Here is a 108,919-nt window from a genome sequence, read left to right as displayed (position 1 = left end):
TTTTTGAAACAGCTGAAATGTATAGACATTTTCCAAATATCTAGTTTTGTTTACGTGAATTCAACTTCAAATCAACAACAAATGTCACCATGTCATTGGCTTTATGAAGGTTCAAAGTTGGCTGGGGAAAAAAAGCAGACATTTCCTTATGTTGATGAGTTCTTGCAAATCCAATCAGTTCTCCACGTTGACTAAATGTCATCAAATTGGAGTTTGTTTTGTTGAAATGACGCGGAAACAACGTTGATTCGGACAGTTTTTTTTCCCCCCCAGTGGGTTGTTTTATTGGGTTTTTACCTGAAATTGCAGTAACAGCTTGTAACATTCTGATGTTTTTTGCAGTAGCTACCAGCTGCACTGAGCCTCGTAAAACTACGGAAGCCCATGCCTACCACCAATGTAGATCACACTCATGGGACATGTTTTTTCACTTGTAACATTGTGTGGTGATTTCAGAGATGGCACTACAGGTGGTGGAGGAAAATAGTCTTCCTGGGGCTGTCACGTTCGTCGTAGTGAGAAGACCAAGGCTCAGCGTGAATTGAATACATGTTCAATTTTAAAGACGGACACTAAACAAACTACAAAAACAACCAAATGAACGCGAAGCTATACTACAAACGTGCAGACACAGGCAACTAGACATAGACAAAGACAATAACCAACGAAATACCCAAAGAAGATGGCTGCCTAAATATGGTTCCCAATCAGACAACGATAAACACCTGCCTCTAATTGAGAACCAATCTAGGCAACCATAAGACATATATAAACACCTAGATGATAAACAACCCCATAAACCTACAAAACCCCTAGACAGTACAAAAACACATACATCACCCATGTCACACCCTGACCTAACCAAAACAATAAAGAAAACAAAGAATAGTCAGGTCAGGGCGTGACAGGGGTACAGAGTCTTTCCTGATCTGGTATTAGCCGAGGTTAATTCCTTAACCTAGGTGTAGGGTATGACATGGTAATAAATCAGATGTTAAACACAGTTTTATATGGGTTAAGATGGGACCAGATTATTTTTCTAATCAGGTCATATGGTTTTAAATCTCCTGGCACTAGGGAGGATGAAATCTTTAAAAACACTTTACACAGACAAAGACACAACAACTGCGATTAGGCAATAAAACTGACAGGGCTGAGCTCGCTGTACGCAGGGTTGCATCGTGTAGGCCAGGGGTGTCAAACTCATTCCGTGGAGGGTCTACTGTCTGCAGGTGTTTGTCATTGGTATCATTGGTTAATTCTAATATATTAAAATAGCATACATGTATGCTATTTTAATATATGAGAATTATTCAATGATATCAGGCCACACCCGGCCATGATTACAGACACCTGTGTGTCTTTTTAACACGATATAAATGAGTCATCCCTCGGTTTTTGTCATTATACCTTGATGAAGACAGCTTTTTTGTCGAAACGTTGGACATAAATATTTTTTTTGCATCTGAGCTCCTAGAGAGTGCTCCTTTTATTTTTGAATTGATAAAAATGTAACCTGGTGTGTTGTAATGTTGTAAGGCAAGCCTACTGTACTTTTATATTCGTATGAGAGGGTCAATCATTCATTTTTGTTCAGCTAATGCAGATGCTGACATGCTGTTAGCAACTTTTGGGCTTTTGTCTTGAAGCTAAAAGGTAATGAGCGTAGCCTACAGACGAGAAAATAAACCCTTTGTCTGCACATGCATGTAAATTGATGCATTATTCAAGAGTGTAACATGGTTTGGTTGAATTATCCATTAGTGTAATATGTTTCAGAAGTAAAAGCTTGTCATTGTTGAGTAGTTTGTGCTTACTGGCTAGTGGCTACTGTGACTTTTGCGATCAGTTTGAGCTGAGGATCAAGAATGTCGCCTAGAAATCACTTTCGCCACTGCGCTCTTCAGATTCTCCATATCTCATAGTGGGAATCGGGTCCTAGCTGTTATTGGCAGAGAGGTTTGGAACTTTCTTATTCGTCTATTAACTGGTGATGTCACCCGGCAGGCCAAAACTGAATCCCATCAAAACAGGTCTGTCTTTTCAAACAACTCTGACACTAAAATGGCATTATCATAATTTTCTAAATGTCACAGCATTATTCCAACCTCATAGTGTGGAAGTATATATAAAACAGAGGAAATCACATTTTTGAACACACTGAGCCTTTAACGACTGTAAAGTGGTTGACACATGTCCTGGACTGATGAGGTAAGTGTGTGTGTGCGCTCGTGTGTGCGTGTGTGTTTGTTTGTGTCTGTTTGCATGTGCCTGCGTGTGCACGGCGAGGGCGGCGCCAGATCCGTTGGAATGCACCCAAGTGTGAAATGAAATGCATTATGGGCCAGCCAGGCAGCTTGGTGCTGTGGGAGGAGTCCCTCTGGCAACACTCGGGGCAGACTTCCCTCTTTTTTTCACTCCCTCTCTTTATACATCTTTTATTTTATAGTTATATAGCACTTTTTCTTATTTCCAATCCAATCCCTCTCTGCTTTCTCTCTCTCTGGTATCTGTATCTCACTTTACTTTGATGAATTTGAAGAGAATTTGAAAGGTGACAGTCTCTCCATGACTGGGGATGCTTCACTGACCAAAATTAAAGTCTAAAATGAAACATTAGATAATAATGGACTTATCTATTTTTGTGATTCATCTCATAGGGTATATTTGTGCTAAATGTTTTAACTCCCTTGACAAGTTCTAAATATAAAGAGGTATAAACATCTAACTTGTGTTACATAAGATGTGAACCCAGTCCCCTAGGACACCTAATGGTCATGAACTTTGTTCGCCATTTTAAAAGAGCTGCTCCATTACATAATGACACCGTGATTTATTTCACCCTCTGATGATAGTGTCACCTCTACCCAAACAGGAAGTCTTGCTTTGTTTTTAAATGTCGCTGTGGTGAGGTCATTTCCTGTCTGTCCACCAGCCAGTCGGCCGGCCGGCGACATTCAAACCCACACTTGTTTTGTTTTAAAAGGAAGACAGGCAGAGAGAAAAAAGAAACTCAAATCCCAGATGTTTCCATGAACGTGTAGCCAACAGGATCATGCGCCGCCCCTCTAACCCCTCCCCCTTCCCCAAAACCCCCATAACCCCCGAACGTCAGTTACCCTCTGATGACATCACAGTCAAGTGTAACTAATCAGAGGACAGACAGCAGCAGCCTGTGTGAGACAGACACAGTGGCGGCCACAGGCGGACTCTCGTGTCTATTTTAGTACATTAGAACACTAGAGGACACAAACAACAAGACGCTACTGTATGTGATGGACACACAGCCGAGAACCATGTTGCATATTCACTGCAGAAAACCTCTCTCTTTCTCTCTCAGCAATTTCTCTCTCCTCTCTCACTCCTCAATGTATCCCCCCCCTCTACCTTCTCCTCCTCCGGCTTCTCTCCCTCCCCTCTTCTCTCTCTTTCTCTCTGCCTTCCCGGCGTTTGATCATTTCTCTCTGCAGCTGCCTAGTCAGCTCAGAGAATGCGTACAGGGACAGCTGGGCTGCAGAGAAAGACAGAGTGAAAGTAAGAAAGAGAGAGAGAGAGGGGAAGAAAGGAGAGAGAGAGACTGCAATTTCTCTCCCTCACAAATACCAAACCCACAACCAATATATTGTAGTGTTATTTCAAGAATATAACAAAAAATATAGATATATAATTATTTTTTGTCAAACAAACATTTATTTGGGAACTATATGACAAACAGGAGGCAATGAGATCTCAGCTGAACGGGCTACATAGTTGGAACCCCCCCCCCCACCAAAAACCCCCATAAAATTCCACTCAAAATCACTTTTCATTTATTTTTCTCTTCCTTTCATTTCCTTTTTCAAAACGAGCATGTACAAATAAACGTTCACGTGTCTCTAGAAAGGAGAGAGCGCTACATACTTCACCAGCCAGCTCAGCGCTACTGTAGTCATTCAGCTTTATTCTCTACGCGAGGATAGAAAGAGTACAAATTATACCTCAAATGTATTCTTTTCAAGTTACAATACGTGTGATTCATTTTGTTGTTGTTTCGTTTTCAGCCATCAATGTATTAAAAAGAAAGAAAATATATCAAGCGAATATACAATGCAATCTTTCAGTAATAATTTAGCTAATATTATTAACAGCATGAGCTAAGAATTCATGTACATATTGCCAGTCATTGGGACAGTGGACGGGGAGATAACATAACACAGTCTGCTTTAGGACAGATGAACAATGTCAAAGGTAAGGTACAGTGGCATTGCCCTCTCGTGCCTAGCAGTACCGCTCTCTAATTGGACTGTTGCTTTAGAAGGTACCAAGGCTCTCTCCTATCATTGGCTACCTGCCGTGTGACCAGCTACTGTTACCTGAGGGGTTAGGCGCCTGACATACGAGCCTGAGCCAGACAGGTAGAACGGCTATATCACACCGAAACAACTTCAAAAACACGAGGAAAGACCTTTACTGTAAACAGAATGAAGAAGAAACATATCATATTTTCACTTCCCTTTAAATTGACATAATTCAAGGACTTCACTGTTCCATTCACTTCATGTGCTCTGTTAATTGTTTTGGGAAAGTAGAAGAGCAAAGTGGTCTTTGATACTGTGTAACACTTCAGTATGTTCTGATGACAATGAGATGGCAGATGCCTTGCAGAGTACGCCTATAAACCTGACACTAACTTGACTGTACACAGTCTGTATCTATCTGGACCACAGGGGACTGTAGGTAACTGGGCAAGCGCAGTTGTTAGAAGAGCTGCTGCTCAACAAGACCAACTTCATTTTAGAAAGGCACTCTAGTGACCTTATTAACGACAACACAACAAACATGGTGGGCCTCGGGCAGGTAGGCCGGTATTGCGTTTAGTTCTTCCAGGTCCTGTTTGTGAGGAGGGAAGGGAGGTAGCAGAGGACAGTTTGGCAGCAGCTTCTATCAAAGGCAGGAGGAACCAGACCAGTTAGTCTGCCTGTGTGGACTGGAAATCATGCTCGTCAGTGGTTGGATGGCTGGGCCTGGGGGAGACTGTGGGTCTGAACCACAAGGTCATTTAAAGACTTAATACTAAAGCCTTCTACTATAATGCCCTGTTCTTAGAACCAGAAGAGCAACACAAACAAAAGAGCATGTTAACTTAGCTTCTCAACTTAGCTTCTCGAGAGAAAGAGGGGGGGAGTGGTGAGAGAGAAAGAAAGAGAGGTAGAGCGAGAGAGAGAGAGAGAGAGAGAGAGGGAGAGGGAAGAGAGAGAGAGAGGGAAGAGAGAGAGGGGGAAGAGAGAGAGGAGAGAGAGAGGAGGAGAGAGAGGGGAAGAGAGAGAGAGAGAGGGGGGAAGAGAGAGAGAGGGGGAAGAGAGAGAGGGAAGAGAGAGAGAGAGGGGGAAGAGAGAGAGAGAGGGGGAAGAGAGAGAGAGAGGGGGAAGAGAGAGAGAGGGGGAAGAGAGAGAGAGGGGAAGAGAGAGAGAGGGGGAAGAGAGAGAGGGGGAAGAGAGAGCGAGAGAGAGGGGAAGAGAGAGCGAGAGAGGGGGGAAGAGAGAGCGAGAGAGGGGGAAGAGAGAGCGAGAGAGGGGGGAAGAGAGAGCGAGAGAGGGGGGAAGAGAGAGCAGAGGGGGGGGAAGAGAGAGCGAGAGGGGGAAGAGAGAGCGAGAGGGGGAAGAGAGAGCGAGAGGGGGAAGAGAGAGAGGGGGAAGAGAGAGGGGGGGGAAGAGAGAGCGAGGGGGAAGAGAGAGCGAGAGGGGGAGAGAGAGAGCGAGAGGGGGAAGAGAAAGCGAGAGGGGGAGAGAGAGGGGGAAGAGAGAAAGCGAGAGGGGGAAGAGCGAGAAGCGGGAAGAGAGAGAGGGGGAAGAGAAAGGGGGGAAGAGAGAGAGGGGGGAAGAGAGAGAGGGGGAAGAGAGGGGGGAAAGAGAGAGGGGGGAGAGGGGGAAAGAGAGAGAGGGGGGGAGGGGGGAAAGAGAGAGAGGGGGGAGAGGGGGAAGAGAGGGGGGAGGGGGGGAGAGAGAGAGAGGGGAAAGAGAGAGGGGGAAGAGAGAGAGGGGGAAGAGAGAGAGAGGGGAAAAGAGATAGGGGAAGAGAGAGAGAAGGGAAGAGAGAGAGAGGGGAAGAGAGAGAGAAGGGAAGAGAGAGGGGGAAGAGAGAGGGGGTGAAGAGAGAGAGAGAGAGGGGTGAAGAGAGAGAGGGAGGAAGAGAGAGAGGGGGAAGAGAGAGGGGGAAGAGAGAGGGGGAAGAGAGAGAGGGGTGAAGAGAGAGAGAGAGAGGGGTGAAGAGAGAGAGGGGTGAAGAGAGAGAGGGGGAAGAGAGAGAGGGGGAAGAGAGAGAGGGGGAAGAGAGAGAGAGGGAGAGAGAGAGAGGGAAGAGAGAGAGGGGTGAAGAGAGAGAGGGGTGAAGAGAGAGGGGGAAGAGAGAGGGGGGAAGAGAGAGAGAGAGAGAGAGAGAGAGGGGTGAAGAGAGAGAGGGGGAAGAGAGAGAGGGGGAAGAGAGAGAGGGGGGGAAGAGAGAGAGGGGGAAGAGAGAGAGAGGAGAGAGAGGGGGAGAGAGAGAGAGAGAGAGAGAGAGGGGGAAGAGAGAGGGGGAAGAGAGAGAGGGGGAAGAGAGAGAGGGGTGAAGAGAGAGAGAGGGGGGGTGAAGAGAGAGAGGGGTGAAGAGAGAGAGGGGGAAGAGAGAGAGGGGGAAGAGAGAGAGAGGGGGAAGAGAGAGAGAGGAGGGGGGGAAGAGAGAGAGGGGGAAGAGAGAGAGAGAGGGGGGAAGAGAGAGGGGGAAGAGAGAGAGCGAGAGGGGGAAGAGAGAGAGGGGTGAAGAGAGAGAGAGGGGTGAAGAGAGAGAGAGAGGGGTGAAGAGAGAGAGAGAGGGGTGAAGAGAGAGAGAGAGAGGGGTGAAGAGAGAGAGAGAGGGGGTGAAGAGAGAGAGAGAGGGGTGAAGAGAGAGAGAGAGGGGTGAAGAGAGAGATAGAGGGGTGAAGAGAGAGATAGAGGGGTGAAGAGAGAGAGAGAGGGGTGAAGAGAGAGAGGGGGAAGAGAGGGGTGAAGAGAGAGAGTGGGAGAAGAGAGAGAGAGGGGGGAGAGAGAGAGGGGGAGAGAGAGAGGGGGGAAGAGAGAGAGGGGGAAGAGAGAGAGGAGGGGAAGAGAGAGGGGGGAAGAGAAAGCGAGAGGGGGGAAGAGAAAACGAGAGAGAGCGCTGGGGTGTTACACATTCATTGAGGCTCTCAGGGGTAGCGGCCAAATCAGTGTTTTTATGACAGTGACATGCTCATCTTTAAGGCACCTGCCAGGGACTGACTCCTAACCAATAGCCATTTATATAGAATACTGTGTGCCACTGCCAATATAGCAAAAACTGAGCCTTTTCTCTTACCTAAAAGCCTTGTAAAAAGCTCTTTTTAAAATGAGGGAAGAATCTGCACTATTAGTTCAGCACCATTGCAATCCGAGAGAAAAAACAAACAGATATAAACATTTATTTATATATATAAAAAAAATTACAAATAATTTACTTCTCTGAAAAAAGTTCCTTGGTATCAAAAGAACGTAAACCATTCGCTCTCTCTCTCTCTCCGTGCTTTTAAGAGTTGGTGACGACATGTTACTTCTGTGTACATGACGTGTACATAAGAGTATACTGTATATCCACCTTGTGTCTAAAATCATTACAAGAACAACAATCTGGGGTTCTAGTTGTTAAATGCCGTGTGGTGCGAGCTGACCTAGTCTAACAGGCACTTCAAAGTCACCATAGTAACAGGCTGACTGACAGCTATCAGACCTTAAAGGGACACTCCAAAATGGAAGGAATCAATCAAATATAATTAGACCATTTCTCAGTCTCTCTCGTCTCGGATTTCATTTCAAGGTACAAATAACCCTCTTCACAACCAAGCCCCCCCCCATTTTAAAGATATGTTTTTTCATGAAACATATAACACCAAGGATCTCAAGAATTGAGTGATGACGTGAGAAAGTAGTGAGCCCACCTTCTGCAGAGGACGTTGTTACACAAAGCAGGAGAAAAGAGGACAGGAACACACCGGCAGTCAACGAAAGAGAAACACACGCACAATTGAACAGATTACCCAGAGTGTCAGTGGAATTGTGACTTAACAAAGGAATGCATTTTGTCTCGAAATGGGACAAGGAGTTTGAGTTGTTTTCCTGGCAGGGAGTTATCTTTACAGCTGGGTTTAAATAGAGTATAGTTCCTCCTATACTCATACAGCCTACAGTACAGTACACACGGGAGACACCCCTCATAGTCCTAACCACCATACTATCATTGTGTGCCAACAGCAGGCAGATGACAAACCTTCAAACAACCTTCAGGAAACATAGGATCATATCATACGCGATGTATATCATAAGTCATATATAGTCTTTTGGAAAAACAACAGGCATAACATCAGGCAGTTGACGTAAAAAAAAATATGTTTTTTCAATGGAGAAATGTTGAACAGGCGTTTTTTGATGGTTGATGGTTGACAACGGCAAGAGGTCGTAATTCAATAGTCCAGGATGTTTTCCCCTGTGCAATTCCGGGTCAAGTAGAGTGCTGAGGGTTCTGACATGATATAAATCCACACACTGTCCAAAATGGCACCCTGTTCCCTAAATGCTGCACTATATAGGGACTTGTGTGTGAAGTGGGGTTGTCCTGCTGGTAGTTGACAGTGGATATGATGGTCAGAGAGGAATCCTAGGAGATTGGTCTTCCTTTGTCCTTGGCTTTAGAACGTTCTGCTTGGGTTTTAGTTCCAATCCTAGACATCTGTGTCTGTGCGTGCGCGCGTGTGACAGTGATTCTGTGTGGCAGTTTGTGGGGAATTGTGTGTATGTACATTATGCATGTGGCAGTGTGTTTGTGTGGTGGTTTGCAGGTGTATGTATGTATGTGTGTGTAGCCAAGATGTTTGTGTGTGTGTGTGTGTGTACATTTTGTGACAGTACTGTAGCCTATGTGGCAGTGTGTTGGCGAGGCAGCATGCGTGTGTGTGTGTGTGTGTGTGTGTGTGTGTGTGTGTGTGTGTGTGTGTGTGCGCGTGTGTGGCAGTGTGAGCTTCCGTGCTCTCTCTGATCCATCACTCATTGCTTGGATCCAATCTCTCCTCTGTTGCCGTTGGAGACTCCTGGGAGAGGTGGATGCAGAGGCCCGGTGAATGGCGTGTGGCCGAGCGGGAGGGCCGGACGAAGCAGGAAGTCAGAGCCTGGGAGGTGCAATCACACACTGCATCCTGGGACAGGAAGGAGACAGTAAATAGTTACTTTATAATCCAATCCAATGAAAGATGAAGCTGCTTAAATAATATGCTTAGATATGATGTCCTGTGTGTGTGTGTGCTTGCGCACGTTCATGTGTATACCCGTCTCTGCGTGAGTGTATGTGTGTTTGCCTGTCTCTCTGTGCGTGAGTGCGAATCTGTGTGTGTGGGACCTACCTCAATGTTAGAGCTCATGGTCGGGTCCCTGACGGTGGGGTCCCTGGTGGTGGGGTCCCTGGTGGAGGGGTCCCTGGCGGTGGGGTCCCTGGCGGTGGGGTCCCTGGGGGTGGGGTCCCTGGCGGTGGGGTCCCTGGCATTGGCCCCAAGCTCCTCCCTGGGCATCTGTCTCATGAACCTCTTGTTGACGATCTTGGTGACACTGTCGTTCCCCACCAGCGAGGCCCCGGAGAGGCACTCTGGCTTAGGCTCATCCGTGGCCCCCACCTCCCTCTGCCCTCTCTCCCCTCCCCCAGGCATGGGTGTTCCGGTCCGACCGCATACGTTCCTGAAGAATTCCTGTAAGGGACCGTATTTCTGGGCTCCGGTGTCGGGGGCAGGACCAGAGGGCTTCCCTGCTGCCTGGCGGGCTGGGCTGACCCCCGGCTCACTCTTCCATAGGGACTCCACACTGCCTGAGTGCTCCACCACACTGAACAGGCTGGACAGGCCGTCGTTGAGGCCACTGAGCACGGGGCTGTCCCTGGTGGTGGTGGAGCGGGCCCAGGCCGAGCCGCTGGAGGTCGAGGAGCGCTGGTGCAGGTTCCACAGGCTGCGATCCCGGGAGGAAGCCGAGGACGACCCCACTCCTTCCAACTTGGAGGAGGAGGCGGAGATGCGGCGCTGAAGCTTGGGGGAGCCATACTTGGGCGAGCAGCAGGGCCTGTCGATGCGGCTGTGCACCTTATCCAGGGATGAGGAGATGTGGCGTGAGCGGGCCGAGGCCAGTGAGGACGAGGGCCGGGGGGACCAGGAGGACTTGGTGTGGAGGCCCCCCACCCCCCGAGACCCGAGCCCGTCCGTCTGCAGTCCCACACTCACAAACTGGGCCGTCTGGGTGGAGCGGCTAGACACCCCCACCGTCTGGCTGCCCGCGTCCTTGCTGCACTTCCTCTCCAGAGAGCTGGAGCGGATGGCCTGGCGCACGCAGTTGGTCATCTCCTTCATGTCGTCCGAGAGGTTGGCAGAGATCTCCAGGCCATGGAAGGGCGCCACCCCCGCGCCACCGCTGCTGTTCTCCAGAAGTTCCCTGTGCTGCTCGGACAGAGAGCTCAGCCACTGGTCGTAGGACGAAGAGGAGGAGGCAAAAGAGGAAGAGGGAGGCTGGCCCTCCGGGGCCCCAGCGTCTGACGGAGTTGAAGCCCGGGACAGGTGGCCTTGCTGCGCTTGAGGTTTGTCCTGCTTCTCCTTGGCTAGCCGGCTCTCCATACGGCGCATGGTAGGGGGGCTGTAGTAGATGCGGATACCGGTCTTGTCGGGGGCCGTGTAGCTCCTCTGGATGCTCCCCAGGCCCAGGAAACTACTGGGGGAGCTGGGGCAGTCCCACGTCTTGAAGGGGGCATTACCCTGCTCCATCATAGCCACCTCATTGGTCAGGTACTTCCAGTTCTTCCTGGTGAGGTCACCCAGGTCTGTGTGGGCTAGAAGGGGAGGGGCCTGGGTGTTGGGCTGGTCCTTCTCTCCCTCCTCATTTGCTGTCCCGTTGACCTCCTGACCCGGAAGGAAAGGGCAGGCCTCCAGCAGACCCTCTAACTCTGGCATGGACGGGATGGATTTGGTCCTGGGTGGAGAAAAATGACATCACTAAACATTTTTCATGATAACTGAAATGTAGAGTTTTGAATACATTCAAAGCCAATGTTACCTTGGTAAATTGCTTCCATTTGTAATAGCGTCTGTTGCAGTTTCCCTTTCGGAGGTGTTTTTTTCGTGCAGAGACTGTAAGGGAAAGAAACAAGGAGAGGTTTTAAGTTGCCGGCCCAGCCAGGCTGTTAGGTTTTATAGGTAGTGTTTAATGGAGGACATGATGAGGATGTGGGCATCATGAAGGAGATACAGTATCTCTCCCTGACAGAGGGCTCGCTGTCCAAGTAGTGACGCTGACTTAGGACCGTTCAGCTCGCAGGGAGATGAGCTCACACACACACATTTCCTCTCAGAGGGGAGGGAGGAAAGAGGAGGGGGGGGGGAGGAGAGAGGAGGGGAGGGAGGAAGGAAGAAGAGGAAGGATGGGGAAGGCTCATTGGAATCCTACAGTACTTGACTGCTGTCTACTTCATGAAGGAAACAACTTGTTTGTTTATTTAAACAGGTTTTGTTTTCAGGGCGTTTTGAAGCACAGCGAACAAAACCAACAGCAGTGCGACAGATTGGAGAAAATAGTAGAGAGAGAAAGAGGCGTCTGTCTGAAATAATGACATGTCCTCTTGTGTGCTTGGCCTCAGTGCTACGTTTCCTGTACAATTTTCTGCCACAATGAGTATCGGAGTGAGAGAGAGAGAGAGAGTCCTATTTTCCAAGACCAGCCAGTCAGTTTGGGATAGACTGGATGACAGGCACAGGTAATGAGGCTGGGCTGGTAGTAGGGCCAGTCAGACTATACCATGCACGAGCGTGTGCTCACACACACACACACACACACACACACACACACACACACACACACACACACACACACCTCCAGTGTGGTTAGACCACGCAGCAGACACACTCCTGTTCAGCAGCATGCTGTCTGTCCATGCATTCCTGTTCTGGCCAGTCATCCACCCACAGTGAAAGTTCTATGGAAAATGCTAAACCTATAGCCATAGAGTTCAGGAATGCATACAAGCCCACAATTTCCTACCCGTGACAACCTCTCTTTCCACCCCATCAAAATACCACCCCGAGGAAGGAAAACGAGGATAGTCATTAGACGTCACAAGGATATTCCGTGTCACTCTCAGTACTCATGGCTAAGTGTCCCTCTCTCAATATACATGGCTAGGCCTGGACTATGCTAGAATAGAATAGAACAGAAGCTAGAGTAGAGGCTCTGAGGTGCAAAAAAATCTAGTTACCATCTTGTTCTGTAGCCTCTGCTCCCACTGGCCCCTCTCCTGACTGAAGTGCTCCAGAAGCTCCAGCTTCTCGCGGCTCCAGTTCCTCTCGCCCGTCTGAAGCTGCTTGGTCAGGTCCATGACGGCGGCGTACGAGTCGGCCAGGAGGTGCGGGTACTCCTCACGCTCCCTCTTCAGGGCCATCTTCAGGTCGGGAGGTCCTTGGAGGTCCTTCTCTCCCCCGGCCAGCACAGCTTGGCCCAACTTGCTCTCCAGCTGGAAGGGGGTGACGGAGAGAGTGGATTGGGTGAGGTTCATGAACATGACGAATTATGAGAGGTGTAGTGCGATTGGTGCACAAGTTCTGGTTCCATGCATTTCTGAACAGCTAAATTAGATGTAGGCCTACAGCTGATGAAATGCCCAATTGCAGAAAAACTTCTTGAATTCCACTCTCTCTCTCACTGATTTACACTCTTTTTTCTCTCTCTTTCTCTCTTTCTTTCTGTCTGGTCTCTGAGAACAACTGTTAGTGTTTATCTGAATTAGTGATGTGAGGGCTGAGGGTCATGACATATTATGTGGATGAAGGGCGTTGGGTGGCGGGCGGGTTGACGAAAGAGAAAACGATGCATAAAAAAAATCTAAATGTCAGCATCGCTAATGTGATTATCTAAACAGACTTTATTTGCTCTTTAGTATTTCTCCCTCTATACAACCAGATACGGAGCTATGAGAAAGCCCTATGAAGAACGACGGCAGATGCTTTGTGTGTCTGTGACAATTTGAACAAGGCATCCCTTGTTTCTGAGGCGGAAGCGCAAACAGACAGAAAACCTGGAAACTCAGTCACATTAAAGAGACGACAGCTGAAGACGCCCCCACTACGTTTCTCCCCTCGTCCTCTTTTCCTCCTCTCTCCACCTCTCCCTCCTCTCCAATCCCCCCCATTAGAATGAATCAAGCAGTGCTTCAAGGAGGCGATTGCTCTTTATATTTTTTTACGAGTCTGTCTCGTTTCTTTCTTGCATTAGAGCTCACAGCTTTCGGCGGAGGGAGCCCCATCAATCGCTACGGTAGGGACGACTGCAGGTTCCGGCCTTATATGGTGCTAATGGAGTCTGGGCCGCCTATTGGATGACTACGCCATTCGTCTCCGACGGCGACGGAGCGTTGATCTCATGTGATGATGAATATCCCTAATGAGTTTTATTGGTGAGGCGTTGCGGGGCTGTGACTTAATGGTTGTCTGGAGGTTTATAGCACAAAGAAAGACATTTGCTTTGAACGCTCCCCAATTCACCCCAGATTCCCCCCAAAATCCACTGTAGACAGACTTCCTTAGTGGGTTTTCTGTAGGCATCTGTAGGCATTAGGCCCTAAGTCTGGTTCCACAGTGCAACAGCTGCCGGTGCCATGCCACGTTGCCAGGATGGCATCCTACTGATGTGGTTGGCAGAGCAGATCAGGGAGAGATTGGTCCCAGCTGTGCTATCCAGTTCTTGGGCACCAGACCAGTGGGTCTACACAAGACAAGGGCAGCAGTAACAGCATAGTTTATAGAGTGAAGGGGGCATTGTAGAATTGTGTGTGTGTGTGTCTGTGTGTGTGTGTGCGTGTGTGCGCGCGCGCGGGCATGCATGACTCTCAAGGTGGGGCAGCAGATGACGAATGAGTTTCTCCAAAAAGAAGAAAAGCAAAGTCACCTGTCAGCCCTTTCAGATGACAAATGATCCCAGACCTGTGGGGGAAAGAGAGCCAACGCTTTGATTATGGCCATGATTCACACAGGTGACGCCATTTTAAAGTGATCCAACTGAATTACTACTCTGGCATTTGGGTCTTCCGGTGAGTTCACAAACAGAACACAAATCAGGACGTTAATTAACCCAAGGCTACAGCATGTGACCCCCTCCTGCAGTCCATGTAGGGCCTTATTTAATCAGGAAATATCAACGAGAAAGAAGTCAGTTGTATCAAGTTTAATAAAGGTCTAGAACTATAGCGCAAGAAGCTACCTTTTACTCTCTCCCAGTCCCTATCCCCCCTTTTCCCCTCTCTCCCTATCCCCCTCTCTCCCTCTATCCCTATCCCCCTTTTTCCCCTCTCTCCCTATCCCCCTCTCTCCCTCTCTCCCTATCCCCCTTTTTCCCCTCTCTCCCTATCCCCCTCTCTCCCTCTCTCCCTATCCCCCTTTTTCCCCTCTCTCCCTATCCCCCTTTTCCCCCTCTCTCCCTCTCTCCCTATCCCCCTCTCCCCTATCCCCCTTTTTCCCTCTCTCTCTATCCCCCTTTTTCCCTCTCTCTCCCTATCCCCCTTTTTCCCCTCTCCCTATCCCCTTTTTCCCTCTCTCCCTATCCCCCTTTTTCCCCTCTCTCCCTATCCCCCTTTTCCCCCTCTCTCTCCCTCTATCCCTATCCCCCTTTTTCCCCTCTCTCCCTATCCCCCTTTTTCCCCTCTCTCCCTTTTCCCCCTCTCTCCCTCTCTCCCTATCCCCCTTTTTCCCTCTCTCCCTATCCCCCTTTTTCCCCTCTCTCCCTCTCTCCCAGACACACAACACATTACCACTGCCATGGAGGAGAGAAACAAAAGCCTCTACGGGGGATTCGTGAGGAGGGAGGGAGGATGACGAAGACCTGGCCCGGCCCACTCCTCCATGGCTGTAAATTGTGACCCAGTTATGGTGTTGAGTGGCTGTGGTGGTTTCACCAGGTGGGGATCCCCCACCATTTACATGTGCCCTTTCAGAGCCGTGGAGGAGGGACCGCAGGGGGAGGGAACAGTCTGACAGGACCAATGAACCATGCTTCAAACTGTTTACTGTACTGTGCCCCTCCCTCTCCTTCTCAACCGCTCACAACCCCCCCCCATCTCTCTCTCCCTTCCTCCATTTATTTCTCCCCCACTCTCTCTCTCTCATTATTACTCTTCATCTCTCCTCCTAATTACTTTTTTATTTTTCTCCTTCTGTTTCCCCCCTGGTCTGATATTATATATTATCTTAGGGTAATCTAGTGGCCTGTCTCAAAGCATGTTAGTTTAAGTCATTGCGGAGGCTGCTGTTATGAGAACGTCTCAGGCTGGCAGTCGTCTGGATATTAAACTCATCTCTCACTGCCTGATACACACACACACACACACACACACACACACACACACACACACACACACACACACACACACACACACACACACACACACACACAGTGAACGGCGGTCTGAGGGCAAAGCAGACGGCCAGACGGAACACCAGACAAATAGATTGGTACAAATCCACCACCTCAGGATATGAGCAGTTTCAAGCCATTCGTTACTCTGAGCATTGGTGATGAAATGAATACCCCAGTGACTGATTCATACTGATCCGTAACACAATCCTCCACAGCTTCGACAGCTTTCTCCAGTGAGTAGATTGTAACAAATGGCAGGTCATGTCATCCTTCATGAACGGGTAACTTGATCTGTGTACAGCTTCACGGCGTGCTCTCCTGCACGATGAATGGATAGCTATAGTTCCACTATAAATCCTCACTTCAACGGCCGTACAAATCAATGGCTTTGCCCCAGACATCCAGGTAGCCAAAAGGAGAAAGGATTGTAGCTATAGAATATCTGACTGATCTGGCATGAATCTACACTAAAGTAATGACTCTACCGCCTAACAGGGAGAGACCGTAACCCTGGTGACTAGAGTCCTACTATCTGTCCTCTCTCTCCAGTAGTCTGTGTGATACCAGGGTGCTAAAAGGCCGGATGAATTACTGCCCTCCCAGGGGAGGCTTTACGCTAAGCCTAGATAATGGTCTGTAAGCTACATAATAACCTGGCTTCTACAATAGCCCAAATAACACCTGATGGTTGAGGGTTTTTAGATGGTTTTTAGGTCAACTAGCTATACACTCTTAGAGAAGAAAGGGTTCCAAAAGGGTTCTTTGGCTGTCCCCGTAGGAGAACCCTTTGAGTTCCAGGTAGAACCCATTGGGTTCCATTTATAACCCTCCTCTGTAGAAAGGGTTCTACATGGAACCCAAAAGGGTTCTAATCGGCAGCCAAAAAGCTTTCTTCAAAGGGTTCTCCTATGGGGACAGCCAATGAACACTTTTAGGTTCTAGACAGCACCTTCTATTTCTAAGCGTGTAGGTTCAAAACTATGTGACAGAGCGTTTCAATAGAGTCGCTGACACAATACCATGTCAATCACACTGAGTGCACCTACAGTCAAGTTTCCATTTGAGTAATTCTATTTTAATGCCAGTTACTTTCAGTAGGTGTTCTGGTCTTACCTGGGTGATGAGGCTCTTGAGCTCTGTCCTCTCCACTTCCCAGGAGGCCTTGGCGCGGGCAAACTGCTGGGTGAGTTCCTGTGAGCCCTGGCGCTCCTCTCGCAGCTCTCCGCTCAGATCCTGGAGCGCTCCCTTCAGGTCCGCCAGAGTGCTGCTCACGCCCCTCGTCTAGGCCACGGACAGGATAGAGAATCAGTGAAGGACCTCGTCGATATTGCCTAAAAAGACCTCTAAAATATTGCCTGCTTTAATGCTATCTTTTCCCGTGTTAACCCTGTGTGTCCTGTACCTGTTTGTAGCTCTTCTCCAGCAGGCAGAGCTCCTTGGAGATGCTGGTGCTGAGGGGCTGCTCCTCTGCGGCGGCCATCTTGTTGTCTCCCTGGTGGGCGGCCAGACTCTCCTCCTCCAACAGCAGGTACAGGTCCTTCAGACTGTTCACCTGTAGGGAAACACACAGCACATTATCTGTCAACCAGCAAGCCAACCAACCAACCAACCAATTCTGCCACGACTAAGTGACTGATTCAAAAGGAGAAGGTATCAACCAGTCCCGTACCTCCAGGACATCCTTGGCCTCCGTGTCCAGCTTGCGTCCCAGACGCCACTGTTTGAGGAAGCAGCGCAGCTTGAGGCTCAGCAGCAGCAGGGTCTGCTTGAGTTGATGGGACTCCTGCACCATCAGGTTCCTCTCTTGGCTCCAGAACTTCTGTTGCAGCCGCGTCTGCAGACTCAGACTCTGCAGCTGGAAGTCCCTCCGCGTCAGGGCCTTCTGGTGCTCCTCCTGCAGCTGGGGACACACACACAGGACACAGGCCAGTTAGTGAGGGCTACAGGGACACATTTGTTATTATAAGGGATTAGCTTCATAGCAGTTGTTTGTGAAGTTTGCTAAGTGGGTGCATGTATGTAATAAACTGTTGTTAAATATATAGTAGCGATACAATACTGTTCTCCAGTGGGGCACATATTCTGTATTAGCATTGACAGGACGTGACAGTGACAATGCTCTGCGTGGTTTAGCAGGGTTTGTCTGTAGTCACTGTGGTGCCCATAGATATAGAACAGTCGTGTCTCCGTGGTTGTGCCCATAGATATAGAACAGTCGTGTCTCCGTGGTTGTGCCCATAGATATAGAACAGTCGTGTCTCCGTGGTTGTGCCCATAGATATAGAACAGTCGTGTCTCCGTGGTTGTGCCCATAGATATAGAACAGTCGTGTCTCCGTGGTTGTGCCCATAGATATAGAACAGTCGTGTCTCCGTGGTTGTGCCCATAGATATAGAACAGTCGTGTCTCCGTGGTTGTGCCCATAGATATAGAACAGTCGTGTCTCCGTGGTTGTGTCCATAGATATAGAACAGTCGTGTCTCCGTGGTTGTGTCCATAGATATAGAACAGTCGTGTCTCCATGGTTGTGTACCTGTGAGACTGTCTGAGAAGTGCTGTGGGTGTGGTCTCGGTGGGCCTGTCTCTCCAGAGTCAGTTCCTCCTGCGTCCCGTGAGCCGTCTCCCTCGCATCTGACAGAAGGGCCTGCAGCTCACTGATCTGCTGAGGGAAGGGCGGCGGGAGGGAGCGAGGGAGGGAAGGAGGGAGGGAGGGAGGGAGGGAGGGAGAGGGAGAGGGAGAGAGAGAGAGAGAGAGAGAGAGAGAGAGAGAGAGAGAGAGAGAGGTACACCATTATAGTTAGAGTAAAATACACCACCTCCCAACTGAAAAAAATATCCTCCTTTAGATTGTATAACACAATCAACATGTCTCATTTATTGATCATAACTGTTTCCCAACAGGGAACAACAATCCTCGCCTTTTGTCAGTGAGAGGGGCATCGACCGTTCCCCATAATGTTCTTCTTCTTCACCCTCCGCCAACTCGCGGCGGGGGTCACTCCTAGCCCGACCCAGCCCCACCATCACCGTTAACCCACTAACTGCGAACTCAAATGGCCTCCTTTATACCGACAGGCACAAAGGCCAGCCGCTCGATCTCTTCGTTATCACTCGGCGCCAAAATTAGACGAAGCGTGTAACATTTGATAGGGTGGGACACTGGGGATGGGGTGTTGGGTGGAAGACTGAGATACCCTGAGGACATTTTAATACTCTAAAGGCTTGTGAGGTTTGAAAATGAAAACTCCATTATTTAATATCCACTGTGTGCATAATGTGCCATGGATATCTGTGCTTAAATGGCGCTTGGCTACTAGTTGCTGCTGTGTTTTGAAGTATAAAGACGGAGACCATTGCGCTTTGTCTTGCGATTCTCTGAGGGCTTTGACAGATAAGTGAAAGTACTGTGTCATTTAGTTTTCATATGTAAGCTTGACAGGCGTTGCTGGAATCATTTCTTGGTTGTTGTGCAATTCACCCACCACTCGTCTACCCTTATCGTTTATGAAACCAACATGAGTGAGTAAACTCTCCTGTCAGCGTAAGTCTATGACACTAGCTCACTATTGCTCAGCAAGTAACATAATTGATTTACAACTGATTTTTAAAAATATCAGTTACACCATAACCAGCTTCTGCATATCTCTCTCTCCTTCTCCTCTGCAGCCTCTGTAAGTGACTTCTGACACCTTCAATTCCTCACCAAAGGGATTGAGGAGCAAGAGTGAGGGGAGCTCAATTTCAGCTGGGTAGTTTCCTCACACTTCAATGCATATTTTGCCTCGTAGACCAAAAGTGTATGAAGGGCTTACATTTCCCAGGCAAGCCTCAGGCGCAGACTCCGTGTCCATAAATGGCTAACCTGCTGTCAGTTTCCGATGCCCTTCATAGCTTTATGTCCGTCACGCCGCGGCCCTGCAGAAGAATCTCCCGTTTTAAAAGTAGACTCAGCGATATGACGTAGATGCAGGAAGTTAAAAAAAACATAAGGGGTCAATTTCCGCAACAATATAAGAGTTAAAGCGCGAGGCTCAACTTCTCCACTGCTTCGGTGACCTGGCTACCACGCTGTGAACGGCGCGAAGCGAGAACCCGTGAACCTGCGTAGATACTGTGTGTGACTGTGTGAGAGCGAAGTGTTGCATCTCGCTAATCTCAAATATCTCTGGTGCTGCTCATGGCAACATCACGCGGATATAGTACCCTATTTCTAACATTCTGGATAAGAAATGGAGTAGCAGATTATCATACAGTACATTACTGAAATATACTCCAAGCTCATCCCCAAGCTCTGGACCCTGGGAATGAACGCCTCCCTCTGCAACTGGATCCTGGACTTCCTGACGGGCCGCTCCCAGGTGGGGAGGGTAGGCAACAACACATCCTCCACACTGATCATCAACACGGAGGCCCCTCAGGGGTGTGTGCTTAGTCCCCTCCTGTACTCTCTGTTCACCCACAACTGTGTGGCCGTGCACGACTCCAACACCATCATCAAGTTTGCTGATGACTCAACGGTTGTAGGACTGATCACCGACGACGATGGGGCAGCCTATGGGGAGGTCAGAGACCTGGCAGTGAGGTGCAAGGACAAGAACCTCTCCCTCAACGTCAGCAAGACAAAGGATCTTATTTGTGGACTACAGGAAAAGGAGAGACGAGCACGCCACATCGGTGGGGCTGTAGTGGAGCGGGTCGAGAGTTTCAAGTTCCTCGGTGTCCACATACACACAGTTGTGAAAAGGGCACGACAGTGCCTATTCCCCCTCCGGAAGCTGAAAAGATTTGGCACGAACCCTCAAATTCTCAAGTTCTACAGCTGCACCATTGAGAGCATCTTGACTGGATACATCACCGCTTGGTATGGCAACTGAAGGGCACTCGACCGCAAGGCGCTACAGAGGGTGGTGAGTACGGCCGAGCTCCCCTGCCATCTAGGGCCTCTATACCAGGCGGTGTCAGAGGAAGGGCCAAAATATTGTCAAAGACTCCAGTACCCCAAGTCATAGACTCTTCCAGACTTAGTACCAGTGCACCAAGTCTGGAACCAAAATTACCCTGAAATGCTTCTACCCCCAAGCCATATGACTGCTAAATAGCCAATCAAATGGCTACCCAGACTACCTACATTGTCCCTTTCTCTTGTACTGACTCTATGCACTCTCCAACACACTACATACAGTTGAAGTCAGAAGCTTACATACACCTTAGCCAAATACATTTAAACTCAGTTTTTCACAATTCCTGACATTTAATCCTAGTAAAAATCCCTGTCAGTTAGGTCAGTTAGGGTCACCACTTTATTTTAAGAATGTGACATGTCAGAATAATAGTAGAGTGATTTATTCCAGCTTTTATTTCTTTCATCACATTCCCAGTGGGTCAGAAGTTTACATGCACTCAATTAGTATTTGGTAGCATTGCCTTTAAATAGTTGAACTTGGGTCAAACGTTTCGGGAAGCCTTCCACAAGCTTCCCACAATAAGTTGGATGAATTTTGGCCCATTTCCTCCTGACAGAGCTGGTGTAACTGAGTCAGGTTTGTAGGCCTCTTTGCTCGCACACACTTTTTCAGTTCTTCCCACAAATGTTCTATGAATTGAGGTTTTGTGATGGCCACTCCAATACCTTGACTTTGTTGTCTTTAAAGGTATTTTGCCACAACTTTGGAAGTATGCTTGGGGTCATGTCCATTTGGAAGACCCATTTGCGACCAAGCTTTAACTTCCTGACTGATGTCTTGAGATGTTGCTTCAATATATCCACATCATTTTCTTTCCTCATGATGCCATCTATTTTGTGAAGTGCACCAGCAAAGCACCCCCACAACATGATGCTGCCACCCCGTGCTTCACGGTTGGGATGATGTTCTTCGGCTTGCAAGCCTCCCCTTTTCTCTCCAAACATAAAACGATGGTGATTATGGCCAAACAGTTCTATTTTTGTTTCATCAGACCAGAGGACATTTCTCCAAAAAGTACGATCTTTGTCCCCATGTGCAGTTGCAAACCGTAGTCTGGCATTTTATGGCGGATTTGGAGCAGTGGCTTCTACCTTGCTGAGCGGCCTTTCAGGTTATGTCGATATAGGACTTGTTTTACTGTGGATATAGATTGTTGTACCGGTTTCCTCCAGCATCTTCACAAGGTCCTTCGCTGTTGTTCTGGTATTGATTTGCACTTTTCGCACCAATGTACGTTCATCTCTTGGAGACAGAAGGCGTCTCCTTCCTGAGTGGTATGATGGCTGCGTGGTCCCATGGTGTTTATACTTGCGTACTATTGTTTGTACAGATAAACGTGGTACTTTCAGGCGTTTGGAAATTGCTCCCAAGGATGATCCAGACTGAGGTCTTTTGAGGCTGATTTCTTTAGATTTTCCCATTATGTCAAGCAAAGAGGCACTGAGTTTGAAGGTAGGCCTTGAAATACATCCACAGGTGCACCTCCAATTGACTTAAATCATGTCAATTAGCCTATCAGAAGCTTCTAAAGCCATGACATAATTTTATGGAATTTTCCAAGTTGTTTAAAGGCACAGTCAATTTAGTGTATGTAAACCTCCGACCCACTGGAATTGTGATACAGTGAATTATAAGTGAAATCTGTCTGTAAACAATTGGAGAAATTACTTGTGTCATGTACAAAGTAGATAACTTGTTAACAAGAAATTTGTTCAGTGGTTGAAAAACTAGTTTTAATGACTCCAACCTAAATGTTCCGACTTCAACTGTACCACGCTCACACATACTCGCGCAAACACACTCGTTCACACTCCCCACATATGCTCCTGCTACTGTCTATTATCTACCCCGTTGCTTAGTCACTTTAACCCTACCTACTGTATATGTACATTGCTAACTCAATTACCTCTTACCCTTGCATGTTCTCCCTGAATATAGCCAGCTTATTTTTACCTGTTATCGTTATTCGTTATTCACGGGGTATTTATTCCTTGCAATTTTTGTGTATCTTTAACTCTGCATTGTTGTAATAGGACCCTTGAATAAGCATTAAACTGTTTGTCTACACCTGTTGTTCACAAAGCATGTGACAAATACAATTTGATTGGATTTGATTTTGTGGGTGTGTATTTTGACTGTACTGTAGCAGCGCCTTACCAGAGCTGTGTCCGTCTCCTGTGTTTCCTGGGTCTGGTTGCGGTCAGTGCGGCTGTCACCCTCCTCCTTCTGACCTTTCACATCGCGCTCTGATTGGTCCCTAAAGTTGGGCTGCTGCATGCATGGGCAAGTTAATGAAAAAAATCAAATAATAATAATAAAAAGAGGGGAAGACGAACAGAGGAGGAAGGGAAGGAAGAGGATGAGGGGAGACGTATTGGGGGGTAGTGAATCGAAAACAAAACCAAATCAAAAAAGAGATAAAAACAATAGAACCAAAATGGACGATCCATAAGACACTTTCCAAATAAAAAAATGAACCTCACAGGACAAAGAAAAGTATGTAAAGGAAAAACAGCTTTTTCAGAGTGGTGTAGGACAGAGTGGAAAACAGAACCAAAACAATGATGAGAAGTGCGAGCAACGGCTGGGGGGTTGGGGGAGGGGAGGGGAAGGGGTGAAGGAGAGGTGATTACAATAATCAAAAGAGAGGAGAGAGGAAAAGGAAACAAGTGCCGAAAACGGCGGTCACGGTGCCCATGCAGTGGGGGGGGATGGAGGGATGGGGTAGTGATCGGACGGGGTTGGCACTCAGTAGGCCTCTAATGTAGCTTAATTAAAAGCATAGAACCAACTTTACAAGACTGACTTAAAGTTACATCCTAAACACTTGCCCTAGGTGTGCTGAGCTACATATAGTAAGTAATACAGTACAACTACTCAACGAGCAAACCAACCACTATTGATACACGGTTTGCTTCTGTCTTCATTCTCCTCCATTCTGAACCACACAGGCACATCCTTGGCCTTTACAACATTCATTATCAGAATAACAGGGTACTCAACAAGTCTAATTCAATACGCTCTTTTATTACACCTTTAATAGCCCTACTCGCGCATATACAGTGCCTTGCGAAAGTATTCGGCCCCCTTGAACTTTGCGACCTTTTGCCACATTTCAGGCTTCAAACATAAAGATATAAAACTGTATTTTTTTGTGAAGAATCAACAACAAGTGGGACATAATCATGAAGTGGAACGACATTTATTGGATATTTAAAACTTTTTTAACAAATCAAAAACTGAAAAATCGGGCGTGCAAAATTATTCAGCCCCTTTACTTTCAGTGCAGCAAACTCTCTCCAGAAGTTCAGTGAGGATCTCTGAATGATCCAATGTTGACCTAAATGACTAATGATGATAAATACAATCCACATGTGTGTAATCAAGTCTCCGTATAAACACACCTGCACTGTGATAGTCTCAGAGGTCCGTTAAAAGCGCAGAGAGCATCATGAAGAACAAGGAACACACCAGGCAGGTCCGAGATACTGTTGTGAAGAAGTTTAAAGCCGGATTTGGATACAAAAAGATTTCCCAAGCTTTAAACATCCCAAGGAGCACTGTGCAAGCGATAATATTGAAATGGAAGGAGTATCAGACCACTGCAAATCTACCAAGACCTGGCCGTCCCTCTAAACTTTCAGCTCATACAAGGAGAAGACTGATCAGAGATGCAGCCAAGAGGCCCATGATCACTCTGGATGAACTGCAGAGATCTACAGCTGAGGTGGGAGACTCTGTCCATAGGACAACAATCAGTCGTATATTGCACAAATCTGGCCTTTATGGAAGAGTGGCAAGAAGAAAGCCATTTCTTAAAGATATCCATAAAAAGTGTTGTTTAAAGTTTGCCACAAGCCACCTGGGAGACACACCAAACATGTGGAAGAAGGTGCTCTGGTCAGATGAAACCAAAATTGAACTTTTTGGCAACAATGCAAAACGTTATGTTTGGCGTAAAAGCAACACAGCTCATAACCCTGAACACACCATCCCCACTGTCAAACATGGTGGTGGCAGCATCATGGTTTGGGCCTGCTTTTCTTCAGCAGGGACAGGGAAGATGGTTAAAATTGATGGGAAGATGGATGGAGCCAAATACAGGACCATTCTGGAAGAAAACCTGATGGAGTCTGCAAAAGACCTGAGACTGGGACGGAGATTTGTCTTCCAACAAGACAATGATCCAAAACATAAAGCAAAATCTACAATGGAATGGTTCAAAAATAAACATATCCAGGTGTTAGAATGGCCAAGTCAAAGTCCAGACCTGAATCCAATCGAGAATCTGTGGAAAGAACTGAAAACTGCTGTTCACAAATGCTCTCCATCCAACCTCACTGAGCTCGAGCTGTTTTGCAAGGAGGAATGGGAAAAAATGTCAGTCTCTCGATGTGCAAAACTGATAGAGACATACCCAAAGCGACTTACAGCTGTAATCGCAGCAAAAGGTGGCGCTACAAAGTATTAACTTAAGGGGGCTGAATAATTTTGCACGCCCAATTTTTCAGTTTTTGATTTGTTAAATTTTTTTGAAATATCCAATAAATGTCGTTCCACTTCATGATTGTGTCCCACTTGTTGTTGATTCTTCACAAAAAAATACAGTTTTATATCTTCATGTTTGAAGCCTGAAATGTGGCAAAAGGTCGCAAAGTTCAAGGGGGCCGAAAACTTTCGCAAGGCACTGTACAGTACATTTACATGGCTATGACAATTGCCTCTTGATGTGTGTAAATAGACAGTGGTTTATGGTTTCTAGGATTTCCTTATCACCCTATCATGTCATGCAGCACAGCGGTGGCTGCATTTGAGGCCGGAGCTCTATGTAGCATCTATAGCGGCCTGTAAGGCGTCAAAGCAGCATGCGTATCATGTGTAGTAAGTAAGGATCATGTGTACAGGCAGCATTCTGTGCCAGGGAGAAACCATAGTGTGAGCTGGGATGGAGGAGGAGCATTAGTAAGCCGTAACGTGGTTCAAAGAGCAAACAGGACAGAAATAATAGATTTGTTACCAAAAAAAAAGAGGATATAAAAAGAAAAGGAAAGAAACACGATTGATAATAAAGGAGGGGTGGGAAGAGGAGGAGTAGGGGGGTTTGTTCTTACCTTCTGCTCTGCGGGGATCTCACCCGCCTGGTCATCTGGAGGGCAGGGGTGAGAGGCAGAGGGTGCACCCACCACAGAGTCCCCAGCCTCGGACAGTAGAGGCAGGGGGGATGCCCCCTCCACCTGTGCCCTCCCTGAGGGGGTGGTGCCTAGGCTCTCAACCCACTCCACAAAAGCCTGGAGCTGGGTGTGCAGTGCTCGCAGCCTACCCGTCAGAGCCTCCACCAGGGGAAGATCCTGGAGCTCCGAGGGCTGGGCCTGCTGGCTCTTCTCTGGGACACATGGCTCTGCAGCCTCCCCGGAGGAGATCTTGCGGTAGAGGGAGATGGAAGGGCAGTTGGAGTCGGAGGCAGTCAGCAGCTGGATGGCTGTAGAGATTAGGCGGGCTTGGTCCCTCATGGCTAGCAGGGATTCACGGTCCTTCAGCCCCAGGGGGACAGGAAACCCAGTGGACGTCTTCTTCTCCCTCTCCTCCAGGGGCTCGTTCTCCCCTCCGATGGGGCCCTCGCGGTGAGCCTGGCTGGGGAGGCACTCAGCTGAGTCCCCTGCCTCTGCGTCGGTCTCCAGGGCGGGCCTGGAAGAGCTGTGGTAAGAGGCCAGGTCGCAGCGCTGCAGGTTGGACAGCAACACACGGTTCTCATACTGGAGCTTCTTCACCTTGCCACTCAGATCCCCGATCTGGAGCCTGGCGGCCTGCAGCAGCTCCTCCTGGGGGGCCTCTGTGCTGATCAGAGCCCCCCCACCATGACTGTCCTCCAGGAGAGAGATGGACGAGGAGTCGTCCTGGTCTGGGTCCGACGCCAGCGGCAGCTCCGACTTGTAGCGGTTGATCTCGTTCATCAGCAGCTTGTTCTGCTCCTCCATCTCTAACAGCGAGCGCCGCAGCAGCTCCGCCTCCTCCTCGACAAACTGCAGGTGCCTCTGGAGCTCCATCACGTTCTCCAGACCTCCTCCTCCATGTCCTCCCATGCCGCCGACCCCCAGGCCTGGTGGCAGCTCCTGGCCCTTCATATCGTCCATCTCGGCCCGCAGGCCGCGGTTCTCCACCTCCAGTTCCACAATGCGCCGGCTCAGCAGGTTGGCCTCCTCCTCCACCAGCTTCAGGTGAACTCTGACCTCGGCCTCGCGCGTGTGGGGCGAGTCGTTGACCTCCTCCACGGTGAGCGAGGCGTCTACATCGCCGTACATCGAACGGTACTTGGCCAGCTCCTCCCGCATTTCCTCGCTGTCCTTGGCCATCTTGGTCAGCTTCTTGCACATGAGCGCTGACTCCTCCTTGGCAAAGTGGAGCTGGCACTTGAGGTCAGAACTGTCCTCCTGCTGGCCACATAGACAGGTAGTTAGTGTGTTGTCAGTGTTCCTAACTAACTCACACACAAAAATACAAGATATCTCCAGCTAACATGTCACAGAGAGAAAGATTATGAGGCCAAAATGACAAATGAAAAAAGTGAATTGTTTCTTCCCGTTAACATAATAGCTTGAACTCATCTGACATCCTCATGGTAACCCCAGCAAATAGTTAGACCAATGCAAAGTTATGGATTTTTTTAGGCAAAGTGGGGTAGGTGGATGCAACAACGGGAAGTCATGCACGCTGTATTACAGTGATATGAAATGTGTGGTGGCTAGGGGCACTTAGGGACATTGGTGTATTTATAACAGACAGAAGCCATTTTGAATATTAAACCCACATTTATTTTGCAGAGGGTATTACTCAGATTCCCTTCCATTTATTATTTAACCAAGCGGCCCAAAATGATCCAGGCCCATTAAATAATACTTTGTGTTGTGTGATTTATTGGCTATAGACTATTTGCCAGAACATTAAACACAGTCTGGAGAGGGTTTATACTATTTAGAGTATGTTTGCACTCCAATATTATAATATTAAGCATGAACCTCATCCCCACAGGAATGAAGGACGAGAGAGAGGCTTTTGACATTCTCATTATACTAAAAACACCCCCCCCCCACACACACACATTGTGTACCACCACAACCTCAACGCGAGAGAGAGAGGAGAGAGGAGAGAGAGAGAGGAATGTGCGCAAAAGCATGATCTGCTATTGTCAAACGTTGCGCTAACTTGGAAGTGTATCATCTCCTTCCCAGGTCGCGAAAGTGAGAACAATCCGTTTAACTGTCTGTAAGTCTGGGTTACCTGGGGAGACAGCTTCTTCTCTGGCTTGTTGTTTGGCCGAGCCCCTCGCTTCTTCAGAGAGTTCTGAAAATAGAGGGAAACACATATATTGACAATAATTAGTGTCAATCAATCGACAAATCAAATTAACCAAGTGCTTTCACAGTAACCCAGCCTAGGCCCTAGACCCCCAAAGAGCATGCAGCAGCACATTGGCCAAGGCGTTATACAACATAATAATAATACCACCAATCTCCAAGCCTTTTCCCCCGCCACTCGCTCACCCAACTTGCCCCTGTCGCCCCCTTCACCCCTGCCACTTTACCCAGTTTATCATCACCATGGAGATGTTAATCCCCACAGTGACACTGATAGGGGTGTGGAGCTACAGTTGACCGCATTCCTGCTATGTAAACAGAGAGGAAGGGGTGGCGAGGGGGAGAGGGAGACAGAGATAGAGAAAGAAAGAAAGAGAAAGCTGAAGAGAGGAAGATAGTAAACTGAGATGAGACCATAAAGAGAGAAAAGGAACAGCGTTGCTAACGATAGCCAGCCCCTCCCGTTGGTCACCTGGGCTTCAGTACACGGAGTTAAATCCTAATAAATCCCAATTCCTACCAGAGTGCAGAGAGACACAAACACACACACACACACACACACACACACAGACAGACAGACGCGCTGCAGTACAAGCTTATCTCGCCAAGGCGTTTCCATGGAAACTGGCTACTTTCTCCGCACTGAGCTGGCTGGTGAAAAAGGCAGGGATATCCACAGTCCATTCTGCTGTGTTTTATTAAATCAAGCTGAAAACAAACAAGACCCTGCTACCACAGTACAGTATAGAGCCTTTAACATAGTGGACACATACGTACAGTATGCATACACACACGCACAACATCCAGAACCAATTCCCCCAAGTGCAAAAAAAATCCAGCTAGAGAGCAGAGTAACTAGATTGGATTTAAAGCGGTGCCGGTATAGTATAAAGAGATGCATCCAATCCTCAACCCTCATTTTGCCTTTGCTGACAATGTCATGCAGTTTAGCTGGTGGCTGAGAACCTTTTAATGGTGCTAAACTTCAAGGTAGAATCAATGGAGAGATACTGGAAGTATTGATCCCTGCCAAGTATCGCCCAACCTTGGGACACTTTTTTTCATTTTGTTTTGACCATTGGTTTCGACAGGCCAGCTGTAACAGGGATGTCGTGGTGCCACTGTGACATGGCAGGCTTACACCATTTGAACACAGAGCTAAACCCCAATACCCACTCATGTATAAAACCCCTATAAGATACAAACATCTCACATCAATTTTTTTCTGTCCCCCTTACCTATTTTGTTATCTCCAGGGGTGTGGCGGTTATTATCATGCAAAAGACTGCCGGTCTCACCGTAATTGACTGTTCATTAAGACCTGTTATGGCTAGACGTTCCGCTAACTTCCAGTGAAATTACGGAGCCCGAAATTCAACTTAAATTATTAGAAATATTTAACTTTCATAAATTCACAGTGCAATACACCAAAATAAAGCTTAACTTCTTGTTAATCCAGCCACCGTGTCAGATTTCAAAAAGGCTTTACGGCGAAAGCAAACCAAGCGATTATCTGAAGACAGCGCCCCATCATACAAACACATCATACATCATATTTCAACCAAGCAGGTGCGACACGAAAGTCAGAAATAACGATATAATTCATGCCTTACCTTTGAAGATCTTCTTCTGTTGGCACTCCAATATGTCCCAGAAACATCACAAATGGTAATTTTCTTTGATAAAGTCCTTCTTTATATCCCCAAAATGTCCATTTATTTGGCGCGTTTGATTCAGAAATACACTGGTCCCAACTCGCCCAACATGACTACAAATGATCTAATAAGTTACCTGTAAACTTGGTCCAAACATTTCAAACAACTTTCCTTATCCAACTTTAGGTATCCTAAAACGTAAATAATTGATCAAATTTAAGACGGAATATACTGCGTTCAATAGTGGATAAAATCAAAGTGGAGTGAGCTCCAGGTCGCGCGCACCAAACAAAAGAGTCCACTTGGCTTGACACTTAGAAAGTACAGCCGTACTTCTTCATTTCTCAAAGGAAAAACATCAACCAATTTCTAAAGACTGTTGACATCTAGTGGAAGCCATAGGAACTGCAACCAGGTGCCTCATAAATCTAGTTTCCCATAGAAAATCAATAAAAAACACAGTGCCCTCAAATCTTTTTTGAATTTTTCTGAACCACTAGGCTACCTGCTGCCCCTAGTCTCAATGAAATCTTGTCTTTACTAATATGTAAAATTAGTTTAGATTTAGAATGGCCCATTATCAGGCTCGGGCTCCCGAGTGGTGCAGTGGTCTAAGGCACTGTATCTCAGTGCAAGAGGCATCACTGCAGTCCCTGGTTTGAATCCAGGCTGCATCACATCTGACCGTGATTGGGAGTCCCATAGGGCGGTGCACAACTGGCACAGCGTCGTCTGGGGTAGGCCATCATTGTAAATGAAAATCTGTTCTTAACTGACTTGCCTAGTTAAGTAAAAAATCATGCACTCAAATAACGAATTGGAGGCTGCACACTTTCCCACAAGTCCATTCTATAGGCTACTTCGGTTTTATAGAGGAGCTGTGCTTAATATGATCAGCCGAGAAATAAATACAACAACACTCCATTCACTCCATCAACCACTGTTTGAGGAGTAGGCTCTCGCAGCGCGACAGCTGATATTTCGCCCAAACTCTGTATGCCATAGGCTCTCCAACCCTGTTCCTGCAGCTACCCAGTGCTTAATTTGGGGAACCAAGTGAAATCTGTTCGGGAACATCGATAGTAACATGTTTTTCACAACTAAACATATTTCACTAAACTGTTGACAGCCCTTCGCGCGCTCTAGAAGGGAATAAAGGAGAGAGAGGAGGAGATGGAAACGCACGGTGGTGAGATATTCTGTATAGCTAAAGGTAATGTGTCACCCAATTAATTATGAAAATATAAAATGACCTATTACTAGGCTATTCTAAATCAAATATAAATTCGCTAATTGTACTAACTGTAAGCCGGCCTGCACAATCAATGAAACAACAGCATCACCTAGCTAGACTATCCGTTCTCTCCCAGACTCATGAATATACATTCTGGAGCGTGCAATAAGATAACCAGTCCATTTAGTTTGCATAAAAATACCGTCCACACTCAAAGGCAATTACTCAAATCTGTTTAATTTTGGAGTATAGGCTAGACCCCCCCCCAGGATTGCGCTCATAAGCCTATGTGTATGGGAGTTTTTAATTCATCTTCACTCCATCCATTTCGTTGTTAGGCTTTGAAACAACACCCACAACAACCATGTTTTACACTGTTTAAACCTGCTGTTGAACTTCTTTCTTCAAATTGATCATCACAGCAAGGTGATTCTAACAGTTTTACAAGTATGATAGCCATACTGTTTTGATAAGTGTTTGATGTCATTTTCGATCCCCTATGCATTGATGTCAGAGTGGTTAGAGGGGCAATAGAGCCCTGAGTACCAGGCCATTAGCGACCTGATGGTTGTTAGCAAGTTTGGTACTACCAAAGCATGTCCAGAGTGCATAAGAGGAGATTACCTTGACTCAACGGTCACATGGACTTTTACTGCGGTCATGACTCATGACTGCAGTTGTGGCGGTAATACGGTCACCCCAATAGCTGTATCAAATATCAATAATTTTCACACTCAAAAAGGTTTCTCCTATGGGGACAGTCGAAGAACCCTTTTGGAACCTTTTTTTTAAAGAGTGTAGGGTGTAATTTGGGACACAGCCTTCCTGCTCTGCAATCTCACACCCACAAAACAAAACCAGACAAAATTCCACCCGCTCTGCCAGGTTGACGTAATCGTCCGGCGTTCTCTGTGCAACAGCTACGTGTCATTCAGAACACAAGGCCACTCACACAAACAATGCAGGGCTGACTCAACCTCAGTAAAACACAGAGGCAGAACCGGGACAACATCAGGGAGATGAGGTTTGAAGTGATGTCTCTGTACACTGTAAACGGGTCACCGTGAATTTAACAATAGCTCACAGGCTACTTGATGGCCAGTAAAAATCTGTATTTCATATTATAGTACACTTACTGTAATATAAGTATGGTATCAAAGCAAATACTGTGTAAAAAAAAAAGTAAATGCTACCATAATCTGAATTAATGAATTAATGGATTAATGAAATTCACTGAGGGGAGGGCTTTGTATTTCACAGTATTTTACTATAATTACAAGGGATTGGTGCAAGCAGATTTGCTGCTATAGTGTTTACACATTATAGAATGTGAATGAATATTTAGTGTTTTATGTCACTTGTACATCTAGAGGCCTTAACAAAAGCTTCCAAACAGGTAGCAAATACAGGGCAAAACAGACCAGAAAGACATGGAAAAATGGTAAACCATTTCAAGTTGAAGAATTCCTGCCACTCCAATCTGTCCCCTATACAGTTTAAATTCATGGGTCTTTATAACCACATAGGAGATAAAAATGGGTACATCATTCTCACTCACAGGTGCAACAAATATAGCCTCTTACAAGGCATGCCTCAAAATATGTTAATGATCCAGCAAGTGGTCAAAAGGTTTTCAGCCCTCTAAAGATACGGTACGGTACTGTATTCTGTGGAGTGGGAATGACAGAGCCATTCAAAATACCGCAATTTTCCCACAATGCATCATCATTTACAATACGCAGTAAAACATTAGAGTTTTTTTTACTGTTGATAATATCTAAAACTACAATTTTCTGTTCCAGTGTATGTAAAGCCGTGCCACTCCCAAGTCTGCCTGTGTCATGCCTAAACACACCTGCACAATGCACAGTTAAAGACACGCACGTGCACACACATACAGATGCGTGCACGCACACACACCCTATCCCCAGCAAAAAAACACGAGCATTCAATGGCATGTGTCTGTGCTATCTGATAACATGGTTCTGTGTGTGTATGTCAACAGGCTGTAACTCTAGTGGTGTGGGCTGTGTAACCGGAGGCCTGGAGGGGGTAGGTTGGTAGGCTGATCCCTGGCTGGATGTCTCTCTCCTGCGAGAGGGAGGTCGAGACGTGTAGGTCCCCCTTAGACATGTGAAATTGCATTTTCACTAGTAAAATAGCTGTTTTCACACGCCGATGTTAAAATTCACCCGTTGAAACCATATTTTGACATGTATTACATTTAGAATTCACATGTTAACACCACCTTTTCACGTGAGGGTAAGAACGTGTTTTCACCTCGCATCTGAATTGCCGTTTCACATGTGACATTATTGGTATCGCATGTTCAAAACTTTCATGTGGAAATCGGATATGTAGTTTCACGTGGAAAACATTCACATGTGAAAAGCTCACTTTCACATGTGGAATTGCAAGTTCACGTGTGAAAAACATTCCGTTTCATGTGAAAAAAAAATTCCACATAATTGTTTTTCACAACTGAGCTTGCAATTTCACATTTGAAAGTGAAAACCGAATTGGCAGTTTCATGTTTAAGAAAACTCCACGTGAATATCTCACTTTCACATGTGGAATTGCAGGTTCACGTGTGGGGTTTAAAAAAACGTTACGGTGTGAAAAGATGGCGTTAGCATGTTGCATTAGCAATGTTTCCAACGGTAGAATGAGGGTGACCACATCTTAAAAAGCCCAAGACGGGAACGATTTAGCGGGAAAATTTGTGAAACAGAGGATAGAATAACATTTTTTAGGGGCAGGTTCATAAATGCTGCAAATATATCATATTTGTTTTGATCAGTCATGGAAATAAAAGCGATGAAAACATGTTTGATCGTTATTTAAAAAGATGGAGTACAAAGCCATAGAATGAAAAATACCGGAGTTTTGGCGCAGGCACTGCCGACTAGTGCTAGCTAACTACCTAGCAATTTAAAAAAAAAAATCTATTAATTCTATTTAAAAAGATTACAAAATGGATACTTGGGGTCACAGTATCAATATAATATTGTCAAAAATAATGTTGCGATATTCATAGATTTCCCCCATCACTAGTTATTATATGGTGCAATCCTCTAGTGAGCGAGTTACTTTTGTGACATTAATATTAAGCAAAACTTCTGAAGTCGAGAACACAATTCTTAGTATGGCAAACAAAAAGAATGATATCGAAAGCAAAACATAAACCTTAAAGTCTTGATGGCAAAACAAAATATTGCAAGAAAATAATTCAAATCTGTGAGAACAAATGAATGTAAATGGATGCAAAAATAGATTTCCGTGAAAACATTTTGTGTAACGCTATTAAATAGAAACGCCTCCATCTTTTCTGCAATTTTCCCTCTATTTGGTTATATTACCCTTGGCCTTTGCTTTCACTGCCTTTTTTTGGCACGTTCATTCCAGCAGCAGAGCACCCTGTATCCCACTGCTGGTTTGCCTCTGAAGCTAAGGGACTATTTAGGTCCTGGTTGGTCCCTAGATGGGACACAGGAAGTATGGAAAAAATGCACATGTGGGGGGAAATATAATTCACATGATATGTTCACAAGTGTGTTGAAAAACCATGTTTTTTGTTGTTGTAAGGTTCCGGCCTGGCCATCATGCCTGCACACTTAAGCCCAGTACAGCTCTGCTTGGCTTTGCCCTACAGTGTAAATCAGGAAACAGTCAGCCAGACTGGACTTGGGAAATAACGCCTGGTGCAGAGAAAAGGACGGAGACGTTGTTACACAACCTCACAGTCCAGGGCTTGGAAAGATTAACTTGTGCAACAATGAATGTTAGGATAGGAACAGACATCATCGCGACACTAATGTGGGTTTACTGGATTTGGTGGACATCTGATGGCGCAACACACACACACACACACACAGATGTAGGATCTTCGTTTCAGACAGTTTGCGACAGAAGGAAAAGAATCCTGCAGCAAAAGGAAATGTGAATAATTATGTGGATTATAATTGATTATAATTCATGAAAAACAGAGGAAGAGAGAGGAGTGTAGGTGTGGGAGAGAGTAAGAAGGAGAGAGAGAGTAAGAGAGAGAGCTTGAGAGTGTGGGATATGCTGACTAGTTAATAATGGAGAGTAATAGTGTGCAACAGTTGAGGCTGCTGAGGGGAGAATGGCATCAAACGTATTTGATACCGTTCCACCAATTCCGCTCCAGCCATTACCACGACCATGTCCTCCCCAATTAAGGTGCCACCAACCTCCTGTGGTGTCCAAGGGACCCTGGCATGCCTAGATAGACGAGGGGTCATGACTCTGGTGGCGGCTCGACCAGAGGGGGGGGTCAGGCACTCAAACAATGGATCGCAATGCCAGCCCGGAACATAATCACACAGAACTACTACTTCGGTCTGCACCCAAGGCAACCAACACAACTATCACACAATATGGCTTTATCACATTACTACACCATTTAATACGGTGGAAGCATGAAACAAAGGGAGCAATAAAAGTGTCATAAAATTAGAAATATGAATATCCAAATCGGTAGGATTATTAAAAAGCAATCGATGCTATTCTAGTCGCAACATCAAATGGTGTTATTGCAGTAATGGAGGAGGCACTTTCTAAATAAATTACATCTTTATTCTATCTGCACTCCAAAGAGGGAAGTGAAGTAGAATAGTATATTTGCATGACACTTCCCAGACTGCTATAGCAGAACTGTGGGTGATGTGAGTGGAGATGACAACAACACCAGACAATACACCCCCCCGCTTTGCTTTTGGTCAAATCCAAAGAACAATCAATGGTGTTCGGATCAACCCAAGTTTGAGATCCATTGGGTGGAGATATGCCTCTTTGTTACCAAACTCACTGCTGCTCACTTTCAGACATTGTAGGAAGGCTGTGGGACAGAAGACTGTGGTTGGTTGGTCTGACCCTGTGTGTCCACTGGTTAAATATCTTTCTGAAAGCTTGTTATTAATATGATTGGTCAATTTCAAGTAGAGCAAACAGAGTAATGTGTGTGTGTGTTTCTGTCTGTTGGTGTGTCAGTCTGTGTGCAGTGTTAGAGTTTAGAGAAAGTGTGGAGTCTGTGCAACAATGAGTTGGGGAGAGAGAGAGGAAGGTGGCAGGGAGGGAGGGAGAGAGGGAGGAGGGGTCTGTAGATGTCCTCTAAAGCCTGTCAGCAGAGCAAAATCCAGGGGGACAGCCTAAACACCAGCCCCCCCTCTGTCTCAGTACCTCCTCTCCTCCTATTGTCCTTTTACTGCACTCACAATGGACCAGCAGCACAACCCCAAATCTACATACACAGAGTCCCTGGAACCAAATGTAATCCACAAATCAAATCAAAGTTTACTGGTCACATACACAGATTTGCAGATGTTATCGCAGGTGCAGCAAAATGCAATGGGATTTTCTGGATTTTTTTTCTCATTTTGTCTGTCATAGTTGAAGTGTACCTATGATGAAAATTTACAGGCCTCTCTATCATCTTTTTAAGTGGGAGAACTTGCACAATTGGTGGCTGACTAAATACTTTTTTGCCCCACTGTACTACCCACCACTGCGACCTGTACGCTCTCGTTGGCTGGCCCTCGCTTCATACTCGTCGCCAAACCCACTGGCTACAGGTTATCTACAAGTCTCTGCTAGTTAAAACCCCGTCCCATCTCAGCTCGCTGGTCACCATAGCAGCACCCACTCGTAGCACACGCTCCAGCAGGTATATCTCACTGGTCACCCCCAAATCCAATTCCTACTTTGGTCGCCTTTCCTTCCAGTTCTCTGCTGCCACTGACTGGAACGAACTGCAAAAATCACTGAAGCTGGAGATTCCCATCTCCCTCACTAGCTTTAAGAACCAGCTGTCAGAGCAGCTCACAGATCACTGCACCTGTTCATACCCGATCTTTATACAGCCCATCTATCTACCTCATTCCCATACTGTATTTATTTATTTTGCACCACAGTATCTCTACTTGCACATCCATCTTTTGCACATCTACCATTCCAGTGTTTAATTGCCATATTGTAATTACTTCGCCACCATGGCCTATTTATTGCTTTATCTCCCTTATTTGACCTCATTTGCACTCACTGTATATAGACTTAGTTTTCTTTTGTTCTACTGTATTATTATTATTATTGACTGTATGTTTTGTTCATTCCATGTGTAACTCTGTGTTGTTGTGTGTCGAACTGCTATGCGTTTATCTTGGCCAGGTCGCAGTTGCAAGTGAGAACTTGTTCTCAACTAGCCTACCTGGTTAAATAATGGTGAAATAAAAATAATTTAAAAAGGATCTGATGATATAAGCCAAAGTCTATATTGTGTTTTTACCTAAGTCTTTATGGTGTTTGTGTGCTTTAATATTTTCCTAAGTGTAGGCTACAACCTTTAACACTTAAAGTTAATAGTTAAGTTAAGTCTTAAAAGACAAGAAAAAGAAAAGACAAGTTTTTCATTTTTTTAAGCACTACCTCCACATGTGTTTCAATGTCATTTCTTTGAGACGGGTGGGTCTGAGGCTTTAGAGGGTGTGAACGATGCTACATGGGCGTAAACAAAGAGCAGCACTGTAGCTGTTCAATGTGAAAGGTTATCTTTATTTCACAACAATAGAATATTTAATACTGTTAGTGGTTTGCCTAACGGGGGAATTTGATGAGGTAATGTTCAGAGTATCCATTTAGTCAATTTGGTTCATATATTTTCTAAATATATTTTCTAAGGATTAAAGTAGAGCAAGTGTGAAAATCGCAGCAAAATGTTTGAATGCCTTTTTGGCCTAAATGGGATTATAAATCTAGCAACTTTGAAAGCAGCATCACTTCCCCATGTTACCTCCAACTACAGTGTATGATATTCCACTTTGAAGCTCTGAGTCTGTACGTTTATTCAATATACAATACACAATTTAACATTTTGGAACAAAAGACCCGAAAAGAGATGGTCGGTCACAAATAGCTCATTTCTGCATCCTCACAAACATGCTGGATGTAGCTGAAAGCTGACGTTTAGCTGAACCATAGCTAAATAGGAGTTATTGGGCTTACACCAGCTACCGTATTAAAGTTACCGTAGAACAAACCAGACTTCATTTTTATCAATATCATGGAAGTCATTATATGAGGTAAAAGCAAATTGTGACTGAAAATGGTAATTAATAGCCTGGAGACATGCTTCTTCTCTGACCTCGGTTTCCACTAGATAGCACAGCCACAAAGTCAACACTGGCTACATTGTAAAGATTCATGAAAACAAAAAGTTGCCTAATGGTCTTCATTTAAGGTTAGGGTTAGGCATAAGGTTAGCAGTGTGGCTAGGGTTAGGTTTAAAAACAGATTTTAAGAAGATACATTTTAGAAAAGAAAGGGGTTTATGACAGTGGCAACTAGTGACGATGCTTGGATGTCGCTGGCGGTTCAGTGCAGTCAAGCAAAAATGCACTATTTAGATTTAAAATTACGGTGACATTTTCAGAATGTAACAGGCCGTTACTGCAATTTCAGGTAAAAACTCAATAAAACAAGTCTCCAAAATAAAGAAAGAAAAGGTCTATACATTTCAGCTGTTTCAAAAACATTGCTATTCCAGTTTTTACCGTCAGGAGTGTTAGCTCAACGAGACAATTCTGTTTACACAGCCCTGCTTAGAGGGGGGCAATTTTAGGGCGTGTGTCGTGCGGTCGAGAAGTGACAAGTTTGCAAGTTTACATTGCAGTATATGCATAGGCGAGGGTATTTTTGCAGAAAGTCTAGTAAGTGTGAATACCTAAGAAAGGAGCTCTGCAGGTGTAGAGAGAGAGAGAGAGAAAGAGAGATCTAGCAAAGGTACAGGGAGGGATATATTCTGGGTGACAAATGAGAGAGGGAGGAGTGGGGGAGATAAAGCCAATCTGCATAGGAAAGGAGAGTAAGAGAGGGAAGGGAGAAGGAAGAGAGGAGGGAGACGTATAAGAATGAGTATTTAAGTATTTAAACTACAGTGAATGTTCAATTCAGAGATTTGGGGGGGGTTATCCCACCCCACCCACCGCAGACCTTAATGGGTTCCCTTGACAACCGCTTGTGCACTCCCTCGTTCAGTTTCTGACAGTAGAGGCCAACAAAACAAGTTGGTGAAAGATGGAGGGTGGAGGATGGGGGATGGGAGGGAAAAAACATGGACGACAGGAAATCCCTATTGACATGAGACAGATCCACTCTTCAAAAACCAATGGAAATAACAACAAATGCAAGAACACCCCTCCTGCCCCCTCTTTTACGTCGAACTGGGAATGAGGGATGGGCATGAGAAAATATTTTACTATTCAAATAATATCATATAAAAAAAAAATGGATATCTGGATAGTTGAAATACTAAAAAGAACAAATTTGCTCTCGAGTCTCTCCACCGTACAATGACGCAAATGGCAGAGGTAAACAGTGGACAGTCTGCTTGCTTTTCTCCCCGCTAGTTTGGCTCCCGACAACAGCGAAAGAGAAGTCTGCTTTTCCCCACGATAGAACAGATTCTGTTACAGAAAGGTTTTCTGGTGAGTATTTGCCATTGATCTGTGTCAGGCCTTGTGCAAACTCCGCTAGGCACCTGTAATTGCTATTGGAAGGGGGTAAAATAACATACCGATGCCAGGCTAGCCTGTAGGCCTAAAAGCGCAGCAGAAGTTCAATGCACTGTTATAAAAACTACATTCAAAAGTTTGTTGTTTTATTCAACTAAGAATTTCAAATGTCCTGGTATCTCCTTGTCATTCATGGTATAAAAATGCCACATTGTATTTAAAACAAATTCTACATGAACGCTCAAGTAATAGAATACCAACGTCCTTTCGGATAGCCGGATATTCGATTAACGGTGCCCATCCCTACTGGAAATGGGATTATTTACTCAGAGGTGTTAACGTGCACGTGCATTATTGCACACACTATATCTTCTAATGTTGTATTTACCAGTATACTAAACACATAGGCCTGACAGATATATACAAATACACATCTTGAAAATCTGTTCTGTACATCCAGACAATACAAAATCATTGAGGTAGGACCTGGACAGTCATTCACTTCATCCCTCTACCCCTCACCCCCTTCTATTCAGCATATCTTGGCTTTACTGTACATGCAGGGCCGGCCTTGGGCATAAGCCACATAGGCATTATTTGGGGGGGGTGCTCAGTCCCGTTAGAATAGTAGAATCTCTAAATGTGGTTGTGTCAGCAGTTTTCCACTTGTTATGCTAGTCAATCAATTAGCCCACGTCAGCACTTTTATTTTGATGAGTAAAGTTAGTCTCCCAGGCTATCTAAACTTGTTGTAATCATGTCCAAATTACCCAGGGGCCCTGACCTCCAGGGGGCCCCCCATTGATTTTGTTAGTCACTCTCACTCAGATACAGTATCATATTAACATGGCATAAGTCATGGCAAAATGTGTAGAATTTCAGGAAATTTGCTTTAAAACTGAAAACAAGTTCTCTCTGCCCCATGGCAAAAGGTGTAGAATTGCAGGAAATTAACTACAAAACGTAACATGTTTCTCTCCGGCGTCCAGAGGGGGGCCTCGAAAATCTTTTGCCTAGAGCCCCCTAAAGGCTAGGGGCCGTTCTGTGCACATGTCCATTGTCTACACAAGGAGCTAGCAGATTGGCCAGCTCCAGAAAGCCTGATCCCTTCTGCAGCCAACACTCCCGCCCCCTCCTTCTCTTTCCCTCTCCTCCCCCTCTCTCGCTCTCTCACTCTTAACACGGAATCACAGCACACACCCATATACCATCCCAAACAAACAGACCCTGTTACAACCCTAAAAATAGACCCCCATCTTTGACAACAGAGCCCCCTCGCCCCATCCTCCACACCACCCACGTAGAGCAGCAGTGACACCTTCCATCATATGCTTCTGAGACTGGGAGAGAGAGGAGCAGTGTTTATGACGAGGTGATTGGACGTGTTGCAATTAGCACTGTGAAACACTGTTATAATGGTGCCCTGGGGCATATAGGGGTTGAGTGGCCAGAGTGAGGGAGTTGTTTCTGAGCCTGAGGGGAAACAGCATGTTGACTAGCTTTATCAGTTTAGATAAAGAGTCGACTCCAGAGTGCAGAGGAGAGGAGGTCATTTCTAGGCTGCGATATAAGGACGTTGAACGGTGGAGACGGTGTCTTTGGTTGTATCACGTTGACCAAGTCACAATAACACTTTGCAAATTGGCCCATTAGAATCCATGCACCGTGGAACAAAAGGTAGATAAAAGAAAGGATTGAAGTGAAGGCGTTATCCCTCCATCCGACTGCCCTTTAGATGAGTGTCACAAACAGCCCCACAAAGACTAGGATCAAACCCAGCTGAGCCCCCGACGTCCCCCCCTTTCATCTCTCCCTTTAATGTGCTGAAGCCAACGTCACTTCCAGGTGACGCCCCAAATGGCACTCTATTCTCTATGGGCTCTGGTCTAAAATAGTGCACTATATAGGGAATAGGCTGCCATTTGGGACGAAGCCCCTAGGTCCTGCCCTGACTGCCATTTAACTACCAGTAACGGCCCAAACGTCGGAGATTTTACTGTTTGTCTACTGGAATGACTGGAATTAACATCACACAAATCACTCTCTGAAACCTCTTTTCATCAAACACTTTCCTGGAGACATGACTTGTGTAATCCAGGCAATCTCCCCTTTCTGACAGGACATCAACGTTGAAATGGGAAATTGATGAAACGTAACTTTAATGCAATTGTCTCTCATGGCACATTTCTGTGATGACCTTGTGTAGTTGCTCTACGCTCGGCTCTAAACGCAGGCGAGGCTTACACTGTACAATCCCACACGGAGAGGGAGAAGAGAGAGAGACAGAGAGAAAGAGAGACAAACACAGGGAGCAAAATAGAGAAAGAGGGATGGAATGATTGAAATGACAAATCATAAATAAGTAACAAAAGAAAAGAAAGCCATCTGTACATGCTCTTCCCACCTGTAGTAGAAACATGGATAATTACACACAGGTGTGGGCGAATCAAATTTACCCACCAAAACATGTTTCTCATTATTCTAACCAAAATGGCGGCCACCGAGTTAATACAGACTATGGCTGCGGTTCAAACTCATAAAAGACACACCCTCGTCCACTTACCCTCGCCTTATGCCCTTGGGGGAATCCCCGTCGCCATCCTGGAGGGCGGTCCAAATGATTAGCCAAGCAAGGGAAGTTTGCAACGTAAGCCCACCAACCCTCCTTTTTAGTCGAGTTTGCTAGTGTACAATTATGTTCACTCCGGGGCCTGAAACTCCCCATAATTCAATTCGCGACGATTGTACATCCGCTAAGAAAAGTCAGCGAAAACTTAACTTAAAAACAACATAAAATGGAGAAGTCAACATACAAGTGTAAGTAAAAACGAATGCAATTGAGTTAGAAATGGTGCTACTAATGCACATGACGGCACAAACACGTCTCGTAAAAAGTAAATATGTTTTTGTTTGGTTATCTTTTGGAAATTGAAGAAATAAAAAATGTTCCTTCAGAAGTTCCAGCTAGGCAGGCTAACACTAGTTAGCTAATCAATTTGCTAGCTATCATACAGTAGGTGTATATTAATAATGATATATTTAATATAAGTAGACATGCACTGATAATTGGCTGTAGGGCATATAAAGCACCCACAATCATCGCAGGATGAACGAGTGACGAATTTCTGGCCAAGGGCGGTCCATTTAGAAGTCATTCCTTCCTTCCTCTCTCGCCTCTTGCCCTGCAAGTGTATACTCTTCAGACGTCATGATACGTCATCAGAAATGTCCATTTAATTTGAGAGCTGGGGGGATAGGGTGTGTTTGGACTGCAGCTAGTGTCCTGATGATTTAAGGATGGATAACTCCAGTTCTCAGGGGCCTGACTGGTGTCCCACTTTTGCCCCAGCTGACACACCAGACTCCAATAATCAACTAATCATCATCTTCAGTTTAGAATGCAATTAGTTTAAATCAGCTGTGTTTGCTAGGGATGGGGGGGAAAGTGTCACGCCACTCTGGCATGAGGACTTGAGTTGCCCATCCCTGCTCTGATGGAACTACAGGGAAACATAAATCTGATACCATTGTTATGATGGGGAGTGGGAAAACAATAAATATGTCAGGCCTGATATTACACATTTCTGACACAGAATTCTAGCAGTAGAGGAGTAAAAAAGTAACATTTTAGCCTTATTTTACCTAGTAAGTTGACTGAGAACACATTCTCATTTACAGCAATAACCTGGGAAATAGTTACAGGAGGGGGGGGGATGATGAGCAAATTGGAAGCTAGATGATTAGGTGGCCATGATGGTATGAGGACCAGATTGGAAATTTAACCACGACACCAGGTTTAACACCCCTACTCTTACAATAAGTGCCAAGGGAGCTTTAGTGACCACAGAGAGTCAGGACACCTGTTTAATGTCCCATCTGAACGACAGCACCCTACACCAGGCAATATCCCAAATCACTGCCCTGGGACAGCATATACATATATCTTTTAAAGAAAGAGTGCCTCCTACTGGCCCTCCAACAACACTTCCAGCAGCATCTGGTCTCCCATCCAGGTACTGACCAGGACCAACCTTGCTTCGCTTCAGAGGCAAGCCAGCAGTGGGATGCAGGGTGGTGTGCTGCTGGCATTACTAGGCCACTCAGCTCAGAGCAGAATGTAGTCAATTTGATATTTAATTTCAGAGCGGTAGATACTGGGTAGTGTGGAAAGGTTCTCTCTCTATTGCTCCGTCTCTCTCGACTGGGATGAGAGATAGCAAAATAAGTCAAATCAGCTTTCAAAGTCAAATCAGAACTGGGAGGCCAGTTTGACCCAGTTAACAGCCCTCCCTCCCTCCCTCCCTCCCCCCCACCTGGCACCTCGCCTGCTTTTGGATGTGTGTTTAAAAGGGCTATCCATCAAATGCCTGTCTGCCTTTACTGTCTATTAAGAGTTACTGAGGAGTAGAGACAGGAGGAGACAAGACCTAAACAGTATATATCCCAACTGCCCCATAGACAAGACACCGTCTCTCCTCTCCTCTTCTCTCCTCTCCTCTCTTCAACTCTCCTTTCAATAGAATTCAGTTAAGGAGCATGTGCCTCTCGCGCCCCTGCTCTCGCTCGTTAGGAGAATCTGGAGCACCTGACGCTCATTAAGCCGTCAGTTAGCTGGTCGCTAACGGAGACAGACGCTCAGCCGAAGGAGAGGGGCGCGACAGTCCCCTGCATTCCCCTCATAGCTCACCTCATCTCTTCATTAAGCCTCCTACACAACAACAACAGTGGCAACAGGGCCTTCTCCAGTTCTTTCCAGACTGAAGAAAGATGCACGAGGCCATCGAAATGGATTCAGTTTCAATCTATAAGAGATTGTATCTCGGGGCATGCTGTTCATGAGGGAAAGCTTTTCATTTGGCATTTTTTCTGTTGAGTGGGCAGGTGCACACTTAACACATAAAGACACACAGACACACACAAACTCATGCACGCATATGCAAACACACGCACACATACACAGACACCAGCCCCCCCCAAGACCCACACACACTCTCCCACACAAATTCACACCAATCATCCTCTTTCGACTAAACCCCTCACACTCTCAGTAAAGAGGGGCTGTCAGCCAATGTATTTTCCTTTCTGCCACAAAATGAGTTTGGAGAGCTCTCCACCTCCCCGAGAGAGATGAGCACTGAACGCTATGCTGCTCTGATAACATCGCTGGGAGGAGATAGAAGTATAGACATCTATCTATGCAAATATCTATGTGCTCTCATGACCAAGCAGGACCAAACAGGAGCGCTGAGGCTGAAACTGGCCATCAGCTCATCCCGGGCTGTAGTGGTGGTGGTGATGGGTGGTTCAATAGAGAGAAATAAAGAGAGAGATGAATACCCCGCCGTTATGGACTAAATACAACCAACAGTCATCACACGGTCATCCCGCAGAAGACAGATTCCCTCTTATGTCGTGATGGTCCTATCTATATAACACTACTGATCATCTCACGAGCCACGTACACGAAGGTCATGAAGGTCAAGAGAGACTACATTACCACGACGTGTGCATAATTGCGGTCTTACAAGCATTTCGCTACACCCGCAATAACATCTGCTAAATACGTATATGTGTCTAATAAAATGTGATTTGATTTGACTACGCTGAGGCTGACAGTGCCAGAAATAGTCGTCAATCTGTAGGTGATAATTGATGAGGGCTTCATTTCACTGTGTGCATCCAGCCTTCTCTCTTACAGTCTGCGGCTGCCTGGGAGTTAACTGATAATTATCAGAGGAGAGAGAGGAAGAGAAAAGCATGTCACAGCGCGCTGGGTAGTGCTGGGCTCTAAGGAGAGACAATGCAGGGGTGGGTGTGTACAGTATATCACGCCACTGCAGCATGCTACTGCTACACACACACGCGCGCGCACACACACACGCACACACACTAATGCAGGCAGGCAGACACATGACCACACACACTCAGAGAAGCCTGCCCAGTCAAGCCCCTGTGTACTCTAAGCAGAGAGAAGGTGATAAGAACTCAGACCGCCTCAGACCACGTTGTAATTGTTTAACGGTCTACACACGGTGGTTTTGATGATCTCACCAGGTCCTCTAAAACCACATCAAATTCTGGAGGACATACAGTTACAATTTTATGCCTGGGGGGTCATTTTGTATCTAGATGTCCCCCATGGTTCCCTTCTCTCTTCTTGTCATTCTTCCCCCCATCTCTCTCTCTCTACCTCCCTCCATCTCTTGGGTCTGACAGGTCAGTGTACGGCGCACTAGTAATGGAAGGTGCAATTTTCCTCATCCAATTGAGCAATCAATCCCACGTCTCATTTGCTCCACTCAGCCACGTCACACAGCTCAGTAGCCCAGTGGTCTGGGGGAGCGTGACTGGCCTCGAGGACTCATCCCTGGGTAGAGGAGAGCGGGGAGGCAGGAAGACTGATCATTCTGGACATGGAACAATGCTATGTCAGCTCAGCATACAGCTAGGGTTTATGGACTGAGGGTTACGTAAGGAGAGGTGGATCCCACCATCTCTGAGTCTGCTGGACAGGACACTCACTAATGGCTCAAGACGGAGAGACCCAGAAACACACACACACTTAGGAGTCAAACTCCAGTTCTTCAACAGTCAAACTCAAGGATTTGGGACTCTCCGATTCATTATCGATGTCTCATTCCCTGCCAATTTAATCAGTAATGATCTAAATCCTGCTTTGCTGGTTTTAAAATGACTTCATCTGCAAGGCTCTTAGCCTGACCCTTTGCTGTCCAACTGCCTTAACAGTCTCAACAGCACTCAGACAAACAGACAGACAAAGCTAGAGAGAAACAGGAGAGAGAGAGAGTGAGAGAGCGACAGAGAGAGAGAAACAAAAGAGAGTGAGAAATAGAGAGAGAGAGAGTGAGAAATAGAGAGAGAGAGAGAGAGAATGAGCTAGAAATAGAGAGACAGACAGAGATCAAGTTCAAGTGGAGCTCAGCTCCTTCTCAGCCTTCTGATGCAGGCCGACATGTCGGTCTCTTACATAACAGGGTGTTTTTTTCTACGAACATGCACGGGCGCAACTTTGGTTTTAGAAGTGGGGGGGGACATATTAATAATAATTATATATGTATTTTTTAATTCATTCGGATAAACGCTTCAAACAGCATACCCGACCGCTCGGAGGCGTCCGCATTGTCCTCGTTTGGGGGGGGGGCATGTCCCCCTTCCCCGTCCCCAGTGAAAGTTGCGCCCCTGCAAACATGCACACACACACACACACACACGCACACACACACACACAAACACACACGAGAGGAGCGGGAGACTCCGGGAGAGTCAGGATCTACCGATCCTTTGTCAGTGAGAGAGACAGGAATGTTCTGACAGGCCCTAATGAGGAGAACAGGGAAAACAAAGAACACGTAGAACGTGGTGATGTAACGATACACGTCTTCGTACTGCTCGGTTCGGTCCGCACTGTGAACACCAGTGAATACATCCAAAATACAGTCAAAAAGAAACACTAGGCCATTAACTGCGTTGTATGCCATTGCCTTGTGAGTGAATCTGAGCTGGAAAAACCATTGTAGGCTATTTTGGTAAAAACAAGTACAGCTTATGCGCATGTTGTAATCAAAGTTCTAATCTTAAGTGGCGGATTTCAAACTGTCCTTTTGTGAGGCGCAGCCGGGAACTGTTGATGTGGTGGGGCGGGTGGTAGGATCCATAAACCAGGAGGATCCTCCGTCATCTTTTCAAATCTCAGTTTGGGAACATGTTGGCTTCACAGTCGATTACGACGGTCGACGGACAGAGAGTTGTGGATAAAAAGTGAATAGGATGCTCTCCGCTGCTTAACGAGAATAGTCTATGCATTTGCGTTTGTGTAGCTTTTGTGTAGTTTGTTGTTGTTGTCGGGCCAATCACAAGTCATCATAGCGCCACTACAGTCATAGAGCCTCTGTGTGTGGCAAAGCAAGTTAGGACATGATCTAATCAATGGAAGTTGGAATTAAAAGGATGGAATTAAAAGTTAAATGAGAAGTATATGTTACAATGAACAAGAAGCCAAATGGCAGGCTGCTTATTTAATAGTCTGAATGGAGGTGTTGTTATTTGTAACTGTAGGACAGGAAGAAAGATAGCCGGCTAGCTATTTTAGCCAACTAAAGTAAACTCACCCCATTCCGTACAAATGTGCGGAACCGCAACATTCAAACGAGTCTACAAAGAAAACTAATGGGATTGTAGCGACTGTGTTGACATCAAAATCGGGGGTGTGAACTAGGTTTCTATTCAAGTGTTGATCGACATGGTAATGGCTCAATAGTATTGGAGAAAAGTTTATAAAACGGACCCTCAGTTACATCTTGACGTGTCATGCCGTAATGTACAGCACGCATAAAGCAACTATTTCTGTCTTACGATCTCTCTCCACCAGGTGTAGCACTTCTCTCATCGTTGAAAAACAAGAAGTGGACAGTGACGGGGGTAAGGGGGGGATGCCTAGTCATTTTTTCGTCATCATTGCATGTGATCATCATTCTCAAAGCCTTTAGCACCGCCCTAAAAACCCCATTCAAATTTGACACAAACTTTCAAATAGGTACGTAATGACACATTATATAAACTCTTTATAGTGTTTTATTTACATTTTAGAGGCGATAAGGTGATAAGTTGGACAGATCAAGTGAAAAAATGCAGTTTTCCCACACAACATCTCTCCTTCTCACTATCACGCATTAGTTTCGCTTCCCCACCCGCCATTTTTAAAAAGACCCGACGGAGCTCATTGCCTGCTTGAATTATGCAGAAACGGTCAGCGTGTAGGTCATGTAATTCATTCTGCTGGAAAGGGGAGAAATTGTGCATTTACAATGGTATTGACATTACAGTTGATCTGGAAGTATTAGAGTAACTGTTGGGAATTACATTTTTACGCTGTACCGAAACTGAACCGTGACCCCAAAACCGCATACCGAACCCCATTACACCCCTACTTAGAACCCTGGAGAACAACCTTGGTTCAAAGCTCCTGACGTGGAAGCAGACGTACATACACTACATGCCGTGATGTAAACCATTGGTGGTGACATTCTGTAGTCACACAACTGCCATTCGTTCAATATACTCATTCTATACGGCCACATTTTCGGGATAATAAATCGTCCCTACTGTCCTACTATGTTACCATTCTGTCTTTTGTTTTCTCTGTCAGGGATCTGTCAAAGGCTTATTATAGTCTTTACCATAAGCCTCGCTATAAAACCTATTCCCAATTGATGTGACCGAAAGGCTAATATGTCTAGCCAAACAGGTGTCTGAGTTTGGGTAGCCATGGCAACCAAGGTCCAAAGTGACAGCATAGCCAGCATAACATGTCATTGGCCTATTCCCATTGTCTTGTTGAATATCAGAGTAAACACAGGTGCAACTGGCAGCATGTTGATGATGTCACTACCTTGGTCTGGTTGGACGACAGGGATTGTGGAGTCTGGGACCTTATCTGAGCCAGAGCTCCGAATAGACATCTGGTAAAACTATTATTAGTCTTGGGCCAAGGCAGTCGGTTCAGACAGGGTGTGTGGCGGTGGGTGACTTTACAAATGACCTGCCAGGACAGGAAGCCTATCACCCAGTCCACCCTAATCACCGCTCGGTCTGATAGGCCCCGCTCCTCCTGGAGAATCCGTATAAATGTGCCAATCATCATAAATCACAGACACATCCCTGCATCTGGGTTTCTTCCCCTGTCAAAATGGCCAAGAGGGTTACTTCGGGTCCTCCGATAAGGAAATATGAAAAGGGGCTGCATGCGAGATCGCTCAATGACGATTCCCTTCGGTTCTTTGTTTCCCTGAAAGCAGCATGTTGAGTAAAGTGGCACCTTGCAGCACATATGAAACTTAGGCAATTAATGCCACAGTCTAGTGCGCAGATTATTCTGACATATAGTACCAGTCAAATGTTTGGACACACCTACTCATTCAAGGGTTTTTCTTTATTTTGACTATTTCCTACATTGTAGAATAATAGTGAAGACATGAAAACTATGAAATAACACATATGGAATCATGGAGTAACCCAAAAAAGTGTTAAACAAATCAAAATATATTTTTTGAGATTCTTCAAAGTAGCCACCCTTTGCCTTGATAACAGCTTTGCATTCTCTCAACCAGTTTCATGAGGTAGTCACCTGGAATGCTTTTCCAACAGTCTTTAAAGGAGTTCCCACATATGCTGAGCAATTGTTGGCTGCTTTTCCTTCACTCTGTGGTCTAACTCATCCCAAACCATCTCAATTGGGTTGAGGTCAGGTGATTGACGAGGCCAGGTCATCTGATGCAGCACTACATCACTCTCCTTCTTGGTCAAATAGCCCTTACACAGCCTGGAGGTGTGTTTTGGGTCATTGTCCTGTTGAAAAAAAAAACGATAGTCCCACTGAGCGCAAACCAGATGGGATGGCGTATCGCTGCAGAATGCTGTGGTAGCCATGCTGGTTAAGCGTGTTGAATTCTAAATAAATCACTGACAGTGTCACCAGCAAAGCACCCCAACACCATCACACCTCCTCCTCCATACTTCATGGTGGGAACCACACATGCGGAGATCATCCGTTCACCTACTCTGCGTCTCACAAAGACACGGCGGTTGGAACAGAAAACCTCAAATTTGGACTCATCAGAAGGACATATTTCCACCGTTCTAATGTCCATTCCTCATGTTTCTTGGCCCAAGCAAGTCTCGTCTTATTGGTGTCCTTTAGTAGTGGGTTCTTTTCTGCAATTCTACCATTAAGGCCTGATTCACGCAGTCTCGTCTGAACAGTTGATGTTGAGATGTGTCTGTTCCTTGAACTCTGTGAGGTGCAATCTGAGGTGCAGTTAATTGCTGATTTCTGAGGATGGCAACTCTAACGAACTTATCCTCTGCAGCAGAGGTAACTCTGGGTCTTCCTTTCCTCATGAGAGCCAGTTTCATCATAGCACTTGATGATTTTTGCAACTGCACTGAAAAAACTGAAAAAACGTAAAAGTTCTTGAAATTTTCCAGATTGACTGACCTTCATGTCTTAAAGTAATGATGGACTGTCATTTCTCTTTGCTTATATGAGCTGTTCTTGCCATAATATGGACCTGCTCTTTTATCAAATAGGGCAATCTTCTGTATACCACCCTTACCTTGACACAACAGAACTGATTGGCTCAAAAGCATTAAGAAGGAAATCAATTCCACAAATGAACTTTTAACAAGGCACACCTGTTAATTGAAATGCATGAAGCTGGTTGAGAGAATGCCAAGAGTGTGCAAAGCTGTCATCAAGGCAAAGGGTGGCTACTTTGACGAATCTCAAATATTGTTTAACACTTTTTAGGTTACTACATAATTCCATATGTATTATTTCATAGGTTTGATGTCTTCACTATTATTCTACAATCTATAAAATAGTCTAACTCAACTTTTGACCGGTATTGTTTGTACAATTCATGTGTAATTCTCCGACCAGAATTAAGCATTGATTAAGCATCGCTCACACACACACAGAACAGATGTACTCTTGAGAGCAATTAGTCTTCCCCACTAAACTTTGGTGAGGAAAGGTAAGGATATCAATAAAACCGTCTACATCTCCATTCACACATATGACCTCAACCCCACCTCCCCCTGGCTTTAACATGTTGTTTTCCAGACTACAATGGCTCCCCGGAGACTGTATGGTCCAAATTGAACCTTGTAGAAGACCTCTCCTAGCCACACCCAACGGGTCCCACTGCGTGAGATAATCTGACACTTTAAAAACCTTTTAATGTCTATAAAACAGGAGGAGAGGGGGGGGGTTAGAAAGGGGGAGAAAGAGAGCTGTTAAAACAACAACCAGCAGATGTTGAGAAGACGTCTGGCTCAGGGGGTGATGAACAGAGAGGTAGTTTTAGATGTGTCTGCTCTCTCTCTCTCTCTCTCTCTCTCTCTCTCTCTCTCTCTCTCTCTCTCTCTCTCTCTCTCTCTCTCTCTCTCTCTCTCTCTCTCTCTCTCTCTCTCTCTCTCTCTCTCTCTCTCTCTCTCTCTCTCTCTCTCTCTCTCTCTCTCTCTCTCTCTCTCTCTCTCTCTCTCTCTCTCTCTCTCTCTCTCTCTCTCTCTCTCTCTCTCTCTCTCTCTCTCTCTCTCTCTCTCTCTCTCTCTCTCTCTCTCTCTCCTCACTGCAGACTGGCTCAGGTGTGGATGTTCTGTCTGGGGATGGAGAGACTAGCAGGGGATGGATATAAAATGCCTTTCATGTAACCTGTCAGGGCTCCAGCGCTCTGCATTCACTCTGTCTGCTGCGTGTGTTTCTATGTCCACAGTGTTCTCTCTGTACTGAGGAGGAGGATGCAGGCTATACAGCCTGAGGTCGCTGTCTGAGGCTTTATTCATTCCACAGTTGGCCTGACTCTTCTCAATTTTCATGTGGATTTGTATTGGAGCATTAAATTACCAATGGGGGGGTGTTTGAACAATTCAACACTGTTTGTTTGCTTGGCTGTGCCTGACTCGTGCATGAGGAAGGAAATTTGCCCATGCAGCTCCAAGATGTCACATGGATTTTGTGATGAGCATATGCGTTTATTTTTTGGGGGGAGACGTGAGTGTGTGTGTGTGTGTGTGCGTGTGCGCGAGCGTTTGTGTTCTTCTGCAGGTATTTTATGTTCCTCCATAGGGATCGCTGGTCCTTCAGCAGCTCCTCACACACCTCTGAATGTCCCGCAGGGTTCATTGTGTGAAGCTTCTTTCTATCCACCCAGAGATGCTACATTCCTTTGTCTTCACTGGCCTTCTCTCCTCACCTTTCTTTTTTAAGCTTTTACTCTCCATTTCTCCTGCTTTCTGCTCTCTCTCTCTATTTTAGTCATTACGCTAATAAAAAGGTACGGTGGCCTAAATTTACATCCTATTTAGCGCCACACGACAGTGATTACATTTCAGTAGTTGCTCTTCTCCAGAGCAACTTACAGTTGTGAGTGCTTTCCTTTTCGTACTAGTCCCCCCATGGGAAATGAACCCACGACCCTGTCGTAGCAAGCGCCATGCTCTACCGACTGAGCCACATAGGTGAGGTCCAGGTCAATCACAATGACCCAGAACAACAGCCTTCTATCCAGTGCCTCCATAACCCATCTGCTTTGTTACCATGATGGCCCATAATAGGTTTGTTTGCACTTGGCACAGTCATGGAACACACCCAGCGCAGGGCGCTCCTCATCAGAGACAGACAGCTGGCCAGCTAAATCATCATTAGGGTGGGAGAGGTTTTGACCAGGGGTAAGCACCTCTGTTTTTAGGATGGACAGTTTGAGGGGAGTGGGAAAGAGTCAGTTATTATCAGAAAAGGGCTCCGTTACATGCTGGAGGTTTGCAGGTCTGGAGATCTGCAGCATGGTGGGACACACACACACAACGACAGCAGCCCATTTGGGACAAATGATTGTCACCCACAGCGACCTGATTGGTTGGCAGGGGCTGAGCGGAGAATCCCAGATTAAACCTGAGAAGCACTCAGGACCCACCTAATGCAGCGGAAAAGGTGTGTGTGTGTGTGTACTACGGTATGTGTATGTGTGCCCATAGTGAAATACCTGACCAATTCCACTGTAACCTAACTGAATAACACCCCCGTTGGGTGTTAACTAAAGTGGACCACAGTGGCAAAGTGCCAGAAGATGGAACATTTTTCAAGGTACCAAAGAAAACAACGTTGTCTACTACCCACATTTCTTTTTAAATGACACTTTACCAGAGAATACTGTAGAACACAATATGCTCTATACTTGGCATGTAGGTTTCTGAGTTATTATAGACCATATATCGTGTTCCCTACAGGTTATAGAAAAGAGCAGAAGCTCTGAACAATCTATTCAGAACCAAGCTCTTACCTAACAAGGTCATCCACGATACAGTGTTTGACATCCGTCCATGTCTGAGGATGTTGGGAGATAATGTGGAAGCTGGACAGAGGGGACAACAGTGAGCGCTGTTTAGTTTAGTAGGTTTCTATTTTGCTTGGGGGATGGCGAATGGGCATAAGCATCTGCCTCTGATTCCAAAGTTTGTAAGTTTACATCCAGCAATTGAAAAGGGTTTTTGATAAGCCTATCCCAAACCTGAACCCTGACCTGAACCATTCAGAGTTAATGCCTAAACTTAACCTTAAACACTTTGACATTTGGAACAACTTTGAAATTTGAGGTTCGAGAAACATGGATGAACGTTTCATTCTGACGGGAGACTGTGAGAGCTAGTAGGTCCTACCAACTTACAGGTTCTGGAGCATTTGCTCTTTTAATATTTCTCCAGTAGGTTTCCTGAAGGAGAAAGTCTCCACTTCTATGTCAAAGTTAATGAAACAAAACACTATAGTAAACACTACAGTAATGTCCGCCAAAACACTGTAGTAAATACTACAGTAATGTCCGCCAAAACACTATAGTAAACACTACAATAAATGTCCGCCCAAAACACTATAGTAAACACTACAATAAATGTCCGCCAAAACACTATAGTAAACACTACAGTAATGTCCGCCAAAACACTATAGTAAACACTACAGTAATGTCTGCCAAAACACTATAGTAAGTACTACAGTAATGTCCGCCAAAACACTACATGAATTACTATAGTTGTCACGACTTCCGCCGAAGTTGGTCCCTCTCCTTGTTTCGGGCGGCGTTCGGCCGTCGAAGTCACCGACCTTCCAGCCATCGCTGATCCTCTTTTCATTTTCTTTTGGTTTTGTCTCGTCTTCCGTCACACCTGGTTCCAATCCCATCAGTTACATGTTGTGTATTTAACCCTCTGTTCCCCCTCATGTCCTTGTGGGTGATTGTTTATTGTAAGTGCTTGTGCACGTCTGTCCTGGTGTGCGTCAGGTTATGTGCCCATTATTTGATTGTTCTGTTTACCGGTGGTTCTTTGTTTGTTATTAAACTGCACCATTTGGAAACACAGTTTTTGCTCTCCTGCGTCTGACTTCTCTGCCGCCAGTACGCACCCCTTAGAATAGTATTTACTACAGTTGTCTTTTACTACCGTATTTATACTATAGTTAACTGTAAATACTATACAGTATTATACAGTAATCTACAGTAAATAATATAGTAAATACTACAGAATTCACTGTAGTGTTTTTTGCTGACGTTAGTGTTTTTGCTGTCTACAGTAAAGTCAGTAAAAACACTACAGTGAATACTAAAGTATTTTTCTTCCTTTTTCTAGGCAAGTCAGTTAAGAACAAATTCTTATTTACAATGACGACCGAGGAACAGTGGGTTAACTGCCGTGTTCAGGGGCAGAACGACAGATCAGATCGGGGATTCAATCTAGCAACCTTTCAGTTACTGGCCCAAAGCTCTAACCACTAGGCTATCTGCCGCCCCATAGTAGTATAGTATACTATAGTATTTTTTATGCGGGTATTCATCACATGAATACACCCCTCAGCTCTTCTGCATGTTGTAAAGCACTGAATGATCAATGGCTCAAGCCCAGAGCATAATCATTCATTCATTGGGAGAAACAACCATGTGACTGATAAGGAAGTAGCTCACGGTCACATGTCCTCCATCTCCACTGACTTTCCCTTTGCCTGTAAGGCTCCTCCCCCTCTCTCTGCTCAAGGACATGCTTCTCCCAGCCTCCGACAAACAAAGGGACAACAGCACTTCCTGAAGGCATAAATAAAATGGGGGCTGGCTCGGTATAGTGTTTCCTTGATAAGTAATGGCGTAATGAGTGGCGTTTGCAACACAAAATAAGTGCATTAGGCCTTGGGATTGACTGCTACAGAGGTCTGTGTCCCTAAGCTGTCTCCACTGCGATCCCACTAAATCACTGGGGTAATGAAAGCCCACAAATATACACCAGTAAACATAAAACACTGCCCAGTCTGCCCATGACCTCCAAGAGAAAAAGTATTATAAAGGGAGAGATAGCTATTTGCACATCGCTACAACACTGTATATAGACATAACATGACATTTGAAATGTCTTTATTCTTTTGGAACTTGTGTGAGTGTAATATTTTTTTATTTCACTTTTGTTTATCCACGCCACTTGTTTTGGCAATGTAAACATGTGTTTCCCATGCCAATAAAGCCCCTTTGAATTGAATTGAATAGAATAGAATAGAATAGAAAGAGAGAGAGAGAGAGAGAGAGAGAGAGAGAGAGAGAGAGAGAGAGAGAGAGAGAGAGAGAGAGAGAGAGAGAGAGAGAGAGAGAGAGAGAGAGAGAGAGAGAGAGAGAGAGAGAGAGAGAGAGAGAGAGAGAGGAGAGAGAGAAAGAGAGAGAGAGGAGAGAGAACTTGCGAGGAAGCGACTGGGAATGAAAGTGGCGAGATTTAGAAAAATAAAGACAGAGGGAGAACAAGCTAAAGAGAGAGAGAAGGAGGGAGGGAGAGATGTCCTGCTGGATGTTTACACTTGAAGGCGTTATATCTTTCCTGACTGCCTGCCCATTTCGCCTATTCGAGCTGCAACCCAACCACCCAACCCCCTCCCCCCGACCCAACCCCCTCCCCGACCAAACCCCCCTCCCCGCCCTACCTCAACCCAACCCAACCCCCTTGCATCACTCCATCCCTCCCTCCAATCCAGCCTCATCACCTTCAGAGGGTCAAAAAAGCTGCAATGGGAGTCGATGCAGTTGGAATTAGAGGAGGAGTGAACAGGGAGCGGTGAGGAATGGAGGGGATAAAGAAATAACTTCATCAGCAGTGTTCTGTCTGTGTTACAAGCATTCCACTTTCCTTAATCCATTTGTGTGGAATCACTTCTTGTCAAAAAGGTAGCTGGTTAACAGAGGGCAAAGCTCTAGACACAGGCAGCCGAAACCACAAAAAAAATGTATCTAATCTCAGAGAGTTGTCCTTACTTAGCCTCACCGGTGACCCTACTTCTAATCCCAACATTTTCCATTGGTTTAGAGGGGTGGATGGCGGATCCTTCGCAATGCATTTACATGACGAAACGCCGAGAGCCTACGACGGGTTTTAAACAGATTGTCTTGGGAAGACATATGAGAAATAGTCAACAGCCAATCTGGGTTTAACCTTAGGGGTTAGTGGTTAATCCATCCTACATATGGACTCAAATGTTACTGACCACATCTTTCAACACAACTGAGGTTATAAACATTGAAATGTTTTGGGGGGGTCTGATGTCATAGAGCACAGTACATCACAGCCTGCCACAAGCTAAGGGAGCAAACATAAACTGTCCTATTTTCTCCACGTCTTATAAGTAATAGACAATATAAGTGCTGCCAGTCATTTTACATTTTGTTTGTTGAATTAGATTCTGAGTGGATTGTTATTCAATCATTAAAATGGACCATTATTACATGTCTGCATTGAAACAGAGAAGGAAAACGCGGCAAACACGCCATATTGGCTTTCTCTTTTCCCCTCTTCCTTCTCCCTCTACCTGGCCAGCATCTTCAGCCCCTCCACTATCCCAGGAGACAGACGGTCCAGCGGGCAGAATCCGATGGAATAGCCGGGCCCCGGCAGCTACCCCAACACTGCAGTAGCAGCATCACTTCCACTCCCAGACAGGAGCCACAGAATACCAAATTCATTACTTACAAACCGCCTTTTATTCCCCTTTAATACACACAGCCCTGATTCTCAGGGACGGAGACATTCGTAACTGGCCGGGGAACAGAGACGGAGTGGGCAGAGTAAAGCCAGGGATCGGCGGGCACACATAATAGTTCTGGATCTGGAAGGGTGTCAGCTATGCAAAGAATTCTCCCTCTCCATTGGGGCGAGCACAACACAGCAGCGGTACCTCACTTAGCATAGGGCCCGCCAACCACAAAGCTAGCCAACCAGCCTGCCAGCCAGCCAGGCAGTGACTGGGTGAGTTAGCATTGCAGCCAGCCAGACACCCAGCTACCCAACCAGCTACCCATCAAGCCAGCCAGCCCAAACCTCATTCTGAGAGCTGGGCCAAGGCTACGGTCAGTCATCAGTCCCCCCTCCCTGCTCTCCTCTCCTCCATTAAGGGACGGCAGGAGAGAAAGGGGCCTCCTTTTGTCCACTCCAGATTAGTCAACACAGGGGGAGGGCCGAGACTGAGAGAAGAAGGCATTTGATTTCTCCTTAGAGCATAACTGAGCCTAACGCAATATCTGTAGATCGCAAAACAGTGTTTTTAGCAGGAGCATTTATCGGGATAGAAAGACGAGCACAAAGCAACTTCCTCCCACGGTTTTCTACTCAACTCTTTCCAGTAAACATACGGCGAGGCCAAATGAAGAAAGGCCAAATGTCAACATTTGGCTTAAAGGTTACCAGTCCCTATTTGAGTCCAAACAAAAAACACAACGCTCTATCAGAAAACTCAAACCGGTCACTTCACAACATATAGGACAACATACAATTGTGGTTCAGTCTGACCGTGTATGTGGTCCCAAACGTTCCATTTACTGAAAACGGACACGTTTTTATTCCAAGCCTGGTGAATTGACATGAAACCTTGAAGAAAGGCAAAAAAACAGATCGGCTCAGCTAAACCCAGCCAACTTAACCCTGGCTACTTAACCCAGCCTACTTAACCCAGCCTATTTATCACAGCGTAACCTACAGCCAAACCCAGCTAAACCCAGTCCAGCTCAGCCCAGCTAGACACAGCCATGGTCAACCCAACCAAGCCCAGCCCTGCCACACCACACCATGTCTCAATTCTCTGGCCCTATCCACACGGCCCAACCATGGTAATCCCAGCTCAGCCCAATCCCACCCCACCCAGCCTTGTCCTACCTGACGTCTTACCTCTCGTTGCTTCTCCATCTCAGCCTGCAGGACCTGCTTGGCCACCTCAAGCTCCTGGAGCCTGAACCTCATCTCCTCGTTCTCCTGCTCCAGACGACCCCTCTTCTTCTCCACAGAGTCCAACTCGGTGTGCAGCCGGATGGACACGTCTTTAGCCACCTGACGTCCAAAGGAGGAGACGAGAGAGAGAAGACATGAGGGAGGGGTGGGGGGGTCAACATCAGAGGTTCATTGATCAAGCATGATCCACGATGCCATGGTCCAGAGTCACACTAAATGACTTTATGAATGCCCTTTGTAAATTGTGATTTGTTTCCAGTATGACCATATACACAATTTGTACAAAATGTTAAGGCCCTTTTGCCCTCAGAACAACCACAATTCGTCCGGGGAATGGGCTCTACAAGGTGTTGAATGCGTTCCACAGTGATGCTGGCTCATGCGGACTCCAATGCTTCCCACAGTTGTGTCAAGTTGATGTCCTTTGGGTGATGGACCATTATTGATACACACAGGAAACTGTTGAGCATGAAAAATACTGCAGCTTTGGTCGTAGGTGCGACTGGGATTTACTATCATACCCCGTTTAAAGGCACTTAAATATTTTGTCTGACCCATTCACCCTCTGAATGGCACACATACACAATCCATGTCTCAAGGCTTAAAAATCCTTCTTTAACCTGTCTCCTCCCCTTCATCTACACTGATGGAAGTGCATTTAACAGGTGGCATCAATAAGGGACCATAGCCTTCACCTGGTCCTGGTCAAATCAAGTCAAATGTTATTGGTCACATACACATAGTTAGCAGATGTTAATGCGAGTGTAGCGAAATGCGTGTGCTTCTAGTTCCGACAGTGCAGTAATATCTAACAAGGAATCGAACCATTCCCCAACAACTACCTAACACACAAATCTAAAGGGTGTGAATGAGAATACGTACATATAAGTATATGGATGGTCAGTCTACGTCATGGAAAGAGTGTTCTTAATGTTTTGTCCACTCAGTGTATATGGGTAAGTAAAATATGTCTCTCTGCTGATGGTATATTCACAGCACAGTAAGAAATGACACCATACTGTAGCTCATCACTAATGTGTTCCAGTATTATCATTAATGTGTTCCAGTATTATCACTAATGTGTTCCAGTATTATCACCGATGTGTTCCAGTATTATCACAAATGTGTTCCAGTATTATCACCAATGTGTTCCAGTATTATCACTAATGTGTTCCAGTATTATCACCAATGTGTTCCAGTATTATCACTAACGTGTTCCAGTATTATCGCCAATGTGTTCCAGTATTATCATTAATGTGTTCCAGTATTATCACTAATGTGTTCCAGTATTATCACAAATGTGTTCCAGTATTATCACAAATGTGTTCCAGTATTATCACTAATGTGTTCCAGTATTATCACCAATGTGTTCCAGTATTATCACTAATGTGTTCCAGTATTATCACAAATGTGTTCCAGTATTATCACTAACGTGTTCCAGTATTATCACCAATGTGTTCCAGTATTATCACTAATGTGTTCCAGTATTATCACCAATGTGTTCCAGTATTATCACTAATGTGTTCCAGTATGATCACTAATGTGTTCCAGTATGATCACTAATACGGGTAGGAGTGGAGTAGAGCAGAGACCAGCTCTTATATCATCATGTGTTGACATGTTGCTGCAGAACAAGACGGTTATTAAGGCTGATCTTCTTAAAGTTGGATATAGGTTCCCCTGAGGGGTAGGAAGAGCATTAAATGCAGTTGGGGATCAACACAGACACTATCCAGATGAGCGTATGATGTTCTGCTGGGCCAACAACAACTTGTGTGTGTGTTTCTGTTTGACTGTATATCACCAGGGCACTGACAGGATGTTCAATCCAAATGCAAACCCAGCTGCCTGGTTTTAATTGTTTATAATGAAAGGAGGTGACATGTCAAGGGTGCTCTATTCATACCATAGACAGGAAACACATCCAAAACATCTGAGTGGATTGTCATATTGATGTGCTTGAAAGCATTGTATCATTCAAAATGGTAATATAACATAATGATATCTAAGGCACAATATGATGATTATTATTGAATGTTCTCTCTCTATTATTCTACCCTCTGCAACATCATTGTATGGGATGGGAGTCTTTTGGTGCAGTGTGGACTGGGGTACAGTGCTGATCTCATTAAAGGAGAAAGGGGGTCAGAGCAAACAGGGCTCCTGTGTGTGTGTGTGTGCGTATATGTGTGTGTGTGTGTTTGAATGTGTGTGCGTGCGTCCGTCTGTGTGGGGTACCGTGCTGATCTCATTAAAGGAGAAAGGGGGTCAGAGCAAACAGGGCTCCTGTGTGTGTGTGTGTGTGTGTGTGCGTATATGTGTGTGTGTGTGTGTTTGAATGTGTGTGCGTGCGTCCGTCTGTGTGGGGTACCGTGCTGATCTCATTAAAGGAGAAAGGGGGTCAGAGCAAACAGGGCTCCTGTGTGTGTGTGTGCGTATATGTGTGTGTGTGTTTGAATGTGTGTGCGTGCGTCCGTCTGTGTGGGGTACCGTGCTGATCTCATTAAAGGAGGAAGGGGGTCAGAGCAAACAGGGCTTCTGTGTGTGTGTGCGTATGTGTGTGTGTGTTTGAATGTGTGTGTGTGCGTGCATGCGTATGTGTGTTTGTTTGTGGGTGCGAGTGCATCCACGTGTGTCAGAATTGGGGTATTCTCTCTGGCCCTATAACCAGAGCCAATGTGCAGCTGGGAACCACAATGCCCCTCTGTGCTGCCCACTCTGAGAGTGGACCAACCGACCAATTCCCCATCATGCTCAAATTCATCTCTCTCTCTCTCTCTCTCTCACACAGACGTTCTCTTTTTTCGGTCTTCCCCTCCTTCTCTCATTCTGCCCCTGCCCCTCCCTCTCTCTTCTCCATACTTTAGAAGGTAGAAATGTACATGCAAAGAGACGGACTGCATGGTCAAATCAATGCTCCCTTTCATTAGCGTTCTGGGAGGGTTCCAGGTTATGTTTTTAGACTGGCGTTATATGGCGATCGGGCCCCTTCATAGTAAACAACAGTCTGTATTAACGGCCTGTTAACTTACTACATCTACAGGATTCCCTCCTCCCTCTTGCTGTTCAGCCTCTTTCCATACACTGCCTTGGCTGCCTTCGCCTCCCAATCAAATATCATGCTTTGATATGTAAAAGTAAAACACATGGATTTCAGCACTCCGTGGGTGAAGTTTCCCCTAGATACAGATCTAGGATCAGCTTCCCATCTCCAACCCCTAAACTCAACCACTATTGAATTTTTTTTTTAAAGAAGAAAACTGAACCAAGATTAGTGTCTAGGGTCACTGCACTAGCGGTTTTAGCATTGGCGAGAGGGGTTCCAGCTGGAGAGCTAGAGGACGTGAATGGCATACAGAGGAGAGGAGAGAAGGTCTTGCAGGACTGGTACATTATAGTCAAGTCCCAGCCTTCAGACTCCTAACGTCGATCCTATCCACACCCGGCACTTGGACACACATACCAAATTAAAAAGAGCCATTTACCCATCAAAAGGGTCTCTTTCACATGTTTTTGTGGGTGAGTGTAAATGTGCTAGAGAATATTTTGCATCTCTGAGGGTGGGTTCGTTGGTGTTTGTTTGTGTGTGTGCACGCGCACATGTGTGTGCCTGCATGGAAGTGTGTGTGTGTGTGTGCTGAAGCAGCACCATGTTCCCCTTCTGATCCTGCCTGTCAGCACTGTCACAGCTGTTCCTCCACACGCCTTTTAACAATGACTTCCCTGTAGATTTTATCATCAGCGTTTTGCATGTTGGCAGTACGCACAGGAGGGGGGAGTGTGTAAAGTATCGGCCACGTCTGTGTCCCAAATGGCCCCATATTCCCTATGTAGTCCACTACTTCTGACTAGGGCCCATAGCCAAGGCCTTATTGTACATAACCTTGGAGAGATATTGTATTTTCTACTTCAATGAGCTAAGAAGTGCTTACAAAGGAGAGCATACTCTATGAAAGCATTGAGTATTTACCATCTAGCTTAGACATTTAATGATAGGATCTAGTATTGCATTATCAGCTAACAGGCTCAGCCAACTGGTGCACTTTTATGTAACTATCATCTAGTTGTTATCCTTCCTGTTGCAGCCTCTACAAACTGAAAATAATAATCTTCTTCCCTTCTGTCTATCTATAAAAGGCTCTTTAGTAGTGAAAGAGCAGACCCCTGCACGACAGTTGTTTTAGTGGTTACAGAATAATCCACATGGTGGGGCATCCACACACGCTCCTGCTAGTGCCGTGCTGAGCAGGCACAGGGACAAAAATACTTCCTGATACTCCTTGAGCCAGCCAATCGGCTCTCTGATCCGGGCGTGTCTGGCTGACACATGGAGACGGTTTCTATTGGTATCTCCAGGATGCTGCTGTAACTGCTGCCCAGCCATTATCTGCTGCTGAGAGAGGGATGGAGAGAGGGAGATAGAGGAGAGAGAGAGGGAATCCACCCTCTCTCTCTCTCTCTCTGTATCCCTATCTCAACAACCCCTACTTTCCTTCCCTATATGTCACATCACGCCATACTGCAACTCGGCTGTTGCTATGCAGGAGTGCACAGAGGCTCAGCCCACTCATCCTATACATGTGAAGTTAAGAGGGGAAGGATATGGTATCTTTCACACCCCAACCCATCACAGATCACAGGCAATGTGCGAGAGCCTGTGCCTTTGACTCGAAATAAAATATCTCAGTCAAGTTTCCCCAGCAAACAATGACGGTAGCATCATAACATCCAGGCTGGGAGAGATGTTGTTTATGGAATGATTATGGAATGAAAAGGCTAGCTGCCCTGAATAAAATCCACTGACCCAGACAGTGTAATGAGAGACTGATTCTATATCATACTGGTTTCTACTGTATATCCCTTAGCACATTTCCATTGTCATGGAAGACCTCAATGTTTTCCATTTCCTATGTTTCATAGCTCTGGAATTAGGACAGTGGGTCAGAAAGGACAGGAAGTGACCAGGAGAATCCCACGACCATCTCCAGATATCCCACACACACACACACACACACACTCGTACTCGCACACAGAAAAATGCACGCATTGCACATTCACGCCCCTCCCCCTGCGGAGCGCTGAAGAGCAGGATGCAACAGGAAGTGGGAACAGCTCACTGTGTATGTCACAAGGGAACAAGGACTTAGGAGAGAGAGCAATAATTATGTTAAGCCAATTTAAAGTATAGCCCTACTGGCACAGCCCTATCAGCTTACAGTATGCTATTTTATGTGATCACGTTGGTTGAGTACTGTGTGACTAATAAAGACTGACCATAACCACAAAGTAGTTATTTTCGTCTAAGGAACCTACTGACCCCAACGTGTTGAAACTACCTGTATTTACTGAATGAACCTAACATGCACAATACATACTAACTGTTCAATAACTCATTGCTGTGCCACTAACACAAAGTAGTGGGTTCTTGCTGTCAAGTGAAAGAAAGTCTACAATGGCTGGTACAGGACAGGTCTCAAATATCACATGGAATACAGCCCAAATCCTCTCAAACATGTCAAGACTCATTTCCTTCCCCCGGTGCTTGGTTGGTGCGTGAATAAGCCTTACTATCTGAGAACACAGCCGGCCTCACAGTTAGAGGAACTCCGTTTGAAGGGAGTCTGGAGTGCATGGGAGTGTTAAAGCCCAGTGTGAGGGAAAAGGGCTGAGAAATTTGATCTGGTTTAGTTGGTAGCCAGCAGAAACAATCAGGTATGTGTTGAGTGACTGGCCCTAGCTGTTTAAGAATACGGAGAGGGAGACGGAGAGGAGAGGCCGAGGAAGCCGGGGTCATATCCCTGTGGTTTGTTTTTGGTTTCCTGTGTTAATGGCCTTCTTTGACTGTCTTCCCCCGGCCCGTTGAGCTCTTGCGCCCACCCGCTGCGCCCCGATTGGCTGCTGAGGACTTAACTCGGGAGCGACACCAAATCCTTATTCCAGTCAGCACAGACGGCCGGCACAGAGGCACAATATTACCTGGCCAGAAAGAAGGGACACCCCCCCCCCCCTGTTTCTTTCTTTCTCTCTTTAAAAAAAAAGAAAAAGATATACAAATGGACCGTTTTTAGAGAGGGACAGCGGGAACGGGGCCTGCCTTCAGGGGATGACATCATTACCCTCTCCCCTCTATTCCCTCCTTCCTCGACTCCTGAGAAAGGCCACATTGTGTTTCTGTCACATGGAAATAGATCACAGACGGCTGTGAATGTGGGACGTGTAACCACAGCCTCAGTTCAGTCGGAAGACCAACAACCCGCAACGTCTCCATTAACAAGAAATCCCATCAATGGTGTGTGAATGTATGCATTTAAAGCCAAATGTAACCTTTGTCCTTTGACCTGTTATGTCACTCCCCACCCCCACCCCCCCTTTTTTTTTTAAGTTTACGAAAATCTGCAAGGACCTAAATGCTAGCAATTACCCAAAGTTCAGTCTCTCGTCAAGTTCTGTTTGTGTTGCTGACATCCACGATTTAGGCATAGCCTTTACACACAGACACACACACACACACACACATCATCTTGGCTGCCCATCGAAAATCGATGACAGGCATACACGCGCACGCTCTCCATTCCAGATTCACCTTGACGTCCTGCTCCAGGGTCCGGATGAGCTCCCCGTCCACCTGTCCCGTCTGGGCCACGCGGAGGCTGCGTCTCTCGGCCTTGCGGAGGCGGTACTGCAGGATGCGGCAGGTCTTGTTGGCCTGCTCAAACTGCTGCCTCAGCTCCTGCAGCTGGTACACATCCTCCTCCATGTACATGTCCCTCATCTCCAACATCTCAGAGCGCAGTTCCTCCATCTCGTCCTGGGGGGGAGAGAGAGGGGGTCGGGGGAAGGGTGGAGGAGAAGACGGTTTTGAGAATGGTAGAAAATGGTCTGGATGAGCTAGTGCCATCATTCGACTACGTATAATAATTCTTATAGGGACTGTCTCAGCATCAGATCACCAGTCATCGTCAACACCCTCTTCATTAGTTTATCCTTAGCAGGGTGTGTATCGTCATCTCAGACTCAGTAGGCGTTTCCTGCAGTCAAATTACCTAGTGGCCTCATGGGTGGAATGTTATTAATAATTTTCATAATTTCATAATTAATCAAACTTTTTTAAATTATTTTTTAAAATCTGAATGAAAATCTGTGTGTTTCCATGTCAAGCGGTTTTGTTATATTTCTGTGATGTATATAACGTGTAATATTGGGATGCAAACTCAAAATTGAATACATTTCAAATCTATATCTGACATGGTACAGGTGTCTTCTTTTATAAAGCCCATCACCATGTGTGTGAGGTGTAAACGTTCGTTTTAACGGGAGATATGCTGATTTAGCCCATGGCAGTAGCATTAACAACCCCATTGCCTACATAACCCCTCCAGGGGCAAACCAGTGCAGAACACAGATTAATACAGAACTGAACTTTGCCCACCTGATAGAAAGGTGTATAATAACAATGGCAATGTATGATTTAAATCAAACCCCAAAAAGCCTTCCTAGAATTCCCTACTACTACTTACATAACAACACGGTTGAAGAGGCATTAGCCCAAATCCTACAACCCCCCTGACAGAGGCGCAGTAATAAGGCGGATCGAGTATTTATAAGGGCGGTGGTGGGAGAAGTGTGTAGTAGTAAATACAAGTCTTTTATCGCATTGCTAATATGCCGAGAGGACTGCCAGGGGGAATGTGGGTCACTCACTGCAGAGCGCGTCACGTGGTGCGGCCCCGGTATAAACAATGGTGTGTGGAGTGAGTGAGGACAGTGGGAGCTCTCGACTGCAGCATCTGCACGACGCAGGCTACCCCCAGCAAACAGCTGTACTAGTCAGACAGGCGTGCCGAAGACAGGCGAGAGAAAGCACGGGATAAATAAATAAAGATGTCGCGCTCTAGGACTACTCTGGCTGCACGAATGACCTGATTTTTAAAAAACTCATAATTAGACTTAAGAAAAAGATGTGGCACCCCATGCCTGTTTATGGTAATTAACCAGTAAGATGGATTTGATGATTATGGTCTGAAATGAACCAAAAAGTGTTATTGGTGGGGAAGTGTGTATTACACATTCATGCACAGTGGACTGTCCTAGTAAACTGCCTTCTTTTGAAGGGCCATCTTAGATGGCCACCAAATAGGCTAGTAGTCTATTAGGCCCATGTACCCCATAATCATCTTAATATTGCTGTCCCAGACCAGTTAAATATGAAATAAAACGTGCTAATAGTAGCCTAGAAGTTGTTTGGATAAACCGTTATGTTGCACAAACCTGTAGGATAATCCAACGTATTAGTGAACCCCTCTGACTGAGGCCGTGTCTGTGACGCATGTCAATTCTTTAAAAAAAATGTTATTATTTGTTTGAACCTTTACTTAACGAGGCAATTCAGTTGAAACCAATTCTTATATAGAATGACGGCCTACGCGTAAAGCCCCCCGGCCTTGATAATATTGTTTAACAAAATACAATTAGTTTAGATGTTTTAACCAGGTCACTGTACTCCTCCGGCGCGTAATGGATGGGCGCACTACAACCAGCTGCATGTCCGACCACCTCTGATGGTTTGGGCATTCACCACCTGACCATCATGAGCTGTGAACACAACAGCTGAGAAAACATTGATAATGAATTCCCGAAATAACACTGACCAACCCTGAAGTCTAGGTGCCTTCAAAGGGTGGTGTTTTGTTGTTGTTTTTGACAAGAGGGAGGAGGGAGTAATCAATTATGCACTCAAGATGTTGTTGGCTTTGTGGCCAGTTTGGGTTTGCCCTGTTTTTCTCCTGAAGAGCAGAACAGTGATTATGCATAAATATATTAGGTTTTGATTTTGTTGATCCAATTCAAATAGTTTCTCCGGAACCATCTCTCATAGAACTGTTATTGGAGAGCTTTTTTTTAAATAATGTTTTTAAAAAACAAAACCTTTTCACTTTCACAAATGAGAGCAAACAGAGGAAGGAATGTCTGTAGCAAATCTGGAAAAATATGCTTACTTTTAGGTAATCGTTTTCTGATCTCAGTTCCTCGATTTCCCTGACAAATTCTTCATGCATGCCATCCATGAACTCTTCTGTCAGGTCGGAGAAAGCCAGGGAAGTGCTGGCAGGCACCCGGCTGTCGAACGAGGTGAGAGATCGTTCATCCCCCGGAGAAATGCTCCCCTCCCCGGTCTCCACTCCAAAGGAGAGTCGGTCCTTATCTGCGGGGGTCTTGGCATGATGGTCACCACGAGTACCCCTATCCGGTGGTCCATCTCCGCAGTCCCTGCTCGGTTTCTCGCCCTCAGCCCCCCCGCCTCGGCTGCTGGATTCGGTGTCACTACTCAGAGCTTCGGTGGAGAGTTTATTCTCCTCCGAGGCGCAATCGGAGATCTCAGAACTGCTATCCGTTGGCGACAGCTTGCCCGCGGCGCAACCAGAGTCTTTGCTCAGGTCGTCCGAGGCGTTGCTTGCATCCGCCACCTTCTTCCGACCACCTTTCATCGATTTACTGCCGCTCTTCTGGGCACTGGCAACCGATAGTGTGGATTTCCCGGGCAGTTTTCCTTTCTCTGATTTGGTCTCTTTTCCGCTACCTGGACTACGCCTGGACACCCGGCTGCCTAAATGTATGGATCCTGGTTTAACGCTCAGTGTTGGTGTACCGATGCCTCCCCGGATCTTGGTGAGGGACCATCCAGGCACATCCTTGGGTCTAGCGGGTGACGGAGCCCGGTTGATCTTTTTCTTCTCGTTCACTTGGATGGACTGCACTACGGGCTGTTGCTCGAACTGGTGCTGTTGTTGGGGCTGCGCCTGCCCGCCGTTGGCGTTCTCCGTCCCGCTTTCCATTTTGTGCCTGTGTCTCCTTTCCTTGGGCGAGACAAAGTGAGTTGGCGAATGAACATCAGCCTTTGTCTTTGTCATTCATTCCGCTTTGACAACTACAGAAAACAGAAACGAAACCCCTATCAGAAGAGGTAGAAGTTGAAATTTGTCTCACAACTGCAAACAAATACACTGTAGCAATCCCGAAAAACCCGGATGCAGCAGCGTAGAAAGACAGGAACTGCAAGTTGTAACACGTTGTGATGATGTTTCCCCGGTTTTAGGATGACTTTCGTTGAGGTTTTTGTCCCTCTTCTACTTATCTTGCATTAAGCGACTCTCTCCCCGGCGCGGTTTGAAGTGGTAGGAACAGTGGCAGTGTGCTCCGGAGGTTTATTTCTCCGCCCAGCTAGCGGTTCTGTCTGTGACGAATTTGAAGCATCACTTGGAGCTCTCTGCTGCCACCCAGACACGTAGATCGTTTCAAGAAGCACACGTGAGACTACAATAAAACTAGGATGCATATAGACTTACTACAAACATAGGCTATAGGCTGCCTATTTAATTCAGGATCAAACTCGATTTGGACAGTGAACTATACAGGGTCTAATACGCAGTACTTAATTTGTAGATCGGGAGGTACCGGGAGGTACCGAAACAAAATGTTTGAAATGTAACCTTTATTTAACTAGGCAAGTCAGTTAAGAACAAATTCTGATTTATAATGACAGCCAACACCGGCCAAACACGGGACGACGCTGGGCCAATTGTGCGTCGAACTATGGGACTCCCAATCACCGCCGGTTGTGATACAGCCTGAATGTACTCTTGAAAGTTGTAATAGTAGAATGCGCAAGGTGCAATTTCGAAATTGGGTAGTGCATCATCACCTTCGAAATCTACTTATAACTTGTCAGAAATGTCCAGATCAACTTGCCCATGTCAGCCAAAGATGTTTTATTTGTATTTGTATTTATTAAGGATCCCCATCAGCTGCTGGCAAGGCAGCAGCTGCTCTTCCTGGGGTCCAGCAACATTTTAGCCCATAGTATTGTTGTATTTTTTTTGTCACTGAAATATCACATGAATACAAGTTAGACTTGTATAGAATTGTATAGAAATGTATAGAATTGCAAGAAAATGAGCTTTAAAACTCCAACATTTTCTTTGTTCCTCAATGCTGGAAAAGTTTGGGAATCCCTGCTATAAGGAAATATATGATGAAGTGCAACTCTGGAGAGGTGAGAGCTGCAGGCTGATGTCTATCAGAGCAGAGAGGGAGAGATCATAGAAAGTGAATCTCATTCTAGTCCTGCGAGAGATAGAGGCTCGGCTTCTCACACAGCCACTGCCACGCATTGGTCCCAAACATAGGTTACAAAGTTGCGCAAATCATATGCCCGGGCCGGCTCAACGGTTATAGAACATGTTTACTCGTTGCTATGGTAGCATCGCTATTTATGAACATAGTTTCCTCTGAGAAGACATCATTTGACCTGCAGGCAAATGACATCAGCATTATTTTCACTGAGAGACTCTTGGTTCTGTGGTGTATTCAGTTCACATTTATTTATTTATCTGTTATTTTACCAGGTAAGTTCACTGAGAACACGTTCTCATTTGCAGCAACGACCTGGGGAATAGTTACAGGGGAGAGGAGGGGGATGAATGAGCCAATTGTAAACTGGGATTATTAGGTGATCGTGATGGTTTGAGGGCCAGATTGGGAATTTAGCCAGGACACCAGGGTTAACACCCCAACCCTTATGATAAGTGCCATGGGATCTTTAATGACCTCAGAGAGTCAGGACACCCGTTTAACATCCCACCCACAGGGCAGTGTCCCCAATCACTGCCATGGGGCATTGGGGCATTTTTTTTTTTTTAGACCAGAGGAAAGAGTGCCTCCTACTGGCCCTCCAACACCACTTCCAGCAGCATCTAGTCTCCCATCCAGGAACTGATCAGGACCAACCCTGCTTAGCTTCAGAAGTAAGCCAGCAGTGGTATGCAGGGTGGTATCCATCATTGCCAGCACACACAGAGGTTTGAGTACACAGGGGCCCCCACAACACATTCTGGCCTGCTTCCATTTCACTTGAGCACACCTGTGTGTATATTCACCTCCTACGATCTTTCTTTCTTTCTCTCTTTCTTTCACTTATTGTTCATCGAAACAGGCTCTATTGTTCTCTTTCTCTCTCTCCCTCTCCCTCTCGCTCTCACACGCACACGCACACATACACACAAGTATTCATGCACGCATGCACGGATGCACACACAGTATAATTTCATATGCTGTAATAATATGTGTAATCTTAGCGTCGTATAGGCAGTTATTATGCAACCACATTAAAACGTATAAATTAACACCTTTAGGGTATAAGCACAAGTTTCAGTCTCAATGCTGTAATATTTTTTTAACACTTGTATGTTTTCTCTTGATTATGTGTTGTCTTGTCTGTCGATTTGCCATGTGCCAGAATGAGAGTCTATCAGACTAACAGTTCAACACAGATCTAAGCCTCAGTGGAAGAATGGTATTCTCTGAATAATGACGCAGGCATCACACAGGAGCACAAAGCCCATACGCCCTAATTACCTTACTATGTAATGACTGCTTAATACTATGCTGTTCACACACACCAACACGCACAGACACACACAGACACGCATGCGTGCACACACCCACGGGCACACACACACACACACACACAGCGCAAAGCTCCTGGTTAACCACTCACAGGCTTAATTCCAACCTATCCAGGGTCTAATACAGGCGGATAGTTACCCCCAGCTCCTCAAAAGCATATTAATATTGGATTCATAAACTGTAAAGGCAATCTTGTAAAACCAGCAATGGAATAATTGTAATGGGGGTAATATTTATAATCTATGAGCTCCAAAACTATTGAGACAGTGACAAATGTTTTGTTGTTTCGGCTCTGTAGTCCAGCATTTGGATTTGAAATGATACAATGACTATGAGGTTAAAGTGCAGACTGTCAGCTTTCATTTTTGAGGGTGTTTTCATTCTTAGAAGTTACAGCCGTTTAGAAAAACACTTCAACATGAATGTGAATGCTTCCATGATTGTGGATAATCCTGAACGAATCCTGAATAACGACGAGTGAGAAAGTTACAGAGGCATAAATATCATACCCCCCCCCAAAACAAAAACAAAAATGAGTCACTGCCCCAAAACTTTTGGAGCTCACCTGTATACCTCACATGTGACCCGTAATAAGACTATGCAATTAATGGACACAGTCTATTAAAAGGTATATCTGACTCCATTTAACATTATAGTAAAACCATGTGCAATCAACTATTATGCGTTTTGCTGACTAAGACCAAGGAATGGTCATGAGAAGCGATTACCAAAGAAAGCATTATTTCATAACTTAATCAAATGAATGGATTCACATACAAGGCATAGAGATACTGACATTAACAAAGAACAATTCTAGGCACATATATCCCAAAGTTAACTTACAAGACAAAACAAAGAGATACCTACTAGGCCAAAGGCCTAGACGCCTAGGAAATAAGCAAATATCATACAACTGTTCTCCAATGGACAGGATGCAGGATAGTAGAGAGAAAAACAGACCTTCATTCCATTTATAACAGCTGAAGGTGTAACTTCTTCAAGCAAAAAAAAAACAACCACCATTGACCGATCAAACTATGCCAAGTTTACAGTAACTTGATCACCCAGGCCAAATCTCCACAGGGTGTCACCGCATCTAAAGGCTTGTGTGTGGGATGAGACCCATGGAAATAAGACAATACAACCCCTTTACGTAGAATCATTTAGAGTTCAGCTTGTACAGACACAAGTTACCACAGAGATCATACATCCATATAGATGGCATCAGAGTCCTCCTCAGGGAACAAGTTTCAGAAAGATACCAGAGATGGATACCGTGTCGTTATTCTGTCACACATTCCAGTAACCAGTCCTCTGAATACCGTAGAGAGAGATACTTATCTACCTCACTTGCTTTGGCAATGTTAACATATGTTTCCCATGCCAATAAATCCCCTTGAATTGAATTGATACATTTTGGTCCCTTGATGGGGGAAGGGCTGACTGATCCTTGGGTATTGTCTTGGTCCATTTGCTGTTCGGCCAGAGGTGGCAGAGAGCACATAAATTAGGGCTGAGCCTACAGAATGTCACAAAGTAGGGGTCATGATTAGCTGTGAGCTTCCTCCAGGGATCACGTAACAACATTAGGCTACATAAAACCTATCAAGGGGGATTTGCACAGAGAGAGTACATGGATCTATCTATCTATCCATCTATCCATCTATCCATCTATCTATCTATCTATCTATCTATCTATCTATCTATCTATCTATCTATCTATCTATCTATCTATCTATCTATCTATCTATCTATCTATCTATCTATCTATCTATCTATCTATCTATCTATCTATCTATCTATCTATCTATCTATCTATCTATCTATCTATCTATCTATCTATCTATCTATCTATCTATCTATCTATCTATCTATCTATCTATCTATCTATCTATCTATCTATCTATCTATCTATCTATCTATCTATCTATCTATCTATCTGTCTGTCTGTCTGTCTGTCTGTCTGTCTGTCTGTCTGTCTGTCTGTCTGTCTGTTGATAGATAGTGATGATAACATAGCAACAAGTTCTATAACTAATATTTCATAGGGTATTATATGAATTGGGCCAAAAATCGACTTATTAACAACTGTGATATGTGGTTGTCTCACCTATAGGTATCTTAAGATGAATGCACTAACTGTAACAGTAAGAGCATCTGCTAAATGACTCAAATCTAAATGTGTATGCCATCTGCAAGGATGGGCGTAGTGTCAACAAAGCACTTTGTGGTGCCAGCCAGGGCTGCCAGGTCTGCCTTCTTGGCACAGCCAGGATATGGCGTGGAATCACAGGTGGCATCTGGGCCCAGCGCTTCACCGATCACAGAGCTGGAACGGGGAAGGAGAGACGACCAACGCTCATTAAAAGTAGACATAGTCCTAAATTACCTAACACCTCCTTCTTTTCCTTCCAGTTTATTATAGTCAAATTATATGAACTCCATCCTCTCTGGACATAAAGAAGTATAGGCTAATACCATACAGAAAAAACTGCTGTCCAAGCAAGTCTTTACATTAATTGTAATTGGAATCCAGTCATCCTCAACATTCGTTTTGAGAACTTGTTATGGCCATTAGCGATCAGCAGTGCTATTCCTTAAGTATGCCAGCGTTCTCAGAGACAGATTTCAACCGTGATTTAAACAGCCCCAACCGCTGGTGGGATATGAAATAAAACGATTTATAGTATGGATAATGAGCATTTCTTCAGCTTTCACCCCTGATCCCGATGGCCTGCGTAACTGCAACCATATCAACATTAGGACCCCCTACTGATCTGTTGTCGCTCAAAGAGCTAGATGAACACTATTTCTGGGGCGCCGGTGATTTGCCACCATGTTTCCAGAGTGATGGTTAGGATGCCAACAATGACGATAACTGTGTGTTCATATTTTATCTGGCAATGTTACTGTGTTCCTCCGCTTGTTCTTTGTTGATGTGTCACATGGGAGGCTCAGGCTCCTTAAGTCCTTAGATCCTTAAAATATGGCGGTGAGTGACATACATCACAGTAATGGCACGTGACCTTTGTGTGTAAGGTTAAGCCTACATTCAATTTGAGCTGTCTTTTGAATCAAACGGCCAAATACATTTGTTTCTGATTTATTATTTGATATTCTCACAACATCTGTGTTGCCTTCAATTCACTCTCAAAGCAGTTACAGATTTGACCCATTGACAGATTTCATCTAGAGATGGTGAGACAACATATATTGGAAACTGAATAGATTTCTGTTCAAACTGACCATGGAAGTAGACCAAGAAAATGCATCACATGCAATCACAGTTCTCTACCTCCATCTAGTGGGAATATGAAGAATAGCCACGAAGGATTCCGCAAAGGCAAATCAGGGCATGTCACCTGAGGTACTGGTAAGAGTGAATTAGACTAACCCTGAAATTAATATGACTACTCCTTGAAGTACACAACAATTTCTCAGAGAAAAACAACTATGTGATATGTCATTTATGAAAAGCCTATCTGATTATAAAATATATGGCACTTTCATGTCATACACACAAAGCCTTCTTGTTCAAGCCATATTCCACAAGAATAAAATTGTTTTTGACCCGTAGTTATGATATGCCGAGAGAGAGAATTGTTTTTTTTTCTTCTCCGAAAGCGCTGAACCAAAACCAGCCTGTGGCATTCTCTAGCACTGGCTAGCTGTGTAATTACCGTACATAATGCTGAATGACTTCTCTGAGGCCGGGCTCAACAACTTCTCTCTTGGTTGCCATGAACCATCGGGGCGAAGCCGCTTCAACAATGGCCATAATTATGCACTCTCTCTGTGTGCAGAGCGATGGATTGCTTGCCTGTGGTTAAACTATTAATAAATTCCCCCTGGTTTTTAGGAGGGTGAGGGTAGACAAGCAGATCTATGTTTTGTTGAAGAGCCCAGAACTGGGCAGTGCTTGAATGGATAAAATAACACCCTCACTCACCAAATCATCAGACTTTAATATATAACAAAACTAGGACAAGAACTTGTCTGATCCACTCAACATCTCATCTGCTCTCAGTGAAGGATTGGAAATGAATTGTTATGCTCTCTCTCCCTCCTCCAGTGTCTCTCTCTGATATGAAACTCACACACACAGACACACACACTAGTCATTTTACCCCTACTATATGTACATAGCTAACTCAACTACCTCGCACCCCTGCACATCGACTCGGTACTAGTACTCCCTGTACATAGCCATGTTATTTTTTTACCTGTTATTCACTGTGTAGTTATTCCTTGTGTCTCTATCTCTATATATTTTAAAATATATATATCTTTAGCTCTGCATTGTTGGAAAAGGACCCGTAAGTAAGCATTTCACTGTTAGTACACCTGTTTTTTACAAAGCATGTGGCAAATAACATTTGATTTAGTAATTAGATACATTTTTGGCATACATATCCTTGTCCCTAATATGGATTAAAAAAAACATGTTTTTGTATCCTAAAAAAAACGAATACTGTGTGTAATGTTATTTAGTCCACCCACCAGCCAGCCTGTGTGTGTGTGTATTCTGTATTTACACTGAGTGTACAACACAGTAAGAACACCTGCTTTTTCCATGACATAGGCTGACCGGGTGAATCCAAGTGAAAGTTATGCTCCCTTATTGATTTCACTTGTTAAATCCACTTTAATCATTGTATATTAACGGGAGGAGACCGTTTATGGTAGTAGGTGACAGGAGCACCGGTTTTAGTGTCAAGAACTGCAACGCTGCTGGGTTTTTCACGCTCAACAGTTTCCCTTGTGTATGAAGAATGGTCCACCACCTGTGGGTGTCAACACGGGCCAGCATCACTGTGGAACGGTTTCGACACTTTGTAGAGTCAACTCCCTGACGAATTGAGGCTGTTCTGAGGGGGGAAAGGAGGGAAGGTGTGCAACTCAATATTAGGACGATGTTCATGGTTTGTAGGCTCAGTGTATGTGGATCAGGCGGTCCATTCAAGGATACCCGATTGGCCGGTTGTTAATAAGACCGCCCCTGTGGTCACCTACTTCCGCTTCTGTGTCAATTCACACCGTTTTGTGGTCCTCCTGTCCTTTCAAATTAAGTCAAACGTTACCAGGTGTCCCAACGCTTCAGGTACAGTAATTATATAACAGCATCTGACAGTTCTGTGAGTTTTGTGTATGGACTGTAATGTAACTACGCGCAAACTTTTGCTTCGTCTTCGTTTTTTTAATGCTCGCTAGCTAGCTTTTTTCCCCCCGGAGAGCTCTCGGACTAGCTTTCCAGCTAGCGTAGCTGGATATGAGCAAGCACCACAACACGTTAATAATTTGTTTGATTGTGTAGTTGATAGTAAGCTAGGAAGTACATACAGTGTTATAAAGGTTAACGTCGCATTGATCTAGCTAGCGAATACATTGTATACCTGCTAGCTAGTATACAACATGACTAATTAGCCTCTCCCCCGAAACGTCGCGTTAACTAGGTTTCTTAACTAATGTATGCCTTGCATGTTAACTAATCACGAAAGTAAGATGGCTTGTATAAGATACATTTACCATTGTCTACAACCGACATCGCACTGACTTGTTTAGTGAATTCGAGTTGGAGCATGACAGACTACTCCCTCCAGTTGGCTGTCTGTGTCTATGCTGCGTCTCTGTCAACAAGATACTGAATCATATCTGCTCCATCAGCTAGTAGATAACACAGTATGGGAACGTTATTCTGACCCCTGTTGTTAACCTGGCTTTGTCTTTGATGCTGGAGACAAGCAGACATGGGTTGATTATTTTAAATTCTTATATTTTGTGTCATTTGTCTATTTTCAAATAATGTGACTCCAATCAACTCATTCTATTGGCTTATTTGAAAGTATTTTCAAATTTCCTATGAATGGCCTACTGTTTGAGAGTATTTTCCAGTACTTTTTGGAAAATCCTTCCAAATTCTATTTTCAAATACCTGGGTTAAATGCATGGGAGTGTATTTGAGGATTGTAAAATGCATATTAAACTACTTGTCTTTTAAAATAAAACATCTGAATAATTCAATTGAAATGTATGTGAAAGTAATTGAGACATTTGAAAGTGTTTTTAACCTGGGTCTGGACCCTAGGTTGCTTCATCGTAATTTGAAGTACCAGCATTTTGGCAGAAATCAAGCAATGACCGGGGTCATACAGATGTTTAACACTGCGTATCCCCTTTCCATCTGTGATGCACAGTTGGAGTAAGGATGAAACCTTGTTGACAGATAATTCCCCATGGGCATAGCCTGCATAGTAAGCCTTGACTTTCTCCTGACAACCCAGTCAGGATGATAATTGCCCGCACCAGTCAATTAGCATCCATTTCAACCCAAGAATCTCCCAAAACATGGTGACTTACTAACACAACCTTCAGAGGCCATGCGTGTCAGCACTCTGCTGATCAAAGAGGTTAATGCCTGGATGCAAGTCATTACCATTTTCAAGAATGAATGGAAAAGGCTCACACATGGTTGGTGCATAGGATATAGAGTTTTGGACTAGAACGCGTCTCTTGTTTGAGTTCAAGGGAGGGTGATGGTCCTCCCAGGTTTCAGGTGACACTACATTGTGCTGACTCACTAACTTTAACTTACTCAGTGGAGGTGTGTATCTGTAGTCAACAGCAGCAGTGTCCTGCCCTGCCTTGGGTTACCTTGTCATCGGTGTTAGAGAGGTTACATTCCTGAAGGCTTTCCTGAGGGGCGCCACGGTGGGACGTATTAACTCTGTTTGTCTGAGTATTTGTCCTTTATAGTTTGCCAATGTAGACACATGCATGATGTGTGTTTGTGGTGCCTTTGTCTGTTAGTTTGAATCACAGAGTACCAGATAAAGCCCCACATTTCCTAGAACTAACAATGTAAACAATGTAAACCCATGGCACTGTGCCTCACTATTAGTCAAAATCAAATACATTTTTATTTGTCACATGCAGATGTTATTGTGGGTGTAGTGAAATGCTTGTGTTTCTAGCTCCAAAAGTAATACATTAATATCTAACAATTCACAATATACACAACCTAAAAGGAAATAATGGAATTAGGGAATATATAAATATTAGGATGAGCAATGTCAGTGGCATTGACTAAATGCAGTAGAGTAGAATACAGTTGAAGTCTGAAGTTTACATACAATTCGTTTGGAGTCATTAAATCTCGTTTTTCAACCACTCCACAAATTTCTTGTTAACAAACTATATTTTTGGCAAGTCGGTTAGGACGTCTACTTTGTGCATGACACAAGTAATTTTTCCAACAATTGTTTACAGACAGATTATTTCACTTATATCTGTATCACAATTCCAGTGGGTCAGAAGTTTACATACATTAAGTTGACTGTGCCTTTACACAGCTTGGAAAATTCCAGAAAATTATGCCATGGCTTTAGGTAGGCTAATTGACATCATTTGGGTCAATTGGAGGTGTACCTGTGGATGTATTTCAAGGGCTACGTTCAAACTTAGTGTCTCTATGCTTGACATCATGGGAAAATTGTAGACCTCCAGAAGTCTGGTTCATCCTTGGGAGCAATTTCCAAATGCATGAAGGTACCATGTCCATCTGTACAAACAATAGTACTCAAGTATAAACACCATGGGACCACACAGCCGTCATACCGCTCAGGAAGGAGACGTGGCCTGTCTCCTAGAGATGAACGTACTTTGGTGCGAAAAGTGTGGGGGGGGGCTTGCAAGCCGAAGAACACCATCCCAACCGTGAAGCACAGGGTGGCAGCATCATGTTGTGGGGGTGCTTTGCTGCAGGAGGGACTGGTGCACTTCACAAAATAGATGGCATCATGAGGAAAGAAAGAAAATGATGTGGATATATTGAAGCAACATCAAGACATCAGTCAGGAAGTTAAAGCTTGGTCGCAAAATGTGTCTTCCAAATGGACAATGACCCCAAGCATACTTCCAAAGTTGTGGCAAAATGGCTTATGGACAACAAAGTCAAGGTATTGGAATGGCCATCACAAAGCCCTGACCTCAATCCTATAGAAATCCTATAGAAAATGTGTGGGCAGAACTGAAAAGCATGTGCAAGCAAGGAGGCCTACACACCTGACTCAGTTACACCAGCTCTGTCAGGAGGAATGGGCCAAAATTCACCCAACTTATTGTGGAAGGCTACCCGAAATGTTTGACCCAAGTTAAACAATTTAAAGGCAATGCTACCAAATACTAATTGAGTGTATGTAAACTTCTGACCCACTGGGAATGTGATGAATGAAATTAAAGCTGAAATAAACTAATAATTCTCTATTCTGACATTTCACATTCTTAAAATAAAATAAAGTGGTGATCCTAACCTGACCTAAGAGAGGGAATCTTTACTCAGATTAAATGTCAGAAATTGTGAAAAACTGAGTTTAAATGTATTTGGCTAAGGTGTATGTAAACTTCTGACTTCAACTGTACATATGAGATGAGTAAAGCAACAGTCTATTTAACAGTCTGATGGCCTTGTGATAGAAGCTGTTTTTCAGTCTCTCGGTCCCAGCTTTGATGCACCTGTACTGACCTCGCCTTCTGGATTATAGCGGGGTTAACAGGCAGTGGCTCGGGTGGTTGTCCTTGATGATTATTTTGGCGTTCCTGTGACATCAGGTGCTGTAGGTGTCCTGGATGGCAAGTAGTTTGCGCCCGATGATGCTTTGGGCAGACCGCACCACCCCCTGGAGAGCCCTGCGGTTGTGGGCGTTGTAGTTGCTGTACAAGGCGGTGATGTAGCATGACAGGATGCTCTCAATTGTGCACCTCTTATTGTTTGTGAGGGTTTTAGGTGCAAAGCCAATTTTTTTTTCAGCCTCCTGAGGTTGAAGAGGCGTTGTTGTGCCTTTTTCATCACACAGTCTGTGTTGGTGGACCATTTCAGGTCATCAGTGACGTGTACACCGAGGAACTTGACACTTTTCACCTGCTCCAGGGCGCCGATGACGATTTAAGGCAACCCCCCGCAACTCTTTGATTCAGAGGGGTTGGGTTAAATACGGAAGCCACATTTCAGTTGAAGGCATTCTGTTGTACAACTGACTAGGTATCCCACTTTCACTGTGGTCCTGTCGGTGTTGATAGGGGCGTGCTCCTTTTGCTGTTTCCTGAAGTCCACAATCAGCTCCTTTTTGTTTTGTTGGCATTGAGTGAGAGATTATTTTCCTGGCACCACACTCCCAGGGCCCTCACCTCTTCTCTGTAGGCTGTCTCGTCATTGTTGGTAATCAAACTTGATGATTGAGTTGGAGGCGTGCATGGCCACGCAGTCATGGGTGAACAGGAAGTACAGGAGGGGGCTGAGCACGCACCCTTGTGGGGCCCCTGTGTCGAGGATCAGCGAAGTGGAGGTGTTGTTTCCTACCTTCACCACCTGGGGGTGGCCCGTCAGGAAGTCCAGGACCCAGTTGCACAGGGCGGGGTTCAGACCCAGGTCCCCAAGCTTAATGATAAGCTTGGAGGGTATGGTGGGTACTATGGTGTTGAACGCTGAGCTATAGTTAATGAACAGCATTCTTACATAGGTATTCCTCTTGTCCAGGTGGGATAGGACAGTGGGCAATGCGATGGCGATTGCGTCATCTGTGGATCTATTGGGGCTGTACGAAAATTGAAGTGGGTCTAGGGTGCAAGGTAGAGGTGATATGATCCTTAACTAGCCTTTCAAAGCACTTCATGATAACCGAAGTGAGTGCTATGGGGCGATAGTCATTTAGTTCAGTTACCTTTGCTTTCTTGGGTACAGGAACAATGGTGGACATCTTGAAGCAAGTGTGGACAGCAGACTGGGATAGGGAGAGATTAAATATGTCTGTAAACATTCCAGCCAGCTGGTCTGCGCATGCACTGAGGACGCAGCTAGGGATGCTGTCTGGGCCGGCAGCGTTGCGAGGGTTTACACGTTTAAATGTCTTACTCACGTTTTGCCACGGAGGAGAGCTCACAGTCCTTGGTAGCGGGCAGTGTCGGTGGCACTGTGTTATCCTCAAAGTGGGCGTAGAAGGTGTTTTGCTTGAATTGCGTCTCCACTTGGTCTCTATGCTGACGTTTTGCCTGTTTGATTGCCTTGTGGAGGGAATAACTACACTGTTTCTCCACTTTCAGTTTTGCACGAATGCTGCCATCTATCCACGGTTAATGGTTTGGGTAGGTTTTAATAGTCATAGTGGGTACAACATCCCTTATAGACTTCCTGATAAACTCAGTCACCATATTGGTGTATTCGTTGATGTTATTCTTAGAGGCTACCCGGAACATATCCTAGTCCGCGTGATCAAAACAATCATGAAGCGTGGATTCTGATTGGTCAGACCAGTGTTGAATAGTCCTTAGCACGGTTACTTCCTGTTTTGAATTTCTGCATTTTGGAAAGGAAGCCAAAATGGAGTCGTGGTCAGATTTGCCGAAGGGAGGGCGGTAAAAGAGGACCTTGTAGTCATTTCAAAAAGCTGAGTAGCAATGGTTTTCTCCGAGCGAGTGCTACAGTCAATGTGTTGGAAGAACTTCGGTTTTGAGGGTTTCCCTCATCAATGAGGGTTTTCCTCATTTGCTTTGTTAAAATCCCCAGCTACAATAAATGCGGCCTCAGGATATGTGGTACCTACCTATTTCTAACCCACTGTTTTCTCTATCATGTCTTACTCTGAAGCCATGTGCTGTATGTCCTTTTCCAAGGTTGACTCACTGCTCGCACTATCAATCTCTCCCATTCTCTCTAATTTCCATGTGGATTAGCTTTGGTTGAAACTCAGGCTAACCTTTCCCCACTACAGCTGTCAATGGCATTTATTCATATAGTAGGGAAGCCAGGCCTTCACTATTATTATCAAATCGATCTTTATTTATACAGCACATTTCAACACAATGTAGTATACAGGGGGGAAAAAAACATTAAAACAATGGAGGGAGAAAAAAAAAGTTCATATTTATTACACAAACATGAGGATAAAAAAAACACAAGAATGACTAAAAAGTTAACGACTTTTAAATATGTCCACAGTTTTGGCCCCACTCTGGTTCTCTGGCAGGCTATTCCAATGGCTGGGGGCATCGTAACTTAAGGCTGCCAATCCATGTCTCTTGGTCCTAGGCTTTGGGAGGTTAAAAAGAGAATGCCAGAGGACCTGAGGGACATACTGCGTACACAACTTCAAAGCATGTCTGACCTGTATTGGGGTGCACAATCGTGGGTTGACTTAAAAACCAATAGAAGATTCTTAAAATGAATTCTAAAACTCACAGGCAGCCAGTGCAGAGACCATAAAACCAGTGTATTGTGTGCTCTCCATCTTGTCTTGGTCAGTACCTGTGCTGCAGCATTCTGTATGTTTTGCAGTTTACCAATTTACTTTCTTGGGTAGACCAGACATGAGCGCATTACAGTAGTCAAGCCTGCTTGTAATAAAAGCATGTTTTTCACACACACACACAAAAAAAGAACGCAGAAACAGTATCTTGCTGCGTTTTCGTAAACGTAGTTCTTCAGTCACGGCTAGCTCCAAATCCAGAATTTTTAAAAGGACACATTTTGTGCTTGGGTTGCACTTCTCCACTCGGATGAGAAAATATTTGCCATCTTGATAAATCAGGTTCCTGCATTTTGGTCTCCAGACAGCGTTTTTTTGTGTGTTTTTTTTTCAGGTACTTTTCTCCGGTGTAGTTGTTTTTAGCTGTGTTTTAGCTGGCGACATTCTTTCTATGATAAACATTTAGAAATCTGATGGCCATGCTTGATTTTTCAAAGCTAATATGGCATACGCTTGTCTCAAAGCTTAAGCCATGCTAGTCTACGTACACATGGCCGGTACATTGAAACTGTAAATTGTTCACCGGTTATGGTTCCTTTGATCACGCCAACGTTCCTTGTCTAACTGTCAATTCTAGAGCTCGGCCTAATATTTAAGGAATATTTTATCTCATGGAACATGGGACCAACACTTTACATGTTTTATATTAATCAAACCCAAAACCCATGCAGGGTACTCTCTGGCACCCCAGTCACTTTTTGTGACTAAATAACCTCAAGCTGATCGTGTGACCTTCAAGGCGGTGACGTCTCATTCAAATGTCTGCCCTATCAACATTAGATTTAACTTGACTTCCTGTGCCTACCATAGTGACCACAGGTACCGGGAAATCGGGGGTTCGATTCTAGAAAGGGAGCCTGAGAAACGGCTACCATACCCAAGAATTAAGTCGGCAGGTGCATAAATTACCCACTCCCGACTCGGAAGTACTGTGTAAGAAAAATAACAGATCAAGACTCTTTCGAGCTCTACGGACCATTCCTTTGACCTCGTGGCTTGGTTTTTGCTCTGACATGCACTGTCAACTGTGGGACCTTATTTAGACAGGTGTGTGCCTTTCCAAATCATGTGCGATCAATTGAATTTACCACAGGTGAACTCTAATGAAGTTGTAGAAACAGCTCATGGATGATCAATGGAAACCGGATGCACCTGAGCTCAATTTCAAGTCTCATCGCAAAGGGTCTGAATATTTATGTAAATAAGGTATTCCTTAAAAAAAAAAATATATATACATTTGCAAACATTCCTAAAAACCTGTTTTTGCGTTGTCGTTATGGGGTATTGTGTGTAGATTGAGGAAAACATGTAATTGAATCCATTTGAGAATAAGGCTGTAACGTATCTGGAAAAAGTCGAGGGGTCTGAATACTTTCTGAATGCACTGTGTATATAAGCAAGCATATCGAACACAAGCAAGACACAGGCTGTCAAAATGGCTAAAACCACGGCAAAAGTTAACTTCAGTTTCGAATTGCAAAGTCTAAAATGTTTTGGCCATATATGGACTACCCAATAGCGTGAGTACACACTGAAACTAGCCTATCATGTGTAAACTTGTTAAAGTTAGCTTTCCACATGCACAACCTCTATCTCCTAATGGGGCTCCTGGGTGTGTTGGTCCTCTCCCCTTTGTCATTTTGCTCTCAGCTCACCCTTAAGAAGCCACTCTGCTTGCCAAAGGGGATTCTATTCAAATGAGCTAGGTCGTTGCTGTAGCTACCGTTTCTCACAGTCCATAACAGACTGGCCAAGTCCTCACATGCACACAGAGGTGTGTTTGTGTGTGTCTCGCATGGTAACATCTCTCCCCGGCTTGAGTTCTCTCTTCCCTTCCGGTCTCATCTCTGACTCCCACTGGCTTTGTATGTTGTTTACCAACCACACAGGACCGTATTAGGAGCACTATAGAGAATCTGGTAGCTGGTGTCTCCATTATTACCAGTGATGTAAAAATGCCTGAAAGTACTACTTAAGTCGTTTTTTGGGGTATCTGTACTTTACGCTTTTATTTTGACAACTTTTACTTCACTACATTCCTAAACAAAATGATGTACATTTTATATATATTAAAAAAATATGTACAAAAATATATATTTATTTGTACATGTATTTGTGGCGCAGTGGTTAAGGGAGCTGTACTGCAGCGCCAGCTGTGCCACCAGAGGTTCGCGCCCAAGCTCTGTCGTAACCGGCCGTGACCGGGAGGTCCGTTGGGCGATGCACAATTGGCCTAGCGTCGTCCGGGTTAGGGAGCGTTTGTCCGGTAGGGATGTCCTTGTCTCATCGCGCACCAGTGACTCCTGTGGCGGGCCAGGCGCAGTGCACGCTAACCAAGGTTGCCAGGTGCACGGTGTTTCCGCCCCCACATTGGTGCGGCTGGCTTCCGGGTTGGATGCGCGCTGTGTTAAGAAGCAGTGCGGCTTGGTTGGGTTGTGTATCGGAGGACGCATGACTTTCAACCTTCGTCTCTCCCGAGCCCGTACGGGAGTTGTAGCGATGAGACAAGATAGTAGCTACTAACAATTGTATACCACGAAAAAGGGCTAAAATAAAAAAATCTATATTTAAAAAAAGTATTCTTTATTATTATTATTTATTTTTTCTGGACTACATCATCTTGTGCCTTATTGCTTAATTACAGGCTAGAACACTTTACCAATGCAAGAAGATACTAGTAGCTTCCAGCTTTGTAGGCTAGCTTTCCTCGTTAGCTTCCAGCTTTGTAGGCTAGCTTTCCTCGTTAGCTTCCAGCTTTGTAGGCTAGCTTTCCTCGTTAGCTTCCAGCTTTGTAGGCTAGCTTTCCTTGTTAGCTTCCAGCTGAAGCTATCAATTCACTACACTGGTACTTTGTGATAATATGTTGACTTCAAAGCTCTTTGTCACCAAAAACAATAGTCATTGGAAAAAATGTTATGCATTCACTTCGTCTCCCTCGGCATAGTCACGTTTATCCTGTCTCTCACTGTCTGTGTTTCTTTTAAAGTTCACTTTAGCCAGCCATGTGGAGTCGTGGCGCATTGTAGGCTATTTACTGTGCTTTTGATTGACAACTGAACAGCAAGTGTTGACTTGTTTTTAAAAGTTGTCGAACTGTCTGAATAAAGTCGATCCGCTACATCACTTTGCCATTCATAAAGCATGCAACGTGGTTATACAGTGCCTTCAGAAAGTATTCACACCCCTTGACTGATTCATTTTGTTGTGTTACAGCCTGAATTCAAACTGGATTACATTTGAGATTTTTGTCACTAGCCTACACACACACACACACCCCATAATGTCAAAGTGGCAGTGTTTTTAGAATGTTTAACTTAAATCCATGGTATCGCATTGGGACAAGTAAACCAAATGATTATCCTAGGTTTCCTTTCCTAGGATGTCGGGGCTTGCCAGATAGTGTCGCTAAAGTGAGCGACTCTCATCAGTCAGTGTAGCCTACCGACAGAGCGCTGTTCATTTGGCTCCATAATTTACATATGCTACTGGTAGGCCTAGTCTTTTTGGTGATTTATCTGCAGATAAATTCTAAAAACATTCAATGAAGATGGTGAATCATCACTGCAGGAACAATAGGTAGCGGAGAGCCTCATTCTTGTCCAACTGTAATAATTAGGGCCCTCACGGAATCCAGGCATTCAAACGGAATATTTCAAAATCTTTTGACCTTAATCGGGAATCAACTAAATGTATTAAAAATGTAATTTATTTGCTCTATTTTTATCATAAGACTTGAACAGAATGCGTCAGTGATTTGTGTTTCCTGCGACTTTCTGAAGAGGCAACGAGAATGCCCCTGTCTGTGTGTGTGCAGTCCTCTGTCTGTGTGTGTGCAGTCCTGTGTGTGTGTGCAGTCCTCGTGTCTACCACTTATGCTACTGACTACCTTTCCTTCTCAGTTCATTGTTAACTACAAAGTAGCCTATGCCTACCTGGCAGAATGATACAATGATTATTTGCATCAATCCAGTGTCCATTTGTTTTGCAAACTCACCAGCCACTGTGGCAGGTAGATTTAAACATCTGCAAGTGGAGTTGGGCAAAAAATGGAATTGTCCTTCGCAGTCCTTGGATCATGCACATCTCATAAGACACATTTAGAACTTTTATTATGCAGAAATGTACATTTAAAAAAATGACCGTCAAATACCGCCATACACACTTTCATATGGCCTATGCCACAGGGCCTATGCCACAGGGCCTATGCCACAGGGCCTATGCCACAGGGCCTATGCCACAGGGCCTATGCCACAGGGCCTATGCCACAGGGCCTATGCCACAGGGCCTATGCCACAGGGCCTACACCAACACGGCGGCTCCTCGCTTGTTGATCGTTGGTACAGTCCAAAATTCCCCAGTGAGTGTGTTTTTTGAGGCATTCCCTGAGAACAGTCAGTCACCCACCCTAGTCCTCCTACACTCAGATCACCACCCAGAAAAACCTCATGGAGGGGAGGGGCTACCAGAACTTGTTTTTGTCTTCCTTTGCAAATCATTTTGCTACGGCGTTCACTAATGAATACAATCCTGAACTGTTTATAGTATGTGTCCAGCAGGTTTGCTGTGTGAGCTGCTGCCTGTTCTGACGTGGTTGCGGAGGAGGAAGTTGCCGTGCCAGAGACCAGTGAGGCCCGCTATAGGGACCATGTTCTAGAGGCTCACCTCCCTCTCCGATAGCACCTGGAGGTCCGGCTTTGACCCTGTACAATGAACAACGATGATGAATTCTACGACGCCGTAACAGGTGGGTGTCCCTGTCCATACGGGGGGTGTACATAATAGAATGACTTACCAGACCTTCAGAGGTGACCACAAACCTGTAGGAGAACACGCACACAGAGGGAGAGAACATTGACAGTGTTACTCAGCATTTTTTTTAAAAAATCACTATTATCAGGGTCCTGTTCAACAGGTTCAACGTGGAAGTTCTGAAACGGGAGAAGTTACTTGTTTCAGCAACGTTCTCAAATACATTTTTTGGGGGGGGGTGGGCTTTTGGTGTTTTGGAACGTTGCTCTGACAACTGTCATGGTCAGGACTCAGGAGGTAGAGGTGTGTCTTTGTACTGTACTTCACGCTGTGGCACAGTGCCACACAATATGCTGTAACCTGTGCAGCTTAACTGACACCTTCAATAACGCGGCGCTCTATTCAGCGTCCATGATTTTGGCTTTGCCATCAGCAGCAGCGGGGATGTGTGAGGGAGAGCGGATGGAAACGGCGTGCAAGGTGCTGCGCAGCGCACGCTGTGTCGTCACGTTATTGTTCCTGTCCGTCTCGTATCAAATCAATTTGATTTATAAAGCCCTTCTTACATCAGCTGATGTCTCAGTGCTGTACAGAAGCCCGGCCAAAAACACCAAACAGCAAGCAACGCAGGTGTAGAAGGACCCTTATCAATCCCAGATCACATGGCTAGAGGTGTTCCGGTTGACTCGGGGCCCCAATGATTTATTTTAAAGTGTTAACGGGGCACCACACCTTTTCTCTTTTCCACGCCTACGATGCTTACTTCAGCGTCAGACAGTGGCTGTCATGTCACAATGTGTATCACGTCCATATTGCAATCAGTTCTGCGGCTCCCCCTCATGTAGTCATTGCTTTGACCTGTAGCCCAATTGCAAGACTGTCTACTTTATTATTATCCGAGCATGTTTTATCATTTCTATATTAGGTAACCTTGTCAGGCAAGGTGAGTTGTGTGCTGTATAGCCTTTCCCTAATTTGTGGCCGACCGTTTCATGTGTGTTAGGCTTGGACTCTGATGAGTCGTATGAAGGCACGTCGGAGGCCAGTTTTAAAGACGCGGGGGTGTACGACGTCACCCCGAGGAGCAATGGCTCCACGTCACCGGAGAACGGAATCAGGAAGCGCAGGTACGCTCCGATTCCTGCCGTGTCCTCTCCTCCCGAGGCTTTTCTCTGTTTCTTTCTCTCTGTCGTCTCTCTCTTGCTTTCTGTCACTGTCGACACTCTTTCTTCACCTTAGTCTCTCTCCCTCTCACCCCTTCCACATGGTTAATAGCTTTAACTCTGGTAGAAGACTGGCCAGTTCTCATGCTCCTCTTAACTCTAACCCAGTCAGTCCGCATGACGACACCCAACAGGTCAGCCTCTACCATCGCACACTGTATTACTGATAGTCATCATAGGGATACTCCCCTTCCCTCGGATTCTCTGCTAGACACTAATGTGTTGTCTCCCTGTGTGTGTTTTTGACTTTCTCCTCCTGACGTCTTTCAGGACAACGCTACCTGCCCCAATGTTCTCCAGGAACAACTTCAGTGTGTGGGGCATTCTGAAGAAATGCATTGGACTGGTAAGGGCTACAGACCATATCTAAAGGACCACTTTTAGACCGTGACGTTCTCTGGGTCTCTACTATGCCAGTGAGTTTGATTTCATCCCACTTGTGTGAAAGTAATTTGCGTTCTAATCTTGCTCATTTTCTCTCTCTCTCTCTGTGTGTGTGTGTGTGTGTGTGTGTGTGTGTGTGTGTGTGTGTAGGAGCTGTCCAAGATCACCATGCCCATTGTGTTCAACGAGCCCCTGAGCTTCCTCCAGCGGATCACAGAGTACATGGAGCACACATACCTCATCAACAAAGCCTGCTTGCTGTCCGACTCCATAGAGCGCATGCAGGTGAGAGGGCATTCTACGGCATTAAAAAGCTCATTCAAATTGAAATGCCTATTAAAATTTGGCTAAAACTAATTGAATATGTCATTGAACCAATTGCACTTTATGGCAGCGAGGTGTGGGGTCCACTTGCAAAACAAGATTTCATCAAATGGGACAGACACCCCATTGAAACTGCATGCAGAGTTCTGTAATATTCTCCGACATGTCCAGAGGAAAACTACAAACTATGCATGCAGGGCAGAATTAGGCCACTATCCACTAATAATACAAACTCAAAAAAGAGCAATTAAGTTTTGGAAACATCTAAAATACAGTGACCCCCTCTCATATCATTACCAAGCCCTGCAATGCCAAGAGCTGGGGCTGAGTTCACAAACCTGTTCTACTAACACACTGAAGCCTCAGGACCAGAACATCCAATCAATCAGGATAAACCAAATTACAACACAGTCAAAACAAAACTATATTGCTTATTGGGAAACAGGGAAACACAAGCACAAAGCAAAACACAGTGCAATCTGGCCCTGCATTTCCTGACAAAATTTCAAAAATATAAAACAATTAGTGTCATTTTCCCAAATTTGAAACCCTTATTCAAGGTTTCAAAGACCTCTCTGATGAGGATAGGCTACCCGTCCTGTTGGGGGAGGACGCAGAGAGCTAATGGTTGGCAGCGCACTACATTGCTGCCTGCCATAAGATGAGGGACAGTGTCTGACAGATCAATCAACCTACACATGTACTCTACTGTATGCTTATTGTTATTGTTGAATGTATGGTTATTTTGACCCTTGGTTATTGTTGTTACTGTTGTCCCGTTGACAATTTTGATTCTCATTTTTATTTATTTTTTATATTGTAAATATCCAAAATAAGCTTTGGCAATATGTACATTGTTACGTCATGCCAATAAAGCAAATTGAATTGAAAATTGACTGAATGTAGCTGGATCACAACTAGACTGTGTGTGTGTGTGTGTGTCTGACTCCTCCCCTCCGTTCTTCCCAGGCGGTAGCTGCTTTTGCCGTGTCGGCCGTGGCGTCGCAGTGGGACAGGACTGGAAAGCCCTTCAACCCTCTGCTAGGAGAGACCTATGAACTAACGCGGTGAGGGGACAGGGCTGCAACGCTCCCATACAAAGTGACACAGAGAGGAGTTGTAAAAAGCTGTGTAGCCCTGGATAGTTCCTTCCTGTCTTTGACTAGACTGCAGACGTTATTGGCCTTTTTAATAGGACATCTTTACCTGCCTTCAAGCATGAATTTAACAACACTTGTTTTCCTCTGCTGACCTTATTTTCAGTAGGCTATGATAACAACCTTTCTCCTTTTCACTTCCTCTCCTGCCTACTCTCGCCCCCCCCAGCGAGGACCAGGGCTACAGGCTGATCTCGGAGCAGGTCAGCCACCACCCCCCTGTCAGTGCCTTCCATGCTGAGAGCCTGGTCGGGGACTTTGTCTTCCATGGCTCCATCTACCCCAAACTCAAGTTCTGGGGCAAGAGTGTGGAGGCTGAGCCCAAGGGAACTATCACACTAGAACTCCTCAAGTGAGTCAAACGTGGGTCGGTGGGTGGGCGGTAGGGGGTGTGTTTTATTTTATCATCTATACCTGGTCATAGGGTTTTGTTTGGTTGTTTTCTCAGTGCTTTGTCAAAGCCAGTACCGCTTCAGCTTCTGTAATCCTATTTTTCTTTACAAAGTCTCTCTTGTTGTGTGTGAGTCCATTGCACTGAGGCTGTGTTTGCTGCCCCTCTCCTCCCCTCCTCTCCACAGGCACGGTGAGGTCTATACATGGACCAACCCTTTCTGCTGTGTACACAATGTCATCCTGGGCAAACTGTGGATCGAGCAGTATGGCACTGTAGAAATCCTCAACCACAGGTGAGTAAAGGACTGGATATTATAGTTTATCTTATTTTACCTTCAATTCCTGGTTTGGAAGAATACAGATGTGTATATATCCACCACTTTCAGCATAGTGGACTTAGGGGTTAGTCTTACCTTCCATTTAAGTCAAATGTTCACTTTGTCATGCATTGATGTCAATGGGAAGCCAAGTGAAAATGTGTCTTAAGTGGTAGTCAGGATTCACCCTTTAATTTGTAAAGACTGTCGTTGAGCCATAATGGTATGGCATGGTTTGTCTTTTCTCCTCATTGTTCTTATTCCTTTCTGTCCTGAGCAGTACTGGAGATAAGTGTGTGCTGAACTTCAAGCCATGTGGCATGTTTGGGAAGGAGCTGCACAAGGTGGAGGGCTACATTCAAGATAAGAGGTATGTGGAGGTATTGGCATCATTCTGATGAACTGACTTCGGCTTTCTTCACTGGTCCAGTTGTAAGTGTTTTGGTGACACTTTTGCCCGTGTCGTGTTCAGTAAGGTTTCTAAATGTTTTCTCCCTCCGAAACACGTCCCTGGTGGGTATAATAAATAATATCTTCCATTTAGGAGACTCCAAAGCGACTTAGTCATGCGTGCATCTATTTTACTAATGGGTGGCCCTTGGAATCAACCCACATTCCTGGGGTTGAAAGTGCCATGCTCTACCAACTGAGCCGTACAGGACACACAATGATAGCACAGTGTCATTCTCTGTCAGTACAGCAGTATTTGGTTGCTGACGTCTCCTCCCATCTCTGTCCCTGGCAGTAAAAAGAAGCTTTGTGTGATCTATGGGAAGTGGACCGAGTGCATGTGGAGCGTGGACCCCCAGACGTACGAGTCCAACAAGAAGGCTGAGAAGAAGGCAGACTCTAAGAAACAGAAGAGTCCGGTGAGTGGGTGTCTTACAACATGGAGCAAATGAGATGTGTTTTTTTACATTTATTTTAGCAGGAAAGATGTAACAAGTCATACGTGTCAAAAATTGGAAACCAGTGGGAAAAAACAAAGGCACACACGCACACACACACACCTACACGCATGCATACATGTACACGCATCAACACCTCAGAATCCAGAGAATTCATTTCAGAATACTAACGTAGAGCTTGCTTTACATCCCGCACACAGTATAGCTTGGTCGCCCCCAGTGGTCCACCTCCCTGCAAGTTATTTTCAAAGCAGATTGAGCCGAATAGTCTTTTTCATTACCCTGAAGAAGGCACAGGGATGCCGAAACGTCGGTGGTTTCTTACCTAATCAATTACTGGGAGGTTATAGATATGGAGTGTGCGGCTCTTTATGTTTTCATAGCTTGTGTTTTATTGTTTGACACATTGTAAATAGGCCTATACAACATTAACTTTTCTTGATATAACTCTCCTCTGATTTTGATTTCCTGATGATTCTGGCAGCATGCCATGACGTTATGTCAAGGTAAAAAAAAAAACAACGTAGTCTATGGTAGGTCACTGTTGGTAGTCTGTAGCCTCTATGTATGTTCTATATATGGGTCTTTCTATAAATGGTGGGGCCAATGTGTGACAATGGTTTGTGTGGATCAATGGTTTGAAACAAAAATGAAAAAGATTGCTATGCAGTTCCTCGTGTATTTAGAGAAATAAAAGTGAATTGATGCCAAATTAGCCCGTAACTCCACCAAACAACAACATAGGCCTAGGACTATATACCCTTTAAAATGTGTCATTTCATAACTTTATCACCAGATTATATCGTGAATAGGGCCTGGCGTCATATCGAGTTAATTTAAATGTATTTAGTAGCGCGGATTTCCAAATGCCTGTATTGCAAGTATCTAGTTTTTTGGTTTGTTTTCATGAGTGTTTATGTCTGCTTGTTCTCATGTCTTTTTGGTCTCGTCTCCTTCGCGCTTTCGGTGCTTTGCCGTATGCACCTTCCAGGACACAACAATCCCCCTGAAACTGGTTATTTTCAATAACGGCCTAGGAACAGTGGGTTAACTGCCTGTTCAGGGGCAGAACGACAGATTTGTACCTTGTCGGCTCGGGGGTTTGAACTTGCAACCTTCCGGTTACTAGTCCAACGCTCTAACCACTAGGCTACCCGAGCGTGTTTCCATTGATTCTGGAAAAACGCTCAGTTTCTGTTGGCACAACATTACGGTGCCAATTAGCCTAAGGCTAGTAGCATTTTAGCCACAAAGTGATATGTGCTAGCTGTTTAGTCTGTGTTTTTATAAATGTATCATGAGCTTAAAAAGCATTTGTATGATGAATTGACAACTCGTTCTCATTCTGAGAAATAAGCATATTCTTATCCAGGTAGGTAGACCACTCGATCTCAACATCTAAACAAAGTGGACAGGCTAGCATGCTGTTCACAGGTGTATGTTCATGGCAGTTCAACTGTTCTACCTTGTTAGCTAGCTAATATAGATCGATGTTTCAGGGTTGCCACGGCTAGCTACAATTTCTAGCATAATGACCACTCAACCTGCCCACTAGGCCTGAAAACTGGTTGATAGTGAATGGTTTCATTAACTTAAACACAATGTTAAATAGTATTAATAAAAATCACATTTTCAACTCGAGTATGAAAACTCTAAATCAAAAACACCCAAGTTTCCTTTTTGGCTAATTTTATTTAATAAAAAAAGTTTGAATTCATGTGTGGCTCCAGCCTGCTGTCTCAGTTATCCATCCCTCTGTAGCAAGATGGAAAGGAGAGAGCGAGGGAGAGAGAGAGAGGAGATCCATCATGAGTCCAGTACATTAAGAGTTCTATTCTACTAATTAATCAATAACTACTATTTATAATTTGATAGTCTAGCACTCAGGTACAGTGCCTTAGACTGCTGCGCCACTCGGGAGCCCAAGCATTTGCGAGATCTCGATGCCATAAAAACTGTCCAACGACAAGATCCAGGATTATTTATTTATAGCCCCTTTTTCTCCCCAATTTCGTGATATCCGATTGCGATCCAGTTCTGATCTTGTCTCACCCTAACCCGGTCGACGCTGGGCCAATTTTGCGCCGCCCTATGGGAGACTCCTGGTCACATCCGGTTGTGACAATCTGTCATCGACCCCGGGTCCCCCTTAATGTATTGACATTAACAAAATTGGCAGATTATTATCGATGACTTATCAACAGCGGAAACAAGTTGTCCACCGCAGAAAATCCTCGCCGGTACCCTAGTTTCTAGAAAGACCCATGTAGTAAACCAGTGAGAACAGTATGTTTTTATATGTTCATTTCAGTATTCTGTTTGTAGTAGACATGGTATACTCATGGTACACGATGTAAACATCCCTTGCTTAAGTCATTTCTGATGTTTTTTGTTGTTGCTTTTATTCATGAGGAAAAATACACATTTCATTTGGTTTTGAAAAAGGGCTATTTATATCAGACGTGTGTCTGCGCGCGCCTGTGTGTACCTGTGTGGTCTGTGTGGTCTGTGTACCTGTACACAGGAGGAGCCTGAGGGGGTCGACGGTGACGATGCAGACAACATGCCTGAGGTCCTGGAGACGGTAGCTGTGATCCCTGGCAGCACCCTGCTGTGGAGGATATCGTCACGACCCCAACACTCTGCTCAGGTAACGCACGCCGCCGTGTAAACAAAGGAACGTGTACATTCACATGCTCGTACACACATACAAGTTGAGCGTATATGTTTCTTATGCAGGTCCCTAGTGGCCAATAGATCAATTACCTGTGATCACCTAGGCACAGGTTTGTCTAGGATGTTTCATTGCTTTGTCCTCCACACACTGATGAAGGCCTAAGCCGATGCCTGTTGGTGTATTTTAATAATGACTTGGCCCATATATAAAGGCTTTTAAATCTTTCAAACCCACACGAGTGCCTGGACTATAATTTTGCCTTTTTCTTTTCAATTACTATTCCCTTCCAAGAGCACCTGTGATTGTTCTGGAATACCTGAAGCACTCCTACTTAAGTTTATACACACACACACACACACACACACGCGCACATCGATTTTGATGGTGTTAATTCTGTAGGATCTTGTTTTTCCAGATGTATAACTTCACTAACTTTGCCATGTCACTGAATGAGCTGGAGCCTGGTATGCAGGCCACCCTGGCCCCCACAGACTGCCGCCTGCGGCCCGACATCAGAGCCATGGAGAACGGAGATATGGGTAATAGTCTTTCTGCTACATCCCCACACTTGCTAGACGAGGCTGCCCTCTAGCATTCCATTTGGGTGGTGCATTCACATGTCCTATTTGTTTTCAGAGTCCTTTCTGTTCTTAGTGTGTGTGGGGTGGCGGGGTTAAAATCCAATGAACAGTAAAATATCCACATAGCCAAAGTATTAGTCTGGTTTATTGAAGTTATGGTTGTGTCAGTTTTTAATTACAGAATAATACAGTGGTCAGGAGGGCCATGTATCAAATGGCTAATAGAAGATCCTATGTTCTTGTTTGTGCAGATCAGGCCAGTCGAGAGAAGGCGAGGCTGGAGGAGAAACAGAGGTCGGCGCAGAAAGACCGTTCCAAGGACGAGGAGGAATGGTCCACTCGGTGAGAACTTGGGTGTCCTCACATTTCAATATTTTTTTTTTGTTCATAAAATACTTGCATAATAATAAGGTAAACAGTGGTGTGTGTGTGTGTGTGTGTATGTATATATTTTTTGTTTTTTTAAGTAAACCATAATTGTGTTTTATCGTGTCTTCCAGATGGTTCCAGTCAGGTACAAACCCCTACACGTCCTCTCAGGACTGGCTCTACAAAGGGGGCTACTTTGATAGGAAATACTCTGACCTTCCTGATATCTACTGATCCGGGGGGGGGTTCTATGAACACCTGCTGAACCAACCCCCCGCCCCCCCCTGGCACGCCCCTGTTCTAAGCACCACACGGTCTCCCGTTGGAACTCTGAAGCGGTGATAGCCTCTCCTTGTACAACACATGCGTCTGTGTTAGCACAACCCTCTCCTCCCCAGTCTCCTGACAGTGATGAAAGGGAACGGTCAACGGTGAAATCAGGGATGTGAATGCTCCTTTGACTGATAACGGGTTCTTTGGGATATGTTGGTGGCAGCACAGGCGGAAGCAGACATGAACAGATACTGTGAGTCTGGAGGAGACTTAGTTTAGTTCTTGAACAGGAGTGCATTGTGGGTACCCCTCCCTATCAGACCTGGGTTGAGTACCTATTTCAAATATTCAAAATACTTGAGCTTGATTTAAATTGTTTGGCATGTGGAGTTTGCACTTTTGGAATGATTTCATTGGTTCTGTTGCGCCTGACAAGCTAAACAAAGCACACCTGGAGTATTCCACCCAGGTCTGGCTGTCCCCTATATACGTCCAGAGGACAAGCTTCTCATCACTGTAATGTAACCTGTATGTATAGATAAGAATGATCATGTGACCATATAGGCCAATCACACACATCTAGCCACATTGGCCACTGCTCAGTCTGTGACTACAGCCCCTGATTCGGGCAGTTGGCTAGTAATTCCCCCATCCCAAAATATTCCTTTTGTTACTCTTCTGCATGGCTTTTGGCTAGCTAGCTAACAGTGTTAGCTACCCCTGGCTCTGTGGCGGTGGACCTACCGTACGTTTGGCCCGGCTGCTGTTGTTTACCTAGTCAGTCAATTTAGAGTGTTCTCGTAATCACGAGTAAGAAAATAACAATGAGCGTTACTAAGATTATAAGAAGAGTATAATAGGTACCAGAGGAGGCTGGTGTGGGAGCTATAGGAGGAAGAGCTCATTGTAATGGCTGGAATGGAATTATTGGAACGGTATCAAAAGCGCCGAGCGTATGGAAATCACGTTTGACTCCATCACAGACATTACAATGAGCCCGTTCTCCTATAGCCCCTCCCACTAGCCTCCACTACGGTGTGTGTGTGAGTGTGTGTGTGTGTGTGTGTGTATGAATGACCGTAGTGATTTGTACAGAATCTTAAGCCATATGGTTCCTTTTAACTACAGGTATAACTGGCAAGGGTGGTTTGCTGTGCGTGCAGTCATTTGGCTATGAATAAATGAATTGATAATTGTTACCTCAAGAACTAAATAATAGTTATCGCCAGAGCATGATAAAGCATTTTTCATGTAAGATATACATGTATGTAAATACCTACTTTTTTATAAATATAGCTAGCTAATCATCATAATACTGTCCAACCAGCTCAAAGTGAATTTGGAATTGAATAGAATTATAGCCTATATGAAGTAGAAGTCATTGTGTAATATTACCAGCTTCCCTTGTAAGCATATTGTTGCCTTCCTCGTGTTAGGAACTCTTTGTGGCTTTAAACCACACACTCTTACATCACCAATCTCTTTCACAACGACGAGCCATTATGTGTAAGTTCTTATTTATAAGAGACTGTGGCATTTAATCTTTTTTTTTTTTTTTTTTACAGAAATAGTCACACTCATGCAATATACGATAGGGGTATATATTTATTTTTTGGGGGGGGATTCATGTGCAGTTAATTGTACTGCGATGAACATTTAGCCTTGTAGATTAGATCTGCATGCATGAATCAAAGTGTAAACCAACGCGTTTCTGCTCTGGAGGACTTTCAAAGCAGCAGACGACTCTCTAGTGTCTGTCTTGTGAAACATGTCACGTTGACCATTGGGAATGCTCTTCATGTGAGTCCAAACGGAATCTCTTGACGTTATACGATATTGAAATGTAGGGGGATTTAGTTTGGATTTACCATGTTACACTGTGCATTTGAAACGACTGTCAAAATCTATGCAACCAACCAATAGCGCTTAGTGTCTCTGTATACCTTTTACATGTTATAATAATACACATAAATACTTTCGTTTTGTCACCGGCAGGCAAACCGACATTTAGATGACTGTATTGGCAGCTTCTTGACTGTAGATGAGCCCATCTCATAAGTGATTGTGTCCATTTGGTTTGTGGATCACCATGGTAGAGTCTCTAAGTAAAGAGTGTAAAGATGACTTGACAGTTTAGAGCAATTTGATCTTGACGGAGTATTTGTGCCTCTCTCGCCTCAGTTTGCTACTTATTTTTTTTATTTTAGCCCGACACGTCACAATTACGTCTATTGCTTTAACAACTGTCTTTTTTGTTGTTGTGGAATTGCTGGTGGCTTGAGAAATGGGCAACGGAATGTGGCAAAAAGATACGGCGAACCAAGAAGCCTTGCGTTGTTTCTTAGGTTGATTGATACGTTTTTTCCCATGGTTATACTTAGTGCCTAAATTTAAGTAAGCCAATTTTCTGAACCCTTTTTTTTTTATTTGATTTTTTTTTTAACCTGCATTTCATCTAATATTTAAGGTGTTTTTAGGTTTATCAGATGAGTTTTTGGGCCCATTTGTTTTTCTAACCCATCGCTCTATACAGTACTTTATTTTTGTCCATAACACTTTGAAATGTTTAGGTCAGAAGAAGTGTCCGTTTTTTTCACCGTGTGTACAGGAAATGTATGTAAAACTGATCACTACTTCGGGTTGTGTCCACACACTTCATCACATTTCATCTAATTTGTTAACTAGCAACTTTAAGACTAATGCACCAACATTAAAAAAAGTAGATTTTAACTTGCTTTGTGTGGTGTTTAATTGTGTAAGAGTACCTTATACACTGACATTCCTAATGATATGTACACTGTTTTTCCATGACATAGCTTTCACCTGGATTTTCCTGGTCAGTCTATGATCCCTTATTGATGTCACTTGTGAAAATCCACTTCAGTCATTGTAGATTAAGTGGAGGAGATTTTTAATAGGTTAAATAATTATTTTAAGCCTCGAGACAATTGTTTATGTGGGCAAGACTGATTTAATTGCCCTTTTGAATGGGGTATGGTGGCAGGCTCAACAGTTTCCCATGTCTATCAAGAATGGTCCACCACCCAAAGGACATCCAGCCAACTTGACACAACTGCATTGGAGTCAACATGGGCCAGCATCCATGTGGAACGCTTTCGACAACTTGAAGAGGCCATGCCCTGATGGATTGAGGCTGTTCTGAGGGTGAAAAGGGTGTGCAACTCAATATTAGGAAGATGTTTTGTACACTGTGTAAATTGTGTTTGACCATTTTGAAAATCCTTGACTTTCAAATCTTTTCCCCTGTCTCACAGAGGTGTTTAGTACAGTGGAATCACAAGCAAATAGCATATTTTGTGAAATTGATTTATTTAAAAAAATTATTTAAAAAAACCTTTGGCAAGAACATTATTCCAGATGTTTTATTTTGAAATGGGAATATTTGTGTAATATCTGTACTTTAGACAGCTTGCTAGTTTATGGGCAACATCTAATGAAATCCTAATTATAGTTTAACTACATGTTTTTTTATTTTACAATAATATTGAACATTAAGTGAACTTCCTCAAAAGGGAAGATTCATCCATTTTGAATGTTATATCGAATTTGTGCATCACTGAGCAATGTTCTATCGATTTCCCAGGGTCATTTCATGTTTTTGGCCGATAGCACATCGCTCAGATATGCACAAATATGATAACATTCAAAATGGGTGAATTTTTCCTTTTTAATTCAAATCAAATGTTATTTGTCACGTGCCGAATACAACAGGTGTAACAGTTTTTTTTAAAATTTAGTCAAATTTAAATGGGATGGACAATGCAAATAGTTTGGGTAGCCATTTGATTAGCTGTTCAGTCTTGTGGCTTGGGAGTAGAAGCTGTTAAGCCTTTTGGACCTAGAATTGGTGCTCTGCAACCGCTTGCCATGAGGTATTCCGTGGCTGAATCAGAATTAGTTAGGTAAGATTGATAAATAAGATGTTTTATCAATTTTCATAAGTATGCTTATGTGGGAAAAGTTACTTGGGCCCCAGAGAGGGAAGAGGTCAGGCTTGTCTTCATATGTGAACGTATCTTTTAAACCATGTGAAGGGATGATTGAGGGGGAACCAATTATCTCTTGGCTCCACAATGTCTGTGTGCTAGTCGCTCCCTACTTTTCCCATTTGGGGGAAGAGTATGGCAGTGTCTGGAACCATTGTATGTCCCCTCTGATGTTGACCTAGTATATGACCTAAGAGGCTCACTGTCTTTTCTGATCTTGTCCGGGGGGTGTATTTGAGATGGGAGTATCTAGAATTGACAATTGATATATGCCATTGGATGAGGTAATGGTTTGGTACTATGTTGTACCAAGAATGAGATAAGAACTTCGTTTAAGATACCAAATTGAATGATAATTTATATCTGGCTATGGGATACTCCTCTTTCAAGTAAAAGGCACTTTGTGAAGTTCCTATTATCTGTGGTTTGTCATGTCGACTAGGGGGTGGATCTTTGCAATAAAAGATTGCCATTTTGTAAACACTCTCAGAGAATTGATTTATAGACACTGAATTGATCTGAGAGTCAAAAAGGGCTATGGTGAAGCTCATTTAATTAAAGATGGACTTTATAATATAACTCTGACTTGTGTGTGTGGTTTGCTCTCAATGTTTAGTAATACAGGAAATTACCACGACGGGTAGCAGAGAGAACAGTCTATGACACAGGTGGCTGAATATTTTTTACCTTTTATTTAACTAGGCAAGTCAGTTAAGAACAAATTCTTATTTTCAATAGCTCCAAATCAAGTCTTATGGTTGCATACACACAGTTCAATTTTTCCAAATTTGGTTACGTTACAACCTTATTCTAAAATCTATTAAATATTTTTTTCCCCCTCATTAATCCACATACAATGACAGAGCAAACTATTTTTTTTTGAAAATGTATAAAAAATAAACTGATACCTTGTAAGACTCTTTGAAATGAGACTCCAAAGGAGCTCAGGTGCATCCTGTTTACATTGATCATCCTTGCAATGTTTCTTCAACTTGATTGGAGCCCACCTGAGGTCAATTCAATTGGACATGATTTGGAAAGGCACACATTGGTCTGTTTTATTTTAAACTAGGAAAGTCAGTTAAGAACAAATTCCTATTTTCAATGTCAACCCACTGTTCCTAGGCAGAAATACCATTTATTTTTATTTTTTTACCTTGTCAGCTCGGGGATTCGATCTTGCAACCTTTCGGTTACTATTCCAACGCTCGAACCACTAGGCTACCTGCTGCCCCACATGTAAACTCCCACAGTTGACAGTGCATGTCAGAGCAAAAACCAAGATGAGATCGAAGGAATTATCCATAGAGCTCTGAGACACGATTGTGTGGTGGCACAGATCTGGGGAAAGGTACCAAAATATTTCATATCCAAGAAGACTCGAGGCAGTAATCGCTGCCAAAGGTGCTTCAACAAAGTACTGATTAAAGGGTCTGAATACTTGTATAAAAACCTGAAATATCACATTTACATATCTGGAAACCTATTTTTGCTTTGTCATTATGGGGTATTGTGTAGTAAATTCTTTTCTATGCTTTTCAATTTAATTCATTTTAGAATAAGGCTGTAATGTAACAAAAAGTGAAGGGGTCTGAATACTTTCTGAATACACTGTATTTAGCATATATTGTGGGTTTAGCAAAATGCTTGTGTTCCCAGCTCCAATAGTGCACTAATATCGAACAATTCACAACAATGCATGCATCTAAAAAGTAAAATAATTGAATTTAGAAATATTAGGACGAGCAATGTCATAGTCCAGAGTATAAATATAAATGTGGTATATCTGAACAATAGTATATGTACAGCAATAGTTAAATAGGATAGGCCGGTATGTAAACATTATTAAAGTGACCAGTGTTCCATGACTATGTACATAGGGCAGCAGCCTCTTAGGTGCATGTTAAGAGTAAGGGGGTGGTAGCCGGCTAGTGACAGCGACTAAAGTTGAGCTCAGAGTACCAGGCCCGTGAACAACAACATCATCGAGGTAGATAGCCACCCCTTGGGACCCAGCAAAGATGGACGTCATGATCTTTTGGAAGCAGCTGGGGGCAGAGCTGAATCCAAACGCCATGCGCTTGTAGCGTGTGACCCCTAAGCGGGTCAGCTGGAAAGTGGCTGGTCCAATCTGACGTTTGACCTGAAGGACTGGAGCTTGTCGCGGTTGGGCCGTCTGATCCTGACCCAGTCGGAGGCGGTTATGACAGGTGGCCTAACCCACCGTAACTTGTCAAAGCGGTCTTTCATCCGCTGCTGGTTGGCTGTGACTGGCCCGAGCATTGTGAGCGGGTGGTTGAACCGGATGAGGGGCAGTCTGTCCAGGGTCAGCTACAGGACCGGCTGCAGCTCACGTCCCAGCATGAGGGACACTGGGGAGACACTGGGGAGGGGTGGAGAATAAACACTTCTCCATTGAGAATGAGGTGGTGTTTTGCCAGTGCAGAGAACACACTGTGGAGGCGCTGACTATGGACCTTTGTGGTGGGCCCGTGAACAACGATGTCATAGGGGTAGATGGCCCCTCTGGGACTCCGAGAAGAGAGACATCATGATATTTTGGAAGCAGCTTTGGGGGCAGAGCTTAATCCAAACGTCATGCGCTTGTAAGCGTAGACCCCTAAATGGGTGATGAATGCTGTGAGGTTGCGGATCCTGTGGCGAACACTGGAGCCGTAGAATAAGGCAGTAAGCACGGGGGTATTTGTCTGGGATGATTGCCTTGCTTGCTGCTCTAAGGTCCACGCAGGTACGCAGGCCCCCTGATTTCTTTATTTTTACCACCACCAGGTTTGAGATCCAGGGGGATGCATCAATAGGCTTGATTATGTCTTCTTCTAGCTGGCACCGGAGCTCGGCATCAACGTCTGTGCGCGTGGCCAGTGGGCAACCACTGGCTAGCAAGCTAATATTTCATCTAAGTTCTCTCCAACATTCCTCCACTCCACTTACAAAACACTCTTCCCAGCTGCTGTATGGAATGTTGACCAATGCGCTTGAGCAAGCAGGCTGCCTGCGCACAGACATCTATAACTGCGCTCGAGGCACAGATTCCTATTCAAGTTTTAGCTGGAACTGATATACCTACCTCCTTATTGAGCTACTGAAATTAAACTAATATAATTGCTTTAATTGCTTAAAATCTTCAAGGTAAAATAGAATAGTCATATTTTCAGTTTTATTTTTGGATTATTTATGGAAATGCGATAAATAGGGTTTTGTAAATCCTGGTGGATTGTATTATGATATTGAAATAAAATAAACTCAGCAAAAAAGGTCCCCTTTTCAGGACCCTGTCTTTTCAAAGATAATTCGTAGAAGTCCAAATAACTTCACAGATCTTCATTGTAAAGGGTATAAACACTGTTTCCCATGCTGGTTCAATGAACCATAAACAATTAATGAACATGCACCTGTGGAACTATCGTTAAGACACTAATAGTTTACAGACGGTAGGCAATTAAGCTCACAGTTATGAAAACGTAGGACACTAAAGAGGCCTTTCTACTGACTCTGAAAAACACCAACAGAAAGATGCCCAGGGTCCCTTCTCATCTGCGTGAACGTGCCTTAGGCACGCTGCAAGGAGGCATGAGGACTGCAGATGCGGCCAGGGGTAATAAAGGACAATAAAATTGCAATGTCCGTACTGTGAAACGCCTAAGACAGCGCCACAGTGAGACAGGATGGACAGCTGATCGTACTCTCCGTGGCAGACCACGTGTAGCAACACCTGCACAGGATCAGTACATCCGAACATCACACCTGTGGACAGGTACAGGATGGCAACAACAACTGCCCGAGTTACACCAGGAACGCACAATCCCTCCATCAGTGCTCAGATTGTCTGCAATAGGCTGAGAGGGGCTGGACTGAGGGCTTGTAGGCCTGTTGTCTGGTGAGGACCTGCCTTACATCACCGGCAACAACGTGTGTCACAGCATCATCGGACTGAGCTTGTTGTCATTGCAGGCAATCTCAACGCTGTGTGTTACAGGGAAGACATCCTCCTCCCTCATGTGGTACCCTTCCTGCAGGCTCATCCTGACATGACCCTCCAGCATGACAATGCCACCAGCCATATTGCTCATTCTGTGTGTGATTTCCTACAAGACAGGAATGTCAGTGTTCTGCCATGGCCAGCAAAGAGCCCGGATCTCAATCCCATTGACCATGTCTGGGATCTGAGGGTGAGGGCTAGGGCCATTCCCCCCCAGAAATGTCCGGGAACTTGCAGGTGCCTTGGTGGAAGAGTGGGGTAACATCTCACAGCAAATCTGGTGCAGTCCATGAGGAGATGCACTGCAGTACTTAATTAAGGCAGCTGGTGGCCACACCAGATACTGACTGTTACTTTTGATTTTGACCCCCCCTTTGTTCAGGGACCCATTATTCCATTTATTAGTCAATAGTCTGTGGAACTTGTTCAGTTTGTCTCAGTTGTTGAATCTTATGTTCATACAAATATTTACACATGTTAAGTTTGCTGAAAATAAACGCAGTTGACAGTGAGAGGGCGTTTTCTTTTGTTGCTGAGTTTTACATAGGCTATGTGTTATTTGTTAAATTCTGAGAACAAATTGAGTTAGTCATAATGGAACTTCAAAACAGCATTCAGTGGAACAGAAGAAAATGTGCAGCACAATAAACAGTGCAATTCGCTAACACAGACAAGAGATTACCATTTAGAAGCCAACACACACAGCAAGCTACCATATATCATTAATTAAACTACCATTTTAACGGCAGTGCATTTCTGTAAGGGTATCCTGTATTATTGTGCATGTTTGTCTTGCTGTTAGCCTGGAACAAATATTATTGAAGTGAATGTGCACTTTCTATGTGGTTGGACTGCGACTACAAAAACCACTGGCGACGCCTGTAGTAAAATCAAAAGCGTTTAAGCTATCCGAGATGATCTAAAGTAGAGACAATCTCTGATAGCTGTAGGACGGAAGAGACTGTCACACATTCAAGCTTTTAATGACCTAGCAAATTCCATGACTTGGGGGTTAAATACATCACTTTTCTTTAAAAAAATGTTTGCTATTTCAACACCTGCCAAATAAAAACCTCAAATGGCCCTTCTCCTGAAAAATGAATCGGGCCGGATGAGCTGAAGTGGACTCGGCCCGGGTACCATTTATATACCTGGAATATACCAGAGTAATGTGATTCTGCCGGATTTGGGAAGGCCTTGGCCTGCATGAAGTTCTCAGAGTCCATGTGGAGTATTCCGAGTCTCAGATTAGGCCTGAGCCCAGCGTGTTGACTGGGTACGGTATGCCTCGAGACCCTAACCCGCTTTGATGTGCGCTGCCAGCTGTTTGCCAAGTGTGCTAAACTGAATCATGCAGACCCTGCTGGCTAAAAAAAACATTACTAAACAATGTATAATTGTAATGCTCTAGTGTCTTACATGCAATGGGTACATGGCCCACAAACACTGTGCCCATGTTTATAATTAAAGAATTTTGATAACTGGTCAGTAGTTCAATCAGATTTCAACCAAAAAAACAGATAAACAAAAACAACGTCAAAAAGACGTCACGATAAATATTTCTTAAGCTGGGTTGTGATCTGGTTATAAAATGTCCCGACCAGATTTTAACCAGTAAAATACCTCTTTATCATGTAGTATGCCTCCTGATAAATGACAATATCAATGTCGACGTTTGACAGCTAGGAAATGTGTGTGACGGGACATTGTCGAATAGTACACGAGTACCCCTGCCCATACGCCTACAACACAAATGTCTTCTCGCCTCCCATGCTTAAATCAACCCTCTTTCCCTAACAATAAAACAAACTAAATCATATAAAAAATGAAATAGAAATGTCAAATCAAGTCGGAAAACAAACTGAAAGTAAACTGAATTTCTGGTTAAAAAAAAAATCTAAAAAACGAATATAAATAAGAACTGTTATAAAATTACAAAATGATAATAACCTTGAATTTGAATATGAAGAAGCAGCAGAGACCTGACTGTATTTCTAACTAATTCTAGACAGATTACTAGACACAACAGTTGTTTGTTCTTTTTGTTCTCTTTTATTCCTTTCCTGATTTGAAATGTATTGTAAGGTCATAATTTCATTCATCACATTACATGACATGATGCACCAAGTCTAATACAATTGTTTACAGGAATACACTGAAACATACACAATGTTTTACAATGGATACATGAAGTATAGCTCATTGCACTTACAACAGTGAATGTAACATCTTATTCATTTAGGGACTCTGCCTTTATTTTCTGGAGCTTTTTTTCAATTAGATTACATTTTTTTTATACACCCCCAAACATGTTTGTATATGGAAGCCAGGATATCCCTTTTGAGGGTTTTTTTTCTTCTCATTTTACAAACACAACATGTATAGAAACTCTACACTGACCAATATGTTTCTGAATACAACTTTTTCTTTTTAAACAGTCTGCACGAGCCAGCCACATACACAATGCTTTAAAAAAAAGCAATAACTGCTCTTTTTTTGTTTTTTTGTTTTTTGTTACACAAAAGCACACGTTTGACGATGTCGGCCTGTGTGGCTTCACTGCACACTATGGCGTCCCGTGCCTGTGATGGTGTTTTGTATGACATTTTACATGTTGTACAGCGTGGTCTATGGTCCTGACTGGTATTTACAGTGAATATGGTTGCCAGGTGAAAGGAGAGGCCTGAGGCTGGGGAGTCGGGCGTTAGGTTGCATTAGCTCATGCATTTGTTACTTTTCACTATTTTAAAAAGATGACTGCTCCCTGGTTGGTTGTGAAACATTTTCCTGTAGCTTTTTATTTCTTCGTTTCAACATTCCCTTCCTAAACCTGTCTGTCACCCTTTTCTCTTCATCCATAGTAATAAATACTTGTGTTGTTCACTGTGCATAGCCATCCACAACCACAGTAAGGGCAGTAAACCACAACCCACAGTAAGGGCAGATCGTCACAGTTTGCTATGCTACTTTAAAAGCAACATTTTTGGTTGGCGTAAAAAAAAGACATGAGTGTTTGTATTTGTCCCTGGCAAAATGCTGTGGTCTGAAGCCCATGCAATCCAGAGTAGATGTAGGACTGGATGGGACAGTAACAAGATGGCTTTCTTGATTGACCAACATTGGAATAATAAGCCCTTACTACTATGCATATTAACGTCCCCTTTTGTTTCGCCGCGGTGCATTTTGTGTGTGCTTTCCTGAGGCAAAGTGATTGAACACAGTTACAAACTCCTTCAAACATAAACATACACAAGTCATAATTGGATTTGGATAAATATCATTTCCCTTTATTTCTATTTATTTTTTACAGCTTTATTATTATGACCTCTATTATATCTATATCTAATTTACACGTATCTAATATTCCAGTCAGGGGACAATGACTATATGTCACTAGTCTGTTCAAATGGCAGTGAGCCTGTGAGGTGCTTTTCCATGCCAGTGTCTATTGACTGTCAGCAGGCCTTTGCACCAGCTCCATTAGGTCAATATTGATACGATCATGATTCTATTCCATAAAGTCCATAGAGATATGGACAGCGTACCAATGACTCTATTCATCTGTATGATAAAATAATATTTCTGTATAGATATTCCATAAATGTAAGTCATAAGAAGTCATAAAAATATCTCCACTTTTTTAAAATGTTTTTTATATATATATTTTTTTTACATTGAACTCATTCGCCCATACTTGAAATAGCAGTTAGTGTACCGAGTGAGTTGTTGGTTAAGGGATGTTCACACTATAGCCTCCCAAGGTCCTTCAAGCCAGATGAATGGTGAGTGGATATAGCCTACAATGGTTTTCTGTGGGTCACACCAAAAGGAAACAAGCTTTGTAGTGCCAGCAGCCTCCCATCAACGTTCAAACTACACGTGTATCATATTATATTAATAGGTATTGGCAGTGTACACACACAAGGTCAACCCCTTTGATCATGAAAAGTACCTGTCATTACAGAAATATTTGTGTTATATATTATCATATATATTTAATATATAGTATTTGTTTTACATATACTGTATATTTATATACAGTACCAGTACAAGAACCACAATTTTTTCTTTTACTATTTGTTTTACATCGTAGAATAATAGTGAAGACATCAAAACTATGAAATAACACATATGGAATCATGTAGTAAGCAAAAAATCTCAAATTTGGACTCATCAGGCCAAAGGACAGATTTTCACCGGTCTAATGTCCATTGCTCGTGTTACTTAGCCCAAGCAAGTATCTTCTTATTGGTGTCCTTAAGTAGTGGTTTCTATGCAGCAATTCGACCATAAAGGCCAGATTCATGCAGTCTCCTCTGAACAGTTGTTGAGATGTGTCTGAAGCATTTATTTGGGCTGCAATTTCTGGTAACTCTAATTAACTTATCCTCTGCAGCAGAGATAACTGGGTCTTCCTTTCCTGTGGCTGTTCTCGTGAAAACCAGTTTCATCATTGCGCATGATGGGTTTTTGCGACTGCACTTGAAGAAACTTTAAAAGTTCATGAAATGTTCCGTATTGACTGACCTTCATGTCTTAAAGTAATGATGGACTGTCATTTCTCTTTGCTTATTTGAGCTGTTCTTGCCATAATATGGACTTAGCACTATTTGGTAAAATTAAATATTCTGTATACCACCCCTACCTTGTCACAACACAATTGATTGACTCAAATGCATTAAGGAAAGAAATTACACAAATTAACAAGGCACACCTGTTATCAATTGAAATGCATTCCAGGTGACTACTACATGATGCTGGTTGAGAGAATGCCAAGAGTGAGCAAAGCTGTTATTAAGGCAAAGGGTGGCAACTCTGAAAAATCTCAAATATATTTAGATTTGTTTAACACTTTTGGTTACTACACGATTCCATATGTGTTATTTCATAGTTACAGTGTAGATAAACAGTGTAGATTCAAAAATGAGTTGGTGTCCAAACATTTGCCTGGTACTGTATATATAATTGATATATTTAATCTCTTCATAGAATTGGCTTAATTCTTCAGCAGCTTTATTCACTTTATGAAATAAGAAGTGCACAAACTGGCAGCCAGATATTGGGATCCACGGCTGTACTGTACATAGAAGACCATTCACTGTACCCAGCAACCCATGCTTGAAGCAATAAGATGGCAGACTTTTATGACAGTATCCTACATTTAAAAAAAAATGGCATCCGATTCACTATAGCCTTTAGTGCACAAATAGAAATAGCGTGCCGTTTTTAGGGTGCCTATATAGTTCATCCTTTGGCAACAGGTCCCAATTTTCAGTGAGGAGACTTAAACATGCCAACAACAAAAAAAAACATTGAATCAAATTCCTGACTTAAAAGTATTGTAGCTATATACAAACAAGTCAATTTAGTTTTTGTAGCAGGAACGCTACAATAAAGCAGTATTTTTCTCAGGCATGACAACGATAGTGGTATTCAGTTGTTTTTTTTCTTCCCTAGTATTTCCCCTAAATATGATTACTTGCATAGAACGTTTGAAATGGAACAGTTGCTGTCGACCACACACTTATGTTTTATTTGTCAAATATTGGTTTTGTTTTGTAATAGGATGATGAGAAACACACGCATACTCACACATACACACAGACATCAGGAACGTAACTATACAGAAGTGACTGTTACTGAGATTTTGCCGGAGCATGCTTTATCCCAGCGTCCACACACAGAGAGAGAGAGAGAGAGAGACAATATACATCAGGTTTGGGATCCCATCAGTAGGCCTCTGTAGCATCGGAGTGCCTGACCAGTCCCACCTGACCAGTCCCACCTGACCAGTCCCACCTGACCAGTCCCACCTGAC

General features: G+C 44.5%; 2 protein-coding genes across 9 annotated transcripts; one reads left to right on the top strand and one right to left on the bottom strand.

Moving 5' to 3' along the window:
• Window positions 1-7,419: 7,419 nt before the first annotated feature.
• On the bottom strand, window positions 7,420-68,240 carry LOC112233019 (protein SOGA1). 6 transcript variants are annotated; one of them, XM_042299318.1, is made up of 14 exons: window positions 66,977-68,240; window positions 64,564-64,788; window positions 57,909-58,079; window positions 27,671-27,733; window positions 25,507-26,826; window positions 22,553-22,666; window positions 17,965-18,090; window positions 17,101-17,331; window positions 16,834-16,983; window positions 16,545-16,712; window positions 12,283-12,537; window positions 11,088-11,161; window positions 9,404-11,003; window positions 7,420-9,199 (listed from the first exon to the last, which is right to left on the bottom strand). In XM_042299318.1, exons 1-14 carry the CDS (start codon window positions 67,886-67,888, stop codon window positions 9,047-9,049), a joined length of 5,562 nt encoding a protein of 1,853 aa, XP_042155252.1. In that variant the 5' UTR covers window positions 67,889-68,240; the 3' UTR covers window positions 7,420-9,046. The 6 variants fall into 6 exon arrangements, with proteins under 6 accessions (XP_042155252.1, XP_042155253.1, XP_042155250.1 ...); XM_042299319.1 differs by having other exon boundaries at window positions 17,965-18,093; window positions 22,553-22,663; XM_042299316.1 differs by having other exon boundaries at window positions 17,965-18,093; window positions 66,977-68,239.
• Window positions 68,241-75,429: 7,189 nt separating this feature from the next.
• Window positions 75,430-97,824, top strand: LOC112233092 (oxysterol-binding protein-related protein 2). 3 transcript variants are annotated; one of them, XM_024400500.2, is made up of 14 exons: window positions 75,430-75,543; window positions 86,296-86,483; window positions 87,492-87,615; window positions 87,982-88,057; window positions 88,246-88,380; window positions 89,389-89,486; window positions 89,746-89,928; window positions 90,155-90,262; window positions 90,567-90,656; window positions 91,032-91,155; window positions 93,719-93,844; window positions 94,287-94,410; window positions 94,704-94,794; window positions 94,953-97,824. In XM_024400500.2, exons 2-14 carry the CDS (start codon window positions 86,447-86,449, stop codon window positions 95,053-95,055), a joined length of 1,419 nt encoding a protein of 472 aa, XP_024256268.2. In that variant the 5' UTR covers window positions 75,430-75,543; window positions 86,296-86,446; the 3' UTR covers window positions 95,056-97,824. The 3 variants fall into 3 exon arrangements, with proteins under 3 accessions (XP_024256268.2, XP_042155248.1, XP_042155249.1); XM_042299314.1 differs by having other exon boundaries at window positions 75,438-75,543; window positions 86,282-86,483; XM_042299315.1 differs by having other exon boundaries at window positions 75,440-75,543; window positions 86,293-86,483.
• Window positions 97,825-108,919: the final 11,095 nt, after the last annotated feature.

This window comes from Oncorhynchus tshawytscha, linkage group LG16, assembly GCF_018296145.1.
Source record: "Oncorhynchus tshawytscha isolate Ot180627B linkage group LG16, Otsh_v2.0, whole genome shotgun sequence".
Taxonomy (NCBI): domain Eukaryota; kingdom Metazoa; phylum Chordata; class Actinopteri; order Salmoniformes; family Salmonidae; genus Oncorhynchus; species Oncorhynchus tshawytscha.
This window is presented reverse-complemented; position numbering and strand designations above follow the sequence as displayed.

Bases quoted from the DNA above. Each gene is read 5' to 3' on its own strand.
- LOC112233019 (XM_042299316.1), bottom strand. From the start codon at position 67,888: ATGACAAAGACAAAGGCTGATGTTCATTCGCCAACTCACTTTGTCTCG. The intron at 22,667-25,506 runs GTAAGAACAAAC...CCATGCATGCAG, and splicing joins AGATCCCCGCAGAGCAGAAG to CAGCCCAACTTTAGGGACCA. The intron at 11,004-11,087 runs GTAACATTGGCT...TTCTCCACCCAG, and splicing joins AATGGAAGCAATTTACCAAG to GACCAAATCCATCCCGTCCA.
- LOC112233092 (XM_024400500.2), top strand. From the start codon at position 86,447: ATGAACAACGATGATGAATTCTACGACGCCGTAACAG. The intron at 86,484-87,491 runs GTGGGTGTCCCT...CATGTGTGTTAG, and splicing joins ATTCTACGACGCCGTAACAG to GCTTGGACTCTGATGAGTCG. The intron at 88,381-89,388 runs GTGAGAGGGCAT...CGTTCTTCCCAG, and splicing joins ACTCCATAGAGCGCATGCAG to GCGGTAGCTGCTTTTGCCGT.